The following is a 144179-nucleotide window of genomic DNA, read 5'->3' on the forward strand; positions in this document are numbered from 1 at the left end:
TCTGCCAAAATATATGTTTCCTATTTCCTACTTGAGTTTTTGATTCATCCTCCTTGTCTAATCCATCATTCAGAACAGTATGGTTTTTACACTAGGCAATGGATTTTTTAATTTTCCTCAAGAGACATTTCCTCCACATTGACTGGAAATGACTGGACCAAGTAAAACATGGGGGCACGTGAGAGGCCCACAAGGAATTTCCCAATGGTATTGGGTTGCCTTATCTGTCTTTCATTGATTTATATTCATTGATCCAATGTCAGCCTTTGCCAATCTCCTACCTATTCCAGAAGATTGAGACCTTCTAGTTTTGTCATTCCCAGAGGAGACATTATTTCTAAGAATCCCTTGCCTACAGCCCATCTCAGATGTCCTATTCTACCACAATTAAAACATTTGGCATTTTGGTTTCTTCTCATACCATTGGAAATTGCTTCTCCAACTCAAGCCTCAGTACTATAGTCAAATGTCTCAACATTCATTGTATGCAAGATCCATTCATCTATTGGTGCTGATATGACCTTTAAAAGCCCAAGTGTCTTTTTCATTCTAAATTGGCATTTCAAAAGTCAGAGATTCAATAATTATGCATCTAGCTTCTGAATCTGTTACTCTACTTGTACAGGCTTTAATTTTTGTAAAATGCCACTAAAGGGTTCTCTCTGGCCCTGTTTAAACTTGGTATATGATTCAATTATCTTTTTTGATTCCTAAATCCTGTGCCAAGCATTTAAAGCTGCTGTGCTACATAGGGACAAGGTGTGTTTGTTCTAGAGAGCCTGGTACTGAGGATCAGAGAAATAGCCCTCATCAAGAATTTGATCTTGGGAAGTCTCAAACTTTTGCTTTTCCCTACTCTAAAAATTTTGCCTCTTCTCACAAACAGCATTTCCATAGCAGCTGTGGTGTGTCTTCAATGACCACTAAGACTAATTGTGTGGGGTAGCCTTATTGCCTGAAGTCCATGATTTCACCATTTCCCTAACAAACAGTGAGTGTAAGCCATAAGATGCTATTGCTTGCTTAATTTCCTTTAGATTGCTCATATGTATAGGTTGCCATATATATTCTTTGACTTCCTAAGGGTATTTTGTACCAGATGGCTTCTCAGAGGAGATTACTGGATAAGCCGTTAAAACTCTGGGTAAATCATTACTAACTTTGACTCATACTGGTGAGGCTAAATCCTGTTCTTGTTCCTTCTCTCCCTGCCCAGCAGTTCCAATAATTTCCCCAATCATTTCAAAGCTTTTTACCGTTGCCTTTTGTAAAGTCTGAATCTTCTGTCCTGTGTGCTGTTCCAGTGTTCTCATTGATTCATTTACCTTCTGGTCTGTAATCTATATATATGATTCCAATGTATGAAATTTGTCCAGTAAAGATAAGGTCTCATTCTTGGATATTATTTGGATGGTGTGCATATTTCATTTCTAGAGAGATACTTTATCTGTTAACCTATCATAACTTTTCAACAGATTTCAATTGTTAGATTCAACATGATTATTAAATTCCCAAATGATAATATTGTCAGTTATCATATAACTTTCAAATTTTACAATTTACTTACCTGCCCTAGGCAATTACAGTAAATTGGAGTAGGTGTAATAATCTTTATTGGGCAGCAGATGTCACGGTTGTAGCCGTATGGCAGAGGGCTCCCACCGCATGCACATGTGCTGTCACCTACTTAACTTCTGATAATGTGCTCCATTTAACAAAATAAGAGCAGTTTTTAAGGACAATTAAAGTGATTCCATACATAGAGAGAACTGATGGTGGCTTTCTGTCAATCACCAGCCATGTGATATGTGCAGCCAATAGAGAACACCACAGGAATAATGTGATGTGAAAAAAGAAGGAACAGCAGGCTGTTGCAGGGAAAGTTGGGGTCCTAGGCAGTGGCAGGTGGGCCACGGATGGTTGAGAACCATGCCTGGGCTGGCGAACCAAGAGCACAGAGGGAGGGGAGGAGTCCCACTAAGCGTGGACTCGGCCCCACATTTGGCAGTCAGATGAATGTGTCAGATGGGGGAACCATGAATCAAATAATCCCACACTAGCTCCAAATAGGGTATACTAAGGATTTTCTTTATTAAAAGGGAAACTCGTGGATCACAACAAGGAAATAGGAACAGGATCCAACATCCAGGTGTTGTATGAGGGAAGAAGAGAGGCACTCCTGGGGGCCTTTTGGTACCCAAAAGTCAAGTCTACCTGGTCTGGCCTCTCAAAGGCCATTGGCTGAAGGAAGTTCCCCATCATTGGTTCCCATCCACCAACAGAGGGGACAGACCGTGAGTGACTCTGCTACCTGTGGCTTTTATGGGACCTTTAGATCAGATGTGCAGTGGTTCCTTTAATAAGAACCAGCCAATGACCTCAAATATGTTTACTGGGAAACAGGTTCCCAGGCCATATGGCTTAGAATTTAGGAATAGTGTCAGACCAGAAAGGACCAGTATCAGACTGTAAATGGCTTGGTTGTATATGCTTCTAGTCTCAGCATTCATTCTGAGGCTGAAAAAGTAGAAGAATTTTAAGCCAACTTTGATTACAAAATGAGACTGGTCTAAAAAGGGAGGAAGAACAAGGCACAGTGGTACCTACTTTCAATCCCAGCACTCGGGAGGCAGAGATAGACAGATTGTAAATTCAAGATCAGCCTGATCTACAAAGCAAGTTTTAGTACCATCAGGGCTACATAGTGAAATCCTGTCTAAAAGCAAAATAAAACAATAAATAATTTAAAAAATAAAGCAGGAAGGGAGGGAAACAAAATCAAGGAAGGGAGACATATTAGCTGTTGTCAGTGGAATTCTGAGGCTGACATTACCAAGTTCCATTTGAACACACTTTTTAAATTATAATTTGATTGACTCAAGTGCTTCATTAAGATAATATGAAGTTAACTAATAGTTTCCACATTAGTAAATATGAATGAGTACATTCTTAAGAAAACCCCAAGAGTAAGTATAGGTCAGAGTCACACTTTGCAAGGTCAGAATTGTCCTCTCAGCATTTATTCATAGGTTATTTCTTTGTGAGGGATGTCTGCACCCCTTTCCCTAAAGATACTATATGTCTCAGTCAGGGTTACTACCACTGTGATATAAACACCATGACCAGAAAGTAAGTTGGGAGGGAAAGGGTTTATTTGGCTTACACCTCAACAACACTGTACATCACTGAAGGAAATCAGGACAGAGGGTGTGGGACAATTCTGTATTCTGTCGATTATGTTTTAAATAAACGCTGATTGGCCAGTAGCCAGGCAGGAAGTATAGGTATAGGTGGGACAACCATATAGGAAGTAGGGGTGGGGCAATAAGAACAGGAGTATTCTGGGAAGAAGGAAGCTCTTTCTCCCGTCCTGCCCAGACCATGGAAAAAGCAAGATATGATCTGTCCCGCTGAAAAAGGTACTGAGCCATGTGGCTAACATATACTAGAATAATGGGCTAATATAAGTTATAAGACCCAATACGAAGCCTGAGCTAATGGGCCAATCAGTTTATAACTTACGAAGACCTCTGTGTGGTTTTCTTTGGGGCTTACCAGCTGTGAGAACTGGGTAGGACAGAAACCCCAACAAGCAAACCCTCTTGTTACAGACAGAAACTTACACAGGGTAGGAACCTGAAAGCAGAAGCTGATGCAGAGGCCATGGAGGAGTGCTGCTTGCTGGCTTGCCTAGCCTGCTCTCTTATAGAACCCATGCTACCATCCCGGGTATGGCCCCACCCACAATAGACTGATCCCTCCCCCATTAGTCACTAATGAGAAAATACCTGTATCTTATGAGGGCATTTTCTCAACTGAGGTTCTCTCCTCTCAGATGACTCTTGCTTATGTCAGACTGATACAGGATACTCTCTCTCTCTCTCTTTTTTTATGATTAGTTTTTCCTCATTCTTTGTACTCTAGTCAGGATCTTGAATTGATAAACTAGTTAGTCTGAGGATTCATGATGAATCATAGAACTAGGACAATGAAGGAGAATCAGAGGGACATGGGGAGACAAGAAGAATACATTGGGCTTCTAGAGATGGTGGCTTTTCCCAGAAGACTTCGAGAAAAGACATAGTGTAGTGGCATTTCACTTGTATTTTAATAAAGCTTGCCTGGGTATCATGAAAGTAAAACAGCCACACTGGCAAGCCAGCAATGACATACACCTTTAATGTCAGTAACCACACTAGCTTGCCATAGAAACCAGGCAGTGCATGACTTTAATCCCAGTGATGCACACCTTTAATCCCAGCCCTATAAAATGGGAGGAGACATCTCTCAGACACAGTCTCATTCTGAGATTTCTAGAAGCAGGATTGCCATTTTCAGACTGAGGTGGAGGTAAGAACCAGTGTTTTGCTTTTCAGATCTTCAGGTTGAACCCCAATATCTATCTCTGAGTTTGTATTATTTGTGCAACAACATAGTGGAAACATGTCTTAGTTAGGGTTTCTATTGCTGTAGAGAAACAGCATGACCACAGCAACTCTTATAAAGAAAAACATTTAATTGGGGCTGGAGATTTAGTCCATTGTCATCATGACAGGAAGCATTGCGGCACATGGGTAGGCATGGTGCTGGAGAAGTAGCTGAGAGTTCTACATCCAGATTGGCAGGCAACAGGAAGAGACTGTGTCACATTAGCCAGGCTTGGGCATCTGTGACCTCAAAGTCTGCCCCCAGTGACACACCTCCTCCAACAAAGTCACACCTACTCCAACAAGGCCACATCCCCTAATAGTACCATTCTCTATTGGCCTATGGAAGTCATTTTCTTTCAAACCACCACAGAAGGCATGGAAGCAGGGTAGACTTAAACAGGGACAATAGAGGAAAGGGGAGAACCCTCATCAGTCTGTTTAGAAGACTCCAATCATTAGGGATCTTCCCATCCTGACGGGGTAACACTGTTGGCTTCATTTTCTCAGAGGCTTGGGCTTCTGTCTTTCCCAGGCACTCAGTTTGTTGTCGAAGCTGGGGAATGAGCTCAGCAATTCCCTGGAGGAGAGCCAGCAGCCTGTCACAATAGCATGGTCGGTTAAGTTTTATATGCCAGCCTGACTGGGCTAAGGAATGCCTAGATAGCTGGTAAAGCATTATTTCTGGGTGGCTCTGTGAGGAAATTTCCAGAATACGTACTGTTGGGAATCAGTAAACCAAGCAAAGAAGATGCCCTCACCAGTGTGGACCTTCCACTCCCTTGAGGGCTTGAGTAGAACAAAACGGCAGGAGGGGGTCCTTGGGCTGAGCAGGAGCATGTTTCCCCTACCCTGGGGTGCCAGCACTCCCATCTCTCTGGTCTTTAGACTTGAACTGAGGATGCAGATGAAGCTGTTTCATCAGAAAAGGAATGAAAAAAAAAAAAAAGAAAGCTGTTTCATCTGATACTCCAGATTTCAGAGAGCAGTATGTGCTACTCAGCCTCCAAATCATGTGGCCTAATTCCTGCAAAATCTCTCCATGTCTCTCTCTATCCCTCCCTCACCCTGGTTATTCATCCTATTGGCACTGTTTCTCTGGAGAACCCTAACCAAAACAAATTGTGAAAAACAATGTGTACAGTGGGTAAGCAGACTCAGATGAGCTGGGCATTTTCCTGATTGAGAGATGGTAAGAATGAACTATGGGGTATGATGATCAAATAAGAAGACTTTTTTCTCTGGTATATTTGCTACTCTTACAATTTTACTGAAACATACTTAATTAAATTTACACATATTTAAACCATACTTTTTAATATATAGTCTTACTTTGTGAACCATGCTGGCCTTGAAATGACTATGTAGCCAAGAGTGACCTTGAACTTTTGATACTTTTGTCTCCACCTGAAATAACAGGCAAGCATTACCATGTTTACACAGGGTTGAAGATTCAGCCCAGGGCTTTGTGCATACTAGGTAATCATCTATCAACTGCACAGTCTATAACTACATCCCCAGCCTTGGGTAGCTGTTTTGCTTGTTTTTATGTATTTGTTTGTGTGCCTGTATACATGTATATGCCCTGCACACATGCAGGAACCTGAAGAGCTTAGAAATCAGATCTTCTGGAACTGGACTTACATGCTGTTATGATGTAATGCTGGGAAGGGAACCTGGATCTTCTATAAGAGCAGTAAATTCTTAACTACTGAGCCATTCTCTAGTCCCCCTCAGTTTTGATATGTAGACTTTCATGAAATTAACACTACAAACTAAGGAATTAACTCACAGATAGAGGACTGGATATAATTCAGTATATGGGCTATGTCTAACATGGATGGGTTCACTCCTCTCTACAGCTTGCTTGAGTGAAAAGAGAAAGAAAGATGCTGAGTGTGGCAGTACATGCCCTTAATCCCAGCACCCCAGATGAGTCCCTCTCAAAACAAACCACACACAACCATAAAGGCTCCTGTTAGATGTGTGTTGCATTCATTGCACTTAAGAACCAAGCTCAAGCTGGGCAGTGGTGGTGCATGCCTTTAATCCCAGCACTCGGGAGGCAGAGGCAGAGGATGTCTGTGAGTTTGAGACCAGCCTGATCTACAAGAGCTAGTTCCAGAACAGGCTCCAAAAGCTACAGGGAAACCCTGTCTCAAAAAAAATAAAATAAAATAAAAAAGAACCCAGGTCAGAGTTGGCATTATTCTGAGAGCTATAGAGGTGACTCAGTGCTTAGGAGAGGGTGCTGTTCTTTAGCCAGGACTGCTCTCAACTTCTGACCATAGTTTTAGTAGCATTATCTGAGGTTCAGAATTTGGATGTCTGTTTCTTTAACATTCTTCACCAGATGTCCACCAAAACTTGATATTTACCAATATCAGTTGGTGAGACAACCTGAGACAACCGATATTGGTAAATATCAAGTTTATGCTTCTTTTGTGTATATTTTGGAATCTTATTAAATAGTAGGTTTCCATATGGCCTTTTCAAATGTCCTTAGCTTAAGTATCCCCATCTCCTCCTCCACCTACTCTCTTGATCTCTGTCCCCATAAGATTTATTCTTTAAACTTTCCACTCCTGCTGGGAACACTTAAGAGGAACCGCTCCAAGTTACTGACATAGGTTGGGCAGTTATGAGTCAGGTGGTACTTGCCACTTCAAGATTAGAAATTAGCCCTCCTTAGATACAAAAAAACACTTCTGGGTCAAGATAAACTGCAATCACATGATACCAACCCACCAGCTTCTAGTAAGGGCTAACAACAGCCAAGGGGCTCAGAACACTTCCTTCTCTCTCCAATAAGAGTTGTCTCTCTTGGCTCCTTCCATCTCCTACTTTCCTCCTCTGTCTCCTCCTCCCCCTTCATTTTCCCAAGGATTGCAAGGACAATGGAAAAGGGTACCAGCCGAAGGAAGAGAGTTGATGGGTGCTATGTGGACACCAGCTCCCCAGAGTCAATGGTAGTGTCTGGAGCCCTGATCAAGTACCTTTGGGCAACTCTGAGTAGAGGTCAAGCTGCGATGACCCCAGGCTCAGAGTATGTCTTGCCACCATTTCCATCACATGCCACCACCTCCCTGAGCTCCTCTATGCACTCCTGTATGATCATGCTTGTTTCCCCATTTTCAAACTCCTTGTTTATTTAGTTTTGAACATCCCTATCAGTATGTCCTGACACTGTGCTCTGTTGATTTCCTGTTCATCATATCCCATTCTGCTCTCTCACTATAGACAGTCTGATATTTCCCAGTAGGAGGACACTTCCTCAAGCATGAGGTCTGGGGTGGAGAGCAGAGGTTGTAGAGACGACCATTTGTACTTTGAAACTTGACAGTAGTCTAAAAAAGACCAGAGCTATTCATGTGGGCAAACCTCTCCTCTGCCAAATCTAAAAGCCTGGGCTTTTGAGAGCTTCTGAGGAGACTTTGTTCTAGCAGGGAAAAAGAAATAGCTTCAGAGACACCTGCAGCAAGAACTTCTATCTCATTGCAGGAGAGACAATAAAGGTGACTGGCTCAAATTCTGTCCCAAAAGAAGAAAGCTTTAGAAAGGTCCTAACACCGGCTCAAACCAGTGTTTCCAAACCTCCTATGGGCTCTGCTCGGGTTCACTGGGGACATGTGGTAGTGTGACAGAACTGGAGGATTCCCAGATCCATCGTTTCTGTATGTGGTGAAAGGGACACATTCGTGTTCCAGAGCACCTTGATGGCTTGCCACTCCCCTTCCAACATTCAGTACCTTTGGAGTCCCTATAACAGTGCATCTTCAAGAACTGGAATAACTTTGATACTAAAGATGAAAAATATATAAATAAAAACAAAAAAAACACTGTGACATGCTCTGGCTCCAATATAAGAAGACTATAGGATGGAAGCTTCAACTATAACACAATCCTGCAGCTGAACCTGGTAGCAAGGGACAAAGCCCAAGATGCCTTATATCTAGGCACTTTTATCCCTCTATCTGGATGGACAATGGATAGGCAAAGGAAGATGAAAGAAGGATATATCTGATATCCTAGACGACCTATATTTATGGCCAAAACTCATTTTCCAAAAGGAAAGCACAATCAACAGGGTTCAGAAGATGAGCTGTCTTCTCACGTGTTGTAGAGCCCCAAACCACCTCTGTATACTCCTTCTATCTCAAGTTATCAGAAAAATATAGAGGTCCTGCTGAGCACCCAGGAGCTTTGCAGTCATCCATCTGCTCCTACACACACAGTGTTCCTCTGAGGAGAGGTTCCAAAATCCCTGGGGACAATTAACATCCATATTTTTTAAACCTTGAACTTTCAGCTAGGATAAGCCAGAAAGCATCTCTGAGGAGCCACTGGGACTACTAGTAACTGTTAGACTTTAACTTAAGCCTCTGATCTCACATGAAAGAACCTATACTTGATCCTCAGCACTTGCTGTACCCTTAGGGAGAGGCAGGATGTGAGAGAAGCAAGGAGACATTCTGGTCAACTACCTGCTCACAATCCCAGTGACTATCTGCCCGCAGTACAGACCTGAGAAGACCGCTGCTTGTGATTGCAACACACAAACAGGGACCCATAGGGAATCCCCATGTGGGGAATGTAGAGCGCCTCCTCAAAGGGAAGAAAATTGCCCAAGAACCTGGAAAGCCTGATAAGAACATCAATGTTATTTAAAAAATGGGGGAAGAATCCTGCCCTGTTTCTCAATAAGCTAGCTGAAGAGAGTAGAGAATGGAGTTTGCCTCAGCTGCTCGATGCTATACTGTTTATCTCTAAACCAGAGGCAGGTCTATACAAGAAGCTCATGTTTTGAACTCTTTATTTCTTTCTGGCTTCTGCTTGAACCTTATCAACAACTGGGTTAGGCTCTGCCTTTGGGAACCATCTAAACTTTGTACCTAGTCGCTCTTTAGAGTGGCGTTTTTGAAGTGCAGAGTTTGGATGAATACTTCAGAGAGTCTGTCTTAAAACCTGGCAAATGATAGATCTAAATAAAATCAACACAGCCCCCCCATGTTTAAAGTTGTCTTTATGTACAACTATAGATGCGTATGTATTGCTCTGCATGCCTCTGTCTTTAGGTTATTTACATGGTACCAAATTAGCTCATATATAAGTGGTCATATAAACTAAAATTAGTAAGCTAGTCCAAATTCCTTTTAGTTAACAATGTAACTAAGTTTTAAGGCAAACATCCTGTTTTCAGAAGCCCACAGTGGGCCTGAAGAAATAGAATAATGGCAAAGAACAAAGAGAAGAACTTAATAACTGTAGTCACAAAGGAGAAGCTAAGACTTCTGACGAACTCAGGGTTGTCTTTGGGTACAAGCAGGTTTAAACAGAAAAAGAGCTTCAGAGATGCTCAAAGCAGAAACTTTTATCTCATTGGAGAAGAAACAACAAAGGTGATTACTACAAATCCCGGTCTGGGAGAAGAAAACATAGAAAAGTTATGGCCTTAAGCCAGTGTTTCTAAACTTCCCATGGGATATGCTCAATTTAAATATAGATTTTTTTATTTCAAATAGAAAAAAATTAAAACAGTGGGCAAGAGGTTTGCATAACTGGGACATCTTGGTGAGGCATAGTTAATCACTGTTTCGATTCTGGTTCTTCAAGATTGTCTGAAGAGTGGCCTGGTTGTCAGGTAGGATTGCTCCTGATGAAGCTGTAACTTGCAGGGGTGGGGAAGTTGATTCTATTGTTTCTGTAATCTAAGATGTCACTCTCTGCTTTAACAATCTCCTCTGCTTTAACAATCTCATACAAAACAAGTAACCCAAAAGAATGGAGATGAACAAAAAATGAGGGCAGAGATTAAAAAAAAACTTTTGTCCTCTTTAAAAAGATATATTGTAGCCTGGTGGGACAACTTGGCCTACAAAGATTTAATGACGAACCTGATCACTGGAACCCTCATGGTGGAAGGAGAGAACCAAACCCTGCGAGTTGTCTCCTGACTTTTAGATACACACCATGGTGTGTGCATGTCCACACATATGTACACACACATAATACATAAAAATGTAAAAAAAAATTTTAAAAATTTTCCCAAGATCAGATCTGGCTACTTTAGATGCTTATTTTGCCAGTCAGTCTGCTCATATCATCAGAAGGAAGTGAGTTACAGACCCTCTGAGTTAATGTTTAAATTTGGTTTTTGGGGTTTTCAATAATAAGAACCAAACATCATCCTAAAGGCCCAGGGAAGGAATGACAGGTAAAGAACAGGCCCAAAGTGAAAGCCTTAGCCCTGAAACATTTCCCCAAGGATATAATGGTCCACCACCTCACAGAAATCCAAGGCTGAAGAAAGGAATCTAGAAGATCAATGTGTACCACAGCTGTGGGAAAAGAGGGCACTGGAGAATAACTGCCCTCAACAGGGTTCTGGAAAACATGGCTTTGCCCCTTTTACGAAGAGAGAAGTCACACAGAGAGGATGACCTTCATCTCCAATGCCTGTTTTCCTGTTGAATAAATATCCAGAGAACCATTGAGGCACCTTGAATAACTCTTGACATGATAAGTCAAAATAGGAAAAAAAAATGTGTATTTTCATCCCAGTACTGGGACTTTATTCTCTGCCTTCATCAGTAATCTAGAACCTCATATAGAAACAAGCATATCAACAAAAAATAATATAAGTGAGCTTGTATAAAAACAAGTGTTTATAGGAATGTCCCCTAAATCAAATGAATTATTGTCTCAGCTCCAGTCTTGAAGACAGCCCCGTATATGGCCCAATAGCAAGGCAAAACATTGGACATTGCTGTTCTAGTACACTGTAAAGATTTGTCACTTGTATCGGTTTAAGAAAATGCCAATTGACCAGCAGCTAGGCAGCAAGTATAGGTGGGGCAACCAGATTAGGGGAATTCTGGGAAGAGGAAAGGCAGAGACACAGTCATCAGCCAGACTCAGAGGAAACAAGATAAGAATGCCTTACTGAGAAAAGCATTCCTTTTCATCTGCATGGTCCTTAGATCCACCACCACAGCCTACTTCAGGGTGGAGGGGATCTGAGAGACAACTCCAGTGCTCAGGGGTCCTAAGAGAGGGAAGACCAAGAAAAAACCCCAAGTACACAGTTAGCCACAACAAAGATTGGACCAAGACACTAAGACTCTCCTGACCACATTTGAAGGAAGAGATGGCAGGCACCAATGCGAGAATTCCTCCGACAACCTGAAAAGCAACATGGTAACACCAGAATCCAGCAAAATTGCAACAGGAAGACTTGAACACCCTAATCCAGAAGAAGTAGAAGAAATCGACTTTAAACATAACATTATGAAAGTGATAGAGACCCTTAAACAGGATGTAAAAAAAAAATCTCCCTTAAAGAAATGGATGAGAAGACTAAGAAAAAAGTTTGAAGAAGTGAATAAATCCCTCAAAGATACCCAAGAAAACCAAAAAAAGCAATCAAACAGGTAATGGAAACAGTTCAAGACTTGAAAAATGAAATGGAGCCAATGAATAAAACACAAACTGAGGGATGGCTGGATATGGAAAATCTGGGTAAATGAACAGGAACTAGAGAGATAAGTATAACCAACACAATAAAAGAGAGAGAAGAAAGAATCTCAGACACTGAAGATACTATACAGGAAATAAACTCATTGATCAAAGAAAACAGCAAATCCAACAAATTCTTAACACAAAACATCCAGGAAATATGGGACACCATGAAAAGACCAAACCTAAGAATAATAGGGGTAGAAGAAGGGGAGGAATTACAACTCAAAGGCCCAGAAAATATATTCAACAAAATTATAGAGGAAAACTTTCCCAACCTAAAGAAGGATATTCCTATGAAAGTACAAAAAGCATATAGAACACCGAATAGACTGGATCAAAAAAAAACCCTTACCATATAATAATTAAAACACAAAACATACAGAATAAAGAAAGAATATTAAGAGCTGCAAAGAAAAAAGATCAAATAACTTATAAAGTTAAACATATCAGAATTACTTCTGACTTCTCTATGGAAACCATGAAAGCCAGAAGGTCTTGGATAGATGTGCTGCAGACACTAAAAGATCATGGATGCAAGCCCAGACTACTATACACAGCAAAGCTTGCATTCGCCATGGATGGAGAAAACAAGATATTCCAGGACAAAAACAAATTTAAACAATACATAGCCACAAACCCAGCCTTACAGAAAGTAATAGAAGAAAAACCAAAACCCAAGGAAGCCAACAACACAGACATCCAACAAATCTCTACAAGCACAACTCAAAGAAGGGAAACACACAAACTCTGCCATCAAAAATAAATAAATAAATAACCGTAGTTAACAACCACTGGTCGTTAATATCACTTGATATCAATGGACTCAATTCATCTACAAAAAGGCACATGTTAAGAGAATGGATATGAAAACAGGATCCAACATCTGCTGTTTACAAGAAACACACCCAACCACAAAGACAGACATTATCTCAGAGTAAAGGGTTGGGAAAAGGTTTTTCAATAAATCAGATCTAAGAAATAAGCAAGTGTAGCTATACTAATTTCTAACAAAATTGACTTCAAACTAAAATCAATCAGAAGAGATGGAGATGGACACTTTATACTCATAACAGGAACAATTCATCAGGACGAAGTCTCAGTCCTGAATATCTACGCCCCTAATATAAAAGCGCCCACGTATCTCAAAAATCAAAAAAAAAAAAAAAAGAAAAGAAACATTACTAGAACTCAAAGCACCCATCAAATCCCACACACTAATAGTAGGATATTTCAACACTCCTCTCTCACCAATAGACAGGTCAACCAGACAGAAACTTAACAGAGAAATAAGAGAATTTATGGAGGTAATGAATCAAATGGACTCATACAGAACATTCCACACAAATAGGAAAAAATATACCTTCTTCTCAGCATCTTATGAAATCTTCTCGAAAATTGATCACATACTTGGCAACAAAGCAAACATCCACAGATACAAAAAAATTTCAGTAACCACCTGTGTCTTATCAAATCACCATGGAATAAAGTTGGAATTCAACAACAATTCTGCCCCCAGAAAGCCTACAAACTCATGGAAACTGAACAGTCAACTACTGAACCACCCCTGGGTCAAGGAAGAAATAAAGAAAGAAATTAAAGTCTTCCTTGAATTAAATAAAAATAAAGACATAACATACCCAAACCTATGGGACACTATGAAAACAGTGCTAAGAGGAAAGTTCATAGCACTAAGTGCCCACATTAAAAAGAAAATGGAGAAAGCTCACATTAGAGACTTAACAGTACAGTTGAAAGATCTAGAAAAAAAAGAAGCAGATTCACCCAGGAGGAGTAGAAGACTGGAAATAATCAAACTGAGGGTTGAAATCAACAAAATAGAAACACAGAAAACAGTCCAAAAAATCAATGGAACAAAGAGCTGGTTCTTTGAGAAAATCAACAAGATTGACAAACTGCTATCCAAACTAATTAAAAGGCAGAGAGAGAACATCCAAATTAACAAGATCAGAAATGAAAAGGGAGACATAACAACAGATACTGAGGAAATTCAGAGAATCATTAAGTCTTACTACAAAAGCCTGTATGCCACAAAGTTGGAAAACGTAAAAGAAATGGATGTCCCCTGCTAGGTCCTGGGACAGCAGAGGAGAGGGTGCCTGAACTGGCCTTTTCCCATAGTCACATTGATGAATGTCTCAAACATCATCAGAGAACCTTCGTCTGGCAATGGATGGAGACAGAGACAGAGACCCTCATCAGAGCAATGGACTGAGCTCCCAAGGTCTAGTTGAAGAGCAGAAGGAGGGAAAAGTTGAGCAAGTAAGTCAGGACCGTGAGGGGTTGGTCCATCCCCTAAGACAGTGTGTCTGATCTAATGGGAGCTCACCAAATCCAGCTGGACTAGGACTGAAAGAGCATGTGATCAACCGAACTCTCTCAATGTGGCTCACAATGGGGGCGGACTGAGAAGCCATTGATAAAGGCACTGGGACTTGTTTCTACTGTAGTACTGGCTTTTTGGGAGCCTAGTCTATTTGGATGCACACCTTCCTAGGCCTGGATGTAGCGGGGGAGGACCTTGCACTTCCCACAGGACAGGGTTCCCTGCTCTCTCTTAGGACTAAAGGGGGAGGGAGGAGGACGAGTGGGCTAGCAGGAGGGGAATGGGAGGAGGGGAGGAAGTGGAAATTTTTTGAATGAAATAATAAAAATATAAAAAAATAAATTTTAAAAAATGACAAAAAAAACCTTAATGACAATAAAGAAAGCTGGGCACTTCTGTAGAGCAGTCTGTAGTTATGGGTACAGGCTCAATGACAGTCGTGTCTATAGGTGACTCACAATAAACTACATATAAGAAAACATGTATGAGAAACTCTGCACTATGCAAATGATTCCCACACCTGCCGCACCCACCCAACCACCCCACCACTGGGCCTCCATCTTTCGTGTACCATTGCCATTGGCCTTCTAAACATATCTGTGCTTTAGCCCATTTCCTTCCTTAGGAATATATTCTTTCTTCATAAATTCTTTTGCTATGCCTGTCTCTGTCTATGTGTCTTATCCAATTATTTGTTCCAGGAAACAAGAAACTGGAAATCCCAGTGGGTCCACAGAATTCCTGATATTAAAATAGTAATTTTCCGGTCAACAGATATCTTGAGAGAGAGAGAAGGAAACATATTATTACAGACAGGGTTGCTGGACAGACTTGAGCCAAAGACAGTTTCTAATCTCTGGCAGAATGATGGATTATAAGACTTTTGGCAAGCTCCATTCTTGCAGCTGGACTCTGAATGAGCTGTGAACTACAGAAAGCTAAAAGCTGTAATAATCCAAGAAGCATGGAGTGCAAGTATCTGGGTTGCTAAACAAAGTAAGATTCAGATGTTTGAACAATCAGTGGAGCCAAGGGCAAGAGCCTGTTACTGCAATAAGGAGGCTGACCAGCATAACTCCTTGAGAGGACAGGTGTCATACCTCCACATACCAAAGCTAAAGTTGTGCCCAGTATGTCTGGTTTACCCTAACCTGAGAGGAAAGTCTAGACAGAGAAATAGCCTAAATAAGATTAGCCTGTGGGTATGTCTGTCCAGGGTTATCTCATGTATTAACTGATACAGGAGTGTCCAGTCCACTGTGAGTGGCACCATCCCTAGCCCGGTGAGCCTAGACTGTATAATAAAGCTAGCTCGGTATGGTCCTGAGAGTGAGCCAACAAGCAGCATTCCGCTATGGATTCTGGTTCAAATTCCTCCTTGATTTCTCTTAATGATGTACTGTGACATAGTAATGTAAGGCAAACAAACCCTTCCCTTCCTAAGTTCCTTTGGTCATACTTGTTGCAGAAAAAAATGAAACTAGAATATCCAACTAACAGACATGTAAGCAACCAAGATTCTATGACTCTAAAGTTTATGTGGTAAAAAACAAAAAAATATTTTTAAATTATTATTATAATTAGTTTTGTGAAACATGGTCTCACTATGTAGCCCTGGCTGTCCCAGAACCTGATATGTAGTCTGGCCTCAAACTTACAGAGATTCACCTGCCTCTGCTTCCAGACTGCTGGCATTAAAGTCATGTGGCACCACACCTGGCTAGAGCAGATCATTTTAAAAAGAACTTTTAAATTGCAAGGGGGGGGGGGGGACAGAGAATGAGAATTCCTGCAGGACTTCTACTTTAAGAAATGTATCTCCAGCTGGGCATGCTTGTGCATGCTTTTAATCACTTGGGAGGCAGGGGCCAGTGGATCCCTGAGTTCGAGGTCAGCCTGGTCTACAAAGTGAGTTCCCGAAAACCCAGTTCTATACAGTGTTGTAATTGGAGCGGCGGGGCTGAGTCCCCAGCACCCTGGCCACCTGCTAGCTTATGCCTCAAAATAATTACACGGACACTGTATTCTTTTAAGCACTGTTTGGCCCATTAACTCTATCTAGCCCTTACAGGCTAATTCTGATATCCCCATCAACCCATCTCTAATAATCTGTGTAACATCAGTCTTACCAGAAAGATTCTAGCCTACATCCATCCTGGGTCGGAGCTTCATGGATGGTGTCTGCCTCAGATAGCAGAGCTATCACATCTGTTCAGGAGAGGGGAGCATGGCATCTCTGAGCTCACTTCCTCTTCCTCTCAGCATTCTGTTCTGTTTACTCCTCCCACCTATGTTTTAACCTATGAGGGCAAGCAGTTTCTTTATTTAATTAACCAATGACCTTCCTCCATCAATACAGAAGAACCCTGTTTAGAAAAAAATCAGAAAAGAAAGGAAGGAAAAAGGAAGGAAAGAAAAAGAAAATGAAATGTATCTTCTTGGTGAGCTCAGCCGTATGAATTCGTTAAAAAGCTTATCTTAAAGTAATCCACTTATTGTAGCAGCTACATGAGGCTTCAATGATGAGTAACAGAGATCCTGACTCAAGTGTCCTAAGCAGTAAATGTAGACTATGTGGAATTACACAGTTTTAGCATCTATAATTTTGATTGATATAGTGTCTAGAAGAAACATCAAGAGTTCATAAGTTTCCCTAGTTTCCATGATGCTGTATCAATCATAACTTCAGGCTGACCTCTAGTAATAATATAATCTCTAATAGTTCTAAACAATCAGGGCTGGAGAGGTGGTTAAGAGCACTGACTGCTCTTCCAGAGGATCCAGGTTTGATTCCCAGCACCCATATGGCACCTCACAACTGTCTTGGGGATTCAGCATCCTCTTCTGGCCTCCCGGGTACCAGGCATGCCCATGGTATAGACATACATACAGTCAAAACACCTATACACTATACACATAAAAATGTAACAAGTCCTTTTCTGTCCCATCAGCCAGCTCCCAAATAATGACCAATTATTAACTATGAAGGTTTGGCCATAGCTTAGGCTCTAGATAGAGAACCAATGACAGACCAAAGTACTAATAGCACCAGAGTCCAACTTGGTGAGCCAATGAGTTTTACTGGAGTTTATAGAATATGGGTGAAGGGTTACTTACAGGAGCTGAAATGACACAAAGACAGCTGCGTTACCAAAGTCCACCCAAGCATGATCGACAGCTCACAAAAGCTGGGGAATCTTGAGCACACTGCACAGTCGGCAGGAAGCATAGCAGATTGAAGCATGCTTTCTTTTTTCTTCTTCTTCTTCTTTTATTTATTTATTTATTTATTAAAGATTTCTGTCTCTTCCCCGCCACTGCCTCCCATTTCCCTCCCCCTCCCCCAATTAAGTCCCCCCCCCCCCTCAGCCCGAAAAGCAGTTTGGAGCATGCTTTCTAAGTGACTCTGGTCTAAACCTCTTCCAGGCACCTGGTCTAGGCTCAGAGTTTTCTCTGCAGCTTCTCTCCTCTCAGAGTCTTCTTTGTAACTCAGCATTCCTTTGGTTGACAGGGACTCTCAGCTTTTAATGCTTACACTGGTAAGAAGGGGCCTAGTGAATCTGGTCAGTTTCAGGAACTTCCTGAAGCGATTTTGAGTTGTTTACCTCATACTTAAGGATCTTCTCTGCAGGTGAAATGTACAAATCTAGAAAACCGTTACACAGCACTCCACTGCCCTCCACAGATGGACAGAAGGCTACATCCCAGATCACCATTCCATAACAAACAGTTGGGTTATAAAGATAACCTTGGTGAAGCACTCTGAAAGTCTGCTGTCATCTGTTCTCAATAGAGCCTGAGTTTATCTCCTCAGACCTGCTCAGGACCCAAGGGGAACATGATATTGTTCTCCCCTGATGCACCTGCTGGCCCCATAAGTCAGAGTGGCCCTGAGGTGAAACTGTGAATGTAGCTGTTGCCTCTGAATTCTCTGCCTGGCTGTTTGGAGAGGGGGTCCTGACTGGGCAAATTCCAAGCATAAACTTTTCCTGGAGGGAAATACTCTCCTCAGTGTGGGGTGGTAATAACCTACTCCAGGGACAGGCTTGACCATCCTGACCTGTATTCTGCTATCACCGATGTGTTCTGTGAATTGCTCCTCAGGCTTTAAAGCCTCCAGAAACCCCTTGGCACACAGTTCAGCTTTCTATCAATTTTATCCCTTAGGAACTCCAGCTAAATCTTGCCACATTTGTCTTTGAGGAACTCAAATAAACTTCTTCCTCTGTTTTACCTTTTTCTTATCTCCTCTAGGCTTCTCTCCCACTTATGGATACTCTTGGCATGCTGGTCAAAGTCTTTCCTACTTTATAAAGGTCTTGCCCCACCAATGGGCTCAGCAAAGCCGCTAAAGCTCCACACCAGCCTTGCGGTCCCAGCTGGATCATCGTTTTCTTTAACTCCTCTGTGAACACAGTTCTATATGACTGAGTGAACTGGGGTTCAAACATGGAATTCCTTATTCCTAGTTCCCTCAATAGTGCCTTTCCCTCATCTACAGTCCTCCATTCCTGGACATATATGAGGAGTTACAAGGTAGTACAGAAGACACAGGTTGTGCAGCCTGTGCCTTAAGGAAGGATGGGAAGTTACACTAATCAGTTTTCCTGCCTCCACAGCCAGACTGGGTCTGTCCACTCCCACGTCCCACAGCCTCACAGGCCAGGCTATGACAGGCTCTTTAACTGCTTGTTTAAAGTCTTCCCTAATTTAGCAGTTTGGTTGCTGAGTATTTCCTGATCAAACTGGTTTCTTGAACTGGACCATTGTAAAGGCCCCCATCTGTATGGAGGACCACAGTTGTCCCCTCTTCTTCTACTAAAAGTCAGACTTGAGAAATGTCTTTTATTGTCTTTATTATCTCTTGTTCATCTTCTAGTTTTTCTAATTTACTTGCCAAATCTGAGGCTAACACAGGATGCTGGCTATAGCTCCCTTTCTTTCTGAAATTGCTCCTTTACACTATCTAACTTACTTGCCAAATCAGAGGCTAACACAGGATACACAAAGAAGAGCTCACTTTACACAAATAAGCACCTGCTTGACCACCATCTCAGCCTCAGATGCATTCCTGACTGCACACAACAGAGGCTGGGCAACCTCTGTCGCTGCTTACCAACAATCTTGATCCTCATGTAGGGTAAAAGTTCAAGTTCACTTCTAGGTTTGAAAAACCCACCGATCCCTGAGCTCAAAAATCCCACCAAACCCTTGGCTTGCCCCAAGCTCAGGATTTGAAATCCCACCACTCCCCACCCTGGACATTTCCATTCTGGAAAATCCACCCCCAAGAAACTCTATATAAGCCTGTCTCCAGTTCAAGTACCCTGCTGCTCTTCACAGAGCAGAGGCAACCACTCTCTTGTGTCTCTCCAAAAAATCTCTTGTGTGAGGTTTTTTGTGCAATGTAACTTTTTGTGGCTCTTGACTTCCAGGATACCTTTCCCTTCAGAGTTGCAACACTTGTATAGGGGAAACCTTTCCCCTCAGAGTTACAGTGCTTGAACTGAAGAAACACACCTGGGCACTAATCTCAAAGACTGCAAGATTTCCTCTAAACGTTTAACTCTTTCAGGGTATCTCTGTATTAGCATGGTGGATACCAATCATCAACCTACCATACAGATGAATACTGCCATCCTGGGATTCCTCCCACACAAACTTCTGAAACTGATTACTCAGCCTTAGTTGCATGTCTCACTATCCATCACGAAAACCATGCAACTTGGGTACCATGGGAGGGAGTTGAAAGGGAGGAAAAAAAGGGTGGGGAGCAGAGAAATATGATTAGCTCAATAAAATCAATAAAAAAGATAAAAGAACAAGAACCATGCAACTGCTGTCATTGCCCAAAGGCACAAAGGCATACTAACATACAAGAAAGCACAACTCTATTGGAAGTTCCTCTGAGGAAGACCCCACTCAGGCTTCTCAGCCTCAGTTGCATTCTTTGGTACCTACAGCCAGGACTATGAACCTACTTCTCTCCACCTCATCTTTGTTCTGTCCTGTCCCTGTTAGGGCACAGTTATTTTGTACCCCAACAAAATTTTTCTGGGAAGATATAATACATACAGCTGTTGGCGGAAACTGCTTGTTCTTTCCCGGCCACCCAGACCTGAAATATCACACAGAAACTGTATTAATTAAAACACTGCTGGGCCAATCACTTAAGCATATTGATATCTAGTTCTTATATCTTAAATTAACCCATCTCTATTAATCTGTGCATCACCATGAGGTCATAGCCTACTGGCAAGTTTCCTGCATGCTCCTGTGGGTATCTTTTTCCTTAAGCAGCTACATGACATCTCTCTGACTCCACCTTCTTTCTCCCAGCATTCAGTTTAGTTTTTCCATCTAGCTCTGTTCTGCCCTGCTGTAGGCTGAAGCAGTTCTTTATTAGCCAATAGCAATAAAACATATTCACAGCATACAGAGGGGAATTCCACATCAATACATCTACTCATCTCAGAAAAGGGAACCCATAACAGACCAAAGTAAATGTGCCACCAAAGTCTTCCTTGGTCAACCAATAAGTTTTAGTGGGGTTATTTACAGGAATATGGGTGAGGGGTTACTTAAAGAAGAAGAATATACTCAAAGACAGTTGTATTACCAAGGCCCACCCCAGCATGGTCTCATAGAAGCTGGGAAACCTGCATAGCCTGTCAGCAGCATAGCAGGTTGGAGCAAGTCATTTCCAAGTGGCTCCGGTCTTAGAGTCCTCCAGACATCTGGTCTGGTCTGGGAGTCCTCTTTGCAGCTTTTCTCTTTGCAACTCAGATGGTATGAGAGTCTTTTTGGAAGCTTGACTCCCAGCAGAGTGAGACTCTTAGCCTTTAATGCTTACTCTGGCAGCAAGGGACCTTGTGAGTGTGGTCAATTTCAGGGACTTCTGAAGCTATTTTGAGTTGTTTGCCTACCTACTTAAGGGGTTTCCACGCAGGACTAAATGTTTCAATCTTAGGGTAAACTATTGTACAACAGTGTACCAGAGAAATTCTATAGTAGATGCTTAGCCTGTAAAGTGCCTGCTTCACAAACATGAGGACCCTAGTTCAGATCCCAGCACCTATTTTTTAAAAAGCAGGCCGTACTCATATACATCTGCAACTTTAGCACAGGGAATCAGAGTCCAGTGGATACCCAAAGCTGACTGGCCGATCAGTCTAGTCAATCTGAAAGCACTGGGTTCTTCAAGAGAACCTGTCTCAAAAGATAAAGTGGAAAGTGATCAGTGAAGACACCTGATAGCCACCTAATCCTCAGCACACACACACACAGACACACACAGACACACACACACAAACACACATACACACACGAGTGCCAGTATTTGACTAGCATAGGATATGTAAACTGAATGCATTACAGGCTCATAGCAGCCCTGGCAACAAAGAGGCAGACAGCAGTGGCAGAGAGGAAGAACTAGAACTTCGCTAATACTGGAGGGCCTTTATGCCTCTTTCCTTCCCCAGTCTTCCAGAGCCACAGCAGTGTCTAGAATCAATCTTCCCTCTCTGGCTCCTGCCACTCCCTCTGCATATTTTAGCAACAGACAGCAAGGAACCCCGTGGCCCTTCCCAGAGCTTCCCAAATGAATGGTGTTGAGCTCCTACAGGGATCAAGGATTCCATCAGGAGTGTGAGCTTGATGCTCTCTGCATGATGAGTGAACTGAAGGGAACACTTGGAGATGAACAGGAAGCCAGCTGTGCAGTTGTCTGGGCTCTTCTTACCACAAGGCAGGAGTATTGCCACCAGTGGTCTTTATTGCCAACGGTGGTCTTTCAATGCTTCCTCAGAGCCACGGGTTGTCGTACGGCAGCATTCCCTTCTCCCAGGTCTGTTCCATTGCAAGGGCTTAGCTACTTTTGTTTTTAATGGGAAAGGATGAAAACCTTAAGACATTTGCAGGAAGAAGATCCTACTGTTGGCACTGTGTCAAATTCTTTGCTCTGGGAGAAGATGGCTGTGGAGACAGGGTGGGGTGAGTTCAAAACGTTTTCTAACATGGTCTGGCTCTGGGCCCAACTTTGTTGAAAACTGCTCAGAGGAGAGACCCAGAGCACTAGCATTTGGGCCTTTAAAACTATCTTTGTTTAGATGTTCAAATTTGTTTAAACAGTTTCTCAAACGGAAACAAGGAAAGAACTTGAATAGAAATGTTCCCCCACAAAACAGAACCTTCCCTAACATGGTATTATTATCTTTATCAGTGCTTATCCAAAGAAATAAAAGATGCAAGATTCAGCTGAGATTTGTAACCTCGGGGTTTTTAGCATTAACTAACAATTATCACTCATTTGCTATTACATTTTAAGTGTTTCATGTATCTCAACCTTTCATCGTTTTAGTGTTCCTTTTTAGGGAGAGGGAACAAGGATCAGTATAAAGCTAGGCTAGCTTCAAGCTTGCAGTCTTTCTGTCTCTGCCTCCTTCCAAGTGTTGGGTTTATAGCCTGGACTGCTGTGCCTGACTTGTGACAGTCCTTGCATTATATATGTATTCCAAGTATGGGCAAGAAGCTGGAGTTTCAGCAGCGAAGGGAAGTGGTGCAGCGCAGTGATTCTTAAACTTTCCTGCTTGCAACCCTTTTCTTTGAGAAACATTTTTGGGGGCAGTTGGATTTTTGAGACAGGGTTTCTCTGTGTAGCTTTATAGCCTGTCCTGGAACTTACTCCGTAAACCAGGCTGACCTTTACCTTACAGAGACCTGCCTTCTTCTGCTTCCAGAGTACTGGGATTAAAGGTGTGTGCCACCACTGCCCAGCTCTCCAGCTCTTTTAGAAACTTTTACATGAATTTGAACATACACATGTATAAAACAGTTATACAAATCAAACATTTACTGATAATGAATAATAATGTATTTTTAAAGCAAAGCTTTAGTCTTATACATATATCTTCACCAATTATTAAAGAAAAACAAATTTGCATGCTAATGAGATTGTGTGCTTTTTATACTTACATAAAGAATTAAAATCCTGTGTGAACATTTAATATTGCTGAACATAGTAGTTTTCATTATTTCTACATTTTTCAGAATTGATAGGTTTTGACTTTATAATACTAAGAATATTGATTTGAATAAATACTAGCTGACAACAGCAAAAGTATGTTTAGAGCCATTTCAGAAACTGTTGGATAATTCATTGCATGATTGCCAAAAGTCATTGCATGATTTTTCTTAAGAAAGTTAATTCAGCAATTCAAACAGCAGTTTTTGAAACCAGACATTTCAACAAAATGAAACCCAGAGCTGTATGGATTTGACACTTATATGCTGAGGCACAAGGGTCAGATAATAAATATTAAAAGCCTTTGTTGTCTGTAATGAGACCACTGTGTTTCCATGACAGCAGAGAGCTATAGAAAAAGCTCCACTCATAGCACTCAGTAGTCTTATCTTTAAACCCAAGCGCTTCACTGGGTGCTCCTTAGTCTTGCCAACATGACATACAATACTGTGCAAAATGCTCAAATCTTTTATTGTTGCCAAACATTGAGTAATCTCCAATATAAGAAGCCAGGTTTAGATTTAAAAGCTGATGAGGGGCAGAGCTGGGATGCAAATCTAGATTTTTGTTTCCAGTTTGGGTTCTATCAGTGTGCTCTGATGAGTGTTTACCACCTGAGGCTCGGGAAGGGAAGATACTCTGTTTCATAACGTTTGTGGTTCCCGTCATATAGATATCCCCACCATTGCTGATCTCAAGTTACTAACTTGATTGCACTGAACAGACTTGTCAGGAAATGCACTAACTACACTCTTTGTGACTCAGCTGTTGTCAGTACACCAAGTTCACCTTGTATGTTCTAATATCATCAAATACCCTGAGGAGCCCGACACATTTGGGTTGTCATCCGACTCTGTACTCCCGTACACTCATTCCGACAGAAGTCCTTCCTAGGATACTGCTAGCGAGAATTTAATCAAGCAGGAACTACCCTGCAGGTTTAAATGGGTATTTCCAGCTTATATTGACCATAGTCATTTCAAGGAGACAATATTGTTTTCCTTACTCCATTAAAGAGAAAACAGAGGTCCAGAGAATTTAAATGATTTGGTGAGAGTCACACAGCATACAAGTGAAGTGTCTCTCACTTCAGCCTCAGAGATGATGAACTTTAGAGAAGGCACTGAGAGGAAATAAAGGACTGGGGAGAAGTAATTTCAGTCAAGTGATAGATGTTGGTTTCCCTATATGATAACAACAAGAAGCACTAGTTCCCTGTATTGGTGACAGCGAACATCAAGATATTTATTTGACTGTGTTTACATTTTCAAAAAATCTGGATTTTCCGTGGGTTTAGTGACGCACACTTTTAATCCTGGCACTCTGGAAGCAGAGGGAGGCAGATCTCTGTGAGTTTGAGGCCACCTGGTCTACACAGCAAGATCCAGGACAGCCAGGACTATGTAGAGAGGAATCCCACCCCCGTCTATAAATAATAAATACATAAGACAAAAATCTGGATAGTCTAGTAAAACACTTCTGATAAAGAAACAAAGATCCAGATTTTAGTTCACAGTCAGCTACCAGAAGTTTCATCACTAAAACTATGTAGTTTTGAGTTTGGTGGTCTGAAAAGATAACTAAATTTATTATTATTTTTTTTTAATTTTGAAATAGGCCTTGACTATGCAACTCTGGCTGTCCTGGAACTCCCTATGTAGACCAGGCTGAGCTCAAATTCACAGAGACCTACATACCTCTGCCTCCCAAATACTGGGAGTAAAAGCATGCACCTGTATATCCAGCTTATGATAACTGACTTTTAAAAGTGTTTTTAGATTATTTTATTTTATGTGTATGAATTTTACATATTTATTCTCTCTCTCTCTCTCTCTCTCTGTGTGTGTGTGTGTGTGTGTGTGTGTGTGTATGTGTGTGTGTGTGTGTGTATGTTGCCTATGGGAATCCAGAAGCGGTAGTCTGGACTCCTGAAACTGCAGTTAGGGATGGTTATGAACTACCATGAGGATGGTGGGAACTGAATTCAGGCCCTCTGCAAGAGCAACAAGTGTTCTTAACTGTTGAGCCTTCTCTCCAGCCCTTATAACTAAACAAAATTCAGAGATCTTAAGAAAAAAAGCACGTCAAACAATCCACCTAGAAAAACAAAAAGAAAGACAGACAAATAGGTGTGATGGCATGTGATTGAAATTCCAACACTGAAAGATAGACCTTAGAGACACTCTGTCAGCCAGCCTGGCTTATGAGCTCTAGACCAGTGAGAGATCCTTTCTCGATAAAAAGAAAAAAGAGGAAAGCCACACCTACAGTCACTGTGCCCACCTACACCTCCACCTATACATGAAGAAAAGAGAAGGAAAGAAAAGTATGCCTGCAACCTACAAGAGTGGTGTGGAGGTGTATTCCTGTAACCACACAATTGAGAAGCTAAAAAAAAGATCAAGAGTTTGAGGCTATCTTGGGCTATACAACAGACCTTATTTGTTTGTAAAAAAATTAAAAAAAGGGGGTGAGGGATGTTCCAACTAGTTGTTCCCACGTCACTGAGAAGATGGGCCTGGCACTCCTGTCCTTCCACAGAGCTTGATCTAGTAATTTCTCCTGTTTCTTAGGCTTTTCTGATTTTTGCTGATTTTAACATTTCAACAGATGAACTAAATATAGCTCAGGCCCCTTTGTGGGGTCCTCATGTGGCATGGAATTGGGAGCATCCATAAACAGGCCTAGGGAAGTTTTTCTCCTTCATAGCTACACAGAAACCACAAGCACTCTTAGGTTAAAAATGTCTGTGCAAGAAATAAAATCCTTCTCATTTTCATCTGACCATAAAGAATGTTGAGAAAGAAGAGCCTGGTTTTGCATCCCTGTGGATGTGACTTGCAAAAGAGCTTAAGTAGTACAACTTGTGTAAGAAGAATTCTTTGGGTGTGCTTACTATAAACAAAGGGTCCTTGGCATGAATAGAGAACTGAACAGCTGCAGCTGCAAGAGATTTGCTTAGACAACCAAAACATTAAATACTCTTGAGACAGGAGACAGGAAGAGAGAGAGAGAGACATTTAGTGATCCAACCCCACATTTTCATTAGAATATACGAGAAGAACAATTATTATTTTAAACCATGGAATTGTCAAAATGTGACTTTTCAACTTAAAAATAGTAAATTTATGTTCTACTAAAAATATAATAAATAGATTATTGAATAAATATTACAAAGTCACCAGAAAAAAATAGATTGGATCTACTCATTCTAAAATAAAAATTTATATGAGATTATTATGAAATGATTTTTAAATATTCTCAAGTAATGTATACAGAATGCCATCACTGGAAAAAAAAACTTTTTTAAGGAGTAGATGCTACTGGGGTTAGTGTGATGGTTCAGAGGTTAAGAGCGTTTACTGCTCTTCTGGAGGACCCGAGTTAAATTCCCAGAGCACACATGGCAGCTCACAACTGTCTTACCTCCATTTTCAAGGTATCCAACTTCCTCTTCTGACCTCCAGGCACATGTGTGGTACACAAACATACATGCAAACTAAACAATCATACGCATAAAAGTAAATAAATAAATATGCTTAAATATAAACTAGTGTATAAAACACAAGAGAATCTGTTAACCAGTAGCTAGAACCAGAACCTTAAAAAAAGTGGTTATGGGAAACTTATATGTTCTATAAAATAGTTCTATAGCTTATTATCATTGGGTTATTGTCTTGTTTTTGTTTGTTTTGCTTTCTGTTTGCTTTTTGAGATAGCGTTTCTTTTGTAGCTCTGGTTGTCCTGGAACTCAAGCTATAGAACAAGCTGGCCTTTGCCTTCCAAGTGCTGGAATTGAAGGTGTGCACCACCACCACCCAGCTTTTATTTGTTTATGTAAGAAAGTGTCTCCTGAGCCAGCATGGAACAAACTGTGTAGCCCACACTGAACTCAAACTCCCAGTTCTTGGGGCTCAGCTTCCTGAGTGCTGATATTAAAGGCATAGGTTACTGACTCTAGCAATACATTATCGTTTAATTTGTATAACAGGTATGTATCACCTTTGAAATAAAATAATCATTTTATTTTAAACATCTGTTTTAAACATGTGGATGTAGAGATAGCAAGTAGTCATATAATAATAGTCTCAACATCAATTCATCTTTAATTATTGCAATTAGAATAGTACAAGTTAAAATCACAATGCAATACTGTTCCATACCTATAATCATGACAGGAGGATAAAGTAGTGAGTACACCTAATGCTGGAGCAGATGCACCAAGAGCAAATCATGTACGCAATACTGGAGGCTGTAAAGGGGGTACAGTTACTCAGGCAAGTTTTGTTAATAATAAACATGTAGTTAGTAAATGACCCAATTCCACTTATTGGAAAAGAGAGATACTTATTTTTCACACAAAAATCATACATAAATATTTGTAACTGATTTATTCACAAATATTGCCATCTGGGAAGCAGCTCATGTCCTTCACCTGATGAACAGATAACTGTAACACATTCATGTAGTACAATACTTGGGGGCAATATAGTAAAATAAGCCACCCTTATTTGCAACCCCATGAATGAAGGACAAAGGATTATGCCAAGTGAAAAAAGCCAGATGTCAAAGACTGTATGCTCCCATTTATACGATGTTCTGGAAAAGAAAAAAACACTGTGGAGGATTGGAGATCAGAGTCAGGATGGTGGGGTAAAAGGAAAGTTAGATACTCGTCAAATTGTTCAATCATGACTGAAATTGTTCAGTCCTTCAACTTCTTCCACCTACAAACACTCTGAAAAAAAGGCACTTCACAGCCAGAGCAAGGTACTTCTCCTCTGACAGATTTCTGGACTGAACTCAGTGTATCTGCTTAAGCTCAAACGCATAACTGGGAGAGCCACACCAGAGTCTCTGAGAGTGATCTCCTTGGTTGTTAGCATGTCTGCAGTAAAGTGTTGTTTCGGGTTGCATTTTTCCTTTTATATTCATGTGGAGTACAGAGTGGCAAGAAGAGCAAACCAGAGCAAGGGAAAAGGAGAAAGGGAGCCCTAAATACAAAGCAAGGAAAAGGGAGAAGGAAATAGGGGGTCTCTAATAACAATACAGAGTGAGAAAAGAGAAGAGAAAAGGGGGTCCCTAGTAACAATACAGAGTGAGGAAAGAAGAGAAGGGAAAAGAGGGTCCCTAATAACAATTCAGAAGGAGGAAAAGGGAGAAGGAGGAAGGGATCCCTAGGTAACAATACAAAGGGATCTGCTGGGCCCAAGGCTCAGCATCCTTTTTTCAGACTCTCTACAGCAGAATCACATGACTTATTAAAGATTCATGCCTAAGAAATGAGGTCTTGCAAATAAAAGAGGCAGAAACCGGCTGTTCCATGTAAATATGTCTTCAAAATGGAAGCCTAAGTAATAATTATGGTATACCAGATTTTCTTAATGAATTGGCCATTTCAGACAATTACACACTCAAATTCAAAGCTAATGGAGCTATGGTTCCCAAGTGTCTCCTACCATTGTCTACCCTTGTCATAAACCACTTCTTTCTTCCTGCCAGATACCAGCAGCTGGAAGTTTGTCCTGTGTTCTGTTCCTTTGAGTCTGTAATTGTTTATCATGGTTGCCAAATGTGTCAAGGAGCTGCTGAAAGGGGTCTTTGCAATTTCAAAGAGTCATGGCTCCTATGCATCAACTACAGCCACTGACCAGCTGGGTTGCTCTGAGCATATCACCTGATGTTCCCAATGAGTTACTGATGCATATCGCTCTACAATGTTGGGATGAGTTGTGTGAAACAATACACATCAAAGTGTGCATATAAATCACTAAGTCGGGGCTAGAGAGAAAATTCAGTAGTTAAGATCACTTACTGCTAAGTGGCCTTCCCCAAGAGACTGGGATTTGTTTTCCAGCATCTGTATGCATTACAGTTCATGATTGTCTGTAACTATAGTTTCAAGGGATCCAATACTATTTTCTGACCTCTGGGAGCACCAGGAATACATGTGGTGCAGGCTAAACACTTACACACATAAAATAAAAAGTAAATAAATCATAGGTCACAAACTCCTCTACCAATGCACGAATTGTTATAATTTTATAAGATTTTGAACCAAAATCTTTGGCAGAAGTATTTCTAAAGTGAGACAGCTTGTTGTGGAATATTTGTTTACATTATAAAGATGTATCTTTGCCAATGTGCCTTCTGATTGTTTTAATAAAGACCCAAATAGCCAATAGTTAGGAAGAAAGAAGTTAAGTGGGACTTTCAGCAACAGAGAGGATTCTGGGAAGAAGAAAGGTAGAGTAGCCAGCCAAACTTGGAGAGGAGACAGGAGGTGCAAGATGGAAGAGAGGTAATGCCATGTAGCAGAGCATAGATTTAAAAATATGGGTTAAGTTATAAGAACTAATTGCGGCAAGACTAAGTAAGCTAAAGGCTAGGCTTTCATAATTAATAAGTCTCTGAGTCATTATTTGTGGGTTGGCAGTCCAGAGATAGCTTGCTACAAGAGCAGCTGTCATGACACGCTGAAACACTTTGCCTCTTAGAAGATGACTTGGCGTTGTTTTCATGCATGTCTACTAAATGTGCCCATCTGCGACATTTTGTCCTTTTAACCCTCTTTCATGTACATAACCTCCACTTCTTCCCATACTCTGAAAGCGCACAGGCCATATACCCCACACTGACCTCGCCCTTTGTTCTTCATAGCTGTCAAAGGCTGGCCTCTGACCTCTTTTCTCTCAGACATATCCTGAATGCTAGAGCAAGGGCACCCTCAAGCAAGGCAAAGGCTGAAGATCTGTAGAATAAGTGGTTAGCAGCACGTGAACTCACAGAGACTGGGCCATGTGGACTTCATGAAGAGGGAGAGATTGGAATGAAGCAGACACTGTGCCTTTATGACAGGAAAGGTCCTGAGGACTCGCAGCTGTGCAGTGACAGTGAGATGGAAAGGGGTGAGAACCTTGTGGAAAGTAAGACTGTGACCATCATTCATTCAACATTTTTTGAGCAGTTTTTGTGTTAGAACTGGGAATGTCACAGTGAGTAAAATAGGATAAATCTGGGTCTCTGAGTATTTAGGATCTGAAGCCCTTGTAAAGTAACTGAACACCAATGAAATGAAAAGTATGAAGTCATAACACTATTTCCAGTGGGTGCAACAGAAAACAACAAAAGGCAGGTGACGGAAGGGCAGGGAAAGTGGCACGAACACATCAGTGATCAACACAGTGAATGTGAAGAGCCAATATCTAGTCCTCAAATGAAACAAGCTCTATAGTAAACTCCTGTATGATTTATGTCAAGTTCCAGTTTCTCAAAGCCTAACTGACGGGACACCCATTTGATTGAAACGTTCACCTAGTGCAATCCTTAATGTTTGGGAGATTTTTTCCTTTTACATTAATATGGGAATAGTCATTAAAATAGTAATGTACTTGAATATACCTTTCCAAAAAACTGTGAAATCAGTTTTCCTCATGAAGATCTGTTATAAAGATCGAGGGCCAGCAAGTAAAGGCATTTGCTACTAAGCCTAACAACTTGAGTCGATTCCTGAACCACACATTGTAGAACATGCCAACACCCACAGTTGTCCTTTGACGTCTTCACCTATACATGTCCACACACACACACACACACACACACACACACACACACAATAATTAATAAATGTAATGGAAATTTAAAATTGAAAGCCGTGTTAGTGTGGTGCTTGACACGCCAGTATGAAGTGAGTCCCATCAGAGGTCACTCTGTAGGTCATAGACATGTGCTAACAGTTAAAATATTATTAGCAAAATGGAGAATCTTTTTTATTGACTTCTACAGAATCAGACCTAGGCTGAAAATCATCATATGACATATGACAAAAATCATATTTTCTTTGATCAGAAAATTTCATCAGTTCTGCTCAGATTCTTAAAGAATTAATTTAAATCTTACTGCTTTGCATCCATTATAAACTTTAAAAAAGGACTATCTTGGAAAAAATTTTGAAATTATATTCTATCAATCAATACTTTGTACAAAGAAATCCTCTATATCAGGCTTCAACATAACAATGGCTCTCAGCTTTGGCTATACTCTGAATCATCTGGGGAATTTGAAAATCAACTGATGTCTGAAGTTCTGATGGAACCAATTTGAGCTTTGGTCTTGATTTTAGGATAAAAGTTTCACTAAATGGTTCTCATTTACACCTCTTGTCCAAGTGCAAATTGTCTTTGAGGTCTTGGTGATGAGGAGCACCTTCAACATAATAGGGAGAGCTATTCCCCACTCACATTGGCAGTGGGAAGTGAAGCTTCTGTAACTCATAGAGAGTCTTTCTCAAGTACATAGCTCTTTCATTTCCCACCTCAATTAACACCCAGATAATCCCCTACAGTTGACCACAGGCCAACTTAATCTAGATAATTCTTCATTAAGACCACTTTTCTAGGTGATTCTAGGTTGTGTCAAGTTGACAGTTAAAACTAACCACCACAAACTGGGTGTGGTGGTGCACATCTTTAATCCCAACACTTCGGAGGCAGAGACAAGAGGATCTCTGTAAGTTTAAGACCAGCTTGGTCTACAGAGTGAGTTTCATAATAGCCAGGACTGTTATGCAGAGAAACCTTGTTTCAAAACAAAACAAAAAACCAGTAATAAAAAAACCAAAACAAATAACAACAACAAAATTAACCATCACAATCCCCCCCTTGTCAATTTGACACACAAATATATCACCACAACCTTCCTGTATTTGTATGTGTATATGTATGTGTGTGTATATATGTATGTATATAGTGTGTATGTATATATTTTTTATTCCAACTCCTGGTACCAGTTTCTGTTCTAGTTTCATTTATATTGCTGTGATAAAAATATTCTGACATAAAGCAGTTTAGGGAAGAAGGGATTATGATGAGAATGTCCCCCATAGGCTCATATGTTTGAATGCTCAGTCACTAGGGAGTTGAATATTTGGGAAAAATTAGGAGATGTGGCCTTGTTGGAGTAGGTATAACCTTATTGGAGGAAGTGTGGTCACTGGGCTTTGAGGTGTTTTTTTTTTTTTTTTAAAGCCCATAGTAGACCTAGTATCTCTCTCTCCCTGCAGATCAGAAGAGAAAGCTCATAGCTACTGCTCAGTACCATACCCATCTGGTTCTCACCATGATGATCATGGGCTAACTCTCTAAAACTGTGAGCAAGCTCCCAACTGAATACTTTCTTTCACAAGAGTTACTTTTGCCATGGTGTCTCCTCACAGAAATAGAATACTAAGATAGGGTTTATTTGGCATATAATTTCTGGCAATAGTCTACCATTGTAGGAAAATCATAGAGGCAGGAACTTGAGGCACTTGGTGGAAACATATCCATAGTGAAGAGGAGAGAGAGAATATATGCATGAATCCTTGCTTGCTAGCTTTCTTTACTTTTATACAATTTTTCGAGGACCAGCCCCAACATAAAACATTTCTTACCAGTATAGAGGCATGGGAAAAAATGAAGACACAATTCAAACAACAGTATCAGGAGGGAGTTTCGGGGATTATTCACCTCTTCCCCAGGTGACCTCATAATTACAACAGAAGGATCAGAACCACATTAGCATATCCTGACCACTTTCAGGATGGCACTGGGTTTGCTTTGTAATCAAAGGAGCTAGGTGACCACCTCCTGTGTCGGGAGGTGCTGGATGCACCAGTTAGTCTCACAACTATTCTGTCAGATGAATGTGGGAAATGGCTGGCATTCTTGGCTCCCACACAGTCTTGGGAATGATGCTGCCCACAGTGGGCTGGGTCTTCCTACTAAGCATTTAAACATAAGAACCTATGGAGACCGTTCTCATTCAAACCATCACAATCCCTTCTTCCTTAAGTTGCTTTTGGTCAGGATATTTTAGCATAGTGACATAAATGAACCTAGAGCATGTAGCGGCGTAAACGAATGCAGACAGAGTGTAACAATAGATATAGTTTTAATGTAGAAAGAGACTTACAGAACCACCGTTCCCGCGGAGACCAGGAAAGCAGAAGAGACAGCTCGAGCACGCTTGCCAAATTTATAGGCAGACATTAGCCCGAGGCGAACAAGCCCCCTAAGGGGCGGGACTTATCCCTACAAGAGCAGAAATTGAGACCAGGAGCAGGATAATTGTTGGGTATTGGAATGAAAAAATTAATCAAGCTTATCCCCCCCCCACAACATGCCTATAGTCCAACATAATCAAACCAATTCCTAACTAAGACTCTCTTTGCTGGTGATTCTCAGCTGTGTCAAATTAACAGTTAAAACTAGCCAGCACAGTGACCAAAACAAAGAAGAAAAGCAGCCTTAGAACACAGCCCCTTACTATCACTTGAGATGGGTGAGAACTCACTTCTACCCAGGCTAATCTTGGCAATAGTATTTCAGTAGGAAGAGACATAAAGACTGCATGATGTGACTATTCTACTACCATGGAATCTGTCTACATCAATGGAACTGTGGAGTGTGTGGAGCCTTAAACCACTCCTCATTTATCTATTATTTTAGGGTTTGGTGCTTTGTCAGATGTTAATGCTTGGAGGAATCCTGAGAATTTTGAACTTTGTCATCCTGAGTGGCTTACAAATCAGATTTCTGCTTCCAAATAAATGAAGGATAGCTATGTTTATGTGTGATATGGCTCTTTGTGGCCATTTAGATCCTCATTTAACTACTGCTAGTTTTTGAAGACTCAGCAAGCCATTTAAAATTTCAGAATCTCAATTTTCTTACCTCATAGGTTGTGGTGAGACATTGCAAATGTTTTGCAATGTTTATCGTATAATACATTTTCGATATTTATAACAATATCATCAATAAATCTAGATTGCAGGCTTTTATTGTTTTGTTTTTTTGAGACAGGGTTTCTCTGTGTAACAGTCCTAGCTGTCCTGGAACTAGCTCTTGTAGATCAGGCTGGCCTTGAACTCATGGAGACCCACCTGCCTCTGCCTCCCAAGTGCTGGGATTAAAGGAATGTACCACCACTGCCTGGCTGATTGTAGGCTTTTAAAGGACACAGTGCTATATTTCTCAGTCTCAGAATTTAGATAGTTACAGTTTCCTAATGTTTATAAGGTACATCCAGTCAAGAGAGCATAATTCTAACTTCATGACTAATAGGGAACACAAGAACATTCCTTTACAGACCAGCAGAAGGAGTGGTTTTGCTGATGCCCATGTTTTTGAGGAAGGTCCCTGGCTGATCACAGCAACACAGTCAGTCTTAGGAAGTTTAGACGTCTAGATCCTAGATTCAGATAGATTGGGCTTGAATTTTGCTTTTCACTCTTGCTTTTCTTGATGAAGTCACTTAATCCCTCTCTACTTCATTTCTTTATCTGAAAACTGGGCATGTTCACTGGATGAATAAAACAGCAAATAGCCCTCAGACTGAACCCTGTATATTACTGAAGGCTCAGTTAAAACTTGCTATTGTTATTGTTGGCTTCAGGAGCATAGTTCTGACTCAGGTACCAACTTCAAGAGAAAGTGCCGGTGCCCAGCGGGTCAAGTGCAACAGAAATGAGGTGATCTGATTTGGTGAGAAGTGCAGCATATCTAGGAAAGCAGCACAAAGAATCCAAGGACAATGGGAGACAAAGCTGTTCTCACTCCCCAATGCAGGCTGCTCAACTGATGTCACTTTTGGACAATCACTCAACTCATCAGAAGTTGACCAGCCCTTGTTTACAGAATACTTCACCGGGTAGCTGTGAGGTCTTAAAGGAAGTGAAAAGTAAAACCTCCAAGGAACATGGAATCCAGGACTGGACATGAAATCTATATGGAGGAGATAGAGGCTGATGTAATATGATTATGTATAATTTGTGTGTGTTTGCATATTTTTTTCTTTCTTCCACAGTCCTCCTAATAACAATCAAGAATGTAACAGGAATGCAGAGAATCAGGGAGTAGATTATCCAGGAAAAGCTGTGGGTGTTAAGAAAGCCTTCTTTGTAGTATTTTTTCTATTTATGGCAGTAGAGCTTACTGAACAGCTCTGCTTGGCAGGTTCTGTGCTAAGTCTGTGAAACATAAGACAAAAAGATACTATGTGTCTCTGACTGTATTCCAATGACCATGCAGCACCATTAAGGAATACATTTATAAGGCGCTTTTCTTATCCTGTAATCAGAAGAAAAAGCATTCTGAAGTAGAGATAGAAGGTAGAGAAGAGCATTAGAGAGAGGACAATGATATAGCACTATGTGAAAACAATGAGAGAGAAGGGGGAGGAGGTAAGTGGGGGGACAACAAAGGGATATCCTTAGGTGAAAAATACACTCCAGGTCCTGTAGCCTGTGGAAATGAAACACATAACTAGAGAACTGGATATTTTATGTAGGAGGCTGAGGCAGAGATGCCCAAGTATTAGGCATTCAAAAATAGGAGATTTTTCTGTGTAACATCTGGAGGTGGGAATGGCAAAGAAGATCATCCACCAAGGCACACCAGGCCCCGGCTGTTTTGGTGGATGGGCCGAAAAGAACAGGATATGACAGAGGTGATAAATCTCTTCCTAGGACTGAAGGACAGCATCCGTTTTCCCTGAACATGCTGAAGTTTCACCCAAGCATGCAAGACAAAGATATGTCATAGACAGATTTGTTTAAAATTCACATAGAACACAGATTTAGGGGTAGAGTGTGAAAAGTGGAAACTGTTCCATGTAACAGTAGCTTAAGCCAACTGGGTGACAGAGAGTCAGTGCCTGGTTCAGATATTCTGCTTTCTGCATTTTGGCTGTGTCATGCTCCATTCTCATAGCGACCATCTTACCATTAGAAGATGGTTGGTTGGGCTCAACACATTACATTTGTGTTAGAGCTACAAGAATGGGGAAAGAGCCAACGATTCCTTCATCATCAATTTTAAAGGCCCTTCCACAGACCAACAGACTCTCAGCAGATTTTTGGCAGTTAAATAGATACAATCCCAGATGATCTCCTTTGGCTGTAAAAGAAGCTAGGCAAGCAATAATTCTCCTTCTATGAAAGGTATGGATGTGGAAAGTTGGAAAGAAGCAATGAACAAGTCAAGCTGTCATTTATTCCACCAAACTAGCAGGTGAAAGACAATGAGGACCTGCAGTGGGATAATGGTAACCAAATAAATAAATAAATGGCTAATGCCTTTACAGGAAACTCAGAACTTAGACACTTTGATCCAGTTCTTTCTGATGTGGTGATCAGGAGCCATCTCAGAAGACTCGGGACTGGGAGAAAGGGCCATTAGAAGAGTCTGGACACTCAAGGATGGCATGAGAAGAGAAGAGTAGTAGGCTACTATAATGACATACTTCTGGACACTGAAGTCAGAAGATGAAAACCTTAAGGAATAATCTATAAGGATATGGCGAAAGAAGTCAAGGGAGCAGAGAATTTCTAGAAAGAGATCCCAGCAGGGCCAGAAATACCAACAAGGCCCCACACCAATTCTCTCTGTATTTAAAATCTACATCTTCAGTAACAGATGACAAGATTTTAAGACTCAGAGTCTTTATACACTGTACATTTACATCAAATACTTTTTTACTCCATGGTATTTCTTAAACCCAACATAATTTCCTTTGATCCCGAGTCTGGGAAAACATGGCACTTTGCCCACTTCTATTTTTTCACAAACTAGCACACCCACCTTGGAATATAATGGGTAGTAAAGTTATGCAAAGAATCCCTGACTGCTACAAGAACTGGGCTATATATAGAGTATGCTCATCTGACCATACATGGAGCATGCTCATCTGGCTATGCAGGAAGCATGCTCATCTGAGTATGCATGGTACGTGCTCATCTGACTATCTATACATAGAACATGTTTGTCTGTCTATGTGTGGAGTATGTTCATCTGACAACTGACTATGCACAGAGCATGCTCATCTGACTATACATAGAACATGCTTACCTGGCTATGCATCGAGTATGCTCTTAAGTACTTGCATCTATCCGCACTTTGAGGAGCAAATGTGCATTTATTTTCCTGATCAAAATAACAGGAAGTATCATCATTCTCGAGGTCTTGATGTTCATAACAGAAATGCAACCATTAAAAAAAAAAAACAACTGGGAAAGTTACTGGAGATCTGTAGGGAAAGCATGGTATTAGTACAATCCCTAACTTGAAACAGACAAAATAATCTCCATTCTTAAACAGTGTTCAGTCTACTGTAAGAATCCAACCCAAGAAGGCTAAACATTTCCTTTATTTTTATTTTTACTTTATTTATTTATTTATTTATTTATTTATTTATTTTGGTTTTTCGAGACAGGGTTTCTCTGTGGTTTTGGAGCCTGTCCTGGAACTAGCTCTTTGTAGACCAGACTGGTCTTGAACTCACAGAGATCCGCCTGCCTTTGCCTCCCGAGTGCTGGGATTAAAGGCGTGCGCCACCACCGCCCGGCTTAAGGCTAAACATTTCTACAGGAGTTCTTTACAACTTCAGTTTGAAGGGGCCTCTACCTCTTCAGCCAGCTGGGGAGGTCATGGAAATTCTACCCTTGCAAAGGGAGTGATACAAGAGAAGCATTTTTCCTTCTTCTCTGACTAGTGAAACAGCTATAACACTTTTTCTTTTCCCCACATACAAAGTAACCTTTTAAAAAGGGGAACCCACTCTCTTTCAGTGCCAAAGTTGTTTGAAAAAATAAATTGAATAAAAGTTCTAAGGAATGTCTGTTTAAGCACAGTTGTCTAAAACCTCATATTTTAAGAATTCAGGAAAATAGGGCTGTTCATTTCAGCCATTTCTCTCCTAGATCCACTTCCTGGTACTCAGATTGCATTAGATTCAAAGCTAGTGCTATCTTTAGTTTCTAAAGTCAGGTTTGCCCATATTGCTGGTGTATGCATGGAATGTTGTACTTGTATTATCTGAACCTTATAATGATCATGAGCTTGTAGGGTCAAGGGCCAAGTCATGAGTGTTATGGTAAAAACAAAACACTGAGGTTCTCTGAGGGGTGCAGCAGCAGGTCCCAGGCAGGGAGCCATGTGGCAGGTGAGAGACAGAGACCTATTAGGCATGGCATGAAGAGAAAGTGGGTATTTATTTAGTGAGTTATGGAGGGGAAAGGGGGAAGGGGAGAAGAGCAGAGAAAAGGGCAGAGAGAGAGGGAGAAGAAGGGAAGTAGGAGAAAGGGGAGAAGTAAGGAGAAGGGAGAGAGGCAGAAGCTGCCTCTTCATGAGAGAGACAAAAAGGAAGAAACTCAGGAGGGAAGCAGAAGGAAGATCTACTTGCCTCAGTGCATGGGAGAGGGAGTGGGCAGGGCTTGTCTCTTACAGAGACAGGACAGATCATGACATTCTCATCTCTTTTGTATAATAAAAAGGTGAGAGGTTAGGCACAACAGGTTAAAGAAATTGGGATGGCAGATTCTCAAAACTGCTTCCTGCTTATTTGTGGGCATCATCTTTGGGGGGAACCTGAGAAGGGTGGGTGCTGGCCACAACCTGGGGTAAACCAGAGTATACCTTAGCAAACATGGCGGGACTTGGTCACCTGACCTGGCTCTCAGTTAAGATGGCAGTGAAGTCACCTGACCTCAGTTAAGATGGCAGTAAGTTCACCTGACCATAGTCAAAATAGCAGTGGTCACATGTTATATGGAAAAGCCACATTTTTTTGAGCTGCAGGAGTTGTAAACACAATAACAAGAGAGACCTAGAGGTGTGATCTGCCCTGTTGCTGACCCACCATGCCACAAGCCACGGTGGGGAACAAAGGCTAGAACTGAAAGCAGCTGCCTCATGGATCCGGCTAATCTTGTCAGTTTCTGTGAGACCAGCAGTAGCAGTGGCAGGGATAGTTTGAGGAAAAGTGGAGCCAGTGGGACACTGGCAGAACATTCACAGGTGGGTGGCTGATAGTTTGAGGGTTTATACCATAGCTGGAAACGAAAACAGCAAACAAACCCAGGAGGGCCTACAGAAGGACATCTCCTCTCTGCAGACAGGGTGTGGATGAAGCCTAAATGGCTCCAGGTCCAGGCGACTGGGAAGCCAGAAACTAGAGGTCACTCTGAACTGTCTCTCACAGCAGGGACCACTTACAAATAATCGAAAAGAAAAGAAGAGAAGAGAAACGAAAAAAAGAAAGGAGAAAGAAAAATCCAAGGGACCTGGGCCCCAAATCTAATGCACCACACAGCATGTGCAGTGCTAGCACGGGAAGACCAACCCGCTTAGTCCAGCCATGTTTTTAGCTATGGAAAGCAACCAGAGATGAATGTCAACGAAGGGCTCAACCATAGCTGTGAAGGTTGTGGTTGGGGGCTGGAAGGGGAAAACTCACCACCGAAGCCACTGGTGTGTATAGAGGTCGGTGTTCAGGCAGAGAGAATGCAGAGCTGTTGTAAAAGAAACCTGGTTCCTGAGCCCAGGGTTCCAGGCATCCTCAGCTGGCCTGCTTGCAGGCTGGAGGGAATGTGGAAAGGGCCTGACTAAGTCACAAGCACCAAATGTTATGGTAAAAATAAAATACTGCAGGTCCCCCAGTGGCAGCCGTGGGCAGCAGTGGGCAGCAGGCATGAGACCATGGCAGGGCACAAAGGCAGCCAGGTGCCAGGCAGGGAGCCAGGCAGCGGGTAAGAGACAGAGACCTATTAGGCATTTAGTGGGTTATAGATGGGAAAGGGAGAAGAGGAGAGAGAGAGAGAGAGAGAGAGAGAGAGAGAGAGAGAGAGAGGTGTAAGGGGAGAAGTGGGGAGAAGGGAGAGAGGCAGAAGCTGCCTCTTCAGGAGAGAGAAGGGAAGGAAGGAACTCAGGCTGAAAGCAGAAGGAAAATCTGCTTGCCTCAGTCAGTGAGGGAGGAAGTGGGCAGGGCTTGTCTTTTAAAGGGACAGGACAGACCATTACTATGAGAGCCTTCATATCTTACCTGTCATGGTAAGCTCGCAGGCATATTGGATGAATGAATGAAAAAATGAAGAAAACTGGAGAACAGTGGCGCTAAGCAGCCTGGTAAAGAGGATTACAAACTGATTAGTAAAAAAGGTGGCAGAGGGGAAAGAAAGTTCTGAATCATCAGACCTGGGTCCTGGTCCCAGGATGCCTTGCTTTACTTCACTCACTGTACAAAGACTTCTTGAATTTGTGTTTGTGGAGTGCATTGTTACAAGCTCTGACAAAATCCCTGCTCCCAAAACACACTGACTGTTGCTAAAGGGATCACAGCAGAGATGCATGGGATGAGATGCCACCATGTCAAGCTCAGGGCAGGGCTCAGGGCAGGTGCTATGCAAGAAGGGACCTCTAAATCAGTCTGTGTTTTCCAGGAAAGCTTCTTTTTTTTAAAAAAAAATATTTATTTATTTATTATGTATATAGTATTCTGTCTGTATGTCTGCAGGCCAGAAGAGGGCACCGGACCTCATTACAGATGGTTGTGAGCCACCATGTGGTTGCTGGGAACTGAACTCAGGACCTTTGGAAGACCAGGCAATGCTCTTAACCGCTGAGCTATCTCTCCAGCCCCCAGGAAAGCTTCTTAAAGGATGCAAAGTGTTATTTAAAGACTGATTGGGAGGCCTGGCGGTGGTGGCGCACGCCTTTAATCCCAGCACTCAGGAGGCAGAGGCAGGCGGATCTCTGTGAGTTCGAGACCAGCCTGGTCTACAAGAGCTAGTTCCAGGACAGGCTCCAAAACCACAGTGAAACCCTGTCTCGAAAAACCAAAAAAAAAAAAAAAAAAAAAAAAAAGACTGATTGGGAAAACTCACTGTAGGGAAGGGAACTAGCATGTGAGTTATTCTATATCATGAAATATAGAAGGTGGCATTTGAGAGGTGGTGGCCATACCCAGAGATGAATCAAGAGAAGTAACCCTAGTTACTTTGCAAAAGTAATAGTGCCATTGCATCCATATGATTAGAGATTAGACAAAACTGGGTTTAAATCTAAGCTCTGATACACACCTGTCAAGTGGCAATAATCACTGTGTAAAACAACTCTCCAAGTTAGTTTCCTCAGCACAATGTCTAGTTGATTCTGTAATCTAGTGCTGTACAGCAGTCTTTCTTAAATGTAAAGGCTTGAAAACAATACATATTTAGTAAGTCTCAGAGTTCTTATGGATCAGGAATCTGGGTCAGCTTAACTGGGGCCTGTGCTTCAGGGTCTCTCACAAGGCTGTACCCAAGGCAGTAGAGGCTGCCCCAAGTTCTTTGCTTTATATTGCCTTCCGAATTCAGTATTTGGCTTCCTCAGAATCAGTGGAGACATCGGTGTTGGCTGGCAAGACAGAAGGGTCACTGAAGTGAATTCTCTCACTATGGCTACATTCTGTTGGTTAGAAGGCACAGGCTAGCCCCCCCATTCCAGGAAAGGGCTTGTACGAAAGAGTGAATACTACAAAATCAGCATGTGGGGATTCCTTCTTGGAGTTTGCCTCACCGATAATTTGTAGGGTAGACCACCAATCGATGTTAGCTGCTGTTATGCTGAATCAAGAGATCACAGGCCAAAGTAGGAATTTGTGGGGGATGGGAGAGTAACTGAAGATGACCTTGGAGAAGTCAAATCATCTCACGTCTTTGATACATCATTTTATCCTCAACAAAATGTAAATACTTGATCCCAGAAAAAAATGAGAAAAAATACGTGCAACTGTAAGTTTTGTTTTGTTTTGTTTTGCTATGAGCAAATATAGTCCCTCTCCAGTTTGGGAAAACAATCTGCTTTGGGGCCTTTTCTGTTGTGTTGATTCTGAGTCTTACAGTCTGTTGTCCTAACGGATTTTAGTATTTGACCCCTTGAGTCTTAAAGAATTACTTAGCTGGGATAAACACAAAAGAGAAAGCTGTTTTCTGAGAGTCCCTTAAAATATTTCTAAGGACCCCCCCCCACACACACACACCTTTGTCTTTTAAACTACCTTGGCTTTTAAGGGGGCGGGGCAGAGGAGAGAGAGAGAGAGAGAGAGAGAGAGAGAGAGAGAGAGAGAGAGAGAGACACTATGTGAGAATTTTCAAGCTCCTGATAATAAAATGGTAATAAAATCTCACCGGGCTCCCGAGGCTTCCCAGAGGGGATGTTTACACCGGGCGCAGCTGCTTCCCAGGTTTCTAGACCTGCGGTGCCGTTCGGGTTACCTATTCTGTGGCCTCCTGCTAGGACAATTCCTATACTTGGAGCCTTGGGGTGGGAGTGAGGGGACACTTAATTGACCCGCCCTGCCTGGCGCCAGGCCGCTTCACTCCAGGCAACAATTGGAGGGGTTCACAGACACAGTGGGATTTACCGTCTGCCCTGGGCAGTTTTCCCCAGGGAAGGCAAACAACTGGGGAGGACATTTCAGAGGGTGGCAGAGTCATCCCAGCGCTAGGCAGTGCTTGGATGGAACTTGGGAGTCAGCCTTTCACAAAGACACGCTTCTCAGCAGGAAGTTTGGGTGGGGCGGGGCTGTCACGGGATGGAGACAAAGCTCCTTTGAATTTTTATCCGAGGGCCTGACCTCTAGCAAGAGGGGTAACCCGGACCCTAGCACAGGGCGCGAACTCCAGCGTGTAACCCCATCAGGCTCCCTTGCTCTGCCAGTCAAGAGCGCAGAGTCGTTCCAGCCTGCAGCTGCACTAACACCAGGGGTCCCGCCAGGGCGTGAAGTCACCTCCTCCTGCGGAGTGGTAACCCAAACTGGCGGTTGGGAAAAAGCCTAGGAGCAACGGGCCAGCAGCCTCACCTTCCCAGGCCCTCCGCTCCAGCGAACTACCGCAGTCTCAGAAAACCTAATGAGAACCAGATGTAGTGGCAGCTGGCAAACTTTCTCAGAGTTGCTGATTGGCCAATGTTCAAGAGTCATAGCCAATCAGCGCGCTGGGCGGGCCCGCAGTGCGGACTAGAGGTCCAGGTTGGAGACTGGCAAGCAGTGCGGGCCGCAGAGAAGCGGTGAGTGAAGGGCAGAGCCTGGGAGAAGCGAGCATGTCTCAGGATCCCGTTGCCCAGCGGCTAGCACCGCTATCGCTGTCGTCGCTGCTGCTCTTGCTCCTGCTGTCGCGAGTCGGGGCTCTGCGTCCTGATGAGCTCTTCCCTTACGGAGAGTCGCGGGGAGACCAGCTGCTACTAGAGGGCGACGACGAAAGCTCAGCCGCCGTGAAGCTGGCAGTACCCCTACACTTCTACGATGCCCAGTTTAACGACCTCTACGTAAGTTCAGCTCCCGGAGGTGCGCGACTGGGTGTAAGTCTTGTAGCTTCTTCCCGGGGTGTCCACGAAGTGGAACAACTAGTCCATGCTCAGCTGTCGTCCCTCTGGGGACCAGACTGTCGTGGTGCTGCAGCTTCGTGACCCCTGCTGTTCATTAATAAGGATCATCTCTCAAGGGGGCGCAACGACGGCACCCTTCTGCTGTGGCGTCCCACGCAGAAAGGCTTCAGGGGAGTTTGCGTTTAGAGCGGTGGGAGGCTGTGCAGGCCGGTAGAGCTCAAGGACTCTAGTGGAAAGATGGACGGGTTGGAGGCCGCATCTGTTGTTCGCACTACATTGGAGAGGTGGGGTAGGAGCAGGACCGTCGCCGAAGTTGAGCTGGTTGTCCTGTGTTTCCTAATCAGCTAGGAGAGGGAGGCTTCCTGGCTCCAGCAGAGCTTCTCTCCCAGGGACGGCAAGCGTAAATGACTTGAGAATGGTGGCTTTCCTTTGGGTTTGAGCGACCGCCACTATTTTGTCCTTTTAAAAGTGTTTATGGGGAGCGAGGCTCACTTGCCACCTCCTGCGTGTGAAGGTTAGAGAACAATCATTTTCCCCCTTCCAACATGTGGGTTCAGGTCCTGGAACTCAACTCGTCAGGTTCGGAGGCAAGTGCCCTTACCCGGTGAACCACCTCACCTTCCTCGTGGTCCTTTTTGCAGGTGGGCACCAATGGCATCCTCTCCACCCAGGACTTCCCCAGGGAGACTCAATATGTGGATGATGATTTTCCTACTGACTTCCCAGCCATCGCCCCCTTCCTGGCTGACATCGACACAAGTAAAGGCAGGGGCCGGATCCTGTACCGTGAGGACACCTCCCCTGCTGTGCTGGGTCTGGCGGCCCACTACGTGCGTACAGGCTTCCCGCTGTCTGCATTCAACTTTACCCCCACCCACGCCTTCCTGGCCACCTGGGAGCACGTGGGCGCTTACGAGGAGGTCAGGCGTGGGGCTGCACCCTCGGAAGAGGTAAGCGAGGGGAAGCCCTGCAGTTGAGCAAATTGAAGGGATGGGCTTGACTTTGAGTGGGAACTAAGGGATTGGCTTGGAGTTTCTTCCCTGCCCATTGAAGCGGATGTAGTCTAGTGGTCTAGCCAGTGCTTAGACGGTTTGGGAGTGAAGTCTGTTGTCTCTGGGCGTGTTCTAAGGGTACATCCATAATGTGAATAAATCGGCAAAGAAAACTGTGAAATGAAGGACTGACGTACAGATACCGAAGACCTTTGAAACCTAAGTCACTTTACAGTTTATTTCTGGAGTCACCTATAAGCATACAAATTTCTAACGATATGTTCCTTGATGAAAAACATTGGAAAATTAGGGAAATTAAAAAAGAAACAACTACCGTTAAACATTTTTGTAAGTAGATTTCCAGTCTTCCAACCCCACCACCATACCCACCACACCACACCACACCCGAGGCAGGGTTTTTCTCTGTAGTTCTGGCTGTCTTGGAACTCTTTCTGTAGATCAAGTTGGCCTCGAACTCACAGTAATCTGCCTGCCTCTGACTCCTGGGTGCTAGGATTAAAGGTGTGTGCTACCATTACCTGACTAGATTTCCAGCGATTTCTTACAAATATCATTATTGCCATTAACAATAGTGGATTCACATTGTGCATATTGGTGCTTCAGTGCTTTTTCTGTCGAATAGTATATACTCAGTCACTGTTTTTATGTAACATTTATAATGACTATATAAGATCTCATCCAGTGCGTTTACGACAGTTCCCAGTGTTGTTTCTGTGTTTTTTTTTATTTTATTCACATTTATATGTCTTGTGTTTGCTGGTGGCAGTAGGACCAGAAGATAGAAGTTCATGGACTCCCTGAAGCTGGAGTTACAGGCATCTGTGAGCTGCCTGACTGACAAGGGTGCAGGCATTTGATTTAGCATCCTGAAAAGGCCACAAGGGCTCTTGAGCCACCTCTCCAGCCCCATGTAAGCTTATGTCCCAGAAAGGTTGTCCACTTTTATAAGCTCTTTATAGCCTTTGCCACGTTGCCCTTAACGTAACAGTGTGCTTACTTCTGCTCTGCAGGATACTGTGTTCTGCAGTCTCACTGGAGAAAGCACCAACAGCTCTGCCTCAGGCTTGGGGCTTGGCATCCTGTGAAATGGGCATGGGTGGAGTCAGGGTAGATTGCCTCATTTCTGGTATACTCCTGTGAAACTCCCCCCAGGGTGTAAAATGGCATAGACCAGGAGCACAGCCTTGTTTACTTTAACTCCTAGTGTTTCTTGGCTGCAGAAATGGAGATGTCTTCCCAAAGAGGTTAAGAGCCTGCCCACTGTCACTGATTTCTAACCAACGGGGGCTGTGTTTGTTCTGTGTTCTTTAAGGAAGAGACCTGTTTCTTAAAATCCAGCAGAGGTCTAGAAATAAACATCATTTGAAATTATGGTTCCTTAGTTGACAGGTAACATCTAGTTTTGTTTACTAATTAACCTTGTAATGCATGGGTTTGACATTTTAATTATAATTCAACAGAGTACAATAGAACTCAAACTAAATACTGTACTTTCTTTGTGCCCACTGTGCCCTGGGCCAGCTAAAGGGCTAGACAGGCACAACTGTGAGATTTCATCACTCACTCACTTATTCATTCATTATATTGTATTTTTTAACATTTACCTAAAATCAGGAATAACAAGCTTATAATAGAAAACAAAATAAACACTTTTAATACAGGTAACTAAGTCATCAATTCTTATATTTCATTACATTTCTTATAGGATACTGTTTTCTAGATACAGTCCTGTAAGAAATGTGCAAGTGTGCTTCTATCCCAGGTAACAGAAGAACATGATTTCCAGATCTGCCTTAAGTGAGGCAAAGGCAAGTTTTTCAACGCTGCATTTTCACTTTCTTATGCTTTTCATGCAAGACTCATTTTTTTTTCTACACAAATCATGGAAATAGCATAACAGTGTCGCTTTTTTCCAGGGAGAAGTGACCCTTCAGTCTCCATTTTCTAAGCTATAGAATGAGGTGACAGTACCAACTTTATAGGATTTTCATACAAATGAACTGAGGCGAAGTTTTTTTTTAAGATTTATTTATTAGGTATATAGTGTTCTGTCTGTATGTATGCTTGCTGGCCAGAAGAGGGGACCAGATCTCATTACAGATGGCTGTGAGCCACCATGTGGTTGCTGGGAATTGAACTCAGGACCTCTGGAAGAGCAGTCAGTGCTCTTAACCTCTGAGCCATCTCTCCAGCCTGAGATGAAGTTTTTACGTAGCCACTATCACTGCTGAAATTTAAGACGTGCATGCAGGTACTCAGTCATGTACTTTCTCACATTGGCTTGATAAGACCAGGTGCTGGTTGTTTGTTCCTGCCGTGTAAGTGCTGTCCTACAGCTCTGTGAAAGGATTTGGTTGTTTTACTTCATTTTATCTTTTTGTGTATATGTATCTGCCCATCTGTCTGTCTGTCTGTCTGCCTGTGTATGCATGACATATGTGTCTGGGTGTAATTTGATGTGTGTCTGCATGATGTGTGTGTTGTGTTTTTGTGTGTGCATGGTGTATATATGATGTATGTGGGTATGTATGTGTATGTGATATATATCTACATATATGAGTGCATGTGTGTGTATAAATTTGTATGATGTATGTGTCTATGTAGTGGGTGTATGATATGTGTGTATGTGCATGGTATATGTGTGTATGTGTCCATATGTATAGTGTTTGTACATGGTATGTGTATGATGTGTGTATGGTGTCTGTGCATCATACGTGTGTGGATGGAGTGTGGATGATGTGTATGGTGTTTGTGTTTGTATGATGTGCGTGTATACACTCCAAGGTACACATGCAAAGTTCAGAAAAAGAACCTCCTGGTGCCAGTTCTTCCCTTCCATGTGGGTTCTTATATTGAACTTGGATTTCTAGGCCAGGGTTTCACCTTCAGAGCTGCCTTCCTCTGGCCCTCCCTCTGTTGGGACTCTGATCTTTGTCCCGACGAAGGGATTACCTCATTTCTAATTTTTTTTAATCATTTTGGTAAAGTCGGATAGGCATGTCCCTGGTGGGAAAGATGGCATCATATTGGCTGATATTTTGCTCTTGCCAAATGGTATGTTTTTTTCTGTCAGCCTGGTTCTGCCAGTGTTGTATCAACACTGAAAGGCCATATTCTGTATCGGGAAAGGATATGCAGGCTTCTGCGTGGTTTCTGCTAAAGCTTCAGGTTTTCTGTCTCAATTGCAGCTAGGCAGCTCTGTCTTGCCTCTCTCTATACTGCTCTTGATCCTGTGGATCCCGGGAAAGCTGAAAGCCAGTGACCCTTGCATAGCCTTTGCCAGTCCATCTGAGGGTTTCCCTTCAGAACCTGTGTGGAGGGCTCTTAGAAAGGTTGTCTCTGGGAATGTGAGGACCTTTCCCTTTGGAAACCAGTCAAAGGGTATCTGTGAGGAGGGCCCTTCAGGACCTGTGAAGTGGCCTCTTAGCAGTTCTGTGTGGAAGTCTATAGCCTGACAAGGGGTCTGTTCATGTGTAGAGTAGTTTCCAAGCAACTCAACTCTTTTGGAATGTGCTTTGGGATCATGAATTTTATTAAAAGGAGTTTTGTTTTGTTTGCCTATTTTAGTGAAGATAAGGAAATTAAGCCTTTGAATGCTTGTTGAAAAGGTGACATAGAAAAGACACTGAAGGCATTTTAGTTGACATGAATAAGCAAAACACCAGTTGTACAGATTCCTTACTTAAAAGCCAGCCTCTCCCATCACAACCAGCCTTTCTTCTCCACAGGGCTTCCTCCCCCCCCCCCCCCCTTCAGTTCTCCAAATGTAGACAACCCTTATCTTACACAATTTCTCTAAATTTAGAACCTGGGTTCTCCCTTATCTTGTGAAGTTGACTGTGTCCACCATACCAGGAACCTCCACAGTTGGTTATTTAAAGATGGGATTCTCAGCTCCAGCTCCACTCCTTCTATCTCCTGAGTTGTGACAGAAATAAAACTTATGCAGTGACTGGCCCTGAAATAGATTAAAAATGCTGCAGATCCCCAAGTAGCTGCAGTGGCAGAAACACCGCAGGTCCCCAAGCTGCAGCAGGCAGCTGGCCATGTGGTGGCAGGTAAGGGGCAGAGGTCCCGAAAGCAGCCAGTCCCAGGCAGGGACAGTGTACCAGACCATGCCATAGGTCTCTGAAGGTGGCTGGTCCCGGGTGGCAGCCATGTGGTGGTGTTGGGCAAGAGACAGACAGATAGGCATGCCATGCAGAGTGAGGTTGGATATTTATTAAGTGGATTATGGAAAGGAAGGGAGAGAAGGAGAAGAGCAGAAAGAGGGGCAGAGAGAGAGAGAGAAGGGGAAAGGGGAGAAGTGGGGAGAGGCAGAAGCTGTCTCTTCAAGAGGAAGATGGAAAAGGGAGAGAGACTAAGGCTGCAAGCAGGAAGGAAGATCTGCCTGCCTCAGTGGACCGTGTGTGTGTGTGTGTGTGTGTGTGTGTGTGTGTGTGTGCGCGCGCGCATGTGTATCCCCACCCTGACTGGTGACATGCGTTAGGCATCTACCTGAAATAGAAACATGGGGAGATTCTGGCCTTCTGAGGAAGAGTCAATTTCTGTTCATGGGATGTAGTAGGGAGGAACTGAATAAACAAACTTTTCTTAAAATCGGGGCAGGCAAACAGACTCTTCCAGTTAGAGAGCACATAGATTTGGTGTTTCACATATTAATATCTGCATTTCCTTGTCCAATCAGCCCAACCTCAGTCTAATCAATAGCAATAGATGTTGAAAAGGTAAAATTAACATTTGAGAAATTCTAGAATAAGACGGAAAAGAAAACCACAAGGACACATTCCTTCCTTGTATTCAAGTCTGAAGTTCTTCCCTGTGCCCAGTTTTGTCATTTTTAGCAAAATGGCAAGGTAATGGTGCCAATAAGTGATTTTTCTATCACTCATCTTCTTTATAAAGCATATATTAAAAAAAATCCTTTCCCAGTTTCCCTATTAAATTGCAAATTCTTATATGAGAGAAGCAGACTGTAGTCTCTAAGACAGTTGAATATCCCTTAACTAATTGTTTGGTGGAAGGAAGTGCTGAAGGCAGGAAGGTCCTGTTGAAACCGAGTAAATGAAATACCAGGAGTTATTCCGGAGTCAGCCGGTATTAATTCAGCTTCTTCTCTCCTCTGTCTGCTTTTGACTCCTGCAGTGTTTACCTACATTCACTGGCTGCCACTGTGACGCTACCCCACCCCCACTCTGAAGTCCCAAACACCCTCCTCTGTGACCTCTGCCACCATGCCTGTCCCCAGTAACTCTCCAGAAATTCCAATCACGGCTATTTCCTTCTCCTTCCTTAGCCTGCAGCATCAAACATAATGTTTTGGCTCAGCAGGTACTGTTGAATTAATATTCAAACGATTCAGTGAGTGGGATTTAAAACCGAACCAGGCAACCTGAGCTGAATGCATACCAGAAGCCAGCAAAGAGGGTGCTGGAGAATTAGAAGGAGTTCCATATAGAATCACAATGCTAAGCCCCTCAGGGGCCAGTACTTGGAGGGTAGAGTTTTCTAGGTGCTGGGAAATAAGAACACAACGTCAAAGCGCATAGTGGGAGTGGGGACAGTTAAACACTGTGTTGAGGGTGTAGTGAAGCCGACCGTGGGAGAGGAGTTCAGATGGCTGACCATTGCAGGGCATGAGCTCTGGGGTGGCTGGCTGCCACCACTACTCATTTCCTAACCTCAAGCACATTTGCAAGTCACTAGGTCTCTTTCTTTAAATGCAGTGTGACAAGATAAGAAGAGGATTTGGCTGTGAGAGCAGTAAGGAAACCTTTTGACCAGGTCCTGACAGAGGCTTGCCTGCAGTGGGCATTGAATAAATTGATGAATGAGTGGATGGATGGATGGATGGATGGATGGATGATCCAAATGAGAGATGCTGAGGCACAAGATTATAAACTAGGACTAGGGGTATGGGAATGAACAAGTTAATTTTGCTCCTTGTTCCACCTCTCAAAAGAGTTTGGACTGCAGCACTAGGCTGAGCTCCTAAAGTCCAGATGAAGAGAGGGAGGAGAGATGAGAAGAGCAAGTTTGTTCAAGACCATGATTGGGAAAACCACAAAGACAGCCGACCTGAACTAGTGGGAGCTCACGAACTCTGGACTGACACCTGGGGAACCTTCATGGTTCTGAATATGGGTGACAATTATATGACCTGATCTGTTTTGGGGAGGGTTCCTGGCAGTGGGACCAGAACTTTCCCTGGTACATGAGCTGGTGGCTCTTTGAAGCCCATAACCTAAGGTGGGATACCTTGGCCAGCCTGATTCTGGCGGGGCGGGGGGGGGGGGGGGGGGTGGGGGGGAGCAGGGGAGGGTTGGGCCTGCTTCAACTTGGTATCCCAGACTTTGGTGTCTCCCCAGGTGAGGCCTTATCTGTTCTGAGGAGTGAATGGGGGGGGGGGGGTGGTAGAGGTGGAGAGGAAGGAGAGGGAACTGGAGTTGGAATGTAAAATGAAAAATAATTATTTATATTTAAAACAAAGGAAAAAAAAGATTGGACTGGAGAAACTTGCAACCTTAAAATTTTTGAGTATACTATTTTAAAGTTATTTGAGAATTTCATACATTCATACAATGTATTTTCAATATATTCCTCTACTCCTGTCCATTCTCAACTTTGTCCTTTATTTGACCCAGTAAGTACAATTAGTGCAGCCCATATGGGCATGGGTGAGGGGCCACCCACTGGAGCCTGGTCTTCTCACCCACAGGGACCACACCCTTTAAGAAAACTGACTCTTCCTCCCCTAGCAGTCATCAGCTGTCAGTATCTGCTCAACTGTGAGTGCAGGCTTCTGGGCCCCTTCCTCATCCATGCTGGAAAACTGAGTGGTTAGATCTTGAGCTTGTGCTGTGCATTCATGAGTTTGGTAGCTCCATCATGTCCACAGTTCATTGTTTTGACCCGTTCCTTCTGACCTCTGGCTTTTAAACTCCTTCCACCTCTTTTTCTATGATGTTCCCTGAACTTTGAGGGAAATAGATATTGGCTGAGCACTCCACAGTTCTCTGTACTTTGACTAGTTTTGAGTCTATACATGAAATACCATCCAGTTTATACATGATGCTCCCATGTACTGAGAGATGGGTTTAAAAGTATAGGTATTTAGAAGGCAATTTGATATTATATCCATTTAACAAAATAATTGCCATAGGTTTATCCACAAGGCTTATGAGCATCCCCAGCCATAAGAACCCATCCCCAGTTCTTGCCAGATTTACAGTACCAAGCAGAAGTTGTCTCTTGTTGAGAAGGCCTTAAATCCACCCAGAGAGACGTCGATTATCCTCATAACACTCATGCCACTTATTACACCCATGTGTATCTCTTTCCCCACCCCCAGACAGGGTTTCATTGTGTAACAGTGCTGGGAACTCACTTTGTAGACCAGGCCGGCCTCAAACTCACAGAAATCCATCTACCTCTGTCTCCCAAGTTCTGGGAATAAAGGTGTGCGCCACAACTGCCCAGTCCACGAGTACATCTTGTCAGAGCCTTTGTTTTGTAGTATCTCAGTGGTCTCAGTAGGGTGAGACTGTTGATGTCTCTTCTCCCTCAGTAGCCTGTGCTGACAGGTGGGAGCTGGTGGTTAGTACCAGGTTGATTTCCCCGAGGTCTTTGGCCTACATGTGTAGTGTCATCACTTACAGGACCTTCTTTTTGTCACTTTTTGGTAGGTAACCCGAGCAATGACCAGAACCAGCATTGATATGGGTGACACCCTTGACCAACTTGTTGGGGAGGTATCTTACACCTGGCACTAAGCTCTCTATTTTTGTTTGTCTTTTTGAGACAGGGTTTCTGTGTATTCCTGGCTGTTCTGGAACTTACTCAATAGATCAGACTGGCCTCGAACTCACAGAGATCTACCTGCCTCTGCTTCACAAGTGCTGGGGTGTAGCAGTGAGGACACCAATTGTTGGTTCCTGGCCGCTTAGCCTCTTACGAGAGCCACACACACGGCCCCACTTCCAGGCACACACTCAGTCCACGTTGCCATCAAGCAAGCCACAGCAGGCTTCTCACAAACACTATCCAAATATTCGGTCTCCTGAAAGAGCTAGAGGTCGCACTGGCAGCATGGCCCAGGAAGCCAGCATTTCAAAATGGCACGTTTTTATTTTCCTGCTAACACTGAGTCAGGAAAACTTCTCTTAAAGGAGCTGCAACGTTAAAGCCTGCTTAACTCTGCTTTATTTTTTGTTGTTTTGTTTTGTTTTCCCTAGAGTTTCTTCCCAAACTCTCTCAGGTTTTAAGTGGATTTTAGTTGGTCATGTGGGCACCAGTTTGTAGCAGCAAGGAGGCTGCTTGTTGGTTCCTGGCTACTTAGCCTCAAAATAATCACAGAGAAACTGTATTCGTTAAATCACTGCTTGGCCCATTAGCTTTAGCTTCTTATTGGCTAACTATTACATATTAATTTAACTCATTTCTATTAATCTGTATATTGCCACATTTTCTTTATTAATTAACCAATCATATTCACAGCATACAAATGGGAATCACACATCATTGGGGTAAAAGGCATTCCCCACCACTGCCCAGCCTTCACTGGGCTTTTTATTTGACAACTTGTGGCTGATGGGAGGAGCATTACCCCCATGTAAAGTAATTCCCTTTAAACTTTTTTGTGTGTATGTTTTGACAAGTAGGGTTCCCTGTGGCTTTTCCAAGCATCCCTAGTGTTAATTTTCCCTTCCTAATCCCCTCTTCTTCTCTACAACCCTGGAGTTTTTTAACCCGTGTTTTACTTGTGAATAATCCAACTGTTGCTCTAAATCGGTAGAAGAGGTTTAGAATAGCAACTTGTATAGCTGAAAAATTATATTTGTAGTTTGGAGAGAAAATTCTAAAAGAGAATGTGTTTTAAACCAGTATGTAGAAATCCTAAAAAGGATTTTGGACTCTGGCATCTTGCCTACATACTGTTTTCTTCTTTTGTTTATTTGTTTGTTTGTTTAAGGATGTTTAAAATTCCTGTTTGTCCACAGCTGAACACTTTCCAGGCAGTTCTGGCATCTGATGGATCTGATACCTACGCCCTCTTTCTCTATCCTGCCAATGGCCTTCAGTTCTTTGGAACCCGCCCCAAAGAATCCTACAATGTCCAGTTGCAGCTTCCCGCTAGGGTGGGCTTCTGCCGAGGGGAGGCCGATGACCTGAAGAGAGAAGTGCCATATTTCAGCCTGACGAACAGTGAGCAGTCTGTGAAAAATCTCTACCAGTAAGTTATGTGGAGTGTGTGCCTGTGCTATTTCATTTGAAGGACATTTAGAAGGGATACAATCGCAAATGGCCAGAGATCATTTAATAACGAGCTTGGTGGCTTCTACAAAAGGCATTGGGTCAAATCCAGATGCTAAGCTCGACCCTGGAGCTTCAGGCTCTCCAAGATATTCTTTATTTTCCTGTGCGGTTAGGCATATGAACCAGAACCAGCAGCGATTATGTGTGTGCTTGCAGAACCACTGGAGCTTGCTAGGAAAAACATTATTCTTGGAGCCACATAAAAATATTCAGTAATAACTGTCTCAGCGGAGGCTTTCCAGATTAATTATTACTCAGGAGGAAGCATCGTGATTTGGTGTTTCAAATAAGTATTGTTGAAGATTAAATTATGAGTAATATAATTTGCGGGAAGAGTGAATGGGGCTTTTGGAAATCTCAGGATTTCTCCTCTGACTTCATTGCCCAAAATCATGGTGATAGGTTTGCCCACAGCATTGCCAGAAGCAAGCCTGCTTCTTAACTCTTCCCAATGGCTTATTCTGTTAGCAGGGCACTTTTTTTTTTTTTTTTTTTTTGCATTTGTCTGTCCAATTAGTGCTCAAATAAATTTATTGAGTCCAGGTGGGCTCTTTTGGTCTTTGCTTTTTGAAACACTGGCTTAGCCCACAGTAGTTATCTCATTGTCTCCCTTAGCTGCTTCTCAGTCACACTGAATTCTCACTTACAGGAAAACCTTATTCTTGTGCATGTATCTCTTGTTCTTAGCAACTAGAGAGAATTGGAAAGAACTCAGCAGAAATTTATTGGTCACTTATTATCTGCTAAGCATTGTGACAAAACATTTGCAGATGTTATCTTAATTAAATCTCACTTGACTTATAGGCAGTAAGTAGAGCTATTTTCTCAATTTTTGAATCACCTCACAGAAATTTAGTAAGGTGGCTGTGTCAGAGTATAATGGCCCAGATCTGAAGCACTGAAATATGGATTAAATTTTATACAGAGCCTCTGTGTCCTTCTGTGACCCATGAGGGGCTTATGCAGGTCTCCTCACCTGCTATATAGTCTAGACTCTAGAACAAACTTAGCTACATGCCATTTGCCCTCTCTTTTCATCTCCTAACCAGGAGCTCACTCCCAAGGTTGTGTGTACAGCCCTTGGAAGGAGGGTGGGGCACATTACTATGATTTTTTTTCTTTTTTCTTAATTTATTAGTTGTTTTTTTTTTTTTTTAAATACCAATCCAAGTTTCCACTCCCTCCTCTCCTCCCATTCCCTTCACACACCCTTCCACTCCACTCCCTTCTAGTCCTCAGAGAGCAGACTGCAGGGTCACTGGCAGTGGCACCAGGGTTTGTCCTTACTGCATGTACTGGCTTTTTGGGAGCCTATTCTCTTTGGATGGATACCTTGCTCAGCCTAGATATAGTAGGAAGGCCTTGGACCTTTCCACAAAGCTGTGTGCATTAGTACAATTTTTAAGGCACAGGCCCTACACATCAACGAAACCTGGGAAAGAGGGCCAGGAATCACAGAATCCTGGAAAGAGACTTGGCATCTGCATGGCCACAGGAAGCAGGTGCATGTGTGTGAGAGAGTGTATGTGCGCACGTGTCTGTGTGTACAAAGAGCCTATGAGGAAAAGCAGTTGTGCTTCCCTAGCAGAGCTCTAAAGGCCCTCTCACATGGGGGTCATTCCCATGCATGCACATGGACACACTCCCGATATTTCATTCCTTTCTTTGATAATTTGCAGAAATAACCAGAGCTGCCAGAGAAGGGCAGAGTGAGATGTGACCAGAATTACTAATAGGTTTGGTGTACTTCATGCTTAATAAAAATGAAACAAAATACAAACAACAGAATAACATGAAATCAATGTCAGAATTGCCTATCACCTCTTCGAGTGACAGCAATGCTACCTGCTCTTCCAGAATGGGGTTTGCCTCCTCTTCAGTATTTTCATGCCTGACGCTATCTTCTAGGCCTCTTTACTCCAGACTCCATCTATATTATCATTGTGTGGGTTTAAACATTGTATCATATATGCCCAGTACTGTGGGGATACCATTTGTAGTTCCCAAGCACAATCCTGGTTCTCTCTGAACTCTGCTGTGCCTCTCCAAAGAGAAGATCCTTGTCCTAGTCCTAGAATCTCCTCCTCGAACGAAGGTTATACATTATTCATGTTTTCAGTGCTCCTTTGAATATCTAGCTATCTTCATTTAAGAAGGGAAAAGAGGGTAGTTATTAAGTGTTGCCCTCAGGGCCTGTGCTGGGCCTTTAATGTGGGTTTTCTAATGTGTTCTTCCGAAGAACTCAGGCAGGAAAGTGCAGTCATCCCATTCACAATCCAGTTTTCTTTCTAGGAGACAGATTCCATCAGGAAGCATTCCAAACAACCTCAAAGTGTAGGATAAACTAATTGTTTAGTTTCCCATCAGGCACTGGGGCAAACTGCAAGATGTTGATTTATGTCTCATTAGAAGGCATTTGTTTAGCTTTCTCTTCCATAATTTGTATTTTCTACTCCTTGAAGCTTTTATAGCTGTCCATTCCCAATTTCAAGAGGCTTCCCATGCAGCACCTTGGGGGGTGAACTCCAGCTCTAGCGATTTCTCTTACTGATGGTTTTCAGTTTTTAAAATTACTTACTGTGTGCTTGGGGGTGCTTGGGGGAGTATCTGTGTTGGAGAGCAGTTTGTGGGAGTTTCTGCTGCCCTTTCACCATGTGGAATCTGGGTATAGCTCTCAGCTTTTGTTGACAAGCAGGTTTCCCCGCTGAGCCATTTTATGAGCCCGGATTTCTGTCTTCTTTGGTGTTGTTTATTTACAACGCTGATTTCTCTAAACATGCCGCTGAGTGAGGGCAGGAGGGAAGTCTGTTGGTAGAACACTTGCCTGGTGGACATAAAGCCCTGGTGTGATCTTCAGTACCACATAAACTGGTACAGTGGCTCGGTCTGCTCTCTGCTGCTGTGATAAAACCATGACCAAAAGCAACCTGTGGGGGAATGGGTTTATTTGGCTTGTTTATCCTGGGTCACAGTGCATTGATAGAAGCCAACACAGGAACTCAGGCAGGACAAGGACCTGGAGCTAAACAGGAACTGAAGCAGAACCTATGGGAAAACATCACCATTGGCTTGGTTCCCATATCTTGCTCAGCCTGCTGTGTATAGCTCAGATTGGTACCCTAGGGTGGTACCTCCCACAGTGATCACCCCTTCAGTCATTAACCAAGGAAATGTCCCACAGACTTACCCACAGGCCAGTGTGATTGAGGGGATTCCTTAATCGACATTTGCTCTTCTCAGATATGGCTAGGTTTGCATCAAGCTGGCAATAAACAGTCAGCACAGCAGTAACAACACATGTGCACTTGGGCACAGGATGAAAAGGCACAGAAATAAAAAGAGCCTCAAACTGTACCAAACATTACTGCTGTGAGTGATGAATACCTGCCCAAAAGGACAAAGATTTCTTGTGCAATTTAGTGAATTTTTAATTTCCTTATTAGCTGTTCATTCTTACTGCTCATTGTTCATTTTTGAGGATGTTCTGTGGCGTGGGAGATCTCCGGGCAAACACGGCACTAATGTAACAAGCTAATTCAAACTTCCCAGCTTTCTCTTCGGGTTAGGAGTCTCCCACGTAGCTGTCCTCTTCACCATGTCCCCATGAGCTGGCAAAGATACCGTGTACTCATAATCCCAGCAGAATATCTCAAGTTCGAGTCCAGCTTGGGCTCTCTGGTAAAACTCCTGAAAAAACAGCAATGATTCTTGGATCTGAGAAGGTTCATGGTCCTCTCTACTGGATAAATTGTAACTCATTTTGATAAATACATTTCACTTATTGCGTTAGACTTGGACTTAAAAAACACTCCTGTATCATCCTCTATCATTAGTAGATTAGTTCTTATGAATAACCTCTTCTTATCCACCAGATATTGGTTTCCAGTGTAATTTAACGGAGATGTTTGGAATGCAGGCTTTGTAGTTAACAGTCTGCCAGCTATTAGATGTATGATTTTAAGATTAGTTAACCTCTCTAAAGCTACGTAAGTTTTCCTCAGTAAAACTGGGCATAGCAACTACCTCTAACTTGCAGAACACAGTGAAGACTTGCAGAGCACAGTGTTAAGCATTTGGTACAGGCTGGGCCAAAACATACAGGAATTGATATTATTTAAGTGGTTGGAGAAGCTTACACTTAAGTGGTTTAGGGTATCTTTTAAGTTTTCATTCAAGTAGAGAAAGCATAAAATGTTCTTGCTTTTCCTGTTTGTTTTCAGATAGCCAGATTTTAGATAAAACATTTGGTTTTTGGTTGTAGAGCAGATTTATATGATGGTTTAGAGTTGCATGCATGATGCCAAACAAAAGGCAACTTATATCAAAATTCCAGTATCATGTTTTAGTTCCTTACCTAGAAGTTTCGTTTCTGTTTGACATACATTAGGGAAAAATCTCACTTTTGTCTTTATAGTCTTGGTTTCAAAATGAACTGTGAAGGAGGGTGAGTGAGTGGACATGTCACAATCAGCTCTTTCCTTTGTTCTTAGACTAAGTAACCTGGGGATTCCTGGAGCATGGGCTTTTCATATCGGCAGCAGGGTTCCCCTGGACAGTGTCAGGCCAGCAACAGTTGAAGGCGACCTTTCTGCAGCCCACTCTTCAGCTTCTCTGGAGCACTCCTTCAGCCAAGCTGCAGCCCTGGAGAGCTATTCTGAGGACAATTTTGATTACTACGATGAGAATGAAGAGGACGTTGAATACCCACCAGTTGAACCAGGGGAGGCTTTGGATAGCCACAGCAGAATTGATGTATCTTTCAATTCAAAGTCTGATCCAGGCCCTGTCAAGAGTGGGACCTTGTCTCCAGATCCTGGTCAGGCTTCTCCTTTGCCACGCCGTGGTGACTGGTCACCCTATTGGGAAACAGAATCAGCTTCCTTGGACCTTCAGACCAAACAGGGAGCATCTGTGGGAGAGGTAGAGGTCCTGGATTTCAAGGACCCAGTGAAGCTTTTGGATCATATGGGTACCAGAACCCTGGCTCCTGTGAAGGCAGATGCTGCTTTCCTGACTCCAGCCAAGGAAGATCTTGGGAACAGAAGCAGTCAGCCCTACCCCGATGCAGGGCCGGATGTTCCTGTCCCTCCTCTGGAACGAGAAGTCCTTCCAGATTACCCAGTGTCTGGTCATGTGCCTACCCTTGGAGGGAGGTATGTGGTAGGAGTGGAGGACCGGCTTGGTTCTAATGATCAGGGTAAGTGCATTGGAAAACCGAATGTTTGAAGTTTTCGTTTAAAAAAAAAATGTAGAATTGTCAAGCTCGATGTGGTCACTCACATATGGTAATCCCAGCACGGGAGGCTGAGACCGAGGGCTAGCCTGAGCTATATAGAGAATTCTAGGCCACCCTGGATTATAGAGTGAGACCTTTTCCAAAACAAAACTAAAATAGAGTTGTGATTTTTCTCCTAAGTGAATAGGTGAAAAATTTAGCAAGAAGATGAAACTGATTTTTTTTCTCCTTGTGTTTAAAGAGATAAATTCCCTCTTCCAAGTAAATCTTGGCAGGAGAGTTCTTCTTGGAGTCTCCTGACCATTAATAATGTGTTCTAAAAATTAAGCCTCATGGAGTGGGGAAAGAACGGGGCCGCTGTGCCAGCTATCCTCTCAAGTGTAATGAAATATTTTAGTTTGCAAGTTCAGGGAAGGTGAGCCATTTGGAGGCCTAGTAGGCGATAAAGGGTGAGGACTAGGCATTTGGCCTTGACCATGGTGAGTTGTGCAGGCTTAGACAAACATGCTGAAGAGCCCATAGGGAGGACATGGTAGACACCTGTGTCTGCTGTTTTGTTTTTTGGTGTTTTTTTCTTTTTCTGGTTCTGGCCCCTTCGGCTGTGGCCTTTGGCTCCCTGAGCCCTATTCTCATTGCATGACTCACTGGCCAGAGCTGGAGGGAGGTGGGAAATGCCCAGAGGGGACAGCACTTCACCCACACTGATGAACTGGGAAACTCCATGGCCTGTTCACTGATCTTTGCCGGGAGGAGCAGGTCAAAGGTGACAGCCTTCTCCATTCTGTTTCACCTTTTCGGTTGTTCCACCAATGTTTTGACAAAAACATACTAATCTAACAAAGAGGACCTTCTAAGTGCTGCTAGGACTTTTTTTTTTCTTCAGGAAGTTGTTTGGAGAAATATTTCATGAAGAAAGAAAACCACTTTGTGTTTAACAGAGCATTAAGTGATAGTTAGTGGAAGAGACCTGATGTCATTTTTGAATCTTGGCTATATTGAGGCAACTTATTTCACCCCTAAGCTTCTGATTTCTTGTAGATAAATTGCCAGGATTTGATGTCAATATATGTGAAGTTCTCAGAAAATAGTGGCTGCCGTTACTAATTTTTGAGGATTTTAGACATTGGAAGAAGGATGGAGGACAGGTGAGGAATGGACAACAGGATGGAAAACAGAAAGGACGGATTAAAGTTTCTGGCCCTGATCCCTTCTCCGTGATGGAGTCCATGATTTCCGACTTTTCTGGTTTACAGACTTCTGTAAATCCAAAAACAGATTTTTTGAAGGTTCTAGAATTTACAGATCCTTCTAACAGTCTCCAAAAGGTTCCATGATACTTCTTTCTGCCTAAAGAGACTTACAGATACGAATGAATCAAAGGTTTTCTCAAAGGGATTTTGTTGTACAGATATGTTTCTGCGTGGCCTTTTGTTGGGGGCTGGTTCTTCTGGCCCAACAAGAGCGCACAGTTACTGAAAAGCCGGTCTGTGTGCAGTCGCCTGCTCCCGAGGTGGATGTGGATATGGCCCAACACAAAACTGAAAACATTTTGAGATTTCTCTACTTTTGTAACTCAGTTGTGGTTCTCAAAATGAGAACTTTGTAGGTAACAGGGAGTCAAATGTCAAAGGTCGGCCATGGCTCCTCAGAAGGGCCTGAAATGGAACTGGCTGTTGGGAACTGAGGCAATGGCATAACCCAGGAGGGGCATGAACTGTGCTGTTTACCAGCTGCCAAATGTAACCAACTATTGACATTTTAAATGACAGAATGTTTATGGAAGATGCATTCAGGGAAAGAACGTCTAATTAGAAGTATCTAAATCTCAGAAAAAACAAAATCTTTTAAATTTCATTTTTAAAATGTGTGTTCATATGTGTGGAAACTTAGCACTTAAAAAGAAGAATGTTGTGAACTGTATGAAGTACAGAAGCATGTGCTTGTTATTATTTGTTTGAAAGGAAGCCCTAGCATCCCAGAGGTTTATCTGTGGGGTTAACTCTGGAACACTGGTGACATGAGGGTCACTGAGACCTGGCAAGAAGCAGCTCTGGAGTAGAAAGTCCATGGATCCTGGTGGTGGATGGTCTCAAGCTCCCCGCAGCTCTGTTATGTACTTGGAGGAAAGATACTGTCTGAACCTTGTTTTCTGAATAGAAAACACCATTCCCAATAAATTTTAGCATCCCCTTTAAGTGTGTAGCATTCAGTTTGCTGAACCAGGGAATTAGGATTTTGTTAAAGGCCCAGAAAATCTTTCCTTTTAGTGTTGCTTTCAATAGGACGCACATGTGTGCACAGGTGCATATGTTTGCAAGTGTGTCGAGGACGGAGGACAGCCTTGAATGTGTGTCATTCTCAGGAGTGCCTCAACACTGGCCCTTGCAGGCCTAGAACTTGACACATCATCTAGACTGGTGGCCAGGAAGCCCTAGGGAACTGCCTCTCTGTTTTATTTTTGTAACAGGTTCTAGAAAATAACCTTGGGTCCTAATGTTTACAAGGCAAATACTTTCGTGATTAAACCATTTCCCCAGTCCTATAGATGTAGTGATGAGGTGGGCCGCTTCCTGCCACCCGTCTCCCAGCTGCCTGGCTAGCTTATGCCCCGAAATAACAACACACAAACTGTATTCTTTTAAACACTGCTTGGCCCATTAGTTCTAGCCTCTTATTGGCTAATTCTCACATCTTGATTAACCCATTTCTAATAATCTGGGTAGCACCACGAGATTACCATGAAAGATTCAGCATGTCTGACCTGGTGGCTGGCTCCATGCATACTGCTCACTAGAGGTTCATTCTTGAAGAAATTCTAGCAGACTGTACACTCAACCCAGCTCACCAGGCCCCAAAGCCTCACACTCATGGCTACCTCCGGTTGCCAAGACAGTCTGTGAGTAGAGGCTCCCATACCTCTGAGAACACCTGTGGGTAGAGATTCCTTGATGGGTCCTGTCCCTTGTCCAGAAGGAGAGGGAGCCTGTTAGTGTCCTGATAGCTGAGCTGATCTAAGCAACCACAACGAAGTCTTAGAGGCAGTTTGCCACCGACATCGTCACACACTCTTATATACTTAATGACGTGGAAACCGGAAGGGAGTGCTTGCCGCTGCTGCAGCGAAAGAGGATATGCTGTTCCTGTATAGTCATTCTGGGGGGTGAGAAAATCCTGGGGGCAAAGATCTGTTCTGCAGTGAAAACATTGATTCTGGTTCTTACGGTGTTTTTAAAGGTACACGTGTGCCCAGCTGCCCTGGGACAGACTCGAGAAACCCTGTGTCCTCTATGATGCGCACTGCTGGTCCTCCTCTCCCGAGGCTGCCCTCTGTAAGGAGGGCAGGCAAGCCAAGGGCTGAAGACAAGCGCTTAAACCTTTCTGGGGGAAAAAAACCCACACAGATTGAAAGATGGATCGGAACAAGTAAAGAAGAGAAATTTCTATTTTTGTTAAAAACTTCCAGTTAGAATAAGGCTCAAGTGCTCTGGCAGCATCCCTGCTTCATTTTCTTAGATATCCCCACTCCATTTTTTTCTGTTAAAGGATATGAAAAAGTTTTTTTTTTTTTTGGTGTTGTTTTTGTTGTTGTTTAGTTAAGTGGGGGGGAAAAGTGAGACTTACACATCCCTAACACTAAGCTGCCTTTGCCATTATTCAACCTCAGATGGCAAGTCTATGACAAATGGATATTATTTAAACCTGGCAGCCTCTGCCCACTGCCCACCCAGATTCAGTGGCATAGTGTTTTAATGATCTGTAGTTGATGGAGGCTGAAGCATTGATTCCTGGCAATTCAGTCCCATGGAGAGTTGGGAAGGAATTGGTGGGTTTAAGGTGGGCCTCAGAATTCATCTTTTTAACAATTACCTCAGTGTTTCTAATGTACTAACCCTCGCTGTAAGGGGAAGATGGTGCCATGCTGAGGGTGGCCGATGCTGTCAGGGTGGAGATGGGTTTCCCCAAGCAACCCTCAGCAGCTGTTAAAGCTGCCAGTCACCTGAGCGCAGCTCCCGGCACCTCACATTCATCAGCAGGACCCTGTTGGTTCTGCCTCCAGCGTCTCCTAGATCAGAGTCTCCTAGATCACTTCTTTCCGCAACTCTTCCTTAGCACTTTTTACTACCAAGGTCCCAGCTCACTAAAGTCAGCCATGTTTGTTTATTGGCTGCTGCCCAGCAGAATGCAAGCTCCAAAGCAGCTGTTTGCTTGACTTCTAGATTCATGGCTCAGGCAGGGTGTTTAGTAAATACTTATTTAACTGGTGGATAAAAGAAAGGAAGAACATTGTGTGAGATGTTTGCTATCACCGACACATTTCCATTTTAGGTGTTGAGTGTGCAAGTGCATGTGGCTGTGGAAGAGGGTGTAAGCGAAGTAAATCTTCCTGAGTTTGGGGTTGCCATGTGTGTGCTTGGTTCAAGTTCCATTCTCATAAAACAAATTTTCATAAAAAAATCTGAGGAGAGTCTCAGGTTAGCTTACCAATAAGTACTTGACCCATTGTAGTTGTGGTTTTAATCTTCTCATAGCTTTTATAAGGAAACTTTTTTTTCTATTCTGGTTTCTCGTTAACTTTAGAACCCTTGTCTGGGGCCTGAGAGATGGACACCGTGCCTGATGACCTGAGTTTGACCCCTGGCACCCATGTGGTAGAAAGAGAGAGCTGATTCCCATGGGTTGTCCTCTGTCCATCACAGACACTCTCGCCCTTTCTAATACATAAATTAATATTAAAACAACCCTTTTGCGTGTAGTCTCTTGTGAGTTACTCAGCAGGCGCTGTGACTCACGCTATGATCACACCTAATGTTTTAGTTAAATTAACCTAGCTCTCCCATCTCTAGTTCCTCTTCATCCTCAGTCTTCATCTCCTGATGAGGCTTAGAATGACTGGGGCTATAAGTCTTCACAAAATAATAAACATCAGGGATACAGCACAAACCCATCCATTGCTTACTTAATTTGCAATCCAAACCGTGAGTGGAAACGGGTTTTCTTTTGATCGGCCATAGCTGAAAATGGCTCCACAGGATGCTTACATTGCCTCACATCTTGGAGAATTCTTAGGTGAAGGAGTGCAGATGGCGCTTGCCTGTGGTCTCCCAAACGGACTGACGATGACCCAGCTTGTGGCCTTCCGAAGCTCCACCTGTGCTGACTCAGGAGCACACCTCTTTACCTGTGCTGACTCAGGAGCACACCTCTTTACCTGTGCTGACTCAGGAGCACACCCCTTTACCTGTGCTGACTCAGGAGCACACCTCTTTACCTGTGCTGACTCAGGAGCACACCTCTTTACCTGTGCTGACTCGGGAGCACACCTCTTTACCTGTGCAGCAGCTTGAGCAGCGGAAACTTTGTCCTTTGACACACTTGAGTTACACTAACAGCTTTTTACTTACCCTGTTTTTTGTTGAGATAGGGGCGTAACGTATTGAGAAAGTTCATGCTCAGTGTATACATGAGACCCTGGGATCCATGTCCCAACCCCTCCACACACACACATTCCTCACTCCTAAACCACTGATAACAATAAGTAGTTTTCTACATAGAAAAGGCCATGCTATCTTGTCACAATCCATTCTTCCCCTTTCCCCCTGCAGTAAATTTTGTTGCTATTAAAAGAAAGTTATGCAAAAATTTTTTCTTGTCAAAGAAGTTGAGTTATGCCTAATTTTCCGTTTTTATAAAGCTGTAATTTCTCAGACAAGTCACTGACTCCATTCTTCAGCTCCTCACCAACTCTTCCCTTTAATTAAGGTGTTCTGACCCGATGACCCCCTCAACTTGCAGCTGCTACTCTCAGTATTTCTCTGTAACTGTCTGTGCTTGGGAATGTGCACGTGGGTGTAGATGCCCAAAGAGTCCAGAAGTGGGCATAAGATCCTGTGTGGCTGGAGTTACTGGTGACTATGTTGTCACCCATGCTGAATGCTGGGAACTGAACTCCGGTCCTTACTGTTCCTCACTGCTGAGCCATCTCCAGTCCCTTTCACCTCTTCTTACCTGTGTGTTCTTCTCAACATGCTGCAAGCATCCAATCCCACCCTTAGCCTTAGTTGGGTACCACTGGGGAATAGTAAGGACCCGGAGCCTTCAGAATTCCGTCCCAGCTGCTCACAGCCCTTGTGACTTCAGGTGAGTCATCTTAGTCCTCTTTGTTTCCATTTCTTACTCTGGAAAACAGATGAAAATGGTACTCGCTACCCAGGGATCTGGTGCAGATGGAGGGTTAATGTTAAAGCTGGCGGAAGAGTGCCTAGTCTATATCAAGCCAGCTTAAATTTTATCTCTCTTATCCTTGTGTTTGCTGATGTAAGTGGTTATGCCGGTTACATTGTTACACACGGGGAGCTAGATCTTTTCACTGTCTTGGTTTTTTATTCTTACCTGGAATACTCTAAGTAAATATTGAATTTTTGATTCCTTCCACCCATTCCTCATTTTCAGACTTATTCCTGGAAGGCCACCACAGTCTGTTTTTTCCTATGAGTAGCCAGAGCTCATACTTACAGCACCAGTGGCTAGGATGCACTAGAAATTTTGCCCTTCTTGCTTTATCCGAAATCTCTTTGTATCTCTCTCTAGCCTTCTGACTCCAGTGGCTGGGAGGTAGAGCATGCACAGCCACAGCCAGCCACCCTGCCTCCTGGTGGCCGTACTTAGAATTGGTGCATAGCTCAGCATCCTGGTAAAAAGAATTTATCAAGCCAGGCGGTGGTGGTGCGCGCCTTCAATCCCAGCACTCAGTAGGCAGAGGCAGGAGGATCCCTGTGAGTTCAAGGCCAGCCTGGTCTACAAGAGCTAGTTCCAGGATAGGCTTGATAGCTACATTGAAACCCTGTCTCAAAAAACCAAGAAAAAAAAAAAACTGTGCCCAAATTTCAAGACACACTTTGGTCATTTCTTTTATAAACAATGACATGGTGACATTGGCTCCAGGCTCCTCTCTTTCTTATGTTCCTCCCTCCTTCCCTTATCTCTCTTGCACAAATATCTCTCTGTAATAGGTAGAGTATGTGGGAAGCTTGGACAACAATCCCTGGAACATCAAGCTTCCTCTGGTTTACTGTGGCTTTGTAGAGCATCTATGACTATAGCCTACGTTGTTTCTGCTGCATGGAAATCATACTCGTGTTCGAAAGGACAAAAGCTCCTTAACCCTGTTCCTTGTTCTCTCTTTCCTCCCCAACCCTTCTGCATTTGAAGGCAAGTGTATGTGCATCCTTTACGTTCGGGTTCCTTAAGAGTTAGCTGTAGACCCTGGATCTTAGCTCCCTGAAGATCATTGCTCTTACATACAGAATTGCTAGTGTTTGGTCATTTTCTTTTACTAACCAAATGGTGATTTCATTCTCTAATCTGCAAGAATGGTTTGCCTTCACAACTACTCTCAGCCAAGCTCACCCGTGTTGTAATCAGACCCAGTTGGCAGCAATGACCTGAGCTTCTTGCCAGAAAATATAAAGCAAATTAATCCCCCAAGCTGCATGTTATTCCTGTACCCTCAGCATCAAATCCTATTTGTTTACGACAGTCCAAGCTGACTTTGCAGAGCAGATGTGGTATCTAATGCAGTTTAGTGGTGACAATGCTGGAATCCTTTGGCCTTTCTAATGCTTGTTTGTTTAATTTTGCAGTCTTCACGTATAATAGTGCCAACAGGGAAACCTGTGAACACAGCCATGGCCAGTGCTCCCAACATGCCTTCTGCACCGACTATGCCACTGGCTTCTGCTGCTACTGCCAGTCCAGGTTTTATGGAAATGGAAAGCACTGTCTGCCAGAAGGTGATTGACAAACTGGGGCTGCTGTGTGAACAGCGTCACCACTTGCCTGTTTCTAGTTACTGTGTGGGCTGTGATTGGTAATCCTTATGTCTGTACTATGTGAATCATAGCACTAATGCTTGGATGCCTAAATAACAATTACTTATTTATATATTTATTTATTCTCAATTTGAGAAATAACTAGAAAGGATTCTACTTGCCCATTCCTAACTCTGTAGAGCTACAGGGGAGGGAAAAGAAAGAGGATAGGAGATATTACAAACAGGCTAGGTCATTAAGTGAGTAGTTGATTGGTTAGAGCATCATCAAAGGTTCTTGCTAAGCTAGATATGGCGGTACATGCCTGTAATCCTAACACTCTGGAGGGAGGCTGATGCAGGAGGGTCAAGAGTTGAAGGCTAGCCTGGATTTCATAGTGAGCATCCATAGAGATCTTATTTCAAGAAAACATCAATAATGATAATAATACTACTAAAGTGATTTTTCCAAAGAATGACCATTAGATGCAGTCAGGGGAGTTCTTTTATCTCTGTACACCTGTCCTGATCTTGATGCGGGCAAAAACTGAGAAGATTCTCTTTGCCTTTCAGGAGTACCTCACCGAGTCAATGGGAAAGTGAGTGGCCACCTGCAAGTGGGTCACACTCCTGTGCACTTCACTGATGTGGATCTCCATGCTTACATTGTGGGCAATGATGGCAGAGCCTACACTGCCATCAGCCACATTCCACAGCTGGCAGCCCAGGCCCTTCTCCCTATCATCCCAATCGGAGGCCTGTTTGGCTGGCTCTTTGCTTTGGAGAAGCCGGGCTCTGAGAATGGCTTCAGCCTCACAGGTGAGTAGAGCTCAAATTTGGCAAATGAGAATTCAAAAGTGGTACCTGTGGAATACCTACAGATCCTTTCCTAACTCTCCCTGCCTACCCTTGACATACATAGGTCATAGCTTTTAAGTTGAGTCATGGCTACAGAGGAGGCCATGTAACTGAATATGGAACTTGCTAAAAAGGTTTCTGGTTGCTCAAAAAAATGTATAAGCCCACAATGAATACAGGCGTTTCCGACAGCACTTGCCTGTAGTGTGACTCCAAAGCAGCCCTGGCTCTGAACACACAATGCACACAGTTTGTAAAAGGTTGCCTGGGACGCCTGTGCTCAGACTCCAGTCCATTGGAGGTTTTGAATTGCAGCGTTCCTGCTGTACATACAAAGCTTTCTACTCTACAGAAATATGCTGCTTTGGTGGCTGGTAACGTTTTCTTGTCTTCTACTGTCATCCCTTAGCAAGTAGGTATCAAGTTAATGTAGCTTTGGATCATTCTCTGTTAATATGTTAGATTTTTAAAAAAACATTTTCTATTCTTGAAAATTGCTTACTGATTTGTAGGTTGTAAGGATTAGGGTGCACTTTCCAACAATTGCTGAGGTGTCCCCAAACATACAGTGATTCCAAACTCAAAGCCAGTTGACTCTGAAAAGACTAAAGATATTCGTTCTCCTGCAGTGTGAAATCTTCAGCTAAGAGATAATTCTTTGTATAAAATAGCAAGCTAAATAAATAAATATAAAATGAATAAAACAAGCAAGTCCATCTCAGTAAAATGCAAGCTTTCTTTCATTTTTAATAAGTGGTAAATTTATATGAATACCAGAGCATTGCTTTAAAATACATTTCTTTATGGACTGTTATCTGTAAATGTGTCCATATCTTACACATATATACCCAGGCAGAGTAAGAAGGTCTTGGTAAAAGTCATGAGTGGAAGAGTTTAAAGGCTCTGGGAGATCGCTACTGTCCAGACTTAACTGCACACAGATCACCTGGGTGGCTGTGAGACCATAGAGGGCCAGGGTGAAGCTGTGACTTGCCAATGAGTCCTCAGTAGATGTCAGCAGGGAGCATGGGGAAGGGGGTGGCTTCTCGTATACCTGCTAGCAACACGCATTTCCTTTCTTGCACACAAAGGCCTGTACTGTGAGAAAAGTTCTTTCCCCACCTCTGGCTGCACGTCTCAGCTGCCATTTAAAGGATATATAGTATGTCTCCTTTACTCAAGATTTAAATGAAACCATGTGTCAAAAGTAGTTAAAATATAATATGCAAAGTTAAACTTGAATTTCGGGAAAAAGAAGTTTTAAAATATAAGTATGCCCATATATATTACATAGGATATACGTGACCAAAGTATTCATGATTTATCTGAATTTTAAATTCACTGAATATCCTGGTTTATGTGGGATTTGCTAACCTGGCAAGCTGAGAAAGAAAGTCCTGCATTATCTCTTACAAAATATAAAAAAAATTATCTCCCATAAAGAAAACAGGGCAGGGGCAATTGAAATTCTTTGAGTGATGCTGAAAGTGTCAAATGGGGGTAAACGTGAACCAAATAATGGCAAGCTAACTCTGAAAGAGTATTCTAAGTTTTTTCTTTATTAAAAGGGAAAACTCATGGAACAGGAATGGGGGTACAACATCAGGGTATGGAGCATGGGAAGAACAGGCTAAGCTGGGTGAGATCGTGATTTTTGGTACCCTAAGTCATGCCCCAACCAGGTCCAACCTCTTAAAGGTTCCCCATTACCTCCCTCTTTTGTCTAAATAAGAGAGTTCCAAAACCAATACAAAACTATGATACACTAAGAACAGATATGATATCAAGTATAAAAATAGAATTACAATCAACATAAACAATATTAAGCAAGGAATATATGCTAAATGTTTTAATAATCATTCTATCCTAAGGAGTTTAAGTCATGTGTTAGAAATGGCTTGGCTAGATCATAAGAAGAAGGTAACTAGGACTATCTAATCTTCAAACCTATCGAAAGCCTGAGAAGGAAGATAATAATATTACTTGAGTAGGCAGGAAATGCAATCAAGCAGCTTCCAGATGTGCAGTAGATACCAGACAACTGGCTATCTGGGCAATCCCCCAAAGTCTCATTTGCAATGTTGAAGCAACCAACTTTGGCTAAGGCCTAGAGTAACTAACAGACTCTTTTCCAAAGCAGGAAAATTTCCATTACCATCTGACCTTGTCTTAGCAAGATTTAGCAGTCTTTTTTCCTATATCCTGCTTGTCCTGTTCAGATATCATGTATTTTCTCAGTGGTCAAGGCATGCGCAGTTCCTTGCACAAAGGCCAGTTTTGCCAAGAAGAAAACAAGCTCCAAGTGAAGTGTCTTTAGTGCTCAACATTCTCTCAGGAATAGATTTGTACTGCCAGGAGCAATCATGTCTGATGTCAGCAGAACCCTAAGTTATTTAAATGCCATGTTCTACAGGTCTTTGAAGTGGTTGAAGTTCACATATCTATTCAGAAATCTCTCTGTATCTAAAGAACCTATTAGTCTGACTATAAGTATGACAAACATGAATGACTATTGACTTATAATACTTAATACCTATATAACTTAAAGACTAAGACTTCATATTACTCAACAGTCTTTAAACAACTGTGTAGTAAATAAGGACAATGACCTCAAAATGTAAACAGTGTATAAGAATCTTGATCAGAAGTAGAAATGCATAATGCAATATGGTAAATCCTAAAATTGTATCAATATACAACATGTCTTCAGCAGGGATAGAAACATGCTTGTGTACAATCTGACAAAATAACTTTGCATAGTTACTTCTAAAATAACTTTATAAATATTGTAAACAGAAATAGGAGCATATTTAATATAACAAATATAATTTGAACTTATATCAATATACAAGAATCTATACCAATATAAATTGTCCATAAATACTCACAATATTCACTCTTACTCACTATTATTATATTATATTATATTATATTATAGTGGGTAAACTCACACTAATCATCCTCCATGTCATCCAGAACAGTATGTTTTTTTTTTTTACAGTAGGCAATGGATTTTTAATTTTTCTGGTGAAACATGTTCTCCACCATGACTGGGAATGACTTGACTATGTTTGACATGGGGGCCTGTGAAAGGTCCCCCAAAAAGTTTTCAAATGGTATCAGGTTGCCTTGTCTGTCTTTTGTTGATCTACATTTATTGGCCCAATGTCAGCATTTACCACATCGCCTACTTATCCCAGAATGCTGAGACCAGCTATTCTTGTCATTTCCGTAGGAGACATTATTCCTAGGAATTTCTTGTCTGCAATCCCTTCTCAGATGTCCTATTCTACCACAATTAAAACATTTGGCATTTTGATTTGGCATCTAGCTTCTGACTCTGTTACACCTACTTGTATAACCTTAGTTAATCTTTGTAAAAAGTCACTAAAGGGTTTTCTCTGGTCCTGTTTAACCCTAATATATGATTTAATTCTCCTTTTTGGTTCCTGAATCCTGTCCCAAACATTAAAAGCTGCTAGGCTACACAGGGACAAGGTGTGTTTGTTATAGAGAGCCTGGTCCTGAGGATCAGAGTAATGGTCCTCGCCAAGAATTTGATCTTGGGAAGCCTCAAATCCTTTTGCTTTTCCCTGTTGTTCTAAAATTTTTGCCTCTTTTCATCAATAACACTTTCAAAGCAGCTGAGGTCCATCTTCTAGGACAGCTGAGATTATTGAAGTCAATTGTGTGGGGTAGCCTTATTGTTTGAAGCCCACGTTTTCACCATTTCCCTAACAAATGGCGAATGTGAGTCATAAGATACTATTGCTTGTTTAATTTCTTTTAGATTGCTCATACCTATAGGTTGCCATGTATATTTTTGACTACCTTAGGATGTTTTGTACCAGATGGTTTCTCAGATGAAATTATTGGATAGGCAGCTAAAACTCTGGGAAAGTCACCCTGGAGTCCGGCACATACTAAAGCCAGATCCTGTCCTTGTGCCTTCTGTCCCTGCTCATCAGTCTTGATGATTTACTCAATCTTTTTAAATCTCTTTACCACTGCCTTTTGCAAAGTCTAAATCTCCTGGCCAGTGTTTCATTTTAATGCCCTTATTGAGGATTCCCAGGTATGAAATTTGTTCAGTAAAGATACATCTTATCTTTGGACATAATTTTGATGGCGTACATATTAACCTCATGGAGAGATACCTTATCCATTAATCTATCAGAACTTTTTATAGATTTCGATTAAATTCAGCAGCATGAATTCTTTCAGATAATGTCTCAGCACCCTTCAATATTGACTGGATTTTGTCTGTCAAATTAATGCTATCCCTCTCCATATTGTTAAGTTTTCCAACTAGCTGTTCATTATTAGTCTGTAAAGACTGTATCATTTTTAAAAGTGCCTCATTCTTGGCTCTGTTATCAAACCATTTTCTAAACAAGCTAATATTAAAAATAAAACTAGTTTCCAAAATTAAATAAATGGATGCATAAGGAAAACCATATAAGCCTTGCAGAATACCATCTATGGCATAAGCAAAATGATTATTAAATTCTTAAGTGGTAATATTATTAGTCATCTTGTAATTTTTCTGATCTTACCTGTTGTAGGGCAATTACAATAAATTGGAGTAGGTGTAATAATCTTTTTTTGTTTGTTTGTTTGTTTTTTTGAGACAGGGTTTCTCTGTAGCTTTGGTTCCTGTCCTGGAACTAGCTCTTGTAGACCATGCTGGCCTCAAACTCACAGAGAAGGTGTAATAATCTTAAAGGCCATTGGCTAAAGGAGGATTCGAGAACTTTGGGAGAGCAGGAGGTCTGCAGTTAGGACTGAGCACAAGCTGGCATGCTCTCCTTAGGTACTGTCTCCATCAGAGACCAGAAGAGGACATACACACTAGTGACTAGCTGCTTGAAGCCATGCCTCTTCTACGATAGGGAGGTAGTCTACCACCAAGCCCCAGCCAATCCTCAGAATGATTTATTTAAACAAGACCTCTTGTCACCCACTTGCTGAGCTTTTGTTTTCTGCAGGTGCTACTTTTGTGCATGAGGTGGAAGTTACTTTTTACCCCGGAGAAGAGAGGGTTCGTATCACTCAGACTGCTGAGGGGCTTGACCCAGAGAACTATCTGAGCATTAAGACCAACATTGAGGGTCAGGTGCCCTTCATTCCGGCGAATTCCACAGTTCTCATTGCTCCATACAAAGAGCTTTATCGTCATGGGGACTCAGGTATGTGTGAGTTTCCACAGCTGTAAAGTGGACATGGTATCTGCCTCAACGAGATAGTGACAAGGCTTAAAACACAGGAACGTCCTGGAACACAAAGTGACACTGATATAATTTTGTTCTTGTTTTTTAGAAAGTATTCACCATGTAGGCAAGCAGAGAAATGACTCCTGAACATAAGGATGTCAATATCTTTGCACATTATTTTCTGGAGGCAATAACTGATAAAATACTGCCCTCTCAGGCATGGACTGTATTGACAATTAAGATTCATGATTGCCCTGTAACTGTTTCAGCTGATGATTTTAGTTTACTTTGAACTAAATACAGTGATGCTTTTACAGTGCTATGAAATGAACCCGGGATTTGGAGTCAACACAAAATTTATTCACATCCTAGGTTTGCCATTTAAAGTCTATGGAGAAAAAAATCAACAGAAAGCTTACTTTCTTCTCTTTTAGCATGAGAATAAAAACATCTTTTCTGATTGCCTAACACAGTTGGTAAATTTCATAAGGTGTAGTAAGCTGTATGTGTGTCCAGCCTGCAGCCATCCGTCCCAGAATAGCTAGCTATAAATACAGTCCAACACATTTGTAGATGATAGTGTTGTGTCACAATGTCAAAAGCCTGACACATTTATATGCAGTACTAGCCACATGCAAGATGCCCAGCGGTCACTGTTGTCATCTTGAATTTGGTCTGGCCCCCAGCTTCCAGCATGAGAGCTGGATACGGGGAAAAGTCTAGAACATAGACCCTGACTGTGACCAGAATATACTGGGGCCAGTCCTGGCATGACTCCCAGCCAGAGAGGAACAACTTTTTCCTCAGCTGGTGTCTTGCCAGCTAACCAAAGTACAGAGCATTTGGAGTATTCCTTTGGTGGAATGTGTCTCAGATCTTGAGACATACTAAGTTACAGTTCTACCACATCCAAGCCCCGCTTCTTGGGCTGTTCATCTAAACTCTGTGGTCTCTGCACACACTGTCAGTGCCTGTCTTGCACAGCTACGAGGAACAAAGTAGGTAGTGTGAAGATAGCTCTCAGCACACCAGTGGCTATCAACACACCAGCACATCATAATGCTTGTTCTTAGTGTAGCGGTTGTTGTTTCTCCTCAGCAGTATGGCTTTGTCTCCACTCAGGTTCAAGGGGGTTCTAGGTCTTTCCTTCCAAGCTCCCTGTAGAGCTCAGGAAGTTCTCAGTGGAACCTGCTCCAGGAATGGGGTGAAAAACGGTAGAAAAGAAATTACTTCTAATATGAACATTTTTGGTTTTGGTATTATAAAAGTTTACCAGTTTGCTTGTAAAATGTTCATTACAGCTGTGACCTCTTCCAGTTCCAGAAGTTTCTCTCTCACTTTTGGTTCTATCAACCAAACATGGTCCTACCACATAGACCAGAACATCACTTATAAGGCATGCCGGCATGCCCCCAGACACTTGGCCATCCCTGCCACCCAGCAGCTGACTGTGGACCGGGCTTTTGCTTTATACAGTGAGGAGGAGGGTGTGCTGAGATTTGCTGTGACCAATCAGATTGGCCCTGTGGAAGGTATGTATATTATTTTTGTTGGGCAAAAATCATATCCTTTCTTAGAAGCCATCAAACAGTTTTGGTGCAATTAAAGTTCTGTGAGTTCCAGATATAAAGTCAATAAAGCGTGGCCCTGTGTAGACAGGCAAGTGTAGAACTTCGAGAACATAGCCCCTGCCAAATGTCAGAAACTGAAGTATGGCACCTGGGCCTGGGTGGTACCAATCAGCCTTTTCCCCTGATATGTGAATAGAGATTTAAGTCAGTGGAATTTAAGTGAGAATCTAAAAGTTAAATGCTCTTGTTTGCAGTCAGTTCAACACAAATTTTAGTTATTATTGTGTATAATGGGGTAGGTGTATGTGTATTGTGGCATGTATGCATTGGTGTTCACAGCAAGTTCGTGGAATCCATTCTCTTCTGCTTTTACATGAGTTCTGGGGATTGGACTCAGATTTCCAGACTTTCTCAGCATGGCCTTTACCTACTGAGCCAGCCTCAGATGGTTTTTTTTATTTGACAAAGACATCAAAATAGTTCAATAGGAAAATAAGTCTTTTAAACAGGTGATGTTGAAACAACTTTCCAAATGCAAAGGAATGAAGAAGTGGGACCCCTATCTTGCCTCAGGTGTAAACAAAACCCAGCTCAAAGTGGGCCAGAGACCTAAATGTAAGACCTAAACTTATATGTACTAAAGGCTTGTCTTCAGATGGCCATGCTATTTGGGAGGTTCCGGAAACTTTAGGAGAAGGGCACCAGCTGGAAGAAGTAGATCATGGGGTCATAACCTCATGGGTTATATCTTGTCCTATCTTCCGCAGTCATGAGTGGCCTCTGCCACATACTACTGCTGTCATGGTCTCCCTTACCACAATCAGAAGCAATGGAGTCAGACTGTAGACTAAAACCTGAGCTAGCATAAGTCTGTTCTTTCTATATTTTGTGACAGTGATGATAATACTAACACAGCAGCATTGTTCAAAATAGCCAACAGGTAGATGCAACCTAGATGAATATCAACCAGTGAACACATACAAAATAGTCCTAAAGCCAAACAATAAAATATTACTCAGTCATTAAAAGAAATGGAGTACTTGTTCATCCTACAGCTTGAGTTGCACTTGATAGCATTGTGCTAAGTGAAAGAAGCCACAATGCATGATTCCATGGACATAGAATGTCCAAATCTAGAGAGATAACCAAGTAGACTAACAGTTGTTAATGGACAAGAAAGGATAGACAAGGTCACTTAAGAGTGTAGGGTTTCTTCTAAGATGATAAATGTCCTAGTAATCAACCATCAAGGTAATTGTGCAGCCTAGAAACATCTCTCTGTATATCGGCAGGAATCCGCCATGCTCTCCCACCTGCCCAAGCCTAGTAGACCTGATCCCACCACCTGCCCACTTGGCATGGTCTTGGCTACTTTCCTCCCAACCCCAAGTGGGCACACAAACACCCGGACCCACAAATGCTCCATAGCCAGAGTTTGCACCAGTGGCAGGGCCCAGGAAGCCTTATTTTAAAATGGCGCAGCTTTTTTTCTGTTGCTGCTGCTGAGTCAGGAAAATCTCTCTGTGGCATGCTGCCAGCAAACAGCAAAAAGCTGTGTTAAACTGTTCGTTCTTTTTTTTTTTTTTTGCCTGTCTAGAATTAAGCTCTCTCAGGTTTTTAAGTGGATTTAGTCCATCACGTTGGCGCCAGTTGTTACAAGGAGAGGGTCCCTTGTTTGTTCCGGCCACCCAGCTAGCTTACACCCGAAATAACTACACAGAAAACTATATTAATTAAAACACTGCTTGGCCATTAGCTCTAATTTTTTATTGGCTAACTCTTACATATTAGTTTAACCCATCTCCTTTAATCTGTGTATCACCACGTGGCTGTGGCTTGCCGGAGATTCTAACCAGCGTCCATCTCAGGCAGAGGATCCATGGCTTCTCCCACTCTGCCCTTCTTCCCAGCCTTCAGTTCTGTCTTCTCCACCTACCTAAGTTCTGCCCTATCAGGCCCAAAGCAGTTTCTTTATTCATTAAGCAATGAAAGCAACACATGAACAGAAGAACCTTCTACACCGTGTCCTAGGCAAGCTGGGATGGGCCTGCAAAGGAAGTCGACAAAAAAGTCAAGGTGATAATTGAATTTTCTAAACCAATCACCCTAGGAGAAGAGGTTTGTGAAGATAAAGGGACTGGCTCCTGCACTCAGTTTGTTGTTAACACTGTGAGCCCAGAGTCAGCATCTGTAAGAGGTGACTGAGAAATCTGTGTTGTCGTTGGAGCTCAAGGCCCCTTACGCCTCCAGAGATTAAGTATGGGTGTTGGCTCAGCCATACGTTAGCAACAGAGGAAGCTGATGGGATCTTGGTTGAAAGGAGAAGCCTGAGTTTATTAGTTTGGTTGCTTTGGATATAGGAAACTGATCCAACTATATAGGATGAAATAGGATGCCAATCTAAGCATTGGGCAGTCAAAGATGATATTACAATGTAGTAAATTAATGCATGAAGATGCCACTTGATTTTTTTCTTGTGGAATATTACTCTACCTATGTAAAAGTGTGTTACATTTGCTTATGCTGCATTTGTTTAATTATGCAAAGGTGTGTTGCTTTTGTTTATGCTGAATTTGTTTAATTATGTAAAGATGTGTTGCCTGTCACCTTGCCTGTCTAAGGCACCTAATCTAATAAAAAGCTGAATGGCAAATAGCTGGGCAATAGAGGAATAGGCAGGGCTGGTGGGACACAGAATAAGTGGGAGAAATCTAGACTTGAGAGAAGAGGAGAGAATGAAGGAGAAAGAGTGGGGGATGCCCCTGGCCAGCCAGTCAGACACAGTAAGACATACCAAATGAAAGGTAAAAAGATTCAAGGCAAAACATAGATAAAGAGAAATGGGTTAATACAACTTATAAGAGCTAGAAAGAAATGAGCATATCAAATAATAAGCTGAGCTTATTAGTTATATAAATAACTAAGAAGTCCCCATGTCATGATTTGGGAGCTGGTTGGTGGCGCAAAAGAAAGCCTGTAAATCAAGAAGGAAGAACACAACTGTATTTCATAAGGAGAGAGAAAAGCACCTGTGTAACACAGCCCCGCCCCTCATATCTGCCCTTGCAGATGGAGGCATCAAGACTATAAGAAGAACCATTAGAGTAGCAGTTCTCCACCCCACAGGGGTCACATATCAAGTATCCTGCATATCAGGTACTTACATTACGATTTGTAACAGTAGCAAAATTACCGTTATGAAGTAGCAATGAAATAATGTTATGGTTGGAGGTAACCACCAGATGAGGAATTGTATTAAAAGGTCACAGCATTAGCAAGGTTGAAAACCACTGTATTAGAGGAGGAACCACCAACACCATCGAGTCCTTTGGAATCATTTAGGGAAACAGTTTATCTTTGGGTCTCTTTTTACAAAAGGAGCGTAAGCCAGCAAAAAAGTACCAGTTGCTAGTTAGTTTTATGAGCTTCTTTCTCACCCAGACAAATAATATTTAATAAATAGCATGGTATATTGCCATGCATTGTCCTTAGTACCTTACATGAATTATCTAGTCCCCACAGCAACCTCTACTCAACCAGGACTGTATTGTTATCACCCCTTTATAGATGTAAAATTTGAGGTGTTGAGGGAGGTAAAACACTCAAAAACGGAGCTAGTAAGCACCAGGCTGGGACTCAAACCCTGGCTCTGGGCACCACACAATGCAGCTGCAGCATGAGGGCTCTGTCAGCTTCACAGAAGCCTCATAGGATAGTCGGAGATTTCATCGGAGTGTGGGGTTCAACCTTTTGTGACTGAACCATGTTTTACCCACAGAGGTACCATTCATTATTCCTGAAATGGAACAATAGAAAAGCACACACAAGGCACCAGAAGTAAACCCTCTTCCTCCCCTGTCACTGCATAGGAGCATTTGAAGGCACCAGCAGTAAACCCTCTTCCTCCTCTGTCACTGCATAGGAGCATGTGAAGTAAACCCTCTTCCTCCTCTTGTCACTGCATAGGAGCATGTGAAGTAAACCCTCTTCCTCCCCTGTCACTGCATAGGAGCATGTGAAGGCTTAGGCTTTTCTAAGAAGAGGGACTGCTGACAGGCTGGAAGGCATGCTAAGCCATAACCTTGCAGCAATGTGGGCACTGTGTGGTTTTGCAAGGTGCAGATGCAGTTAGTGTGATTTCCCGGCGAAGAAGAGAAGGCTGTAATCCTTGCTGTCCTCCAGCCACAGTTGTCTGTTCCTTGTAATATGTTTGTGGTGTTGTCACAGAACAGGACCCAAGCTGCCATCCTTCCTCTCCAGGGATACTTGGGGAGATGTTTGGGCAGAGGGCCGTTGAATTCGCATCAGTGAATTCAGCCGTTAGGGATGGCTCCTTTAAGGAAACCATTTTTCCCTTTCTAATTGAGTCAATGGTTCCAGCTCCCCTGTCAGAGAGTCTCTAGTTTAAGTGGGTGAAATATGAATGGCTTAAGAATATCCTTGACTTAACTGCAAGAGGAGAGAGCCAGCAGACTTAGAAATTATGAATAGTAAAGTGGTTTTAGGAATGTTTTCTCAAGATGTTACTGGAAGCCACACTTAGTGGCTGTGTGCAGAAGGGCTCACTGAAATAGCTGATTTTTAAGTTTTTGTCTTTTTTTGTCATTTTTCTTAATAATGGGCTCTGCATTTTCCCTTTGCACTGGATTCTGAATTATATTACTAACTGTATTGCTTGTGATTATGGACATATTTGTGTTGATGTAAGTACAGTAGTTTAAGACTGCAGGTGGCACACACCCTTAATACCAGCACTCGGGAGGCAGAGTCAGGCGGATCTCTGTGAGCTTGAGACCAGCCTGGTCTACAAGTGCTAGTTCCGGGACAGGCACCAAAGCTACAGAGAAACCTTGTCTCAAAAAAACAAACAAATAAAAAATGGAGGTCAACTCTGGTCTGCTTCTAAAATTCTCGCTTTATTTAATGCCTAGCGGGGAGATAAACTCTAACGTACATACACACTTATGAATCTTTCCTGGATTATGCTGTGGTCAAAGTTTAATGTTGGAAAAGACTGCTGTATAAGAAGGTTAAGTATCAGCATTTATAAATTAAAGCATTTTGAAGATGACTATTCCCTTTGGAATGTATTTTAATATGAGGAAATGATTGTGGGGAGAATGGGGTTCTTGTCTTTCATGGGGCCTTCATATAACCCTGTTCTTAGTGAAAATCTGGCTGGAGACTGACTTCAGGAACAAGTTAACTGAGCGCTGCTTCACTAAGGCTGGGTTTTCCTCCCTGGGCCAGGAGGTCGAGAAGGAGGCATTCCCAGGATAGCTGTCCCACTCTTTTGTTTGTCAGAGATTCCCTTCCCTCTGCCAGCACTGAGGTGAACTGAGGACAAACTCAGCCAATCTCATATTCAGGTCCTGCTGGGGAAACTGATAATGAATGTTCTGCAGTGGAAATGCACCATACTGTTTGTTATAGTGTGCATGGGAGGAGTTTACCGAGAGCGGAGCCATCTCAGTCAAGGCACCACAGTTTACAACAGACTATTAAAGAAAACCAGAAAAATTTAACTTTTGTAGCAGGAAGGTGAGAGTGCTAGGGAGACAAAGACGCAAAGGCCTGGGGGGGAAGCTCAGCCCCGGAAGCAGAGGCCTCGGAGGAAGCTCAGCCCCGAGAAGTGACAGGGAATCATGGTGCTAAGTGCAGGCAGAGGTCCTGCTACGGTGTGTCTGTAACTGCTAGAATTCTGGCGTCTACCAGTGAGAGAACCATTGAGCTGGTTGCACTTAGCATATACTGGGTTGTAATAACCTGCCCACGGAGGCAGAGTTCTGACACAGACTTCAGAGGCACAGGCCCCAGTTACTATATTTTGCATGGAGTATTGTAGTAGTCAACAGCTCCACAGACTGAGGTAAAGCAAACACTTCAGGCAGGGAAAAAGCTGTCCCGTGGAGGAGGAAGGAGGGAACTATTCCTTGAGATGGCCAGGCCTGCCAGTGAAAACACTAACTTTGGAAATATTTCATGTTGCATTTTTAAAAGCAAATCCAGCAGATATAAATAATTTTATTTGGATTTTGCACTGAGGAATTGGGAGTCACTGTGCATCTGAACCTCATCCCTGTTGTCTGTGCCTTTGCCTTAGATAGAAACTTTATGAGGTTCCTCTGGTGACAGCTGCAGCAGAGTGGTGGGTGGCACGGACCCTGGCCCAGGGTTGTTTGGGTTTTTATCTCATTCTGACTCTACCACTTCTCACTGTAACCTTGAGTATGTTACTTGGCTTTCATAGCTATTACTATAGTCTGCAGTCTGCACGTGTCCTTGTGTGAATTTAGTGGGGTTTTGGATGTAGACCACTGCCTGGGAGGGGATGCTCAACAAGTGGCAACGACGACTGCATGACACTCTCTACAACTTATTAGAGATGGATCCACAAGATTAGGAAGTGTAGGGGACTGGAGAGATGGCTCAGTCGTTAAAGGCTAGGTACAGGACCAAAAATATAATAAGTGTAGACAGACATTGGGAAGCCATTTCTATTTATTTGGTTCTAACTTTACAAAGGAAATTTTGAGGACCAGCAAGATGACTCAGTGGGTAAAGGAGTTTGTCATATGTATCAGTTTACTTTCTATTGCTGTGATAAACACCATGACTGAAAGCAATTTGGGGAGGAAAATGTTTACTTCACTTTATAGGTCTGTAAAAGGAAGTCAGGGTAGGAACTCGAGGCAGGAGTCAGAGATAGGAACTGAAGCAGAGGCCACAGAGGAGTGCCGCTTGCTAGCTTATTCCTCCTGGCCTGCTCAGTTTGCTTTCTTGTACACCCCAGGACCACCTGCCCAAGAGTGGTACCACCCACTGTCAGTTGGGCCTCCTTACATCAATCATTAATCAAGAAAAGACTCGCAGACTTGCCTGTAGGCCAGTCTGATGAAGGCATTTTACCAGTTGAGATTCCCCCTTCCCAGATGATCTGGGACTGTGTCAGGCCAATAAAACTAACCAGTACACTGCACAAACTCAGTTACCAGAGGTCAGCCCCTGCAACCCATCCATATAAGTGTGGAAGGAGTGGACACACTCCATGAAGCTATCCTCTGACAAGTGCACCGTGGCATGCACATACACTCACATGTATGAACACACACACATTTACATATAAGTGTGGAAGGAGTGGACACACTCCATGAAGCTATCCTCTGACAAGTGCACTGTGGCATGCACATACACTCACATGTATGAACACACACACATTTACATTAATAATAGAGTCTTCATTTTTTTTCTAAAAGAGACTTAGGATTCCAAACTTATTCCCCTGATAGAACACTCCAGTCTTCAGTAAGACAATGAAATAGCAATGGCAGTAGAAACTGTATGTGTCTATCTTTCGAGTACATGCATTGATCTGGGGGAATAAAAGCTTTTTCCAAGGTCTGTTTGGATGACTTACACACTAGCACTTCTCAACTGTAACACACATATGAACTCTTGAGCTAGGAATCTTGCTGAAATTGAGATTCTGACCCTGTGTGGTGTTAAGTCAGATTTAACCCACAGAAATGGTGACTTTGAAATGGAAGACTGACAAACGCAGAGCCAGAAATTTGGAGTTTGAGTCTTTGCCAATACACTTGCTGACCCTGTATTCAAGCAGTTTATCCCTTGTCTTGCTCACTTTTCTTATGGGGACAACAGTGTGGCCCAGAGTTACCCTGAGAATCCAAGGAGAAGTTAGATGCTTTCTTCCCCTGGAGGCAAACCTACTGAAAGCCAGAATCCTGCTCTACAGAGTAGGCACAAGGAAGCTGTTGAAATTAACCTTGAGATGCAAGCAATCCACCTTAGCTTTGAATGCCTAACATAGCAAGGACTCCTGTCTCCTTCCTGTTCTTCATATTCTCTCTGTGACCGTCACTCTGTCCCCTTTGCTGTTTCCCGTACATGCACAGTGGACTCAGCCCCTGCACCAGTGAGCCCTTGCTATGATGGGAGCCACACCTGTGACATGATAGCCAAGTGCCGCCCAGGGGCAGGTATAGACTACACCTGTGAGTGCGCCCCTGGGTTCCAGGGAGACGGACGGAGCTGTGTGGGTAAGAGACATGTCTGTTTCTGTCACGTACCCCTTGCTCTCTCCAGCACCAAGTCTGTGGAGGACAAGTATGTATAGTATTTGTGGTCTTTTTCAGGCAATGATTTTAACCTCTGTATATCTAGACACAGTTACATGAAAACTGAGGCCAAGTCTGGCTAAATTTGAGAAGATAGATTGGAGATGGGTATTTGGGGTTAGGGTTATAAAGAGAAATCATCTTTTGAAAATTGATTGTTTACTTTTTAAAGAATTCTTGAAGTAGCCAAAAATTATCTTCTTGGCCAGGTGGTGGTGGGGCACACGCCTTTAATCCCAGCACTCGGGAGACAGGCAGATGGATCTCTGTGAGTTCGAGGCCAGCCTGGTCTACAAGAGCTACTTCCAGGACAGGAATCAAAACAACACAGAGAAACCCTGTCTCAAAAAGAAAGAAAAAGAAAAAAATATCTTATTATGACTTAACTGGAAAGATTTGAACATGTTTTTCCTTATTTCTGATGAACTGCAACTTGGAATTTTACCCAAAATTTCACATGTCCATGGTTTCCATCAGTTAACCATTAGTTCCTCTGAAGCATCATAGTGGTGGGAAAACTGAGTTGTCAGGTCTTCCATTTCCAGAACCCTCTGTTTCATCCGTGCTTTTGTGTCCCCATTTTTCTTAGATGTCAATGAATGCGCCACTGGTTTTCATCACTGTGGCCCCAATTCCGTGTGTGTCAACGTGCCGGGAAGTTACAGATGTGAGTGTCGCAGTGGCTATGAGTTTGCAGATGACCAGCACACTTGTGTCTGTAAGTATCAAGGGAAAGTGTCTCTTTCCCTGTCACTAGAAAGATGCTGAACCCTACTTTGGGATTCACTTACGTCTCTATACTTGCTGTCCAGAGGCTCTGTTCTGTGTCTTTCTGAACGCTGTAACCCTCTGCTGCAGTTCAGGCCTGTCCTGATGGTATGTTACCACTGGGTTTTTCCCAGCTAGATCATATTGAGTTACTGGAGAATGTTCTCAGTTGGGATTCCTGGCCTTGTCACATACCCAGACGGTGACTTGTAACACCTCAGCTTTATAAAGAATTCATGTTGAAAGGTGCCTGTCTCATGCAGTGGGCCAAAGACCCCACTCAAAATAAATATACCCTCTAGGGTTCTAAAACACACTAACTTCAGGCTGAATAATCAATCGAAAAGACCTAGAATTCCAAATTTATCCCAATGATGGAGCTAGCTGATAATAGAGAATTACACAATCCAATCTCCAGTAAGATGACAAACTAGCAATGGTTAGTAGGAACTCTGTGTGTGTGTGTGTGTGTGTGTGTGTGTGTGCGCGTGCGCGCACGTGCATGCACACGTGCTTATTATATCTGTTGTGTGTACACAGTACTCTGAGGAATTACAAGCTACAACCAGAATCTGTTTTAATGACTTATTGTCATGCCTAATATTTTAGCACAAACACACACTAACACGTTTCAACTCTAATAATGCATATAAATCTTGAGATACAAGATTGAGATTCTGAGACCCCCTACATTCCTTAAGATCCTCAGGTGTGCTGCTGATGTTAGTCTTTGGGTGGGGCTGGGAAAAGAAAGGCTCACGCACACACATTTCAGCACTTGGGACACTTTCATTTTTTTTTTCAGTGATCGCCCCACCTTCCAATCCTTGTCTTGATGGTAGTCACACCTGTGCTCCTGAGGGGCAGGCCCGGTGTATTCACCAGGGAGGCAGTTCATTCAGCTGTGCTTGCCTGCCAGGCTTTGTTGGCACGGGACATGAGTGTTCTGGTGAGTGCCTGTGGGTAAGTCCCTTTGGGTATGCATCCTCGAAGAGACACAGCCTCTTCCCTCCTGTTACTCACACAGCCTTGGAGTTGCCAAGAAAGCGGGCATCTTTAGAATCAGAAAGGCCAAGGGTGGTCCCTGGCACTGGAATGATGGCACCCGTGGTCCTGGAGTGTGGTGCCAGCATGTGTAGACTGGAGGGACTCAGGCTGCAGTGTCTTCCTACATTCTCCCACCCTCATAAAACACTTGGTGAGACAGAATCTGGTGTCTGTGTAGCCCTGGCTAGCCTGGAACTCAGAGAGTCACCTGCCTGTGCCTCAGGGATCTAGGGGTGTGTCACCATATGTGACAGTTTTACTGTCTTCTTGTCATAACATGTTAAGTTATCTGGGAGGAGAAAACCTCAGTCAAGGAACCACCTAGATCAGATTTTCACTTGGGGGCATTTTCTTGATTGCTAATTGATGTAGGATGGCCCAGTCTTCTGGGATGTTCTGCTGGACTGTATAAGTTAACTAGCTAATTGCGAGCCCGAGAGCAAACCGTCAGCAGCATTCATCTCCAGGGTCTGCGTCTGTTCCTGTGTAAGATTCTATGACTGTCCTCAGTGATGGATTGCAGTCTAGAAGTGTAAACTCTGAAATAAACTCTTTCCTAAATTACTTTGGGTCATAGTGTTTTTTCTCAGCAACAGGAAGGCAAATGGGGTTTGGAGTGAAGGAGCATGCTGTTTAGGTAATGAAGTCCCAGGGAGTTGCAAGGCTGCCCTAGCACGTTACCTTAGAAGGCCCAGGTATGTGGGGGCAAAGGAGAAAAGATTGCCCTTTACATTTTAATTTCCAAAGCAGGCTTTTTCCATTTCAAATACTTTCTATTCTTTATTTTCTCACTGTTTCCTTTTACAATAACTGAGACAATGTAGAAGTTCATATAACTTCCCTGAATAACCTTTATATTGATGCATTCTACAGGTTCCTAGACATTCATGCTATTGAGTGTGGGTCTAATTTTTAAATAACCTCACAAGGCCCAGCTGCTCCCTGTGGGTCTGATGTCTGGGCATGGTTCAGTAGATATGATGGCATAGGATGCCCGGTGGGGCTGAAGACAAGGGTCACCAGAAACCTTTGCCACTTAGTATGGACAGGTGCAAGAACTGTTGGATGCAGTCTCAGTTCCATGATAGCCTGTTGTGCCCTTTGGTTTCTTGTCATGTGGGCCTCTCATTAGACAAGGCTGTTCTGAGTCACAAAACAGCTTGCTTTATTACAGCTTACCAGCAAGATGGAAGTCATTATCTCAGAGATGCTTGCAGTGCTGTTTTACTGCATTTGTTATGAGCATGTCTGTAAGGAGAGGACTCTTTGAGATGATGCCTATTCTGAGACAGGGGTCATTGAGAGCCATTTTGGAGACTCCCTATCATAACCACAGCCTGCAGTGTGTGGTAGTCTTCCAGGGTTGAGATAGAGGGCATTTTCCTAAAGGTTCCACACAAGTTAGTCTGTGCTAATCATGAAAGTAGCTAGCAGAATAAAACTACAGCATGGTAGCTATGTGTATACATTCTTATTTAGAGGTGTTTCAAGTGTTCATTATGTCTGTGAGTGAAAGATTCTTGCCAAGAGGCTCTGTGTTGTGCGAACTGTGTGATCTTGAGGTGCACACATTTTTACCCTATCAGATGAAATGGGGATTTGTGGATTTTCCTCCAGCCACCATTTGTTGAGAACCAGCCATCCTGGAAACTGCACTTGGATTTGGGTTCTCAGTCTGGTTTGAGTCACTAGGCTTTGGTTCAGAGTCTTCTCCACTTTCCCTCTGGAGTGGTTTCAGTCTTGTAATAGTGTGAGCTAAATAGTTCCCAGGCATGTTGTCTTTAAGAATCTGGGTAACTTTGCAGGAAGAACAGATTGTCTTGAGGAGTTCAAGTGTGAGCTGAGGGAGCCAGGATAGAGAGGGTCTGTTCTATCTTTGCTCAGGAGGCAAACATCATGGTACAGACATTAGAGTCAGGATGTGTGTGCTCAGAGATGTGGGGTAAAGCATGCACAAGAGGGTGTGGGCATAGAAGCAACAATGTTTAGTATTACACTTACAGATTCCAGGGAAGCTCACCACATGCCACACAGACACAAACAGCAGACATTTGCTTGTGACTGGACAGTTAGGGAACAGAGAGACAGCAAGGGCATATGGACCAAAGCATAGTGTTCTGGATAGCATAGAGGTTAATTGGCATCATTGGGTCAGAAAGCAAGTCAATCATTCAGTGGTTGAATTTACCTCCAGCTGCTTCTATTCAGAATTAGGGCAGGAAGGGACTTCAAAGTCCAAAGCATGAGCTTCAAACAGAGGGTTCCAGACATGGTTTCCTAACAGGTTTTTGACTTTAGTAGATGAATGGAAGAGGTGTCCATTGTGCTAGAATGAGTTGCCATTTTTCTGTTGTCTTTGTGACAAGGGGCTGTCCTGCTGTCTTTGCCCTCCTGTCCCCAGTCTTCTGGCCACCCCCTGTACAAGCCTCCCACTGGTCAATTGTTATTAGCATCCTCATATCAGTGGGGATTAAAAACAGAGTTCCTGCCTTGAGAAGAGGCCAAAGTCCTTCCCCATCTTCTGTCTGAACACTTGCTGTCCAGGGAAATGAACTCTGACTTCTTCAAACCCCACGGTGGTGTTTGTGCTCCTGAGGGAGAGGCTGAAGCCAACTCTGAGCTCAGGCCCTGGAGCTGCTGACTGGCCTGTCTTTCATGAAGGCCCGCCAAGAATGAATTGGATTACAATTCTGGGATCCTACAATTCTCCAGTTTCAGGTCCCGGGATTCATCAGGTGTGATGTGTTATTTTTCCAGGGCTTTTTTCTACTTACTGATCATTCCTAACAGCTCCTGTCTGCCATAACCATGGCACCCACAAAGAGGAGCAGGGGAAAGTGGTTGTTTCGAGTTTGGTCACGGCTTTAATAATGCCAGAGGTTTGTCAACCTTGGGGAATTCCTTTTTTGCCATTGCTTGCTTGGGGTTCCTGTCCCCACTGGAAGTACTTTTGGGGTGAGTTTGGCTGGGTGCTCACTTTTACAGATTTGGCTCCATGGTCAGTTTTATAGCTCCTCTAGCCCCAGCCAGCTCCCTACTTAGCTGTGCCCTGGAGCTTTAAAAAGACAGAATGTGCTACTCAGACGTAGACGATGGTTCTGTAGTGGCTGTCTTTCTAGGATGCTCTTTAAATAGCTCCTTTCTTAGTGTTGGGAGGTGAAGGTAACCAGAAAATCAGCTGCTTGCCCAGGAGAGCCGCTCAGGGTGGAATTAAGCTTGATTCCATTAAGCATGCAGGGGGTTTCAGACTCAAAGGCACTGTGTTCTCCGAATGCAGAGGATAAGCATACTGCTCACTAGGTGAGTATAAGGGATTCCTGTCAAGGGAACAGAATGCCTGTGTGAGAGGCACAGTGGCCTGACAACCCAGAAAACAGCCAAACTGGGGGAGGATCCCCTGGAGAATGTGGGCTGCGTGAAGGCTTGTTAGAGTCTCACTCTGATCCCTGCCCATTCAAGTCTAACCCTGGTTATAAACTTTTCTAAGCTGCTGTGTGCCTGCCATGGGTTGCACCATGGACACAGCTCCTTCTTTTCTAGGCTCCGAGCCATTGCTCGGTCACACATTTCTTCTGCTCACACATCAAAAACAACTCTGGCTGTTATGATGGCTGTGACTCACATTTCCTTTTGTTTTTGGTCGAGCCTAGCTCTGACCTGTATCTTTGTTTTCCCATTTTTCCTCTGGAAGACTTCCTGTTGTCTCAGAGCTTACCTCACCCCCTGGCATCAGCTTTAGCAGTTCTACTGCTAAAGTTCCTTGGGGGTCTTTTGAGTGTCGGGGTGGGGAAAGAGGTGACTTGCTCTTGACAGCATGGGCCAACTTTAATAAGCAAAATAAAAAGGCACATTAATTGGCTTTTGCTCAAACTGTGGGAATTGGCAATTTTGAGTATGAACTCCTCAGAGAAGCATGTGCTGAGTGCAGGGGCCTGAGCTGTTCCTGTTATTTCAGAAGTCCTCATAACATTCTTCTCTTTGAGTTAATGAGAAGTAAGTTTGGGTATGACAATCTCTAATTGGAGGTCCTTCTAAAAAGAAAATGTGTTCGGGGCTTCATCGGATCCCTGTATCTCTACAAGAATAGAGAGGAAACTGGTGCCAAACTAACATGGAAAAACTATTGTTACCTATATTTATCTTTGTTTGTAACATCACTGACAGAAAATTAATGAAAAGGTTAGTAGTTGAAAGGAAATAGTGTCTAGGATTCTGTGTAGCAGAAAGATGCTCCAGAAGCACACAGCGGGATATTCTTCTCTGGGTGCGCACACATTTCCACTCTGATTAACACACATGTTCCTGGATTTGTTTTTGTCTTTGTTACGGTTACTGTGGCTGTAATGAAACACCACGACCAAAAGCAACCTGTGGAGGAATGGAGGAAAGGGTTTATTTCACTCAGAGTTCCATTTAACAGTTCATCATCAGAATTAGCGGGGGCAGGAACTCAAGCAGGGTTCAAGCAGGCTCCTGGAGGCAGGAGCTGATGCAAAAACTATGGAGGGGAGTTGCTTACTAGCTTGCTCCCCATGGCTTTGCTCAGCCTGCTTTATTAGAACCCAGGACCACCAGCCCAGAGATGGCACTGCCCACAATGGGCTGGGTCCTCCCCCATTGATCACTAATTAAGAAAATGCCCCACAAGCCGGACAGCGGTGGCGCACGCCTTTAATCCCAGCACTGGGGAGGCAGAGGCAGGCAGATCTCTGTGAGTTTGAGGCCAGCCTGATCTGTGAGACCTAGTTCCAGGATAGACTCCAAAGCTATAGAGAAGCCCTGTCTCAAAAAACCAGAGAGAGGGAAAGAGGGGAAGAGAGGGAAAGCGGGAGAGAGGGAGAAAGGAAGAAAAGAAAATGCCCCACAGCATGGTCTTATGAAAGCCGTTTATCAGTTAAAGCTCCTTTCTTTCTGATGATTCTAGCTTGTGTCAAGTTGACCTAAAACTAGCTAGTACGTGATTTTTCCTTTCTTTTTTTTTTTTTCCTTTCTGTTAATGTTTACTCCTAGCTCAGCTCTAGGGATGTTCTAAAGTTTGTAACTTGTTGAGCCATGTGCACTGGGGCCATGCAGTCGCACAGCTGTTTGTGATGAAGTCATGGTCTTCCTTCCTTTCCTAACCTCTCTGCGCCTGTCCCTGACCTCTGCAGATGTTGATGAATGTGCGGAAAACAGATGTCATGAGGCAGCTACCTGCTACAATACCCCTGGGTCCTTCTCTTGTCGTTGCCTGCCTGGGTATCACGGGGACGGGTTTCACTGCACATCGGGTAAGTGATGGAAGACCAGCTTAAACGCAGGGATGTCCCTGCGCCTTCCCGCTTATTTTCCTCCTAGCCCTCTCTTGATGGAAGCTGCTCTGGGGGCCTGGTGGAGGGATTTTCCAAGCTCTGGATTCTTGTAGTAGCCTCCTGATATTCACTCACTGCTCATTGGTATGCAAGCTTGTTAGAGTCTGCCATTCACTCTGTGGCTACTCTGACTCACCACCTAGGGATCTGCTTTGCTACCTTTGTTTAAACTATTGAGGGGCTTATTAGGTAGGAGGCTCATGCACCAATGAGCCAGTAGTCAACACTCGTGGTGCATGCGTTAGGGGAACTTGGCCAACACATAGCAGTGAGGCTATATTGACTTGGGCTTCTCACACTTAAACTCTGGGTTCCATAAAATGGATGGAGTTAACTTGTCCTCTTTGAAGTTTCCAGAATGTTGGGCAAATGCCAATGGCTATTCTTCATTTTGCCCAGATGGTAATTGGCCCCCAAGGACTGAGGAGCATACTGGACTGGCTTACATTTATATTCACCTGGGTGTACAGGGCGAATGGGGGGAATTAGGGACAGCTAGGTAGATGGTAGCAAAGCTAAAATAAGAACTCGAGACTCTAAAATCTTAGTGTCTTGCTATTTCTCCATGTCATGGTAACTTGCAATTGTAGGGAAGAAATTCTCAGTACAGAAGACTTTATGTGAACTGCTAAGTATGAATAGGTTGTGAAATAAGAAATTTATTTCTTATTTCTCTTTTGTCTCACTCAGCCATGGTTCCAGAAGATTCCATCTCAAGCCTGAAGCCCTGCGAACACCAACAGCGCTATGCCCAGGCACAGCATACCTACCCTGGGTCACGAGTCCACATCCCCCAATGTGATGACCAGGGCAACTTCCTGCCACTGCAGTGCCATGGCAGCACTGGCTTCTGTTGGTGTGTGGACCAGAATGGCCATGAAGTCCCTGGCACCCAGACTCCACCTGGCTCCACCCCTCCTCACTGTGGACCACCATCAGGTGAGTTCACTTGCCCCGAAGAAAGACTTTGCGCCAGGGTCTGGAGTCAAAAATGGAATGGCTCTGGCAGTGGGATAACACAGCTCAGACGTAGGTGTGACTGGCTGCTATGTTTTCATAGCTTTTTTTTTCCTCCAACGAACACTTGGAAGATATAGGCACACACATGTGCGTGTTAATGTCATTGGATCCTTTATGCATTAGATTCCATTTGTTGAAAGGTGACTGAAAGTTGAATTTTCACATCAGGCTGTGACCCATTGTGAAAGGTTTGAGGGCTATAGAATTTTGCCAATGTAATATTTTATCTACTCCTTTGTATGTAACCATGTCACTTTCCTGTAAAAGGCAGGCTAAAGACTGCTAATGTTAACAGGAAAAAATAGGTATGAAACTCAGAACAATCCACTGAGTTCCCTTTAACCCAGTGATGCCTATCCCTCTCTAGCCGATCAAGCATGGTGATGGGAAACCCTTCTTTGTGCAGCTGCCTTCATAGGAAGTATAGGAATCCATCCATCCGATCTGAGGTGCTCATGGCAAAATGGCCATTGTTATCTGCTTTCTTCCTGCCAAGGTTTTGGAGCATGGTCAGCAGAGTCTCACTGGCAGTGTGAGCAGCAGGCATCTTACCCTGGGCAGCTTTCCAGCCCCTTGCTGAATTATTCACAAGTGGGCAACGCATGCTGCTGCTTTAGCCCAAATACTTCCTGATCTGGGAGCTAGTATCTAAAGAGCCACTTCTAAAGTTACTTAAAAATAAATAAATAAAACCTAAAAAATTTTATAGAATCAGCCGGGTGGTGGTGGGGTGCGCCTTTAGTTCCAGCACTCAGAAGGCAGAGACTAGAGGATCTCTGTGAGTTCAAAGTCAGCCTGGGCTACAGAGCAAGTTACAAGACAGGCTCCAAGACAGAGAAACCCTGTCTCGAAAAACAAAACAAAAGACAAAAACAAGGCAAAACAGAAATTTACAGAATCACTTATCTCAGCCTTTAACGTGTGAGTGAGATAGAGCTGGGCAATTTCCAACAGTTTTGATTCTATAACATTCATAACATGGCCAGGGCTTTAGTGTTTCCAAGAATATGTACATAGAAATTAGTGCATGAATCTGGGAAGAGTTGGGGGAGAGAGGGTGAATACCATCAAAATACATTGTACAAAATTCTCAATAAACAAATTGAAAGATTCACACAGGTAAATTGATAACGGATTGCTCCACATTAATCCTCTTTACTCCCCCCGCCCCCATTACTTATGAACAAGGCTACAGACCTTAAAGATGCCTTAGAGAAGTCCTGTTTCTGCTCTGGCTTCTCTCAAAAACTTCAGCTCTGTTTGGAAGTCAGTGGTGAGGTGGGGCCTTGGAGGGATGGCTTGGTATTCTATTAAATTGATTAAAACAAACATGTGTTAAGGATAGTGACTCAGGCTGAGATGTTAATGACATTTTAATAATGTTAAAATAAGAACCATGTTCTTTTGTGCAGAATCTCACAGACTTCTTTCTTGTCACTCTGTGGCCCGCCTGCCATTTCTGACTAATCTCATTTGTATAATCAGGTCAGTGGGAGGGAGGCTAGCATGTGTGCACTCTGGACTTGAGACTGAACCCTTATCAACCAGAAGCAGGGAAGAAGTAAGCCCATGGTTGGATATTGCTTAAAGCAGTAGGAGATGAAAGAGGTGCCTGTCTGTGAGTGATCCGAGACCCAGTTGACATGACCCATCCAGACATGTCGGCATGTTGGATGGTCCCCAGAAACAAGAGCGGCTCTTGGGGGTGTTCACTGTGGATGTTTGAGAGAGTAGCAGTCCCTTCTTTGGTCCTGGAACACTTAGGGCTGAGCAGATCTTGCCTTTATCGTCTTTGCTTCCTGTGAGTCATGAGCTATAACAACCTGAGGGAGCAGCCACTTCCCAAGATGGAAGTCTTGAGAGGGCTTGTGGAGCTTGAGATTGGGGTCTTCATTTGTATATCCCCACCTTCTCAGGGCCCTTGCAGCCTGTTTTGATACCTCCAGCTTTGTTCTTTGAAGTGTCTGGAGGGTTTTGAACAGAATATACTAAGATGCCCTGGGTTTTAAGCAGCTGCTGGCTGAGTGTACGCTGGTTTGGTGGTGTGAAAGCATGGGAACATGGAAATGGAAAAGCCAGATAAAAGGCTGTTGCCATGGTCCCGGTGTGAGATGATACCCCTGGGTTTAAACTTGCCACTGTGGCTGCTGACTGAGTGTACACTGGTTTGGTTGGGGCGGGGGGGGGGGGGGGGAATGGGGACAGGAAATTCAGCCAGAATACTGTTGCCATGATCCCAGTGTGAAATGTCTGTGACCAGGGTGACACACTTAGGAAAAGTGACAAGAAGTCAAAATGGGTTTTTGTTGTTGTTTGGGTGTTTTTGAAACAGGGCTCACTATGTAGCAATGGCTGTCCTGGAATTATGTAGAACAAGCTGGCCTTCAACTCGCAGAAATCCACCTGCCTCTGTGTCCTGGGTGCTAGGATTAAAATCATGCACCACTGTGTCGGCCTCTAGTCAAAATGCTTTTGAGGGTAAAATTGATGAGACATGTTTTACTTGATGTGTGAGAGAAAGAGGTAATCTGGTGATTGTGTCTGAGCAATAGAAAATGTAGTTGCTGTTTAGTGGAGCTAAGGGCACAGGAGCCAGATTGGGGAAAAGCAGGAGCTCAGCATTTAGTTTTGTGCTGAGAGTTCGTTTGTGCATCCAGATGGTGATAGCAAGGAGATAACTGGCTGTGTGATTCTGTAGACCATAGGCTTTGAGTTGCAGAAATTAAGACAGAACCAGAAATGCCTTTAGGATAATCCAAGCTCAGTGAGCAACTGATTTCAACAAGTGGAGCCTTTGTAGATAGAATGTGTAGGGGAGAGCCTCCATGGCCCTGGGGCAGCCGCCTCACAGGGAACTGGCATATGTCAGAAGCCAGCTGGGCTTTCTTTAATCATGGTGTGCACCAAGAGTCTGAGGATAGGAGGAGGATTTGGGGGAAAGGGTACAGGAGAAAATAGGACAGCATTGTGGCAGAAGGCTGGAGCTTGGAGAAAAGGGTCAGCTTTGAGATAGCTCCCAGCAAAGTGATATGGTTTTCTTGAAACTGGATAGTCCAAGAATCAGCTTCACATTGCTCAGAGTCACCTCTGCTGTGCTGTGTACACCACCCTGTCTCTCTTGCTCCATGTAACTTTCCGGTGAAAATGAGAGCTCCGTGTAGCACAGCATGGTTTTCAGCCTTTTCTTCTAGACACACAGGCCAGCCTGGAGATGGATCTTGTGGTAATAGGTTCAAGAACTTGAAACAAGTGGGGAAGAATAATTGTTTTTAAGTGTCATGTGCATCATTGAGTCCCCAAAGAGTCTCTCCAGTGTTATGTCATCATCAGAGGATCCCTGGGCACAGACCAGGTCCACGTGTATCTCCACTGGACTGAGTGAGGAATATTGATGAACTTGTCTCCTTGTTATTTTCTGAAGTGACTGGGCCTCCATGGAAAGTCCCCCTAGCCTCAGGAGATAGGAACATCAGGGTGATTCCTTTTCTGGTTTCCACAGAGATCTTCTGAGAACACGTGTGCTTCCCTGGCCCAGTGTCCAGGGGCGTGTCCAAGAAGGCCAAGAGATCAGGGATTGGGACCTGAAGTTGTACTGATCTTGGTTGGCCATCTAAGGGTTTGTTTACCCATTTTAGAGCCCACCCAGAGGCCTCGGACAGTCTGTGAGCGCTGGAGGGAAAATCTGCTGGAACACTATGGGGGCACACCCAGGGATGACCAGTATGTACCCCAGTGTGACGACCTGGGCCACTTCATACCCCTACAGTGCCATGGGAAGAGTGACTTCTGTTGGTGTGTGGACAAGGACGGCAGAGAACTGCAGGGCACACGCTCACAACCAGGCACCATGCCTGCATGTAAGCATGGAATGGCTTAGTCTTCCCTCTGCGCCGCTGGGGGCTTTCTGTCGGGATTTTGCTTCCCATGGTGGGCAGGGTAGGGAGGATAAGGGTTACGAGTCTGATGAATAAAGTCACTCATTGATACGCTGTGTTGATGTATCTTCAGGATGTCTCAGGATCTCAATCTGGATTTAATGTTGGCTTTGCCACGAGCAGTGTCTGCTCTAAGAACAATTGATCTCAATCCAGCATGTAATTATTCTGCCTTCCCACCCCTGCGTGAAAGGGGCAATGTCACCCTGGGGCCCCAGGAAGCTTTTGGCCCTCCAAGAAAAGACAACAAAAACCCTCTACTTTGTTTGGAGACTAGTGTTTTGTTGTCTTTATGTCCTGAGTATTGTCAGCAATTTAAATAGCTTTGAAAAACACCTAGAAACCAGAATTTCTTTGAAGAATATCTGTCCCATGAAAACACTGGGTAGTTTTGAAGGTTCTTGTGTACAAAAGTAACTTTTTTTCTCTCTCCACCTTGTTTCCACAAACAGGTATCCCTACTGTCACTCCACCGGTAGTCCGACCCACACCCCGCCCTGATGTGACTCCTCCGTCTGTGGGCACCTTCCTGCTCTATGCCCAGGGCCAGCAGATTGGCCACTTGCCTCTCAACGGCAGCAGCCTTCAGAAGGATGCAGCCAGGACTCTGCTGTCACTGCATGTAAACTGGATTTCTCCCGAGGGCTGGGCTACATGAGAAAAATGGGGCTTGGAATAGGGGTGGGCATGCATGTTAGCTAGGTTAATGGGTTGTTGCTGTGAGGAGCTGTGCTTTGTGGTTTTCAGAAGCCTCTGCTGGGTGCCACAGGGTAAGGAATGCAGTGCAGGGAATTCCGGCATGCTTCTGGGCTGCAGTCTACTTAAGGGAGTGCAGTTGTTGGAAGTCATACCTGGCCCATTCTCGCCGCTTTGTCCTGAGGGCTCATGGAAGTTCAGATAGTTAGGAATTTCAGAGTCATCGGGTGTTTATGGGAAGATCATTGTAGTTCCTGGGGGTTCTGTTCAGGTTATAGACATCTTGGAAGTCTAAAAAGCAGGAGGTAACCCCTGAGGTCATTTGAGACAGTGGGGTGGAAATCCATGCAGGACCACTTGTCAGCCTGTCCCCTTTTGTTTGGGTTCTGTCACTTTGATGCACTTCTTAGCCTTCTTCCATGTCCATCGTGACTTTGGGGAGTGTGACTGCTATTGCACCCCTCCCTAGAAGACAAGTTTACTTCTTGAGCTAGCACAACACCTACTTGTGGAAGGAGGGGTTTCTCCTTCACAGTGGGGAGGAAGGAGGCAACACCATTTACTGTGAGAACTGCTCTGACCCTTTCTTCACTGCACAGAGCAGACTGCATACAGGGCAGGGTTCACTGTATGTACTTCCGTTGATGAACTGCATACAGGGCAGGGTTCACTGTATGTACTTCCGTTGATGAACTGCATACAGGGCAGGGTTCACTGTATGTACTTCCGCTGATGAACTGCTGTTTCATTCCAAGGAAGCTTAAAAGCAGCCACTGTCTTTTTTTTTTTCTTTTTCTTCTTTTTAAGATTCAAGGCTCCATGCCCACTCTCGATCTGAGTGTATTGCTTTAGAAGTTTCCTCATGCTAACCATCTTGTATTCTAGGTATACTGGATGGCTTGCTTGCATTTCTGAACATGTCTAATGGGCAGGGTGGAGATAGCGAAACTGAAGGAGGAAGGAGACATGAATTAAAGCACACTTTAGAGCAATTTACCTAAAATGTGACCTTTATACCAAGAAGCTTAGTTTATGAATCCCATGAGCCCCTGGGTTCATTGCTGTCTATATGAATGTGTACTCTTGCCTCAGATAGATGGCCTTTTAATTTTGATTTTCAAATAAAAGTACTGAGACCTTAGATTCCCCCTCCCGCCCCCGCAAATAAATGCCAGCTTTTCTGCAGGCACCAAATCCTGCTTCATACAGTGTCTCCTGGTGACCACTGCTTCAGGCACAAGCCAAGCTTTGCTAGACGAGGTGGGGACAGGCGTGGCCTGTGTCAGTCTCTGCTGGGGGTTCTCATAGCAGGAATCTGGGTTAGAAATGGAAAGTCCTGTGTGAAGTTGAAACAGGAACAACCCAGATTTGGGGTTTTCAATAAGACTGTGACTCAGAAGAAAGGGGAGAGGCTATGCTAGCCAAAGGCCAGGTGACCACAGTTCCTTAATCTGTAAAATTACAGGCTTTCTTCTATACCACACAGCTGAATGCTTGTTTTAAGAGGCAGGGGTGATTGCACCTCAGGTTGGGGAGGATTTCAGTCTATTCACCCAGCAGAGGAAGTTTTGTTGGCATGTGTTGTCAGATTTTAGAAAGACTCTTTGAGAAAATGCCAGTCATACTTGGAAGCAGTCATCTTTCACCATTGAGCACTAAGGACATATTTTGAGGAGATGATCCTCTCAATAGTGAAAGGGCTGTTTTCCTCATGAAATTACTGTTTTTATAGCCAAATAGTGCTGAAGGAGCTTGCTGTATGGTAGTTGCCATTAAGACTATTTTATAAACGTATTACTGTTTGAAGTATTGAAGGAAACAGGCATAGAGGTTAAGTGGCCTCCCTGGCTTTGACCTTAGGGAGGAGTCACTACCTCCCTTGTCTAACCACTGGGCTCCACGCCCTGCACCACCACAGTACAGACTGCTCAGAGTAACGCTGTGTAGCCATGAATTCAGTGTTAGGGATTGAAGGGAATCCTAATGCTTCTGATGTCATGATTGGTTCTGAAGGGCTCCATAGTTGTGGGGATTGACTATGACTGCCGGGAAAGGATGGTCTACTGGACAGATGTTGCTGGTCGGACCATCAGCCGTGCCAGCCTGGAAGCAGGAGCAGAACCCGAGACCATCCTTACCTCAGGTCAGCAGCTTCGTTCCATGGACACTTGGCAATGCATTTTATTTTACTGTCATTGGTGTGTTTCTTCCTCGTTTCTCCTGTTTTTAGCCAAAGGGGAAGGTTAAGTTCTATTACTTTTGAGCTGTACAAGCCTTACACCTCTGTTAACAAATGATTTTATACAGCAGAAACAGAAAGGTGATTCTAGGATAAGGCGAACTGTCCTCAAAAGATGTGGGTGGTAGTAAGAGTCCAGGGATGCTAGGGACTCACGCCTTTAATCCCAGCACTCAGGAGGCAAAAGCAGGTGGATCTTTGTGAGTTCAGGATCAGACTGGGCTACAGAGTGAGTTCCAGGACTGCTAGGGCTACACAGAGAAACCCCATCTTGAAAGATTTAAAAACAAACAAAGAATCCAAGGTCTGGCAGTTTTGGCAGTTTATATTGCCTGTCCCCAGCACCATGGATGCGAGGAGCCACCAGGGTGGTAAGGTCTAGTACAGAAGACACCAGGGTGGTAAAGTCTAGTACAGCACACACCAGGTAGGGTTGACAAGGCAGCAGAAGATCAATTCTACAAGCCTGTTTTGGGATCTTCAAGGCTCTTTTATGCATTGGCTCTATAAGCGGCTTAGTTATACCTTTCACACCCTGCTGATGCTCTCCCCCACTTTGATTTCCAGGTCTGATAAGCCCTGAAGGACTTGCCATCGACCATGTTCGCCGAAGGATGTACTGGACTGATAGTGGCCTGGACAAGATAGAGCGGGCAGGACTGGATGGTTCCGAGCGGAAGGTCCTCTTTCACACAGATTTGGTGAATCCACGAGCCATCACTGTGGATCCAATCCGAGGGTTAGCTGGCTTCCTTTGTTCTCAGTCCATCTGTAGATTTGTTTCGGAGCCCTTAGCTCTTATATATGGCACGGGAAGGTCAAGACCAGAATAAAAACTCAAATACCTAATTTACTGGATATATGTCAAGACGCTGCTAGGTATCAGGCATCTTTGAAGGCAGAAGCCGGGGTTTTGTTGTTTTGTTTTTCGAGACACAGTTTCTCTGTGTTCCAGAACAGTCCTACCTGTCCTGGAACTCTCTGTCTAGACCAGATGGCCTCGAATGCAGAGATCCATCTGTCTTTGCCTCTCCCATGCTGGGATTAAAGGTGTGTGCCACCACTGGTCAGCACAGGTTTGGTTTTGCTTTTAAGGAGCTCGCATTGTATGAGGCAGGAAGTAAGGTGACAGGCAAGTATGAGCTAAGGTGTTAGGTTGGAATGTAGTGTTCTGCAGAATCTGGGAACTGCCTGGATCAGACAATCACAAGGCAGGACTTTGAGAAAGGCTTGTTAAGGTCACAGCGGTGTTTTGTTTTGTTTCTCTGATCCCCCTCCTGGATGGGGAGTGTACAATCTAGGTTAAAATGTTCCCTCTCCATGACCACTACTCTGTCACCTGTGGGTACAGGTCTAGGCAGGGGTCTCTGGGATTACTGACGTGCAGCTTCCACCGAACTTACAGAGAAGCCCTTTAAGGCAGTGAAGAAAGCCTCAGTGGTGGTTTGGACTTTACACATGAAGGAACCTTATCTGCAGGACTAAGTATCTCCTACGGCCACTCCTCATAGTCCTTGGTGCTTAGTCTGAAAGGGTGGGAATTGAACAACAGCACCTTGTTCAGTCATTATGCTTCAGGATTTAGATTCCAGAGGAAAATGTCAAAGACAAGCACCTTGACACCAAAGTGCGATACACAAAACTAAGTCTTCGCAGCTTCTCAGAGGCTTAGTTGGTCACTGTCTGGATCTCAGCCTCCTCCCGGACTGGAAACTGGACTCTGGCTCTTATGGTCACCCATAAGGAGTGACGTTCACGGCAGAGAAGACTGACATTTCTCTCCCTTTTGCTGTGCTCTCTGGGTTCAACTGACTAGTATCTACAGCTTCCATGGAAGTTTCAGTATTTCTGCTCTTTTTGCAGATTTTAACAAGATACTGTTTAATTATTTTTTTCATGTTAGGAGTGTCTCTGTCCTGGTAGCCAAGTGTAGGACAATTAAGCGACCCGGACCTTCAACACTTGGGTACTTTTCCAAGAAACTCTCCCTCTATTCCTCAAATCCCACGTAGTTCTTTATAACAGGACTCATTTTCTACCACACAAATGCCTCTAACAAATATATTTCTTTGGATTCTAGGCCCAAAATCCACTTTAAGATTTCAACAAATTAAGGGTTTCTGGGCAACTACATCAAATGTCTGAGAGGCAAGGGTCTAGACAGTTAATGACTCCCCACAGTTGCAGTTGTCAGAAGGCCTTGGCGGCCCAAGACATTTATTAACCATAAGGTATCTGGGTGAAGCTACACAAGTTGGTAATGAATGTTAAGATGCAGCAACCAAGGTACTGGCCAGGCCGCCATGATCAAGGCTTGGCTGAAAAGGTTTCTAAGTTCTCACGTGGACCGCTGGCAGGCTTATGCCAGTGCTGGCTGATGGGCACATGGAGCTCTTCATGGGGTAGCTTGCAGTAAAGTATCTAGCTTCCCCTGTGAAGCAAAAGGCACCAACAGAAGCCACTTTTAAAAACCTGATAGTAAAAGTAATATCATGACTTCTACTATACTGTTCGCCAGGAGCAAGACACTAAACTCGGATAACCAAGATTAAGGCTGTGAAAACCAGGAGGTGGTGATCAGTGGTGACCACTGTGGCTGCTACATACCCTAAGCTGCATGGCTGTCCTTTTGGGGTATTGTCAGGGGGAGGGGCTTGTACATGCTAAGCTATGTACCTCAACCCCTGCAGAACTGTTTATAACTACCCATTTAACATTTATCCACAGCAACTTGTACTGGACAGACTGGAATAGAGAAGCTCCTAAAATTGAAACATCGTCTTTAGATGGAGAAAACAGAAGAATTCTGATCAACAAAGATATTGGATTACCCAATGGGTTAACCTTTGATCCCTTCTCCAAACTGCTGTGCTGGGCAGATGCAGGTAATACTGGTGACCTTGAGAATGATGGCCTTCCTCGCAGCAGTGCAAGCGCTCTGGGGATTTGCCCATCTTTTAGATCTTTTGGTATAAATTTCTAACATACTTGCCAGATCTGTAAGCTTTAGAAGAACATGGTGCAGGGATTCTTACAGTGGAGTTCAAAGGGGAGCCTGACTGGAGCAAGTCTGTCCTGCCCCTGCCCCTGCTGTGGACACCTGGAAAACTTTCAAGTTTGCATGAACTCGGGTTGGTCTACCTTCTGGGCCATTACAGTTTAACTCTTTAAGATTTTTCTCACTTTGTGTGCTATGACCCTTTGCCACGTGCTGTAAGAGAATGGCCTCTTTCAGGAATGCATCAACGCCAGGTTGTCTATTGTGGCATCCTGTGTATTACTGGAAAACTCAGTTACCGTATCTCATTCTACTAAAGGAAATAAAGATACCGTATCTCATTCTACTAAAGGAAATAAAGATACCGTATCTCATTCTACTAAAGAAAATAAAGGTTCTTCAATTTGCAGAATATGCAGCTGGGTATTTTACAATCCAGCTGTCTAAACACTATGTTTTTTAAAAGGTATATGAAATTTAGACTTCTTAATAAGAAATCTGGAACGTGAAAATTCTTTTTTTCCACTGAACTCGTTTCCGTATAAAACTACCCACTACTATTTTCATTTTCTTACGTAGAATTTACAAGTATGTAAGGATTTTGGTCAAACTGGATGTTATGTTTCAACCTATAAATGTAGATTTATCCCCCCCCCCCCCTTCTTGGGAAGAAACTGGAAGATTTCAATAGATTGCATTGTTTCTTCCATAAAAGGATTTAGGTTCTGCTGCACCAAGTAGACATGAATTTACAGTTGCAAACGTCGACTATAGTGGGAGTAAAATGCCCCATTTTTAAATTCTGCCTCTGTTCTCCTTGAAGACTCTATCTGGCATCTCATTTTCCCCCTTGGATATCTTAAAAGGAACCAAGAAACTGGAATGTACACTACCTGATGGAACCGGACGGCGTGTCATCCAAAATCATCTCAATTACCCCTTCAGTATCGTCAGCTATGCAGATCACTTTTACCATACAGACTGGCGGAGGTGAGCCTCACTCTGGAGAGCAGAGCATGCTGTTTTACCAGTCAGCAGTTCTAGTTGGGAAGTCCTGTTGAGCTGTCTGTCCTTCAAAATAGACACCTATTTTTGAAGTCCTCCTTCCACATCGTCCTGAAGTTTACTAGTGATGCTTGCAGGGAGCATATAAGTCTAAGATATTTGGTAATATACTACTTAAAAAGAAACATTTATTTAAATCTGTTCTTAGAGAATGAATACTTTTAAGTGGTATAAAGTTTAAGTTTTCCTTTTAAAAAATTACATTAACAAGATGGGCGTGGTGGTACATGCCTTTAATCCTAACACCAGGAAGCTGAGATGGGTGAATCTCTTTGGCTAGCCTGGTCTACCGGACAGTAAAGGCTACACAGAGAAACCGTGTCTTGAAAAAACAAAAAATAAGAAAAATAACATCAACTGTCTGCCTTAAAGACCGAGAAATACTGTTTGGCTCTGAGCTTAGAAGACCTTGAAAAGAAAACAAAGTTGCGTGTCTGAGTACTTTTCCTCACCTCCCTACTATTTCACGTGAGATTTAGACCTCTGGGAAGTAGCCATCAGCTCTTATGGCTACAAAATGTTAAAAAATACATTCTGCATGCTATTCCAGGGTTTTGACTTAGAAGGGCCAGGAAGGGTAAACAACATTTGCATTTCATGGAAGTTCTCAGGATACTGGTGTAGGAGCTATGTCCGGAGTCACTGGTTTTAGACAAACTGAACCAAAACTCATTTAGCTGAATTGTTTGCTTTTAGTAGGCAAATTGTTGCCTACTAAAAGATTATCTTGTGACTGGCCCTGACTGCCTCTCCTCTTACCAGGGATGGTGTCATATCAGTGAATAAAGACAGTGGTCAATTTACCGATGAGTATCTCCCCGAGCAGCGGTCTCACCTCTATGGGATCACTGCAGTCTACCCCTACTGTCCAACAGGTAAGGTCATCAGGGTACATCATGATGTCCTTCGTCCAGGCGGGTGGAGAAGGGATGGGAGAGGGCAATGGTAACTCTGCCAGCATTGCCTTCCTATGCTGCTTAATTAACGAAACGTTCACTGCTGTCCACTCCCTCACAGGAAGAAAATGAACACAAATGTATAGGAGGATTTCAAGTTTACAAGACTCTTGACCTAAGAACATTTACTACAAAGGCAAAGGCAGTGGAAAAGGAATTGGTCGTTATGAGCTCTAGGCACACAAGATGAGCATTTTTAGTGCAGCGAGACTAAGTATATTTTGTGAAGTGTATACCTCAATCATTACTACTGTATTTTTTAAAAACAAAGGTTATCAGAAGTTTAAAGAATTTTAGTCATTGCTTATTAAAGCAACTTTTTGTAAACACTTATTTAAAAGACCAAATTTATTCAACAAAGACCTAGCAAGAGCTTAAGACACTAAATCTGATTTTTGCCATGGATTCTACCTATCCAAGAAAAGTAAAAACACATGGCTGGTTATGAAAATGTACTCCTCAAGTCGTCTGAGAGCCCTGTAACAGACTATGATGATCACCAGGATGGCCCAGGCTGCTCATACTTCCCAGCAGAAGTCCTCACTTTATTTATATTAAAGGTGCTAACTGATCCCCTAAGTGCCTCGACAGAAGCATTCCTCAAAGTATTCCATGTAAAACACCAAAGATGTAGCAGTTCTTAAATTTTCTATATAAATCCAATAAAATATTTTAAAGATTTCTAATGGTCTAAAGATCGATACTGTCTCCAGGACAAAGTCATGGTTGGGATGAATCTCTAACCATAAAGGAGGATGCACGAAAATTACAGAAACAGGGTACATTATTTCAAAGCAAAACAAAAAGTTACTTTCCCCAACTTTATTAAAGAAAAAAAAAAAGCAATGGTGGTAAATCTCTAGAACATGGCCAATTTCCTGGGATTCCTCCCTCGAAAATGTGACATTTGATTTCCAAACACATGCCGATGCACATGGTTCCCATCACACTAGGCAGGCGAGAAGCTGAAATCCTGATGTGCTCATCTTCCGACTTTCCCCAGTCTGTGGTCTGTCTTTGGGTCAGCAATGATTGCCTGAACAGCTACTATGGCTTCATTGATTTTCGTCTGTAGCTCTCTGAGCTCTTCTATGTGCAGCAATCGCAAGATCTGAGCCGCTTCGTTCAGAACTGCATCTGTTATAAGACAAGAACACTGCATCTGTGTGTGTGTGTGTGTGTGTGTGTGTGTGTGTGTGTGGTTTCTGCGCCTCCAGCCACCCCCGTACACCTCAGAACAAGCCCCTCAATATAGCTTGACTTAAAGCAAAATAACTTACCTCCTGTGTCAAAGCCAAGAATATGTTTGTCTAAAGCAACAGGTAAGCCCTTTTAAAAAATAATGACAAAAAAAGACTATTTAGTTAAGAGTCACTTTTCTCATTTGAAATTAAAGAGTTGCTTGCTATTCAGGGACTGTTACAAGTTACCCTGTGAAGAACTGGCTTTCCGTGTTACAACCACCCAGGAAAGAGTGCTCTTCAAATGTACCAGAGACACTAAAGTCCACCCAACTTTTTAAGCCAGGCCTGTAAGGGTCCTTAACTGCAAAAGGCACTTGATGATACTCAGGAAGGAGGACCAAGAGCTAAGCAAGTACTACACAAATTAGATTACAAATGATACTACAAAATATACAAACATATATAAAACATACAGTTTTCTTCAGTCAACTTAACAGATTATATATTTAATGTTTTATTACAAGAAGTTACTTTGATATGATCTTAGTCAAACAGCTTAATTTTCCAACTCATTAGCACCTGCATCCAGTAACAGGACTAATAACTTATATAATGAATGTAGGAGTAGACTTGTCCTGATTGGCTGTGTTATCACCTGGTACCACAGACTGGCGTTCTTTACCTGCCAACAGACTATCAAGGGACAGCTACCCTTGACATCAACTATAGCCCTCAAATATTAGTCAGGAATGGCTACCCAGACCAGTTTGTGATTTGAAGTTACAAACTGTAGCACTCAAGATGAAGCTAGATTCTACTTTGCAACAAAAGCAGAATTGAGGCTCAGCACTGTTTCGCACTGCCATCATTTTGGTGAATGAATGACTATTATGTCAGAACAATTTGCTGCTTGTTCTATAGTGTGGGTAAAATAGGCTGGTCTTTGATCCAATTTACAGTGGCCAATTTATACATAGTTAAACTAGTAAGAACCTTTAGTAGGAAGTGGAGTGTCTTTCAGAGGCACCTACACTGCACTGCCCGGGATCAGCAGCCCTTCATTACTGCTGCACTTGCTAAAGGGGTCAGAGGACAAAGGGCATTGCAGGACTTGAGAGAGGGAATGGGGGTGGGGGCAGGCACAGAGCATTCATTTCAACATCTGTGTAGTAAGAAAGGACCATTATTGGCAACTGCAGCTCCTATCCCTTACCCAAGAACATTCTCTGCATTGTCACTTTGGAGAGATTTCCCTTTTTTTCCTTTTTTTGAGAGAGGGTCTTACTACGTAGTCGAGGCTGGCCCTGAGTCGCAGAGATCTCCTGTCTCCCTAGTGCTAGGATTAAATGCTTACACCTACACCTCTGGCATTACCAGGGATTTCTGAATTGACAACATGGTTAAAAAATATTCCAATAGCATTCTTCAAGGGGAGGTTGTTATGGCATGCTGAACAAAGTGAGTTAAATGACAAAGACTCACAAGTGTGAGGATGGTATCTAGACTTGACAGGACAGTGGTGTGTCCTGCCTTTCTTACCTACCACACATCCAAACAATCCAATCCATTTCACAAGGCACATTTCTAGTGGGCACATGTCTCAGTTTGCAGACTGTGAATGGATGACTGGGCTTCTCTAGAATGTGAAATGTGAATAGACAAATTCTCTGCTCACCCATCTGTCTGAACCTCAGTCACTGAATACACTGAATTTGCTTAAGAATCAAATTCAATTCACACATAAGTCAGCTACTCTTTCTCCTGTTCCAAGAGAATGAATATCTTTTTCTTTTGGTTTTTCAAGATAGGGTTTCTCTATGTAGCTCTGGCTGTCCTGGAACTTACTCTATAGACCAGGCTGGCCTCAAATTCAGAGATCTGCTTGCCTCTGCCTCCTGCATGCTAGGATTAAAGGTGTGCGCTACCATACCTGCCCAGTTATCTTAAGAAAACACTAAGTGTGAATGCACCGCAATACCTGAAGGAATTTCCATTAGATGGCTTAGTATCTTAGAAACACACATACCTCTTTCGTTTGATTTGCTTTAGCAACTGCATCCTGTGTTAGACGCTCCTGAACCAAAATGCGAATTGCCTAGAAAGCCCAAAAACACCTTGCTTACTATTTTACCAGACCACTAATACACAAACGCTCACCCCTGCCCCAATGCTGGGATTGGATCCAAACTCTAATGCAGACCAAGCAAGCACTCTACCACTGAACTACATCAGCCCTTAATATGCTGACTTTTGTGCCTGGTAAATCTAAGAAAACTTCTATAGTATCACAACTATGTGAATGCCTAACAAGATAAATATGTATCTAGACCTAGGACTTCACAAAACTTTGTTATAGCCACATACACCTGGATTTTCAAAGTTTGGCCAAAGTACCCAAATACACTGCATTATCTGCTTCTCCTCTCCCTTAGTTTATGACTAAAGCTGATGTGACCACTGTAGGACTGCCCCAATAAAATTTGCATACTGGACTAAGCAAATAAAACTTTGAAACAGCTAAATTTAACTAGCAACAACTTGATGTCTTTGGCATCTAAGCTGGTCTGAGAAAATCCATTCAGATACAACATAAATATTCTAATAAGCTAAGAATACTAATTTCTTTGTGGAAACTGTCTACATAACCCATATAATTCTAATAAGTAGGATAAATAATAATCCCTTCTGCATAGAGGGAAGTCTATTCAACTTACTACAAAGTGATTTATAGTGACCTTCACTCTCAAAGCTTTCCATCTCCTACATCAGCAGTTATCCAACAATATCTAATCACCATTTGCATCTTCCTGCCCCACTCCACTCCATGTTTACAGCAGTAACTTTACGGAATGCTTTTCCTTTCTCAAAAATAACACTCTTTCAGGGAGCTGTGGTTCTTGATGGAGAAGTATAAATTGCATAGTTTATCTAGAAGTGGAAGATGCTGAAGACGAGAGCATTGTTTCCCAAAGAGGTCTTGTTGTGTGGCTAAGTTCACTATTAGTGATTTGGCATTTCCCCCTTCCTCAACAACACACACTCTCACCCGACTGAACAAAGATGGCCCTACAACTGTCTATGTCTTGGATGTTTGTTATCTTCTTCTAGGTCTTAGTTCCTTTTTTTCTTTTTCGAGACAGGGTTTCTCTGTAGCTTTGGTGCCTGTCCTGGAACTAGCTCTTGTAGACCAGGCTGGTCTTGAACTCACAGAGATCCACCTGCCTCTGCTTCCCGAGTGCTGGGATTAAAGGCATGGGCCACCACTGTCCAGCAGGTCTTAGTTTCTTAATAAGCTTTTTTTTTCTTTTGCTTTGAGGTATGTGTGTACACACTCATGTGTACTTGTACATATGGGTGAACATCACATGGAGATTGAAGGCTGGTGCTGGGTGTCTACCAGTTGTTCTCACCCTTTTTCAGACTAGCCTTTCTCTACTAAATTGCCTTTATATATCTGTCAAAAGTAAAAGTAGGGCAATGACCAGTGTGAGATGGCTCACACTGATATGGCTCAAATGGCTGGCCAGCAGCATGCCCCAGGGATCCACCTGTCTCTGCCTTCCCAGAAGAAATTTTTGTGCTTGTTTATTAATGTGTGTATTGAGTTCCAAAATCAGTCCTTAGGCTTCCGTGGTAAGCACTCTACCAGCCGAGCCAACTCTCACTGTTTTTTGTTTTCTTGGTTTTTTTTTAAGTATTTCTCAGAAAGATTATTACTAGGACTGAGTGAAATTTTATTTCTGCAAAGACAAAACACATTGGTGTGCATACATCTAATGCTGGGATACCAGCTTCCTACCAGACAATGTGAAACAGATAAAATAATGATGTGTGCTCTCGGTCCCACATTCTTTTGAATTTCTATTTATCAGCCCATCATAAACTTAGGTAAAAACAGACAGCTTTCAGAAAAGTGAAGATTCTTCTACATATGTAGTTTCTGTCAAGAATAACATGGGCACCTTACCTTAAGCATTACCAAGTAATCATCATGACGCTGAATCTGAAGAAGGTTAGCCAGAGCCATGACACCAGCCTTAAAATCAGGATTATTTACTATAAAAGATTAAAAATGAATAAACATAAACCTTACAGCTCTGCGAACATCATAATTACTTATCTGAACATATGAGCTTACAAAAATACCAACTTTCTGGGACAGACTCATCCCCAGTCTTTTTGCTGCTTTCAAGGAAAGCCACAAAGCAGTGCACCACGCCAACAGTGAGGAAAACGGGTGCAAAGTCTCCTTACCAACCGCACTAGCCTGATCAAGCCAAGTTAACAAATGGCCAATTTAACACTAAGCCTGCCCTGGAGTGGTCTGCAAGGCCCATTTACAGACACTTTTAATTAATGTTTCTTCCCAAAGCTATTAATTTTAATATAGATGCCTTCAGCCAGGTGGTGGCGGCTCACACCTTTAATCCCAGCACTCAGGAGGCAGTGGCAGGCGGATCTCTGAGTTGGGGGCCAGCTTGGTCTACAAGGGTTAGTTTCAGGACAGGCTCCAAAGCTATAGAAAAACTCTGTCTCAAAAACAAACAAATAAACAAAAACAAAAGTAGATGCTTCAGTGGGTAGTTTTCCCAATGCTTTTCTGTGTACAGTGGCTCTGGAGTGTGTAAGAAGCTCGTTCACTCTAAGAATAACTTATATCACGGGTCACAGTCAATAAGTCGATGAAAGCATATTCAACACACCACACTCTAGGGAATTTTTTAAATGTAACACCTTAAAAGGGAATTACTAAAAGTGCACGTGGGACTTGAAATAATGAAACATTTTATCATTTGTCACTGGATTAAAAAAAATAAATTATACAGTCAGGAAAGTGACCAATAACTGGCACAATGAATAAGAAATCAAAATCCAAAATATTTGGAGCAAAAAACCACCTGCATTTTAACATTCAAATATTCAATGGTGAGGGGGTTGGGGGAGAAAAAAGCATACTAGAACTGACAATAAAATACAGGAAATAACACAGTTAGTGCCATTCATCTCAAGCACTGACTTAAGTTACACCAGTCTTCATTCTAGAAGTAGAAAGCATTTACAAAACCAAGACTGTCGCCTGTGGGTATCACATACTCACCGTCCAGGTTGATCAATGGCTCTGCATTTTTAGCTGTGTTGTCAGTATTTTTCCTGTTATCGGGTACTAAGTCCTTGTATTTTTCAGCTATAAAAAACAGGCAACTTAAGGTTAAAATAACTATTGTTTACTGAATTTAGCTGAACCATTGTGACATCCACTCAAAATTATACTTTATATACAAAAACTAAAGAAAGAGAAGTAACTTTTTGATTCACCTAAAATACCTGCTTTTACTTGATACAAGTTTCTGAGCTAAAGCTGGCCCTGAACCCTGACCCTCTCAAACGCTTGGATTACAGGCATAAGCTTTGCGAAATACATTTCAACATCTAACATTTAGGAAATAAAGTCTTTTATACCTTGCTGTTAAATTTAGGACAGAAGAATGGACGGGGACACACATACACATGAATTACCTAAAATTAAACAGAAGCAGGGCGAGGTGGCAATATACCTGTGGCCCCAGTCACAGAGGTCAAGCAGGAGGGTCACAAATTGTAGGACTGCCTGAACTACATATCAAATTCAGTGATACTATGGGCAACTTGGCCAAAATCTGTCCCAAGCTTTAAAAAAGAACATTAGGTGGAAAGTAAAAATTTCCCCCAAATCTTTTCAAAACTGAAATACTGCTTTCAACTCAAAACCATGTAAAGTGTAGTAACATACACAAATTAGAACATATCATGAAAATTAAAAATTCTAAAGGCATTTTGTTTTCACTTCAAAATATTTAAAAGAAATAATGAATAAACTTAATGCCAAAAATGGCTTCTCATATCTTCATATAAGAAAACTCTCTCTACTGTTATAATTTTCCCATGAATCTAAACTTTAAAAAGTAGTGAAATTGAAAAGATTTTAATCACTTTGGCATGTGATTGCAAGGGTTTTTAGTAATGGCAAGGCACACAAAAAATGGCAATGATTCAACAGATTTAAGTTCTAAGTCAAGAACACCAATGCCTCCAGCTGATGAAGGCCAGTATTGCTGCCTTAGTTAGCTTGGAGTTCCTGCTCCTGCAATGCTGAAAACTGGAAATTAAACATAGCCTGTTGTGTAGTTTAGATGTTTAATACACTTTTGATACTATTTGTCTTTCAACTCTTTCCTTTTTGCAATATAAAACTATCATATTTCATACATAAGCTTTTGAGAAATGAATGCATATGCTAATCAACTGTGGGGATACAGCACAAGCCACCAACACTGAAGGCACAAACGCAATGAGAAAAGGCAAGGTGAATGAATAAGAATCCACGTGGGAGCAGCCGAAGATCAGCTTTGATAAGGTCTAAGATCCCAAGGATAATCTATAGCTAATGACCTCCCACACAGTTGCTACCAACCCAGAGAAGGAAACAGAAAACACTCTAAAGACCCTAAACATTAGCAAGACTGAGGTTGCATGGTTTATAGTTCCAAGGAAGGGAAACTGATAATGCTTGAGAAGTGTGACTAGAGCTGGTGGTTAGATAGAAGCTGCATTCTAAAGCCCATTTCAGAAATTAGTCAACGGCCCATGCCGCTGAGAACAGAAGGCAGGACCCTTTAACACACCCACACTCACATTCCCCACAAAACATACCATTATCTCCATATTCAAGTCTAACAGCTAAACCAAGAAGCCAGTCAATTGCTTCCTGTCGCTCCTGAATCTTGAAAGGACAGTTAACATCTTTGAGATACTGCGAAGGGAAGGGGAAAAAAAATGGATTTCATTATCATACAGCCACAGTACTAAAGAATAGCAGATTTGACACAGGCCTCAATATGGATCTTTAGGAATTTCTTATAACATCTATATCATTAATTGTTTGAGAGAGTGCCTTATGCAGCCCAGACTGGCCTTGGAGTCCAGATACACATGACTGGCTTGGGACTCCTGATTCTCTCCACCTCCCAGGTACGAGGGTTACAGTGTGCATCCCACTTCTATTACTATTAAACCTCTGATGTGATTGCACAGCTCAGAAGAAAACATTGAAGAGTATCATTTTAAGTGAAACAATGAAATACTCCCTTAAAAAAAAGTTTGTATTGGGAGATCCCAGGAAGGACAGCTGGATTCAAGAATAACATCATTTAGATAAGAAACCTGCGGTCTAGAAAAATCTGATACTCAACAGTGACTATACAACTTAGATGTGAGGCCAAAGCCTTAGCTTTGATTCCAGGCCCAGTGCACAAGGCAATTAGATAAAATGATAAAAATCCGTTAAAAGAAGGACAGACAATTCAGTCACTTATTAGAACTTTAACTTTCATATATGAATGTCATAACAAATGCTTAACAGAGCAAGTTATGGAACATGTGTGTTGGCTATAGCCAAGTATTTGCTAGGCAAATGAGAGGACCCTTCAGATTCTTAGAAGCTGAAAATGCATCCTAGCAACAAAGTTTTCAGTCAAAACTTCAGGGATAATTTATGAATTGATACTTTTTAGTCACAACTCATTTTCTAACCAAAGATTTTATTTCTTTAATAAACCAACTAACTCTCATTCACAAGATTTGACCAAGATCAAAAAACACTTGTTAGAGTTGGGCGAGGTAGTGCACACCTTTAATCCCAGCACTAGCGGCAGGCAGATCTCTCTGAGTTGAGGCCAGCCTGGTCTAAAAAGAGAGTTCCAGAACAGCTAAGGCTATTACACAGAGAAACCCTGTCTTAAAAACCAAAATCAAAATTAAACAAACTTGTCAGTACTAAAATATTTTAAAAATACAAGTTGCAACTTAAAATCTAGAGGTTAACCACCCAATAGATGTTTTCAAATATGTCTTAAACAATGAGGTTCCTGATAGTCTTTCGGTGAGTAATGATTTATCTTTATCTTACTATGAGTCTGGGTCTTTTATATAAGCAATTATCTTTAATCTCTGCATACTTTCCATCATTTGTACCTTTTACATGAAGGAACAGGTGCATAGGACAAGTAAATAAACAGAAAACACTAGTATTATATTTTAAAATCTTTTTAAAAAATTGAAAAAAAAGTTTAATGTTAAACAAAAACAAACCAACAGAAGCAGTGGCAGTGACAATATGTGTGTGGGCCCTGCTGTGGGTGAGCACCTGTGGGGACAGGCCTGTCAGGTATATTGCTCATGAACAATACAAGGAGGCTGGTGCCAATGTCATTCCCATTCGCTGGCATTATAATGAGGTGATATTTTTATTGAGTTTTCAAAACAATTTTTTCTGCAAAAATATTACTAAAATTAAAATAAATCAATAGAAAATCTAATTCTAGTCACAAAAACATCCATACAGAGCTTTTTAGAACCACTTCTATCAAATACGGGGACTTCTATATACTAACTATAATAAGCATGACAGTTTCAAGTGTTCAGGCATGTCAATTACATCTTTTAATAAGAGTACTGTGGCAGTTTGAATGAGAATGACCCCACAGGCGCGTATATTTGAATGCTTGGTCCACAGGTGATGGAACTGGTTTGGGAAGGATTTATTAGGCCACACCTTGTTGGAGGAGTTATGTCACTGGGGGTGGGCTTTGAAGTCTCAAAAGTTACTCTACCCCACAATTCCCAGGTAGCTCTGTCTGTCTCCTACTCGAGGATAAGGAGATGAGTTCTCAGTTACTGCTCCAGTGTCATGGCTGACCGCCTGCTAGCATGTTTCCCATTCTCCAAAACTGTAGGCAAGTCCCCAAATAAATGCTTTATTTTATAAGTTGCCTCAGTCATGGTGTCTCTTCATAGCAACAGAAAAGTAACTCAGACAAGTTCTCAAAAGTACATGCTTATCGCGGGCAGGGGTGGGGGCACTTGCATTTAATCCCAGCACTTGGAAGGCAGAGGCGGGTGGATCTCTGTGAGTTCAAGGCCAGCCTGGTCTTCAAGAGCTAGTTCCAGGACAGGCTCTAAAGCTAGAAAGAAACCAAAAAAAAAAAAAAAAAATACATTCCTGCATTTTTGTGTCTAATATAACTCCAGCTCCAGGAGATCTGATACACTCTTCTGGTCTCTGTGGATACCCAACAAACACATACGCATACATAAAAATTAGAGTAGGTAGCCCTATTAAGGAATATCTTCCCACCAAGTTTAGTACTTAGGTTAAACATGGTGAGAGATAATATAATTTGCTTTAAAAATCAAAAGAGCAAAATTTGAAATCCATGAAATTCGCTTTACTGATACTGATCACTATTATATCTTGAAAGAATATAAGAATTTTCAACGCAACTTCATGCCCTCTTTTTCTTCCTGGTTCATTACCTTTTCGAAGAACTTGGGCCAGTCACTGCTGTGGATATTTCTCAGGTTACCTCTGTCTTCAATCTTGTAGTGTCTAATTTTCTGGTCTTCAAGCCAAACAATGAAGTTTCTAAATTCTGTTTCATCTGCAACAAAAACATCACATATCAACTCAAGAGTCCTAGCGATTCTCCGTGACTTTCCCACCTGCAAACACTAAGTCAACTGACCTGACCCATCCCACTCCACCCCATCCCCTACCCTCAATAGAAGTAAGCAAGTGTTCAAAGTTCAGACTCTGGAGCCACAGATTCACTGCAATACACTCAAATTCTGGGTGTACCTCAGAAAACTGGGTACACTTTCTAAGTTTCAGATTGTTCAGATAAAAGATGATAGTAATGGGGTTTATTGCATGGGGCTGTTTTTAGCATTAAATGAACTAAACATGCATGAAACAGTGTACCTTAGTTCCTTCAGAGTATGAGGGGCACTGGACAGGTAAAAAGTTAGAAGCAAGTCAACAGAGTAAACAAGAAAAAAACATTACAGCACCCCGAACACAAATATTTAAAAACTGAAAGCTAGGAGACAGTATACTATTTCTGGGATGCCTTTGCTTCCTTAGATTTTCCCTAACACACTCAGGAAAGATTCTCATTTCACATGTCAGAGAGCTGAGATTCAAACCCCAATTTCGGACCTATCACCACACCGCCCATTAAACTTTGCGTCAAAAACCAAGTACAAAACCAGAATAGACCCTGATACGCTTCCAGAGACCAAACGTTGACCCGGCTTAGAAACTGCCTTCTACCTATGCGTCCTGTACAGCGAAATAAGGCCCTGGTCCATGCCACACTCAACTCCCACTGGCCGGCAGGACTTTAAAACCAAGTGTCTTTTTCTGGAACCCCCCCCCCCCCCCGGCAGCCGGCCACTAACTTTCTGCACGCCCCATAGGTCTCCCCGGCCCCCCGGCCCTGCCCTGCTGCCCCAAAAGGTGCCCGCAGAGCAGCCGTCGGGCCGGGAAGCGTGCCGCGGTCGGCGGGGTAGCGGCCGCCGGATCCGGGCGGGCTGGGAAGGCAGCGTCTTCGGGCCCCGCGGCCGCCGCCCACCTTTGCAGTTGAAGCCTGCAGGGTTGTGGTAGTCCAGGGCCGTGAGCTTGCGTCGGAACATGGTCGCCGGTGCTCGTGCTGGCCGCCCGGGCCTCTGCCGGGACACAAGGGAGTGAGGCGGGCGGCGCAGGCACCGGCAACGCGGCGAGAGGGCGGGGCGGCGCCCGACGCTCCGGACGGACGGCAGCTGGCGCCAATCGCGGCTTAGGAACGCATGAGGCCTGCAAGCTCTCGCCAATCAGCGCTGCTGCTGGGGAGGCGGGGCCACGTCGGGGCACGTCGACGCTCAAATAAACTTTATTGTCAGCTTCCTAGTTGTACAATGGAGCGAAAGCAAGTTGGGAGTAGCGCTTTTGGTCTAATTCCTTTTCTTGTTACTGGAGGCAAAACCAAAACTAAAATAATAAACAAACAAGAAATGGTGTCTGTAGGCTTTCTGAGATTGGCTATAGCTCTCATTGGCTCAGAGTTGCTGCTTAGTATTTTGAACGTATTAATTTTAATTGCTCCTCTTTGAACGCTGATAAAGACCTAAAGAAAAGATCCCTGAAGGAGATCTTTCGGACTAGTTGGAGGATACACAGATAACAGACAACCCCAATGCCGTCCTTCGGTTTGTCACCAGCCAGAGTGAAGTCAGAAATCAGGAACCAGCCTTTCCTTCACCCAAACTCTCAGTCACTGCCTCCAGTAGGCTGCTTACTCCTGATGCCTCTCCTGTGCCACGTCCTTTAAGTCCTTTCTAGTCCCACAGCTATGACCTCAAATCAGGTCTGCGTCACTTCTACTGATTCTAAATACCTAACTAATTGCCTAGAGTCAGTTTTGTCTTTTCTTCGTTTGATTTATGTGCATTGGTGGTTTTGCCTGTGTGTATGTTTGTGAGGGTGTTGGATTCCCTGGATATGGAGTGACAGACAGCCATTTCTAATCTACTTCCTCACTCTGCAATGCGACTGATTGTCTAAAATGTTTATTTAAAACTTCCCACTTTTAGCAGACCTCAGTGGTGTGGTCTGAGCTGGGTATTTCTTGGCCCTCTTATCCAAAGAATTGGAAATATGGCTCATGCAAATTTGCAAAAGCCAAATAGTTTTATTTTGGAGCAAAGCTATAGTGCAACTTGCAGGGGGATAGCAGGCCACATGAGTGAGAGTACCGAGGACCTCAGTCTACAGTATGGGTCTCTGATTTCAAGAGGTCCAAAGATAGGAGGGGCTGGTTACTAGTATGGGTGATTCTGTATTTTAATTGATAGGTCACATCATCATATCTCTACTGCTCATGTCCCTTCCTGTAATGCATCTGGTTTAAAATTATATGCACAAGCATAAAATACGAGATTCTCGGGTTTTCCCTTACCTGTGCCAGCAGCCCAAACCAGTTCAGGCTGGCTTGGCCCTTCTAATTCTTATACCCCAAACACTGGGAATATACTTGAATAGGAACAGTTTAAATGTGATTGTTACTAAGGCTGAAAAGACATTATGATTTACAGATGGAAGTACATATGACTTGACTGCTAGGGGGCAGGTTAAAGGGGTTCTGAAGTGCTAGGTGAAATATTTTGAGCATTTATGTGTGCCCGTGTGGGTGTGTGTATGTGTGTATTTGTGTACATGTATGTGTATGTGTGTGTGCTAATGCAGGAAAGGAACAAAGCTGCCAAGTGCACTATTGTAAGAGGAGATATGTATATAACCCCAAACCAAATTGGGATTCTAACATAAATGTTGTACGAGGAACCCAGCACCTTGTTCCATCCCGCCCTGCTACTGTACACCTGAAATAACCACACAGAAATTGTATTAATTAAAACACTGCCTGGCCCATTAGTTCTAGCCTCTTATTGGCTAACTCTCACATCTTGATTAACCCATCTCCATTAATGTGTATCGCCACTCAACTGTGGCTTACGGGCATGAGTCTAACCAGTGTTCGTCTAGGGCAGGAGAACCATGGTGTCTGCCTGTGTCCATGAAGCAGGAAAATTCAAAGACAGTTCAGTCACTTTCTTCTGTATTCTGCAGATTGTCTCACAGACTCTTTCATGAAGCAGGAACCCCGAAGGACCATCTCACCTTTAGGCAAGTTCAGCAGTCCTCTCTCTGTGGGTTCTTTATGTCCAATTTATGCAACAGTCCAGGAAAGAGCAGTTTCTTGCCCAAATGGCTAACCAACTCCATAAGGAGCCTCTTCGATGCCCATCTTCCTCTTGAAGTAGATTGGTGTTGCCAGGAGCAGACGTGTCTCATTGTCACGAAAAGCCCTAAATTATTAAAACATCTTAAATGTCATATTCTGTGGTCTTTGAAAGATATGAAGAATGCCTATCAAACTGAAATATATCTCTATATATCTAGAAAATCTAACTAACATGACTTCAAGTTTGAATATTATCGATGATTATCCATAACCTATATTTCCTAATTGTACATTACATTTTTAAATGAACTACACAATCACAATACCTTAATCAAGATCAGAAATACATATACATATAACAAAATTGACCTTAAATTTATATCAACAAACCAAGATTCATACCAATGCAAATTAACCATATCTATGTCATCTCCCCCTTTAAATGTAAAAGAACATTTATAAACAATATTTGGGAATATGGGCATGTTTTTTTCTCTCCAAACTGCTTCATGCTGTTTGGGGATGCTGTTAATCAGGTCTTTCATGGTATATCCTGTATGCTATGATCATCTTGGTCGGCAGTTGAGAAAAGTAAGTTTTTGAGGGAATTTACTGCAACCTTTCAGAAGGGCGTGGTTTATCATACCATATTGGTCTAGAAGTAATCCACAAGGTCTCATCCTCTGTGAAAACAAAAGAAGACCTTCTTTTCCAAAGCATCATATCCTTATACCCAAATTCTGAAGTCAAGATACCTTTATAATATGCGTGCTGGTTTAGCTTGGCAGCCTATATAATGAGATGTCTCTCTGTACTTAGCTCCTTCACAGTCAAAAATTTTAAAGAAAACACAATAATACACATAACCCAGACTCTCTGTGAATTTTCCATTTTTATGTGGCTTATTTCTCTTTACTTCTTTTAATCTATGACTATCTGTACTCTGTCTCTTTAAAGACTTTACCCCCTTTTTAAGGCATTAACTTTGTTTTATGACTCTCTATACTCTTTTTCTTCTCTCTCCCAAGCCTATGTACAGCCATCCAACAGTGTGACCCACTTAGAGGTCTTTTATGTCTGAATCTGTCCTATTGTGAATCTGTAATTCTTTACTATCCAGGAGCACTTCTTAAAATGCTAAGCAGTTCTAAAAACTTTAGCTTGCGCCATGTAGGGGTAACATGGTACTGCCTTATTCCTGCCCTGTCTAAACCTTAACTGTGCTGTTATTATGACAATTATGATAGTTCCTGCCTGAGGTCAGCACAGTTCAGCATGGCAGTGCCGCTCGTGCCTCAGAGCCATTTGGTGCGTCTAAGATGTGCACAGTTCCAGCACACAGCAGTCCACATTGCCATCAAGCAAGCCGTAGCACTTTACTCACAAAACCCCATCCAAATTCTCTGTCTCCCATAAGAGACAGAGGTTGTACTAGGAGCATAGCCCAGAAAGCCGGCATTTTAAAACTGCATGGCTTTTTTTCCCCACTACAAGTGAATCAGGAAAATCTCCCTTCGGCATGCCGCCAGCAAACAGCAAAAAGCATTCTATGTGTCTAGAATTCCTTTTCAAACCCTCTCAGGTTTTACATGGAGTTAGTCGACCACATTGGGCAGCCAATCTGTTGTACAAGGAGTGGGGCACCTTGTTCCATCCCACCTGGCTAGTGTACACCTGAAATAACCACACAGAAATTATATTAATTAAAACACTGCCTGGCCCATTAGTTCTAGCCTCTTATTGGCTAACTCTCACATCTTGATTAACCCATCTCCATTAATGTGTATCACCACTTGACTGTGGCTTACGGGCATGAGTCTAACCAGCATCCATCTTGGGCAGAGAACCATGGCATCTTCCTGTCTCTGCTTTCTTCCTCCCAGAATTCTGTTCTGTCTTCTCCGCCTACCTGAGATCTGCCCTATCACCTAGGCCAAGGCAGTTTCTTTAATAACCAATGAAAGCAACACAAATACAAAAGGTCCTCCTACCTAGATAAACTCTCTCCTAATCTTGCCTGCCTCAATAGTCACCCATGTGTTCTAGAGAAAATTAGCTGTTCTTACTAAATTTAAGATCCTTGTCATCCAAGTTGCAAATTAAGATAGACTCAATTTAAATGGCAAAAAGAGTGGGGTGGGGAGAGAAATGTATTAATTGTGGCTTAAAGATAGTGAGGAGTTCACTTGCAGTCAATGATAACTTATTTTGCTGGAAGAGGATGTGCAAAGGCAAAAAAAGAACAACAATGGGGTTGAGATGGGAAAATACAGAAACTGGAGGAAGGCAGTGACAGCTGTTGAGACTGTGGACAAAGGCAGGGACTTCATCAAGAAAGGTCTTTCATGACAAGCTGATGGGTGCCATTGAAGCTCTTGGAGCTAAGCCAACTATGTATATCACTTTAGTTTAGGAGCGGATAATTAAACAATGATTGCATCTGTGGGGCATACAAATGAGGAAGCTGTAGTTTTCTAGTCTCAGAAACTTTAAATGTAATAATAAACACAGATAAGTAAATAAATGCTTCTAATCTAGAGTCAGAAAGTGATAAGTGAATAATGAAAGTATCAAGTATACCATAAGGCCAGAATTAAGTTTTGATTTGTTTTTTTCTAGACTGAGTTTCTCTGTAGCTTTGGAGCCTATTCTGGAACTAGCCCTTGTAGACCAGGCTGGTCTCAGACTCACAGAGATCCTCCTGCCTCTTCCTTCTGAGTGTTGGGACTAAAGGCATGCACCACCACAACCTGGCCAGAGTTCAGTTTTAACGAGGCTTAGCAAGACAATTCCTATTTTCCCAGTTAAGTGACATACCAAGCAAATCAAGAAAAGCAATACAAAGCGTTTTGCAACCAATGCATACTATGGCTCACTGAATAATTTATGACATTTTAGAAAACAAAAAACAAAAAATAATAAACTCGAAGAAAAAATAAACATTTTCGCATAGCTGTAAATAATGTATTTCTTTTAAAAAAAGATTTATTCACTTTTCACATATATGTGTGTGAGCCTGTTTGAGTTTAAATGTGCTGTGTGAGTGCAAGATTCTGCAAAGACCAGAAAAGATCATCAGATCCTTTAGAACTGAAGTTACAGGCATTTCTGAATGACCCATAGGGTGCTGCAAACCAAACTCATGTCCTCAGCAAGAGCAGTAAGTACTCTCAACTGCTGAGCCATCCCTCCAGCCCCACAGTACATTTATTAAGGGGACATAGTTTGTACCATTTGCTTTCTGAAACTGACTCTTTAGAACAAAACTCCAAGCTGTTTGCTTCTGGTCTAATTATGTTTCAAGTTCCCAAGCTGGTGTTAATTGAGACTGTAGCCAGTCATCAGCCCTGGCCACTGCAGGGAAAAGGAGACTGGAGAAAGAGCCATAGTGAAGGCCAAAGGGAGCTACCCTTTTGAGCAGGGGATAAAGCTAATCATGGGAAAGACCCATAACAGATTATAAATATGTAATATTTTATATTTAAATTACTATTTGTCTTTTTATTTCTTCTAAATTTGAAGAGACCTGTTTTAGTCATTCTTCTATGAAGAGACACCATGACCAAGGCAACTCTTACAAAAGAAAGCATTTAATTGGAGGCTTGCTTACAGTTTCAGAGGCAGCAGACAGACAGACAAAAAAAGCTTAGGGTTTTGAAACCCCAAAGCTCACCCCCATCGACACACCTCTTCCAATAAGAATACCAACCTAGTCTTTCAAAACAGTCACTGGGAACTAAGCATGCAGATATATGAGTTTATGGGGCAGAGGGGTAGTGGGCATTCTCATTCAAGTCACCACAGAGCCTTTAAAATTAGACAACCTCATTTCTGAAGACTAAGGCCTCTAAACACTTCAAAGGGAAACATAAAGAGCATAAAGAGAAACATTTCATTATCGAATGACCTGAACCCCAATTCAGGAGTTGGTTGAGAGTTTCATAAGCCACTAACCCATCTGTTGAATCCTTCAACTAAGGTTTTACATGTCATCTGTGAGTCAGTAAGTCGTCTGGGCCCTTTGGAGGCCTCTGTGAAGTTATAAACAACAGACTCTGTAATTGAAAACTTTACTGTCTAGCAAGGAAGGCAAACAGTGTAAAGATACAAATGTAAATGGCACATTATTTTAGAAGGCCATAAGTGCTATGGGCAAATCACAAGATGATAAGGAAGGTAAAAGTGGACGAGGTCAGTGGGAAGAGGGGGTATGGTGTCACTTGCAATTTTAGGGGGACGGTGTTTTTGGGTAGGGCCTCACTGAGAAGGTGAAATGTTGAGAAAGGCTTGAAGGAGCTAAGGGGTTAGCCACATGAGTGTCTCAGAAGACAGAAACGATGACAAGTGAAATGTGTTTGCAATTCAAATCTTACCATCTCTAAATAAAGTCATATTTCAGCACAGCCTTGTCTGTTTGCTTACCGACTGCCTTGATTGCTTCAGTGGACAAGTTGAATAGATTCAATGTATGTAACTTACAAAATCTAAAGTATCTTCAAGGGTATGTAGGGGTTCAGTCTTACGGGTGTGGTAATATCGGCATCATCAGAGACAACTCATATTAAGTAAGATAACTATCAGAGGTACAAACTGTACTTTAAAGTTTGTCAAATTTTCTTTTCTTTCTGTCTTTTTTATTTTTCTTTCTTTTTTTCTTTTTTCTAATTTTTTTCCCTGAGACAGGCTTGGAGAGGAGAGTTGAGGGCACAGAAACAGAGATCAATGCTTCATGCATAGATTTCTATGAAGTCTTCCAAATATTAAAGAAGCCACTTCTGATGATGCAAAAGGCACTCAACGAATAATGTAGAGATGATGACATCCTATAACACTGACCAGCATGCAGTCGGTCTTCTTCTGCATGCTTTGCACTCCTCCTGTGGACATTCCTATTCTCTCTTCCCTTTCCCCAGTGCTGCTGTGTTGTCCTTAGGTGGGTTTTCTAGCTCTGAGTCTTTCAGAGGCTAGCAGATATGTAGGCTAGGCTACTGATAATTAATAATGTGGAACAGTCCTGCCCTCCAGAGGACCTCTGACTAGCTTGCAAAGGGCCGAATTCGGATAGCTGAGCTCCATATGCAGGCTTTACTTTGGGACGAGGCTTCCTGGGGCAGCTCCGTATGAATCCATAGCTGCAAGTGACAAGAAGTTGAGGGACAGTGAACCGTGCAGTTCTGCCTTGGTCCCACGCTGCCTCTTAGACTAGTGGACATTGAGTGCAAATGTTTATGTGAATATGGATATGTCTGGGTGACAGGTATGTAACAGTCGAGATGGATGTTCTCTACCTTCTTCAATCACTTTCCATATTTGTTTTTGAGACAGTTTTCAGATCTTTGGGAAGTTTTAAGAATTTGCATATTCAAAAGAAGTACCTTGAGATGGAATCAAGCCTAAACATGCAATTCACTTGTGTTTCAACATATACCTTACATGCACAGCCTGAAGGTACGTGTACTTAGAATATCTGTATTTTCACTGCAGCCTGTTCTATGTATGTAATTCCCCAATAGTGTGATGTCAAGTTAGTGTCCCATAAGTTTCAGTTTTTGAGCATTTCGAGCTTTATCTGTTTGTTTGCTTTTAGATTAGGGATTCCCACTCACAGTAAAAGGAAAGATGAGGGAGGTCCTGTGTGCCATTGGCTTGATTCAATGTTGAACATAAAGTCAATGAAGGTTTTAGGGTTGGTAGTGCGGGACAATCATCTATATTCTGTCAATTATATTTTAAATAAACCCTGATTGGCTGATAGCCAGGCAGGGTATATTTGGTATTGGGCCATCTTGGATAATGATGTCCTGGGGAAAAGAATGTAGTAGGTCTTGCCTGCTTGTTCACTCAGACCATAGCTGGAGAGCATGGCAGGAGCGATTTACAGTGTTCAGCCTGAATTCTCTGCTGGACCTTCTCTCTATGCACAGCCACAGGATCAGTCATCTTCTTAGTGTTATTATGCTAATTTCATGATCTATTTTTCTATCAGTCACAAGTAAATTTGGTGAAACTTTTAAAATACCAAGAAGTTAGAAAAGGTAATAGAGTCTGTAGTTTATAGTCTGCATAGACCCTCTCTACTATCACCTGGGACATTTTTACTTCTGTGTAGTTCACAGTTATTGGGACACAGGTCACTGTCATCAATTTCACAGGAACATAGAACTGTTCCTACACCATCCAGGTAATAGGAATTCCATACCTGTGGTCTCCAAGGCCAGGTAACATTGATTCCGGTGACATGTGACACTGAGGAGCTCAGACCTAGCTGATTGCCTTAAAGATTGTAAGGGGGTGACCCATGTGTGTTATATGTTTGATCTGTGCTAGTTGGGGAAAAAAGTGAAAATGAGAATCTGTATTCGTAACCCAGATTCTACACTGCATCCTTCCATCTTCTCCCATCACTTCCTTGATGTCTCTGAAACCATAATAAGCTAATATCACATTTATCTTTACCCCCACAATACAAAATTTGTCTCAATCTACCATTTCAGGTGTGTTCCAGCTCTGCATAACCTCCTACACTGTGTGGAGCAAGAATATTTCCTCGTCTGTGGTGTTTCTCAGACCTTCCGGGATGAAGGACCAATTTTAAACTTGTCACTCTATCACAGGTAAATATTTTGTAAAACACAGAAGTCCCTCTTTATCCATGAAAAATACATTTCAATCCCACCACTGCCTCCACCACCACCATCCCAGTAGATATCTGAACACACACACACACACACACACACACACACGATTTATTTATTTATATTATTATTATATTTGTATGTATGTGATGATGAGGGCATTTATATGCTGGGGCTCACATGTGGAGGTCATTTCTCTCCTCCCTTCTTTCAATGAGTCCTGGGTTCACTTCAGGTGATGAGGCTTGCATGGCAAATACTTTTACCTGCTGAACCATTTTGCTGACCCTATACATTTTCCTATCTGCCCTACATCATTGTCACATGGAACCAAAATTAATCTGTCCAAATTTCATGCCCTGGTGTCTCTCTTGCTCTGTGGGGACTTCATTAAGTAAAATGGGGGTTACTTGAATGTGAGCACTGTGATAGCCAGTTATTAATCTAATGACTAAGGCATAACTTGATGCACGATTAATAAAAACTCAGAGGTGGAAATTGGAGTTCAATCTGAAGACCAGAAAAGCAAAGCATCCAGCCACTGACTCTTACCTTGACCTCAGTCTGAAATGGTGACCCTGCTTCCAGGAATCTCAGAATAAGACTGTGACTGAGAGCTGTCTCCTCCCGTTTTATAATCCTCTCTAGTTCTGGGATTAAGGGTGTGTACCACTACTTCCTGGTTTCTATGGATTTATTTATTCATTTATTTAATTTACTTTATTTTAATTTTTAAAAAGGAAAACAAACTATCTTTTTTTTTTTCATTTTACATACAAATCCCAGTCCCACTCCCTCTACTACTCGCATTCCCTCCACCTTCCCCACCCATCCCTCCCCATGCACTCCTCAGAGAGGGTAAGGCACACTGCTGTGGGGAAGGTCCCAGGCCCTCCCTACTATATCTAGGCTGAGCAAGGTATCCATCCAAAGAGAATGGGTTCCCCAAAAGCTAGAACAAGCAGTAGGAATAAATCCTGGTGCCACTGCCAGTGACCCTACAGTCTGCCACAGCCATGCAACTGTCACCCACATTCAGAGGGACTAGTTTGGTCCTATGCTGGTTCCTTTCCTGTCTGACTGGAGTTAGTGAGCTCCCATTAGCTCAGGTAATGGTGTAGGAGGTTCTTCTGTCTATGTGTTGCTTTCATTGGTTGAATAAAGAAACTGCCTTGACCTTTTGATAGGGCAGAACTTAGATAGGCAGGGAAGACAGAACTGGATGCTGGGAGAAGGACAATGTGACAGACACCATGAAGCTCCTGCCTGAGACTGCCTCTGGTTAGACTCTTTCCCGGTAAGCCACTACCTCGTTGTAATACATAAATTACTAGAAATGGGGTTAGATCAAGATGTGAGAGTTGGCCAAGAAGAGGCTAGATATAATGGACCAGGCAGTAATTTAATGAATACAATTTCTGTGTGGTTATTTCAGGGGTTAAGCTAGCTGGGCAGTGGGATGCAGCCTGCTCCTTCATACTACAAGGTAAACTGATTCACTGGGTGTAACTTTCGTGGTCTTGACCTCTTTGCTCATATTCTCACTCCTCCCACTCTTCTCCTGGACTTTGGGAGTTCAGCCTGGTGCTCTGCTGCAGGTCTCTGCCTCTGTTTCCAACAGTTGCTGGATGAAGGTTCTATGGTGATATTTAAGATAGTCATCATTCTGACTACAGGGGAAGGCCAGTTCAGACACCCTCTCCTCTACTGCTTAGGGTCTTAGCTGGGGTCAGCCTTGTGGATTCCTTGGAATTTCTATAGTGTCAGGTTTCTTGACAGCCCCACAAGCTATGTTTATTAAAATACAAATGAGCTGGGCAGTGGCGGCACACACCTTTAATCTCAGCACTCAGGAGGCAGAGGCAGGCAGATCTCTGTGAGTTTGAGGCCAGCTTGATCTAGTTCCAGGACAGGCTCCAAAGCTACCTAGAAACTGGAGAGATGGCTCAAAGGTTAAGAGCATTGCCTGCTCTATCAAAGGTCCTGAGTTCAATTCCCAGCAACCACATGGTGACTCACAACCATCTGTAATGGGGTCTGGTGCCCTCTTCTGGCCAGCAGGCATACACACAGACAGAATATTGTATACATAATAAATAAATAAATAAATAAATAAATAAATATTTTTTTACAAAAAGAAACCATGTCTCAACCCCCCCCACACACACCCAAATATAAATGAAATGCCACTATAGTTACTAATGAAGTAGGCAGCAGTGTACACAGAGCATGGATACACTGGGTAAAAGATGAGGGATGAGTCATGTACTGTGTGGGACAGAGAAGAACAATATGAGATAATCATACTACTTGGAAACGCATACAATTTGAAAGTTACGATTGCTTATTTCTGGAACTTTCCATTTAATATTGTCAAACCACATTTGACTGTATGTAATTAAAACTTCAGAAAGTAAAAATACAGATAAAGGCAGAGGTGGGGCAGAGTGGGATGGGGGAATTCATATAAAATAAAATGTAACACTGGAAAACAAAAATAAACACACAAATACAAGCTCAACTTCATATTAGTTTCAAAAGAAATATAATGACTCCATTGAATCACTGCATGATTCCTTTTAATGCTTGTCAGTTTCTGCACTTATCTCATTATGGATCAGTAATGACCATGACCATGGCCCTAAATAACTCCCAGACCTCTCCACTTCGGTGTCTTTTTGTTTTGTTTTGTTTTGTTTCTTCAAGACAGGGTTTCCCTGTAGCTTTGGAGCCTGTCCTGGAACTAGCTCTTGTAAACCAGGATGGCCTTGAACTCACAGAGATCTGCTTGCCTCTGCCTCCCAAGAGCTGGGATTTAAGGCCTGTGCCACTGCCGCCCTGGCTGATTTCTGTGTCTTTGCTTGTGCCATTCCCATCTCTATCCACCACCCTCTTTTCCCTCTCCTCCCTTGTTATCACGCTTATCTTCCTTAGACCTCTGGAACCTTCAAGGCTCTTTCAAATGCTGCTTTTGTTAGGAGGCATCCTTCCTTATGCTTATACTGGCTGTGTTGAATCCCATAGATGATCATCATCCTTTTGGCATCTTGCTATGATCACTTTTCACTTGGAGTTACTGCACCCCTTCCTGATACTACCTGAGTGTGGAGACACTTTGCCATGTGATACCCATGCAATGCCTATGTGTAGTGTGATGATGAGGCCTAACTGACAACTTGACACAATCTAAAATCATCTAGGAAGAGGGATTGTCTAGATAAGGTTGCCCCTGACTGCATTATCTTGATTACATTAATTGAGGTGGGAAGTCTCTCCCGACCTGGCAGGAGTGTTTCAAGGGCTGGGCCTTGGACAGTATAGGAGTAGAGAAAATGAGATGGGAACAAGGGTGGACACATTTGTCCCTTCTCTGCTCTTGACAGTGGATGCCTTGAGACCAGCTCTTTCAAGTTTTTGCTTCCTTGAATCCATGAAATGATGCACTATGACCTGGAATCGTGGGCCACGTAGCACTTTCACCCTTTTAATTTGCCCTAGACAATGTTTATCACAGCAACAGGGAATAACACCAAGTCATGTAGCTGCACTACTGAATTCTTGTTCAATAAAGAAGTTCAAAGATACCGCTGGGCTCAGTTCTGAGTTCCACTCTACAAATCCCCACTAATTTAGCCTTAAAACTTGAGCTGTGTACTATAAGGAACTTCACATACTCAGCTCTGTTTACTGTTGCCAAGTGAAAACATCTTACTCCATTCTGAGCGGATGGCTCACATGCATCTTGAATAAGCACACAAAATTATCTAGGATGAGAATCCATGTTTGGACATGGGGCATCTTCACCACAAACTTGAAAATTCCTGGTTTTTTTATCTTAAAAAAGGGAAAACTCTTTGGAGATCCCAAAAGGATGTTACTAAGAGAATGTTAAAGACATTTTAATCCAAAGACCATCCTTGGAAAAGAACGACTTGAAAAACGTCAAAGTGTACATCCCAGCCAGCTTATCAGGGACTTTGAAGATTCATGTAAGAGTTTAGAGAAGAAATCAAAAGTCAGACTATTACTATTTCTACTTTTTAAGATTTCAGGTTTGGGGCTGGAGAGATGGCTCAGTAGTTAAGAAAAGTGACTGCTCTTCCACAGGTTCTGAGTTCATTTCCCAGCATGGTGTCTCACAACTGTCTATAGTGGGATCTGATACCCTCTTTTGGCCTTCAGGCTTATATGCAAACAGAACATTACTCACACACATACAAAAGATTTCAGGTTTGTTTTTGAAATGGAGGAACATTAAGCCTTGTGAAAAGGTTGTTGTATGAGGTGCTTGGAGTGTAGCTCAGTTGATCAGAGAGCTTGCATAGCATGCACAAAGCTCAGGGCTTGATCCCTAGTATCTCATAAACTAAGTGTGGTGGCACATACTGGTGATCCTTGCACTCAGGAAGTGAAGGCAGACAGATCCATAGTGCAAGGCCATCTCCTGCTACATAGCAAGTTCAAAGCCATCCTGGGATGCATAACCTCAAAACAATTTGTGGTTTATATTAAATGCTTACTAGCAAATGGACACTTTTATAACAAGGATACACAGACTCCACACAAGTGCACATGTTTGGTGAATGCATTGGAATGTACACACACACATGTATACACATAACCACTGCCTTACACAGAAGTCAACAGCCTATGCATCAGGCTCTTTGTGAATGAGAAATGAGATTCAGTCAGCATGTGGAAGTGATTGGTGTAGGGGTGTCCCACAATTGGCAGTTTATAGCTGGTATTTCCTTTTCTGCTCCAAAGATTTCAAATCCAAAGCCAGCTTTGATTTTTAAAGGAGTTTATATCTCCACTGTGTATTATACACACACACACACACACACACACACACACACACACAGGGAATGTACATATAAAATTCTTCCCTGCAGATGACCTGTCCTCATAAGTCATATTTCTCTTTGTTTGTTGATCCTTTCTGGATAGTTATCTTTTCCTCTTTAGGCATCCAAACATCCAGGGTCACTTGACTTTTTGAATATGTGTATTTTTCTGAAAAGACAAGAACAGAACCCTGCCCCATCCCTTATGAGGTTTCCTTACCACCTGCATGATTGTCACCTCTGTGGATGATCTGTCATTTCTCTTTCTCAAGAGGTTTCTCTTCAAATCGAATCTTTATTAATTTTGATGGTGTCTACAGCTTTTCTTCTCCTGTGGAAACAAGAGCAAAACCCCTTCCCCAAGATAGCATATCTCCTGGTTTCCATTGTGAGGTCAACACATCCTTGAAATACACCGGCTGATTTAATTCAGAATTTTTTTTGTTCTTTAAAATCCCTTAGTATCATGAAAATAGCATATAACTCTGCCTTTTGGACAGAATTATAAGGGCTTTGGTCCACCTTACTTAAATCTTCTGATTTGTAACCTCCCTTTCCTGATTTATTTGCATCAGTATAAAATGTGTGGGCTCCAGCTATTGGTGTGCCACATACAATTGGTGAAAGAATCCAAGTAGTTCTCTTTATAAGGTTAATTTTATCACTTTTTTGCCTTGTTTGTCTTTTGTTGATGTACATTCATTGGTCCAATGTTGGCCTTTGCCACACCTCCTATAAATTCCAGAAGGCTGAGACCGCCTATTCTTGCCATTCCTAGAGGAGACATGATTGCTAGGAATTCCTTGTCTACAATCCCTTCTCAGATGTCCTATTCTGCCACAATTAAAACATTTGGCATTTTGATTTCTCCTCATACCTTTAGAAATTGCTTCTTCTACCCAAGCCTCAGTATGTCTAATGTCTCAACATTTGTTGTATTCAGGATCCGTATATCCCTGTGCTGATCTAACCTTTAAAGGCCCAGGTATCTTTTTGCAATCTAAGTTGGCATTTTCAAAAGCCTAAGATTCAATAATTACACATCTAGCTTCTGGGGCTGTTACTCCTACTTATACAGCCTTAATTTGGGGAAAAAAAATCACTAACGGGTTCTCTCTGGCCATGTTTAACCCTGATATATGATTTAATTCTCTTTTCTGGTTCCAAGCATTTAAAGCTGCTGTGCTACATAGGGACAAAGTGTATTCGTCATAGAGAGCCTGGTCCTGAGGCCAAATACTGGCCCTTGCCAAGTATTTGGTCTTGGGAAGCCTCAAATCCTTTTGCTTTTTTCTGTTGCTCTAAAATTTTTTCTTCTTTTCACCAATAGCATTCCATATCAGCTGGGGTCCATTTTCTAGGACCACTGAGATTAACTGAAGCCAATTGTGTGGAGTTGCCTTGTTGCTTGAAGCTCACCATCTCCCTAACAAACAGTGAATGCAGGTCATAAAATACTACTGCTTGCTTAATTTCTTTTACATCGCTCACCCCTATAGGTTGCCAGGTATATTCTTTGACTACCTTAGGGTGTTTTGTGCCAGACGGTTTCTCAGAGGATATTACCAGATAGGCAGCTAACACTCTGGGTGAGTCATCCCAGACTCTGGCATGTACTGAGGAGGTTAAACCCTGTCCTTGTACCTTTATCCCCTGCTCATTGGTTTCAATAATTTCCTCAATCTTTTCAAATCTCTTTACCACTGACTTTTGTAAAGTCTGAATCTCCTGGCCAGTGTTCCATTCTAATGTGCTCACTGATGATTCCAAGGTTTGAAATTTGTCCAGTATTGATAACATCTCATCCGTGTACATAATTTTGATGGTGTGCATATTACCTTCCTGGAGAGATATCTTATCTGCTAACCTATCATAACGTTTTAACAGATTTCGGTTGTTAAGTTCAACAGCACAAATTATTTCAGATAATGTCTCAGCACCCTTCAACATTGATTGGATTTTGTCTGTCAAATCAATGTTATCCTTTTCAATAGTTTTAATTTTTTCAACTAGTTGTTCATTATTAGTCTCTAAAGACTGTATCATTTTTTTTAAAGTGCCTTATTCTTGGCTCTTTAATCAAGCCATTCTCTTAACAATATAATATGAAAAACAAAACTAATTCCCAAAATCAAATAAATGGATGTATAAGGAAAATCACATAAGCCTTGCAGAATACCACCCATAGTATAAGCAAAAAGGGTATTAAATTCCCGAGTGGTAATATTGTCTGCTATCATATAACTTTCAAATTTATTAATTTACTTACCACCGTTAGAGTTCAGTAAATTGTTGTAGGTGTAATAATCTTTATTGACCAGCAGGTGTCACTGTTGAAACCACGTGGGGGGAGACTCAACCAGTGGAGGCGTGGGACCATTTGCACCGCTTTGGTTCTGCATGTTGGTGCCTGGATAAATACTGACAAATATGATTTGCTTGACAAATTTAGAGCAATTAGTTAAATTCAGTACATGGAGCAAGGAGCCCAGAGATTGTGAGCAGGGAACACAAACCAGAAACTGAGCAAGTCACTGAGCAGCAGGGAAAGTGACAGGTGTGAGGGAGGGGACCGTGCACAAGCCTGGAAAATTGCCAAGTCACCACATGGTAGCTCCACTGTGGTTGTGGCAGGGTTTGACAAAAAGGTGCTTAGTAGGTGAAATCAAGCCAGGTGGGCAGAGGTGGGAGACCTTCAGGATCTTTGGGTCTTTTTTGGCCTACCCTATAGGTGTGGAATTGGTATTCACATGGGTGCCAGATGAAGATGGAAGTTACAAAATAATCCAACACTAGCTCAGAATCACATATAATAAAGGATTATTTATTTAGGGTCCTCTACATGAATGGGGGGGGGAGCTTAATCCACGGCCAGGAAAGAGAGAGAGCAAGCGTGTACTTTGTATCAGCATTTATAGTCTAAGAGGCCAAGCCCAAGTGGAATGGTACCTTAAAGGAACTTCTACAGTACCACAGCCTCTTCCAACTGATTGGCACACCAATGTGATCTGAAACATTTGGGGCTACTGCCCATCACCCACTTTGGGTCCAGATGCTTTTGTGCCCACCTGGGATCAGGAGAAAAGTAGCTGAGACCATGCCCATGGCTCAGTGCTCCCCTCTTGGGCAGGTGGTGGGATCAGGTCTGCTGGAAGTGCACAGGCAGGAGAGCATGGCAGATTCCCACCACCATACACAGAGATCTTTCCGGGCACTACATGACAGATTTAACTTTTACTCAGATAAAATGGGTTTATGTGCTGCACATTCCTTCTCAGAGTTAAAGTGTTGAGAATGGCTTCTACCTGGAGGTCCCAGAACTGGCGGTAATGGTCTTCCACCATACTGAAAGGCAGAGAGAAGCGGAGCCAGCATCCAGGGCTGCTGCAACCACACTGCCTACCATTTTAAAGTGCTCCTGGTCAGAAAATAATTACAAATATGCAATAAAGACAGATTCCAAGATAAAAGATCTCTAAATGGGTCACAGTGTTGAATAAAGTTATGTAGACTTGAGAGAGAAGAAAAATAGTATAGACAGTTATAAATAGAAATGAATAGTTTTTTAAAAAATAAAACAAAACCTTTAAAGAGACAGAATACAGACAGTCAGAGATTAAAGGAATTAAGAAATATAAGCTACATAAAGATAGAATACACACAGACAATGTTATGATTGATTGTCACTTTAAGAGACAAGCCACGTCCACTCCTGGGGGCCCCTGCTCCCCTCTCACCACCTTGGCTTCTGTGTGTCCCTTTTGCCATGTGCGCTCCCCTTCTCCCACTCCCTTCTCTTACTATCTCTGTCCTCTTCTCTCTTCCCTTTCTCCCTCTCTCCTTTCTCCTCCCTCCTCTAAGTAATAAATATCCAATTCTATTCTGTATGATGTGTCTGTCCATGCACTTCCCACCCGCTGCCTGCTCACACTGCCGGGCTCGCTGGGATCAGCCTGCCCACCATGTGTCTCCCTGCCTAAGACCAGCCACTGCTCAGGGACCGGCAGCCATCTCTGCTTGGGACTGGCTGCTCCCTGAGCCCTCTGCCTGCCTACTGCAACATTTTAAAAAAATCGTAACAGAGAGTCTGTATACTATTGTGTTTTCTTTAAATTTTTAGACTATGAAGGAGCTAAGTACAGAGAGACATTTCATTGTACGGGCTGCTAAGCTAAACCAACATATATACTTTAAAGTTATCTTGAGTTCAAAATTTGGATCTAAGGATATGTTGCTTTGGAAAAAAAAGGTTCTACTTTTGCTTCCACAGAAGGTGAGAACCTGTGGGTTCCTTCCAGAGTAATGTGGTTTTATTTAACAAGACCCCCTGAAACAATGATCCAGATGGTCCAACATCCATGACTTCAGGACATTCAGCTTCAGGACTGCTGACTGAGATGGACCTACCACACAGGATACCCCATGACAGACCTAATTAATAGCACCCCCAATCAGCAGGAAGTAGTCCAGACAACAATGCTGAATTTCCCTAAATAATTGTTTATATATGTTTGTTTACATCTAAAGGGGGTATGCTATAGATATGACTACTTTGCCTTTGTATAGATCTTGGTCTATTGATACAAATTTAAGGTCAATTTTGTTATACTGTGTATATATATTTCTGCTCTTGATTAAGTTATTGTGTTTGTGCAGCTCATTTAAAGATGGAATGTATAATTAAGAAATATAGGTTAATAGAGAGTCATCTATAAGAGCCAAGCTTATAGTCATGTTAGTTAGGTTTTCTAGTTGTACAGAGATATATTTTAGATGGACAGATATTCTTCGGATCTTTCAAAGGCTACAGAATTTAAAATGTTTTAATAACTTAGGACTTTTCGTGACAGTAAGACACATCTGCTCCCGGCAGCACTAATCTACTTCAAGAGGATGATGGGCATCAAAGGGACCCCTTATTGAGTTTGTTAGCCATTTGGGCAAGAAACTGCTCTTGCCTAAACTACTTGACTGGACTTGCAGGACCCACAGAAAAATGACTGCTGAATCTGCCTAAAGAAGATGAGACAGTCTTTCAGTGTTTCTGCTTCATGAAAGAGTCTGCCAGACACTCCGCAGGACACAGAAAAAAGTGACTGACAAACTGCCAATATAGGTAAAACTGTCTTTGAAATTTCCTGCTTTGTGGAAAAGTCTGCTGGATACTTTGGGCCAGTAGGCTGAAGATCAGTACCCACAACATTACAGAAAAACTTTGAGTGACTGTTCAGGCAGTGAGATGTCTCTGTCAATTCTAGAGTTTTGTAGGTTGCTTACAATGCATTTCCTGCTTATTTAGATAATATTATATCCTTCTGGAATATTTGATTGAGTTGAAAAATAGATAGTTATAATTATAGTTTTCCTTATATATGATAAAAGATAAAGTAGATATAAATATTGTAACTATAATTTTTGCTTGATAACTGTTTTGTTATATGTACTTTTACTATGTTAAAGTTAAAAACCTTCCTTTTTATTTAAATAGAAAAGGGGAAATGGTGTGGGAAGTCCTTCTGTCTATGTGTTACTTTTATTGGTTAATGAATAAAGCTGTTTGGCCAGTGGCTTAGGAGAATAGAGTAAGGTGGGGGCTCCAAGCAGATAGAGGAGGAGAGAGGAGGCAGAGTCAGTGAGATGTCATGTAGCTGCCAGAAGAGAAAGATGCAAGCTGCCAGCCAGAACCTTGCTGGTAGGCCACAAACCTTGTAATAAAATATAAAATAATTGAAATGGGTTAATTTAAGATATAAGAGCTATAACCAGAAATATGCTTAAGCTACTGGACAAACAGTATTGCAATTAATAAAGTTTCTGTGTGATTATTTTGAGTCAGAGCAGTCAGGAAACAAACCAACTCCTTCAATACATACACATGTCACAGTGAGTTGTGTGTACATATAAACAATAAATACAGTTATTGGTTCACATATATATGAAACCATGCTTATGAATTCAGTGAATTAATAACCAATGCATGTGTATATGTTACACACATTCCTTGTATTGTGTTTGTGTCCATCACTGGACTGAAAGCCTTGTGGCTCAAGCTTTGACGTAGTTCCTGATCCCAATCCTCTCTGGCTGTTAATTTTAGAATCTACTTCTGTCTACCAGTTTTGTTAGTAGAGGAATCCTTCTTACTCATTTATGGCATATTTTGGTGCTGGTTATGAACCCAGGTTTCACGTATTCTAACCCATTGTGCTATACCCCAATTCTTCTCATTTTTACTTTACTTTCATAAGTAACTAAATGTTAGTAATTTGTGTAGCTCAGAATTTCCTTTATCCACATAGTTTTTGAGACCATTTCTTTATGCATCCCTGGCTAGCCTGAAAATCCATATGTAGATCAAGCTGGCCTGGAACTTATACAGATCTGCCTGCCTCTGTCTCCCAAGTATTTGGGTTTAAAAGCATGCAGCACCATATCCAGCTATGTCCACATTGTATCTGCACGAATACTTAATATCTTTTGTTTAAATTTGCTCTCTTTTATTTATACCTACTTTGCATATATTCCAAAGAGTCTCAAAATTATGATTTTTTTATATAACTAACACTTTGCACAGAACCTGACGACACGTGCATAACCGACATATAAGGGTGAGCTGTGTCGTAGTGATTCTCAACCTATGGGTCAGGACCTCTTTACCATACCTCTATCTTCAAAAAATGTTTGCATTACATTTTATAACAATAGCAAAATTGCAGTTACAAAGTAACAACAAAAATAATTTTATGATTGGAAGTCACCACAACTTGAGGAACTGTATTAAAGAATGCCAGCATTAGGAAGGTTGAGAACCACTGGCTTAGACAGTTCTCAACCTTATCCAACTCCCCATAGCAGTCAAGGTCTGTGTTGGCAACAAATTTGAGATTTCCATTGTCTTGACTATGGTCCAGATATACTAACCAAAAACAATTGTCAAATTATGTCTAAAGTAACTACTAGTTTCTGCCAGAAATGAACTTTTTAAGGTTACTCTGAGCCTCATCTAACTTTGATATATCTTGTGGGGTTTGCCTTTTAAAATGTTGCATCCCTGAACTCAGAAAACAGAGACATTTTAGAGGCTCAAGCCTGCTTTTGGTCTGGCCATCAATAGAAAGGACTTAAAATTCTTAATTGGCTTAGTCATCAAGATTGTCAACAACTGTCTCACGTGGGTCATTACCCTAGAGCCACGGGGAGATTCCACACCTAGCTCTATAAGACTCAGGCTTGCTTCCCCCTTTCCTGGCCAGGAAGAGGTTGCAGCGGAGAAGTCCTCCTGATAAATGTTCCAGGCTCCACGCCTTTCGCTGAGGCAGAAGAGGTCTGGACTGACTCCTGTGTCTCCAGCATCAAGACAGAGTCCTTTGGACACTTCTAGGAGGAGTGTCTGTATGCTGAATTAGTTGAGGAGAACGAGCCCCACGGAACCTTCTGGATAAGAGGGATAGGCCCGAAGGGAGAGGCTCTTCTCCTGGATAAGAGGGTCGGCTATCCAAGGTCTTCGTCCTGGTTTAGGAAGAGCATTTCTAACAGGAAACTCTTTCCTAATCCATCCTCCACACTAAGTTGGAAGGCCCAAGATGGGGGACCCTGTACCCTGTACCTGGTTTAGGAAGAGCATTTCTGACAGGAAACTCTTTCCTAATCCATCCTCCACACTAAGTTGGAAGGCCCAAGATGGGGGACCCTGTACCCTGGTTGTGCCTTTTGCGAGAGATCTTGTTTCGGTTTTGCTTGGATGAATGAATGAATGGGCCAACTGTGTGAATGCTGATTGCATGAAGAGCAAGGTTAGTTCAGAGTCGATTGAATGCGTGACAGGCAAGTTTGGCCCAGAGAGTTGATTGAACATGTGATGGGCAAGTTCAGCTTTGGGAACTGTTGAATTGATTTCTTTCTTTTGCTGCTGGTATTTCTGTTTTGTCTCAAAAGGAATCTGACTAAAATTCTGTGCGTTTTATACATGGATCTCCATAAAATGGTAAAAAAAAGACAAAAAAAACCCTCCTGAGTGAATTGGGAGTATGGGGGTCATAAAGAGGGCAGAAGGGGAGAGAGGAGGAAGGGAAGGGAGTAGAGAAAAGTGTATAGCTCAATAAAAACAATTTTTTAAAAAAGCAAATTAAAAAAAATCTGTTGGTTTTTCCGGATTCTGTCAGTAGGTGGCGCCCCCTGCTGTTGTTGGCCATTGGTCATTTTGTCTGCACCCAGCGCTTCTCCCATCGCAGGCATTATGGTAACAAGGCTGGGTGCGCACTGAGAACCCTTTTTGTACAGATCCAGCCCCGGCTTACTTCACTTGGCAAGGTCCCTGCGACTTGGATAAGCTGTGTTCTCTGTGGGCGTCCGCGAGGGTGCTGGTCGGGACCTGCCGCTCCTCTCCGCTCTGCGAGGAGCGTGGGTGGGCGGTGTCGATGCTCCCGAGAGGGGGAGAGCTGGAGAGCTGGCGAGCCAACTTAGGGCGGCTGCTGCTCCACTTAGCTTATTGTCCTGCTGGCTTCTGAAGCACCTTTGACTTCCAGCTTGAGGCACCGTCATACACCATACTGGATTCAGATCCCAACCGCTGTATTTCTATCAAACCAGACACCGCTCCCTACAGATCATGGGGGGGGGGGGGGGGGGGCAACGATTTAAAGAAAGAGCGTTGCCCTTTACCCGATCTGTGTTTCTTTATCTACTTCTGATCTGTAAAATCGGAAGATCCAGAGCCCCCTTTTCTGATAAGCCCCAACCCCCCTAAAGGCTCTCCTGGAGTCTGTCTCCCTAATCCATCACCCTACCAGGGGTGTTTGTCAGCAATTCCTTCTCTGTTTACTTCAGAGGAGAGGGAATGTATAGGGGGGAGGCAAGGAAGGTTTTTTTTTGGGGGGGGGGGCTCAGTCATTGATACAAATGCTGAAAAGCCACTCGATTTGAGGTAGCGCCCCAATACATATGCAGGCTCCCAGGTCCTGGATGCCTGTCACCAGCTCCTAATCCTAGAATCCAGGGTGCAGCTTGAAACAACTAATTTGTCTAAAACTACTGAGGTTCTTCAGGGCAAAAAGAGTCTCGTGGAACATTTCTCAAGGGAGAAAGGGCCTTCAGATTTGCTATCCCATTTGATCCACTGGCTCCAAGAACTGCTAGAGCATTCATTACATTTGGCTCTTGTCACTCAATCAGCTCAACCCATAAAAACCTTCAAAAGCTAGAGCCCCCCCCCCAAAAAAAAAAGCTAGGACCCACAAAACCAGTACATGCAGTAGGATCAAAACCCAGTGCCATTGTCCTCGGCTTCTCATCAGCCCTCATTGTCTGCCATGTTTAGAGAATCCGGTTTTATCCCTTGCTTTTTCAGACCCAGTCCAGCTGGCCTTGGTGAGCTCCAAATAGATCAGCCCCACTGTCTCAGTGTGTGGGTGCACCCCTCGCGGTCCTGACTTCCTTGCTCATGTTCTCCCTCCTTCTGCTCCTCATTTGGACCTTGGGAGCTCAGTCCGGTGCTCCAATGTAATTCTCTGTCTCTATCTCTGTCCATCGCCAGATGAAGGTTCTATGGTGATATGCTACATATTCATCAGTATTGCTATAGGATAGGGCCATTTCAGGCTCCTTCTCCTCAGCTGTTCAAGGACTAGCTGGGGACATCTCCCTGGACACCTGGAAACCCCTCTAGAGTCAAGTCTCTTGCCAACCCTGAAATGGCTCCCTTAATTAAGATATATACTTCCCTGCTTCCATATCCACCCTTCCTTTATCCCAACCATCCCATTCCCCCAAGCTCTCGTCATCTGTAACACCCAATTCTGTGTTACACCCTCGGTACAGTTCGCACGCCACTGTACCGGAAGCAAGTCAGGCAAGGGCCTGGAGATTGAAAGAACACAAAAATAGACCTGGGTCATTCGAAAGGAGACCAGCCGAATGCTGTTTATTCAGACTTGGGGAAGTCCTTATCTACCTCACTGCTGCACAAGGACCTCCGCCCAGGCAGGTGGGAAATTACCATACTAACAATGGAGTCAATACTTTACACCTAATCACCAGGCCGGGCAGGGAGAGCACAGGAACAAACAGGATGCTTAGTTAGCTGACCAGAAACTGTCCTGGAGATTCACCCCAGAAACAAGGGCAGACCAGGGCCCTACACCCATCCTCCCCTTCTCGTTTTTCTCTCCCCATTTCCCCTTACCCCCATCACACCCCACCCCCAAGTTCCCAATTTTTGCCCGGAAATCTTGTCTACTTCCAATATCCAGGAGGATAACTATATGTTTTTCTTTGGGTTCACCTTCTTATTTAGCTTCTCTAGGATCACAAATTATAGGCTCAATGTCCTTTATGGCTAGAAACCAATTATGAATGAGTACATCCCATGTTCATCTTTTTGGGTCTGGGTTACCTCACTCAGAATAGTGTTTTCTATTTCCATCCATTTGCATGCAAAATTTAAGATGTCATTGTTTTTTTATCGCTGAGTAGTACTCTAAAATGTATATATTCCACACTTTCTTCATCCATTCTTCCATTGAAGGGCATCTAGGTTGTTTCCAGGTTCTGGCTATTACAAATAATGCTGCTATGAACATAGTTGAACAAATGCCCTTGTCATATGATAGGGCATCTCTTGGGTATATTCCCAAGAGTGGTATTGCTGGGTCCTGGGGTAGGTTGATCCCGAATTTCCAGAGAAACCGCCACACTGCTTTCCGAAGTGGTTGCACAAGTTTGCATTCACACCAGCAATGGATGAGTGTTCTCCTTACTCCACAACCTCTCCAGCAAAGGCTATCATTGGTGTTTTCGATTTTAGCCATTCTAACAGTTGTAAGATGGTATCTCAGAGTCGTTTTGATTTGCATTTCCCTGATCACTTAGGAGGTTGAGCATGACCTTAAGTGTCTTTTGGCCATTTGAACTTCTTCTGTTGAGAATTCTCTGTTCAGTTCAGTACCCCATTTTTTAATTGGGTTAATTAGCATTTTAAAGTCTAGTTTCTTGAGTTCTTTATATATTTTGGAGATCAGACCTTTGTCTGTTGCGGGGTTGGTGAAGATCTTCTCCCAGTCAGTAAGTTGCCTTTTTGTCTTAATGACAGGGTCCTTTGCTTTACAGAAGCTTCTCAGTTTCAGGAGGTCCCATTTATTCAATGTTGCCCTTAATGTCTGTGCTGCTGGGGTTATATGTAGGAAGCAGTCTCCTGTGCCCATATGTTTCTTCTTTCTCTTCTATCAGGTTCAGTGTGTTCAGATTGAAATTGAGGTCTTTAATCCATTTGGACTTGAGTTTTGTGCATGGTGATAGATATGGGTCTATTTTCATTCTTCTACGGGTTGACATCCAGTTATGCCAGCACCATTTGTTGAAGATGCTTTCTTTCTTCCATTGTATACTTTTGGCTCCTTTATCAAAAATGAGGTGTTCATAGGTTTGTGGGTTAAAATTCGGGTCTTCTATATGATTCCATTGGTCGACTTCTCTGTTTTTATGCCAGTACCACACTGTTTTCATCACTGTAGCTCTGTAATAGAGTTTGAAGTCAGGGATGGTAATGCCTCCAGAAGATCCTTTATTGTATAGGATTGTTTTGGCTATCCTGGGTTTTTTTTGTTTTTCCATATAAAGTTGATTATTGTCCTCTCCAGATCTGTGAAGAATTTTGATGGGACCTTGATGGGGATTGCATTGAATCTATAGATTGCCTTTGGTAGAATTGCCATTTTTACTATGCTGATCCTCCCAATCCAAAAGCAAGGGAGATCCTTCCATTTTCTGGTGTCCTCTTCAATTTCTTTCTTCAAAGACTTAAATAGATCTTTCACTTCCTTGGTTAGAGTTACCCCCAAGATATTTTATGCTATTTGTGGCTATGGTGAAAGGTGATGTTTCTCTGATTTCCCTCTCTGCTTCCTTATGTCAGTAACTATCTTACGTGGATCATTACACTGCTATCCTCTCCTCCAGGAATTTCCAGTTCTGGCCCCTTATTGGGCCTCTCTTCTACCCTGCCTCCTTTCAGGACCCAATAGACTCATTTTTGTTCAATGGTTGAACCATGAGCCTTAGCCCAGACATTGGCTTGCTTTACCTTCAGGGCTGTTTAGATCCCTGGAGAGGCAGCCTTCATTTGTAACAATTTTTTTCTTCTGACTTCTGTTGTTCCCAATCTTTCAGGCATTAAGTTGATTAAATTCAGAGGAAGAAATAGGCCAATTCTTCTGTTCCACAAAAACTAATTTCCTTCCCTGTCACCCTGTTCTTTCTTGGGGGCAGAGTCCTTCCCTTGAGGGACATTCCTGTTTGCATTTTGCAGGTGGCTTGGGCCCCCAGATGTCAGTGATGGTTCAGGTCCTAAGACACTTGCCCCTATGTTGGTGGAGGGAGCAGCAGCAGAGCTCAGTCAGTCAGCTCTGCTCAGCCTCTGACATGTCGGTGGAAATGGCTGTTTCCTCCAGGGGCTGTCTTAATTTCTACTTAATTTCTACACTGTCTCATTTGGTGATTCCATCTCTACTGTGGCTTTTTCTTCCTACCTGCAGAGAGACTAGAGCTGTGTATTCATTCTCTGCCTCACAGGGGAGCTCCAAGTTAGCATTTCTTGGGATAGCCTCATCCTCTGGACTCAGTCAATATGTCCATATCCACTTATTCCATTCGGTTTCCTATTTCAGTTAACTGAGCCGAAATCTAGTGCACCATCAAAGTAGAGACTTGTTCTTGTCTTTGTGATCAGTGGCCTTAGTTACAGTTTAAGGAGCTGTGTTTAGGTAGCAAGTTGAGAATGAGTGGGCTTGTGTTGGTGAATTTTGGTTGTTAGCCTGGCTGAACTGAGAAACACCTAGGATGTAAGTGAAATATGCCCTCCAGGAATATCTGGGAGAGTGTTTTCACAGAGGATTAGCTAAAGACATGGCATGGTGGTATCATTCCATACCTGATCATGGGTGGTATGATTCCATAGTCTTGGGGCCCCAATGTAATAAAAATGGAGCAAAGGAGAAAATCAGGACACACAGGGTTCTCTTACCCTCTCTGCTACCTAGCTGCTATGACGGAAGTCACTTGGGTAGCCCAAGCTCTCTTCCCGCCATGATAAAAACCTCTGAAAATGTGGGCCAGAATAAACCTTTGCCCCTTGAGCTGTTTATGCCAGATATTTTGTCACAACAACAACATGTCTGACTAATGCAGCCAGGAAGGCAAGTCAGTCTCCTCTCCATCCACAAAGCCACTTTCTTAGAGAAGGTCATTGATCTCTGTTATCGCAAGCGAAATTTTCCAGCTACTGTTTTGCATCCACTTATCCCCATGCAGCTGGGGTGATATTCTAAGGAACAGGTCAAACCTCAGCACTGTTCAGGGACTCGGTAGCACCTCTGGGATGATGTATAATTGTATCATGGAAAATCTTGACCAAGAAGAGCAAGCTACAGATTGTTTCTTTTTTTTTCAGATACTTACGGAACATTTCTTAAAGTTACCAACAATTTATACTTCTAGACTCCTGTGACCTTGCTTCGTCCATCAGTCATAACATGTCATAGCACAGTCCTTATTCAGTCCCATTCAGTCCTCCCTCTCCCACATTAGAAGGGCTGCTTCCAACCTAAGCAGCCTTAATAAAGCAGGCATCACTTCTCCTGCCTACACATGATCATTCTTCCCAAGGGGTGAACAATAAGAGCAGCTGTGTATCATTAGCAAGGTGCTTGAAGAGCCTGTTTTCAGGAAGACATTACTTTATATACATTTTTAAAAGATTTAATTATTTATTATGTATACAGTGCATGCATGCCAAAAGAGGGCACCAGATCTCATTATAGATGGTTGTGAGCCACCATGTGGTTGCAGGGAATTGAACTCAGGACCTCTGGAAGAGCAGCCAGTGCTCTTAACCTCTGAGGCATCTCTCCAGTCCCTATATATGTGTTTTAAGTAAACATAATAATATGTTGTTCTAACCCCATGGCAGGGCATAGAAATTTTTTCTTTTAGTTGTTGCTCAAAAGATTCCAAGAGACACCCGATGTACAAACAATATAAGGTATGGCTATAGCCCTTAGTTATCACCAAAAGGTTGGTAGGTAAAATCTATTTGATAGATTTGTAATGCAACACCTATACCCAAGGCTCAGGGAAAAATTGTGGAACAGGGTGATAAAAGATTGAAATAGTCAGAAGACCAGGGTATCTATTGTGAGATAATGTATTCTACATGTGACAAAGAAGTTGCTCACAGGAGATCTCAATGATATGGTTGCCTGAGCAAGGCCAGTGTAATGCTATCACCAGCTGCATGCCAATGTGGATAAGGGAAATTCCACATATCCCATCCTTAGATGAAGAGTTACTGAGAGAAGGATAAACAGTCTTTCCAGGAGGAGTTTCACATAGGTTGTCCAACCCTAAGTAGTCAACTGGGATGCATGTACATATAAGCAAAACTAAATGGACTTAGTAGGTCAGACATATATATGTGATGTGGGATGTCCTTCTGTATATGTGTTGCTTTTATTGGTTGATAAATAAAGTTGTTTGGCCAATGGCTTAGCAGAGAAAAGCCAGGCAAGAAACCTGAACAGTGATTTTATATATATATATATATATATATATATATATATATATATAGAGAGAGAGAGAGAGAGAGAGAGAGAGAGACAGAGACAGAGAGAGAGAGAGAGAGTAGGCGGAGCCAAGGAGGCGCTATGTAGATCCCAAAGGAGGACACACCGGAACTTTACAGGTAGGTTATAGCCTCATGGTGATACACAGATTAATAGAAATGGGCTAATTCAAGGTGTAAGAATACTCCTAAGTCATTGACTAAACATTGTTGTAATTAATATAATTTCTGTGTGGTTATTTGGGTCTGGGCAACCAGGAAACAAATGAACAGTCTCCCCTTACAAATGGTGCACATACATTTGGGGCTAGCCCATGTGACCAGCCACACACTTCAACTGCAGGTGGTTTTATGCCCTCTTGGAGTTAGGAGGAAGGTAGCCGAGAGCATGCCTGCTGCTCAGCACCCCCACCTCGGCAAGCAGCTGGATCAGGTCTGTTAGGTGTGCACAGTCAGGAAAGCATGGAGGAGACATTTCCAGGTTGCACAGCATGCTGCATGGAAGATTTAGCTTTAACAAAAGGTGTTTATGTACTGCACGGTGCTTCCCAGAATTGAGGTGTGAGCACTGCTCCCACCCAGAAGTCTCAGAGCTGGTGGTATATGTACCTTTGCCATACTGAAAGGGCAAGAGAGGTGAAGCCAGCATCTAGGGCTGCTATGACCATACTGCTTACCATTGTAAAAGCACTCCTGGTTAGAAAATGATTACAGCTATACAATAAAGACAAATTCAGACAGAAATAAACCTCTGAATGGGTCATAGTATGATTTAAAAATGTACATAGGCTTGGGAGAGAGAAGAAAAAGAATATAGACAATTAATATAAAAGAATACAGACAGTCATAGATTAAAGGAGTAAAGAAAAAAGCCACATAAAGCTGGAATATATAGAGAGTCTGGATTATGTATATTATTGTGTTTTCTTTTAATTTTTTGACTGCAGAGAGATATTTGATTCTGGGGGCTGCTAAGCTAAACCAACATATACATTTTAAAGGTATCTTGACTTCAAAATTTGGGTCTAAGGATGTGCTACTTTGGAATAGAGGTTTTACTTTTATTTCCACAGAATATAAAAACCTGTGGATTCCTTCCAGACTAAGACCCCCCCCCCCCCGAAAGGTTTTTATAAACCCTAAAAATACTTTGCTCAACAAGCAGCAGGAAACAGTTTGGAGATGACAATGCCCAAATTCTCAAAATGATTATTTATAAATGTTTTCTGGTGCAGGAGAATTGTCTGTATTCTGTCAATCGTGTTTTAAATAAATGCTGATTGGCCAGGCAGGAAGTATAGGTGGGTAAATGAGACAGGAAGTAGAACAGGAGAATGCTGGAAGGAGGAAGCCCAGTCCTCGCCATTCCCGCCCAGACCACGGAAGAAGCAAGATGTAATCTACCTGGCTGAGAAAGGTACCAAGCCATGTGGCTAACATAGATATGAACAATGGGTTAATATAAGCTTCAAGAGCTAATAAGTAGTCAATCAGTTTTATAACTTATGAAGATCTTTGTGTGATTTTCTTTGGGGCTTGCCAGCTGTGGGGAACTGGGCAGGACATAAACCCCAACAAGCCAGCCCTCATGT

The 144179-nt window shown here is 42.7% G+C and overlaps 2 protein-coding genes across 6 annotated transcripts; one reads left to right on the forward strand and one right to left on the reverse strand.

The window, feature by feature from the left end:
* Nucleotides 1–43169: 43169 nt before the first annotated feature.
* Nid2 (nidogen 2) lies at nt 43170–103389 on the forward strand. 2 transcript variants are annotated; one of them, XM_041639030.1, is made up of 21 exons: nt 43170–43431; nt 44133–44441; nt 53504–53736; nt 58310–59016; nt 66696–66845; nt 67436–67681; nt 72709–72909; nt 74235–74465; nt 82421–82564; nt 83232–83360; nt 84216–84359; nt 89608–89727; nt 90499–90747; nt 94464–94685; nt 95216–95385; nt 97473–97602; nt 98266–98437; nt 100426–100583; nt 101563–101686; nt 102524–102636; nt 102779–103389. In XM_041639030.1, exons 1-21 carry the CDS (start codon nt 43207–43209, stop codon nt 102787–102789), a joined length of 4188 nt encoding a protein of 1395 aa, XP_041494964.1. In that variant the 5' UTR covers nt 43170–43206; the 3' UTR covers nt 102790–103389. The 2 variants fall into 2 exon arrangements, with proteins under 2 accessions (XP_041494964.1, XP_041494965.1); XM_041639031.1 differs by lacking the exon at nt 82421–82564.
* A 135-nt stretch (nt 103390–103524) lies between these two features.
* On the reverse strand, nt 103525–114502 carry Rtraf (RNA transcription, translation and transport factor). 4 transcript variants are annotated; one of them, XM_041639033.1, is made up of 8 exons: nt 114350–114502; nt 113253–113377; nt 110592–110691; nt 109000–109086; nt 107869–107957; nt 105928–105996; nt 103998–104046; nt 103525–103854 (listed from the first exon to the last, which is right to left on the reverse strand). In XM_041639033.1, exons 1-8 carry the CDS (start codon nt 114408–114410, stop codon nt 103700–103702), a joined length of 735 nt encoding a protein of 244 aa, XP_041494967.1. In that variant the 5' UTR covers nt 114411–114502; the 3' UTR covers nt 103525–103699. The 4 variants fall into 4 exon arrangements, with proteins under 4 accessions (XP_041494967.1, XP_041494968.1, XP_041494969.1 ...); XM_041639034.1 differs by having other exon boundaries at nt 103525–103873; XM_041639035.1 differs by lacking the exon at nt 105928–105996.
* Nucleotides 114503–144179: the final 29677 nt, after the last annotated feature.

The sequence above is a fragment of the Microtus oregoni genome, unplaced genomic scaffold, assembly GCF_018167655.1.
Source record: "Microtus oregoni isolate MIOR12 unplaced genomic scaffold, Mior012 000056F_ref0000123, whole genome shotgun sequence".
Lineage (NCBI taxonomy): Eukaryota > Metazoa > Chordata > Mammalia > Rodentia > Cricetidae > Microtus > Microtus oregoni.

Coding starts and splice junctions, on each gene's coding strand:
- Rtraf (XM_041639033.1), bottom strand. CDS start 114,410: ATGTTCCGACGCAAGCTCACGGCCCTGGACTACCACAACCCTGCAGGC. Junction 109,087..110,591: donor ACTTGAATATGGAGATAATG/GTATGTTTTGTG, acceptor TGTTTTTTATAG/CTGAAAAATACAAGGACTTA. Junction 105,997..107,868: donor ATTACTTGGTAATGCTTAAG/GTAAGGTGCCCA, acceptor TGGGCTTTCTAG/GCAATTCGCATTTTGGTTCA.
- Nid2 (XM_041639030.1), top strand. CDS start 43,207: ATGTCTCAGGATCCCGTTGCCCAGCGGCTAGCACCGCTATCGCTGTCG. Junction 72,910..74,234: donor TTATCGTCATGGGGACTCAG/GTATGTGTGAGT, acceptor TGTTCATTACAG/CTGTGACCTCTTCCAGTTCC. Junction 82,565..83,231: donor AGACGGACGGAGCTGTGTGG/GTAAGAGACATG, acceptor CATTTTTCTTAG/ATGTCAATGAATGCGCCACT.